The following is a 111,458-nucleotide window of genomic DNA, read 5'->3' on the forward strand; positions in this document are numbered from 1 at the left end:
CATTCCCTTTGGTTGAATATGTAGTTTGTTTCCAGTTACTTACTATCATAAATAATGCTTGAAAAAGAGCTCCATGCACATTCAGGATTTTGTGTCACACACCCAGAAGTGGGACAATAGGTTCTTATGTCCTGGTTAAAGGGCATCCACTTTGAAAATGAGTCCCAGCAGCTTCTAATCAACATTTCTTAAAAAGCACCTGTGACAAAAGTACAGAATTTACTAAACACAGGGCCTGTTTTTACTGCTCATATATCTTTAGTACCCATTTTGGGAGCTACTGTCTGAAGCTGCCAGATATGAGGAAACAGTGCCCTTGCTTGGTCCTCACACCTCTGAGTCACTCACACTGTGGTACATCAAATCCCTAAGAGCTGCCTGGGATGCTGTGTCCTGAGCCTTGGGACCAGGGAGAGGGCAGAGAGCAGAGGCAGCATCATAGAATTTCCTCCATTCTTTCATATGTCACGGCCCAGCTGGCCTTGCCTAGATAAGGCAGGGAGGCCCTGGTGCCAAAGTTGTTCAACTCCAGTCTTCTTAAGTCTTGGAACACACACATTTAGGTGGCAGACATTCCATAAACACACAGGCCCTTACTCTATTTTTTCTTCACTTCTCCCCCTTCTCCCAGATGGACCAAGATGTTATTAAGTTAAAATACATCAGCCTGGATTACAACTTATTGAAGAAGCCAATTTAGGGTGACAGAATATTAAAAGGCGGAAGCAAGGCTGTAAGATTTTACTCTCAGCCACATTGCCCTCTTAGTGAGAGACTAGGTCTCTAAACCTTCTTTCTGGGCACAGCAAACCCAAAGAAACTGCAGGAAGTGCCTATTTAGAAGGGTTCCATCCTGGTTATCACTCGCAGTCTTCCTCAACCTTGGGCAGAATGGATTTGGTCTCTTTGTGAGAATGAGAGGAGGAATGAATTTAGCAATGTATTAGGAGTTTTCAGTAAGAGAATAAATTTTGAACAAAGTAGTGTAGATCAGGACCTTGAGTTTTAACTTCAGGCCTTAGGAATGCCAAAGCTTGCTGAGCAATACCGTTTGTAAAGCCACCGGCCCTGGGGGCGGATTGTTCCCAAGCTTCGGTTTACAGATCTCCAGCTCTGGGCAATCCCTGGCGCCCCGGCCAGTCCTCGCTGGTGACCTCCCCTGTCTGCCCCATGCGGACCTGCACCATCCTCAAGGTAGCACAACCTCCCGGGACACCCCAACGCCTCCCCTCGCCCCCGTCCGGTTGCTGGGAAATGTGCACTGGACGGTGATGTCACACAGGAAGGCGGGCCCTTGAGTACTGCACACCAATGGCGCGGCCGCGGCCGGCCGCTTCTTTTCCAGTGATTGGAGGCGCGGGCCACTCCGCTCCACCCCAGCCCGCCATGGCGTCAGGCGCCGCAGCCCCGGGGAGGAGGTTCCCACTTTAAGAAGTGAAGTTTTTCCTCCCCTCCCCCTCCCTGCCCACCTCCTGTAGCCTCCCGCGCCCCGCAGAGCCGGCGGATGGAGCTCCGCAGCGGCGGCCTGGGGAACCAGGGGCGGAGGATGGATGGGGACAGCCGAGATGGCGGCGGCGGCGGCAAGGACGCCGCCGGGCCAGAGGACTATGAGAACCTGCCGACCAGCGCCTCCGTATCCACCCACATGACAGCCGGAGCGATGGCAGGGATCTTGGAGCACTCGATCATGTACCCCATAGACTCAGTGAAGGTGAGGCGCGGGGAGACTGCGGACACCCAGCGAGCCGAGCAGAGGCGCGCGCGTTTGCATCCCGCGCTCGGTAGCGCCCTGAAACCACGCTGTCTCCCGGGCTGCGGTTGGCCGAGGTCTCCCCGGGAGCAGGCGCGCGCAGCCCGGGTTTCGGGGAGCGCGCCGCGCCGCTCCTTCCGCTGACCCTGCGAGGGTGCCTGGCCCCGCTGCGGGCGGCGCTGCGGTTCGGGGAGGCTCAGGGGCCAGCCCTGGTGGCCTTGGTGGCGGCGGCAGAGCTCTCTGCAGCATTGCACAGTCTCTCTGCGCCCACAGTGCAGTCTGGCCAGGTCTACCCGCACGTGCGCGGTTTCCAAGGGTGCTCCTCGCCGGGAAGCGCTCACCACGCTCGTGGCTGAGAAACGTGGCCCCGGCCCGGCCGCGCGCCCTCCGGCGCTGTCTTGTGGCTGCTGCTCTCCAGGTCCGGGGGGAGGGAGGCGTGAGAGCGGCAGGGGTTCTTTCAGCTCTTGGCAGCTCTCGGCAGCTCTCGTGAGGGTCCTGCTTCGGAGACGTCCTGTGTGATCCCCTTTTCTCAGGCTTCCTGCACCTCTTCCCCAGAGTTCAGGCACCGGAGGTGCTGGGAGACGGTGAGACCCACAGTGACGTTTGTCTTTTCCTTCTGCTGGCGGAGAGGCAGGCAGATGGACAGGCAGGGAAAGCTGGTCCTATAGAGCTCTTATTGTGGGTTGTGTGATGGTCCGGTCCCTTGCCCAGTAGTTTTCAATGCATTTCTGTAAGGAGACAGCTTTAGCTGTTAAAGAGCTGCCCTCTATCAGCCTGTCCCGAAGGATAGAGTCGTATGGGTAGTGACACTGGCGTTGACTGTTACACTCTGCACTTTTATAGACATACCTCATCTAATTCATATAGCAACTCGACGGGGGGGTTAACAGGTGAAGAAACTGAGGCACAGAAGGATCAATTGATTAACTTGAGCGGCTCCCAGCCACTGGAATCCTCTGGCTGCAGCTCCAGTGTGCTTTGGGGACGCCTGAGGCCTCCCTAGGTGGCAGTTACCTCCCAAGGCTGGGCCTGCAGAGCCACCCACCAGCAGCTTTTTCTTGTTGCTGTTGCTGGCCCCCACGTGAGCAGGTGTGCAGGCCAGCATGTATAACTCAGAGGGTTTTCCCCTCTATGGGCAGCTCTCTCGGAGCTGGCAGGCAGTGGCTAGTCAGGCACAAGTCCAGTGAGAAAAGGCACCGGCTTCCAGTGTGCCTCTAGGACTGAGTCCCAGTGGGGAATTAGCGGAATGGTCCTCACCTGCCACTGTTCCTGATGGTCTGGGGAGATTTTGTCTCTTAGGTTTTCAAAGCTCCCTCCAGTAAAGACCCTGGACAGAGACCAGGTGGTGCATGCATAGGAAAGAAACCCTCCAGTGCAATAGAATTCCTCATATTTGCAGCTGTCATTTCAAGTGCCCTGGGCCAAGTCTGGGGAAAGTTAGGCGCAGGGAGATGTTCTGTGAGCCGGCTCCAAACCTACTGGTGTCTCAAGATCAAGGTTCCATCAGTGAACCTTGCAACCTCTGAGGCTCTGCAAGTTCCCTTGGAGCTTCACTTTAGCTTGTTTTCAGGATCAGAACTAATTAGTCATGTCTTTGGAGCTCCCATTAACATTCAAGACCCATTTTCTCATGTTTAAATAGTGTGATCTGTGTTTAGTTCCCTTGTTCCTCTTGACGTTGGTATGTTTTGATTCAGATGTCACCTGTGTACTTCGTATTACTTTTTGTAGCAGTTTTCACCTGTGGACAGATTAACGTAGTGTGTATTGCCTGGCTTTCCTGGACAAGTCACTCACCTCATGGGGCTTGGCTATACAATGAGGAGGTTTGGGCTGGCTAATAAATAAAGTCTTCTAGGTTCTGAGATTCTAACTCTGATGCCAAATAATGACCCTTTCGTTCGTAAGTGTACAGAATTAGTTTTAAAGCATTTGTCATTTTTCCTACAATTGGATGGGGTAGCAAGGATTATTCTTTTCAAATTTTAGCTGAGACAGAAGGCACAGAGAGAGTTGAGTGGCTCCAGCCGGGGTTGCATGACCCAGGGAGACCACCTCGGAGGAAAGTTGTCAGCACAGTAGTTTGTGCTTAGCAGAGGGTCAGGGGTGCATCTGTGCCTCAGTCATGGAAATGCTTCACTTGGGGTAGAGATCACAACTGTTCTTCTTAAATATTTTGGGTGGTGGAGGAGCCCGTGAATAATTGAGTCAGATCTGGGGTGGAGTTCAAGCCCTGCCCTTAACTTGCTTCATGCCTTGGGCACTGTTCTATGTCTTAACTTTTGTCACTCATAACATGTGGGCTGTAAAATGGATGCTGAGGACCTGGTGGGTGTTTCTCCACATTTCATATCCCTTTTCTCCAAACACAGAATACCCATTGCCCTTTCTGTGCTTCTGGAAATTTCAAAATAATTATTAACAACTGAAACCAAATAAACCAAATCATAACTTTCTTTTTTTTTTTTTTTGCAGTTTTTGGCCGGGGCTGGGCTTGAACCCACCACCTCCGGGATATGGAGCCGGCACCCTACACCTTTCAGCCACAGGCACTGCCCTCTTTTTTTCTTTTAATATTAGGCCTACACGAGGTTTGAACTGGTCTGTAGGGCCAGCGCTCTAACCATGGAGCTATGGCACCCCTGGTCTGTAGGGCCAGCGCTCTAACCATGGAGCTATGGCACCCAGCTCGCAAATCTTGAAAGAAAAAAGGTTTTCTTTGCTTTTGAAAGGCAGGCATTTTTAACTTTCTTGAAATGTTAGATGGAGTGTTGGGTTGGCTAGCTTTTTCCCAGTTTTTCTGTCAGTGCCGGTCACATTCCTCCCTAAGCCTGGTTGCTGCTTGTTGTGTGGTACTGAGTGCAGAAAGCCAGCCTTGCTAATGCTCACAATTATAACATTACATTGGCTTGTTCATGAACTGCCACCCTTTCCCCCCAGTGTCACTTTAATGACTGGTGTTCTTTCTTTCTTTCTTTTATTTTATTTTATTATTTTTTTTTGAGACAGAGTCTCACTATGTTGCCCTTGGTAGAGTGCTGTGGCGTCACAGCTCACAGCAACCTCAAACTCTTGGGCTTAAGTGATTCTCTTGCCTCGCCTCTCAAGTAGCTGGGACTATAGGCGCCAACCACAACGCTTGGCTATTTTTTTGTTGCAGTTGTCATTGTTGTTTAGCTAGCCCAGGCTAGCTTCGAACCTGCCAGCCTTGGTGTATGCGGCTGGCGCTGTAACCACTGTGCTACGGGCGCTGAGCCAATTTTTTTTTTAAACTGTGGCTCATGACATATTAGTGGACTCCACATTTTAAAAAGTATTGGTGAGAGTGCAAAATATGAGTGTGCAGGGCCTGCAGCAGGAGAAATGTTGCTTGTTGAAAGTCTGAGTCATGGGCGGCGCCTGTGGCTCAAGGAGTAGGGCGCAGGTCCCATATGCCAGAGGTGGCGGGTTCAAACCTAACCCCGGCCAAAAACCAAAAAAAAAAAAAGAAAGTCTGAGTCATGTGCGTGTGCCCCAGGTGGCCACGTAAAGTGCACTCTGGCTGGAAGTTGTGGTCAAAAATGTATGAAAACCACCGAATCTGCGGCCCTCCAATGTCTTTGGAATTCTAGCAGGCAATGGCCCGAGATTATTAAATGGCTATTTGCAAGTCTTTTGGCAATTTTCCTGCTTCTTACTGCATCTTCCTCTTTCACTTAGTCCCACTGTGGGGTGGGTGCTCCTTCATCCATAAAGGGCCAGGCCCCTGGAACCTCTGGCTGCCCCCGGGATTAGAGAGAGCAGCAAAGGTCTGCAGAGAGAGGGAGCATAGGTCTCTGCAGGGCTCTCGCCAAACAGTAATGGGGACTTTTTCCCAACTCGGGGTTGGTGGCAGGTTTTCCACAACCTCTCCCTGGTGTCCCAAAGTGACAAGTGGCCCATGGGGTGGATGTGAGAACCCCTGGTCTGGTCAGGAGTGCTGAAGACTGTGGGGAGCATGCCAGGTGGGTGGAGGAGGAAATTCCAAGGAGATTAGGCACACCACTTGTAGACCATGCCGAGTCCTGCCGTGGTGAGAGCAGGGGCAAAAGGAAACAGGAAAGATTCGGAGCCGGGGGACTTCCGCTGACCCCTTCATGGCCCTTCTTTTGCTTTGCTTGTCGTGGAAACCCTGCCTCTGACTCTACTGGGATGAACCATCCTTCCCACTGAGGATGGTGAGTGTGTGAGTGTCCTACTTGGGCTGACCTCAGGGACATCTTTGGCTGACCCTGCCCAGCACCACACAGGACAGAGTAGCCAGGTCCCTGGCCAGGGGGACCTGGTGTTCTTCAACTTCCAGCTTTTCTCTGGTGGCCTCCTCCACGTAGGCTGGCTTGGTTGGTAGGAAGGGTGCTGGGGGGTGGGGATGGGGTGCAGGCAGCTGCCAGAGTCTCCTCTTACTCACCTCAGTTTTGAAACAAAGGGCAGGGCCCTAGATGCCATTCAACTTCAAGAGGGCGTGAAATCCCAAATTGCTGTAGTTCCTGGAGGAAAATCATGGTTTTCTCTCCCTTCTCATCTTCTCTCCTTCGCATCTGCCCTTCCTGCTTGCTTTCTGTCCTTCTTCAATAAGAGGTGCTTTTGTAAAGGGTGAATTTGTAGGGGACAGTCAGAAAAGGGCGGCTCCTGAGCTGAGGGCCTGTTCCTTGTTTCCAGAACTCCCAGGCTGCATGCCCACAACCAAGATCTGCATCCCCCAGGCCTGAGTGACCATAGGGCTCTCACAGGGCCACTTAACTCTGCCTTGAGGTGGGGGAGGGGCAGGCTGGGGCGTGGGGTACACGGGGTACCTGGGAGTGTGGTGGGCAGCAAAGGGGGGCCTTGGCAGTTTAGTGGGGGCAGGCATTGGGGGTTGAATGGGAGGATTTAGTCTCTGCTTAAATCACACAGGGCAGTGTATATGTGAGTTAGGGACAGGTGTGCCCTTGGAAGGGAGGGATGCTTCCAGGCCTTTTCCTGGCTTCCACTGGGACATGTTTCAGCTCTCTGTGGCCATGTCATCGAAGAGGGCTTTTGTCCCTTCTGCTCTTTGGGGCGACAACCTGGGTTGTGGCATTGGTTAGATCAACCCAGAAGGCACACTTTGCCCAGAGCCTGCTCTCCTGCCAACCACTAATACTTTTCTTTCTTTCTTTTTTTTTTTTTGAGACAGAGTCTCACTTTGTTGCCCTCAGTAGAGTGCTGTGGTGTCACAGCTCACAGCAACCTCTAACTCCTGGGCTTAGGCGATTCTCTTGCTTCAGCCTCCCAAGTAGTTGGGACTACAAGCACCCGCCACAACGCCCGGCTATTTTTTTGTCACAGTTTGGCCGGGGTCAGGTTCGGACCCGCCACCCTCGGTATATGGGGCCAGCGCCCTACTGACTGAGCCACAGGCGCCACCCTTTTTCTTTCTTTTTGCTTTTTGGAGACAGTCTCACTCTGTCACCCTGGGTGGAGTGCTGTAGAATCATAGCTCACAGCAACCTCCAACTCCTGGGCTCAAGTGATCCTCTTGCCTCAGTTTCCTGAGTAGCCAGGACTACAGACGCCTGTCACAACATCTGGATAATTTTTTTATTTTTAGAAGAGAAGGGGTTTCACTCTTGCTCAGGCTGGTCTTGAATTCCTTAGCTCAAGCTATCATCCCGCCTCAGCCCCACAGAGTGCTGGGATCAAAGGTGTGAGCCACCACCTGGCCTGGCCTGACATTTTTCATGGGAGGAAGGTATCTATCTATTCACTTTCTCTTTGTTGAGCTGTAAAGCTTCCCTCGGCCTCCTACTGGGCTGGATTTCTCGCCCTCAGGGAATTGTCTGGGGCAGTCCCCATTCCAGGGTTAGACACTTGGCATCTCTGAGTTGTTTCCTGGCCTATAAAATGAGGATGCTAATTTTCTTCTTGTGTTCTCTTTCCTGGCTCAACTTCCCGTTAGTTCTTTCCTTCTCCCCTTCTTTTTCCACTGAGCCCTGGGGCAGTTCCTTATTAACAACATCCTTACACTTTCCCCTCTTCTTCAAACGTTCTTTCCACCTCCCTATCCTGATCAAAATCCAGCTCCTCTTCTTAACTGCTAGGAGTGTGCAGCCTAGAGCCCAATGGCCTAGGACTGGGTTCCATTTCCCACTTTGGTGTGACCTTGGGCAAGTTTCTTAACCTCTCTGTTTCCCATCTATAAAAAGGCGGGGGATGGCTCCCACCTCCCAGGGGTGGGGATGTGTGCAGGGTAAGCCCTAACTCACTTTCCGCAGTGCCTGATGCAGACAGCATGGCAAATGGTCTCTCAGTGTCAGCACTTATCTTTATTGTCATCATGAGCAACATGACTGTAGTCATGTTCTCCGAGGACTGTGGCCTGTGACATACAGCCTCAGGGCTCCTCACCCTGAGGACGGCCCCTCAGTCACCTCCCAACTCACCTCCAAGTCTTGGCATTCTTTGTGCTTGTTAGGTCAATGGCCTTTGCCTCCTTTGTCCTTGACCTAACTCAGAACTTCCTGCCTCTGAAATCTTAAATGTAGACATCTTATAGCTTGGTCCGTGGGGTCCCTCAGGGGCCATCAATTTCTCTGCCTTTGGTGTTTCTAACCCTGGCTTTCCCCACCCTCACCCTACATAGCCTGTCTGTCTCTTGGGCAGCCGAGCGCTTCAGCCTCCATTGGTGTCCTGTGTGTGTTCCCCTCGGCGCTGCATCTGGCCTTCCACGTGTTCTGGGCAACTGGCTGTGACTTCTTGTTCCTCAGCCCTCCCGTGCCAGTGTTCTCAGGCTCAGCATTGCATCTGACTAGTTCATAGGGAAACCAGGGCCCCAATCAGACCTGTCTTTCTGTCACTGTCCTTCCAAACACTCTTGCCTTCTGCCCCCACTGTGAGGTAACAGGTGTCTTTGGTTCCCATGTGTTGAATCCACAGCAGCAGGGAAGGGTGGTGTGTACAGACCACACAGACACACCTGGATTTGAATCCTGGCTCTACACTTGATCTCTGTCAACTTGGTGGTTCGTTCTCTGCAAAATGGGGCTATTATATCGAGACCTATTGTATAGGGTTGTGGAAGGCATGAAATGAGGCAGTGTTTGTGAGGCTCTCACAGCAATTAATGGTGATGGTGGTAGTTATTTTTGTCACCTTGCTCGTGAGTGATGCAATTCCAGGACCTTCAGCCTGCCCTCTCTTTTGGGTCTTTCCCAGAAGTATTTCTGTGGGTGTAAGCCTGTCCCATGTGAAACAAATGAACCCCTTGGCACTTTGTGCGGAGTACCACCCCAATACTTGTCTCCTGTAAATAGGCTCTGCACCCTGTTTTTCTTCTTAAAATAACAAATGTTAGGAAAGGACTGTTGACACTTGGTGTCTGCATACTCACCTTTCACCCTGTCCCCTAGCTTTTGTGTCTCACCTCAGCCAAGGCCTTCTGAAGACTGCTGGCCTGTCACTGTCTCTGGCTTGCCTGCTGCCCCTGACCTCCTGAGGACACCCCCAAGAGGGGCTTGGTCATGACCTCAGCACCTCGCAGCCCTCATTACCCTCCTTGGGTCTGGCTCCTCCCCTCCACCCTCATCTCTCCCCAGCATGCAGGGCTCAGTTTCCACCTGGGGCCTGATAGCTCCCAGATTACTATCTCGGGCTGAGACTCGAGGGAGCTGAATCTCCAGTTGCCTTGCGGCCTCTTCAGACTTGACATGTCCAAACTGGACAACCTGGCTGTCTCTGGGTCCCTCCCTTGGTCTGATCTCTGGGATTCATCTTGGAGACTATCTCCAGCCTCTCCCCAGCTGCTGCCCCATGTGTGTGGAAGACATGTCCACATGCGTCCGTGATACCTCTTGAATTTGTTTTCTTCTCTTTATTCTCTCTCCTTCTTCTTCTTCTTCTTTTTTTTGCAGTTTTTAGTTGGGTTTTGGGTTTGAACCCCCCTACTCCTTTGAGCCACAGGCTCCACCCTCTTCTCTCTGCTTCTTATTGCCTTGGTTTGGGGAAGTCCGTGGTCTCCCCTGCTTGAGGTCCCTGATCGCCTGAGTGGAGAGTAAGGATCCCCACATTTCCTGACTGTCCATCCTTGCTTTGTTTTTCTTCACAGCATTTGCCACCTCCTAACATTCCCTGTTGTTTACTTATTTATATTGTCTGCATATTTGTAGTAATATTTATAATGTTTATGATCTCTCTTCCCTCATTAGAATGTATGCTCTAGGTGGGCAGGGGGTTTTGCTCTTTTGGTCTCCAGTATATTTCATTGACAGACAGTGCCGTGGCACATAGTAGGTGCACACTAAGTATCTGGCGGGTGATCTACTGCAGTTCTTTTTGCAAAGCATCAAAGCTGGTCCTGCTCACCCTTGCCTCTGAGCCCTCCAGCTTCCTGGTGGGCTGCCGCTTTCTCATCTGATTTAGGGAAGAGTGACAGGTCGTGCTTCCCTTGCAGGTCCACTTAATACATTCAGTTAGAAAACGCAGCTGAGTTTGCAGGGAATGCAGGTTGAAAAGTATGGAGCTCTCTGCAGGTGCTGGGCATGGTATTTCTTCTCAGCCTGGGATTCTGTTGGAGAGGTAAGGTTAGCCAATGGGAATGGACTGTCCAGCCTGTTCTCCACAGCATAGCAGAGCCTGCCAAGAGGTTAGGGAGTAGCCACATCTTTGGGAGGTTCGCACCTGGTGTGTCTCCCCACCTTTGTAATCCTTCAGCTGTTCTGGTTGTTGCCTTCTGAAGAAAGTGGGAATAAAGTGTATAGAGACTGATAGACTTTCCCCTCCTGTCTTCCTCTGGCTCAATTTGCCCACCAGAGTGTAAACAGAGGTACCCTGTGACTATCGCTTGAATGAGGGAAGACATGGCTGTTCTAAAGAGAGGAAATAAAAAAAGCTTTGAAACCTGCTATTAAATAAATGCTAGTTTTTGTTTTCTTTTGTCCCCCCCCTTTTTTTCTCAGTAGAACTGAGTAAGCAGCAGCTCCCGCCCCAAGGAGCTGTCCCTTCATCCAGCCCCTCATTTAATTCTGATTTCCTGAGCACCCTCTTTGCCAGGCACTATTTACACACTGGGCTACAAAAATAAGAATGCCTGGCTCCCACAACGAGCATACTCTCTGTAATTAGACCCCGAACTTAGGTGCCTGATTGACACCCTTTGCAGAGAAGAATCACCTATCTTGACATGTACTTTCAAATGGGCTGAAAGAACAAGGTCTGGGTCATCCGGACTCTGGGCTGCTCAGGCTGCTGCCACCTTGAAGGGGGCGTCCTGGTTTCTTCGGCAGGCACTCTTGAATCGGTTCCTTCTGCTGTAGGAAGCAGTGGTCTTCAGCTGTACGGCTTCCCATCCCCCCTAGTCCCCAGTCCTCTTCCTCACGCCTGTTAATCATTTTGGAAGCTCAGTTGGCTTCTAGAAGGTACCTTAGGAAACATCCCCCACCCAATTTGTAATCCCAGACGGGTCGGAAGGGCCATTGTCTGGTCACTAAGAGGTGTTGGGGTTTCACATTCATGCTTTTTCTCTGAAGAGAAAACAAAAGATGTTGAAATAGGGAGAAATCCCAGCAGCAGCTTGGTTGAAGCGAGAGTTGCATAACAGGTTTAGAAAACATCTGGCCAGTTGAGGTACTGCAGCTGTGTGTCACCAAGAGGTTGGTCTACTGAGCCTCTGGAGCCATCACATACATCCAGTGAATAGACTCAGAAGACTCTGGGACCCTGAGATCTGGGTGATGCCTAAAGCTGGTGAAAGCCTTGTGCTGACAGCTGTTGTCCTTTGGCATGACCAGAAAGATACATTTGAGATGCTGCTGTGAGTGAGGTCTCGGGAAGGGTGTGTGCGTAGCAGAATTATGCTGGTGTTGAGGCCTCTGGAAAGGCCGCCAAAGTAGGGGGCAGGCCCCATGAATTTAAGTCCTGTCCCCTGCCAGTAACCAGGTTGGAAACCTTGGGCAAATTGTATCTCTGAGCTGGCTTTCTTCTCATGAAACTAGACTTATGTCTACTTTACCTTTTCTACTGGGCTGTTGGGAAGCTTAGGTGAGATCACATTTGCAAATGTAAGCTTAGCATGTAAATTTTCACATGCTAAGCTGATGACAGGCAATATGCTTAATGATTAGAGCTGTTCAGATTAACAGCATAGGCTCTAGGGCCAGACTGCCTGGAGTGACACATGGTCAAATTATTGGACTCTCTCTGTGCTTTATTTTTCTTACTGTAAAACAGGAATAATAACAGTACCCACCTCAAAGGGTTACCCTGGGAATTAATTGAGTTGCTATACTTAGAGTGTTAAGAAGAGTTCAAGGCACATGATAAACACTCAGTTAATATCAGCCCCTATTATTCTTTCTTTTTTTTTTGAGACAGAGTCTCACTATGTTGCCCTTGGTAGAGTGCCATGGTGTCACAGCTCACGGCAAGCTCCAACTCTTGGGCTTAAGTGATTCTCTTGCCTGAGCCTCCCAAAATAGCTGGGACTACAGGCACCCCCCGACAATGCCCGACAATTTTTTTTGTTGCAGTTGTCATTGTTGTTTAGCTGGCCTGGGCTGGGTTTGAACCCACCAGCCTTGTCGTATGTGGCTGGCACCATAACCACTGTGCTACCAGTGCTGAGCCCCTTATTATTATTTCTAAAAGGGTTGTTACTTGAATGCCTGGATGTGTTAGTATAATGCTGTTGTATATTGCCGTGTTTTTGTATTGTTTTAACTTCTATTTGGTCATTTGATCCTCTTAGCTCTCCATTGAAGGCTAGAAAAAAGCATGTGTTGCTTCTCATTTCATATTTGAGAACACCGAGCTTCAGAAAAATATCATGTCCTGGATCTCACGCCTTTTTCTGCTATAGAGCTGGAGTGGAGAAGTGAGGAAGGGACTTAGGCAGGAGCAAGCAAGTGGTGGTTAATGGCTTAATGGCAGCTGAGTCCTTGAGCTGGGCTCTGGGAGATGGAAGAGAAAGAGCTGAGGTTGATGCTGGGGCCCAGCTGCATTCTTGGGAGGGTGAAGCTGGCATCCAGGGAGCGCCAACAGGAAATCATAACACCCTGAAAATGCGGCACGGAATGCAGGGTTCTAGAGTATAGTTAAGAGTTATTTTTCGGGCAAATACTTCAGTAAGAAGGAGATGATGACAAATGGTTACTGCCACAGGATATTTTTGGCTCTGTCTGGCTTCACTCTCTGGAACAAATTGCAGTTGCCGTGGCACCTTCTCGTTTCAGCAGGCAGTTGGAGGTGTACTCGGTATAGTGATTTGAATTCAGATGCGTCTCACAATTCCTTTCCAGATCACAGTATAAAAGTGACCTAGTGGGGCAGTGCCTGTGGCTCAAAGGAGTAGGGCGCCGGCCCCATATGCCGGAGGTGGGGGGTTCAAACCCAGCCCTGGCCAAAAACTGAAAAAAAAAAAAAAAAAAGTGACCTAGTGGGAAGAGTGCTATGTCATAGGTCCCCTAGGGCCATAGTTTTCTCCTCTGAAGAAGAGAAGAGCAACAGTGACTTTCCTGACAGGTCCACTTACAGCATCTAGTAAGAACACACAGCCAGGTTTGCGGAGAACACAGTTCGAAAAGTACAGCGCTCTCTTCAGGGGCTGGGGCATGGTATTATCAGACTGGGATCCTGGTAGAGGGGTAGAGTTAGCTCATCGGAATGGAAAATCCAGGCTCTCATTCCAGCACGACATGCGATTGATCGCAGCTGCGTGGCCTTGGGCACTTAACCTCTCTCCTTACACGGTGTCTCCCATCTGTTGAGCTAAGATGGGTTGGCTGCCTGCTGCTGCCTCTTTGGCTGGCTTAATGAAGAAGAGCCCAGTTCTACTCAGAGTGTGCTCAGACGTGCATTTGAGATTGGTAATGCAGGATGGACCGTGATAGTAGCTGTGTGCAGCAGGCCAGGGAAGAATGAGACCATCTCCAGGGAGGGCATCGGAGAGCCTGAGGCTGTTGGGGGGAATTCTCATTTCATATGCTCACTCTGGGTCTGTCCCTTTGAACAACAGGCAGATGAGTTTGAGGACATTGGGGGAGGGGTCCCCCAGAAGCAGGAAGGTGACTAATCACCCCGAAGCATGGCTCTGTGTGTGTTTGCTGACGCCCTGGCTCTTTCCCACCTTGGTCTTTCCCGTCTCTGTTTTCCTGCTTGCTAAAGAGGAGAAGGAGGGAGCACACAGGTGCCTTTGTCTCAGGGTCCCCACAGCGCCCACGTTGAGGGTTTTTTGGGCATCTTGCCTTGCCTTGTCCAAGGCTTGGCTTTGGAAACGGAACGTGGAGGGTTGCAGCCTGCAGGAAGCTGGCCAGCCAGGCTTGCCGGGCAGCGGGACCTGCGGGCGCTGCCTCTGACTCTCGGTGGGTCCTCCCCTCCCCTGCCTTCTCTGCCCTGATGTGGATCACGATGTCCCAGGGCTGTCGGGAACCTGGATTAAAGTTGCTGGCTGCTGCTTAGATCCAAGGAGTCAGACCAGAGAGGCGGGGAAACCTTTTCAAAGGAAAAAAGATGTGGCCAGGGCAGATATATGAGAATGGAGAGGGGCGAGCCCATGGTGTGTCCTGAACTGAGGAATCAAGTCAGTTCTTTTCCTTGGTCCCTGACTCTGTGGTTCCTTTGCTAAATACTGGCTTGTGTTGGCCTGATTCATAGTCACGTTGCTACCTAGAAAGATTCCAAGGGCATTTGTGAAAGTGTAACTTTATGCCCTGGGGCCTGGGCCTTTCCTGGAGTGACCACATTACAGTAAGACCTACATAATGACCCCATGAGAGAGCAGTCCTATAATATTATAATGGAGCTGAAAAATTCCTAGTACCTCCTGGTGTCCTAGCAGTCTGTAATGTCACCGGGCAGATATTACTCTCGTGATTGGTAAGCGTGTAGCACATACAACTTTGCACAGCACATAATGCCTGAAAGTGATAATAAATGACCTTGATTTATTATTATAATGATTTATTTATGATTATAATGATTTATTATTCATTACTATACTTTCTATCATTATTTTTAGAGTATACTCCTTCTACTTATTAAAAAACAGTTTAACTGTAAAACAGCCTTAGGCAGTTCCTTCAGGAGGCATTCCAGAAGAAGGGGTTGTTATCACAGGAGGTGACAGCCCCATGGCTGATACTGCCCCTGAAGATCTTCCAGTGGGACAAAAACATGCCGTCCAGTTGTGGGGCCTAGGGTGTGTTCATCAGTGATACTGATGAACTTGACCCTGTGTAGACTCAGGTTAATGTGTGTGTTTATGTCTTTGTTTTTAACAAAAAGTTTATTATTATTAGTTTATTTTTGAGACAGGCTCTCACCCTGTCCTGCTGGGTAGAGTGCCAGGGCATCACAGCTCATGGCAACCTCAAACTCTTGGGCTTGAGCAATCCTCTTGCCTCAAGCCTACTCTTTATTCTTTCTTAGTAGGTAGAACTACAGGAGCCCGCCCTAATCCCCAGCTCTAGTTTTTCTATTTTTAGTAGAGACAGAGTCTCACTCTTGCTTGACTGGTCTTAGACTCCTGAGTTCAAGCAATCTACCCGCCTTGGCCTCTCAGAGTGCTAGGGTTATAGGCGTGAACCACCCTGCCTGGCCAACAAAAACATTTAAAAGTAAAAGCAATAAAAAAAAAAAAAAAAAAAAAAAAAAGAAAGAATGCTTACAGAATAAGGCTGTAAAGAAAGAAAATATTTCTGTGTAGCCATACAATGTGTTTGTGTTTTAAGTTCTGTGTTATTACCAATGAGTCAAAAAGTTGAAAAAAATCAAAAGCTTATAAAGTAAAAATGTTGTAGTAAGCTAAGGTTAATTTGTTATCTAAGAAAAAAAAATTTTTTTTTTTTTTTTTTGTTTTTTTTTGGCCGGGGCTGGGTTTGAACCCACCACCTCTGGTATATGGGGCTGGTGCTCTGTTCCTTTGAGCCACAGGTGCCACCCATCTAAGAAAAATTTTTAAAAAATAAATTTAGCGTACCCTAAGTTTTTATAAACCAATGCTTATAAAATTCACAGCAGTACACTTCAGGACGTGTAAGCAACTACCTACCAAAGACTTCCTATGCCAAGGAATGCACGGGCACAGGAACAGGGACGTCAGAGGCCTTCACCTTCACCCACCACCCACTCACTGACTCACCCAGGGAAACTCGTAGTCCAGCAGACCTCATTCATGGTAATGCCCTGTACAGGTGTGCTATTTACAAATTGTGTCTTGTGCAGAGTCTTTTCCCTGTGCTTTTTCTATATTTAGATTCATTTAGATACACAAATACCATTGTGTTGTAATCGCCTGCAGTGTTCAGTACAGTAACATGCTGTCCAGGTGTGGGGGCCCAGGGTGATGTGCTCTCTGGTGAGTTGTAAGCTGTACTGTCTAGGTTTGTGTAAGGATGCTCCGTGATGTGCATACATTGATCACAGCGTCACCTAATGACGCGTTTCTCAGAATAGTTCCCTGTTGTTAAGCAGTGGATGGTTGCAATTTAGAGTGCCCATGGGGTAAAACTGCATGTGGGCAGGAGGCTCAACACAGCCCAGGTCTTTTCCCACCTGAGTCCCCATCTGGCAGGGAGAACAGATATTCCTTATTCCTCTAAGGGGTGGCAAAGCAGCCACCAGAATCCTGAACCTCAGGGGAAGGAATGAAGAAAGACCCCTTGAATAAGTTAATACCTCAAGGCTGGCCGTGGTGGTTCACGCCTGTAACCCTAGCACTCTGGGAGGCCAAGGTAGGTCGATTGCCTGAGCTTACAAGTTCAAGACTAGCCTGAGCAAGGCAAGACCCCATCTCTAAAAATAGCCAGGTGTTGTGGCGGGCGCCTGTAGTCCCAGCTAGTTGGGAGGCTGAGACAAAAGAATCACTTGAGCCCAAGATTTTTTTTGTTTTTTTGAGACAGTGTTGCTTTTGTCGCCCTTGGTGGAGTGCCGTGGCGTCACAGCTCACAGCAACCTCAAACTCTTGGGCTTAAGCGATTCTCTTGCATCAGCCTCCCAAGTAGCTGGGGCTACAGGCGCCCACCACAACGCCTGGCTATTTTTTTTTGTTGTTGTTGTTGTCGTTGTTTGGCAGGCCTGGGCCGGGTTTGAACCCACCAACCCTGGTGTATGTGGCTGGCACCCTCGCCATTGCACTGCAGGTGCAGACCAGGGCCCAAGAGTTTGAGGTTGCTGTGAGCTATGATGCCACAGCACTCTACTGAGGGCAACAAAAGCAAGACTGTCTCAAAAAAAAGAATATCTCAGTATCAACATCTAGACCTGGTGGAGACCTGGAGATGTTACAACAAAGCTGCACTATTCTCTCTGTCCCCTAGAACATCATAGCCTGCTCTCAAGCTGCCCAGCCATCCCCAGAATGCCTGTACCCTGCTAACACTCTGATTTGGGCCTTGCAACCACAGAGTAAGCTGAGAAGGTGTCTGAGGTTTAGGGTCACCAGGTCAGGGGCCTCCAGGCTGGACCAGCCTTGGCATCTGCTCTTTCTCTCCCTGTTCTGAAATTTTGGTTCCCTGAAGGGCAGCCCAGCCTTCTCTCCAGGGTGGGAACTTTCATCGTGGAACGAAAGACCAGAGAAGGGTGGAAACAAAAGGAGGAAGGGAGGTTAAGTGGCCATATGAAAGGCGTTCCTGCTCAAAATTGGTTCGTAATTAATGGGTGGCAGTGGTGGCCGGTAGAGCAGCAGCCAGGTAAGTGGCTAAAAATTAAATATAGTCATGTGATATGTGGGGCTTTAGGGTTTGCCTGGGTGAGCTTTCCTGGCCAGGTCACAACTTGTAGGGTGAAGAAAGACTTGTTGGTGTAGGTGACAACTGTGTGTTCCCAAGGTCAAAGATTGATCTGGAGCCTTGTAGTGCTTGGGTCTACTTTAGAGACAGATTTATGTATTATTCCTTGTTACCTTTTGAAGGTAATTGGAGGCTGAGCGTGGTGGTTCATGCCTGTAGTCTCTCCCAGCTATTTGGGGGATTGAGATAGGAAGATCATTTGAGCCCAGGAGTTTGAGACCAGCCTGGGCAACACAGTAAGATCCCATCTCTACAAAAAAATAAAAAAATTAGGTGTGCATGTTGGCACACACCTGTAGTCCCAGCTACTCAGGAGGCTGAGGAAAGAGGATCCCTTGAGCCCAGGAGTTGGAGGTTGCAGTGAGCTATGATGATGCTACTGCACTCTACCTGGGTGACAGAGTGAGATCCTATCTCTGAAATAAATGAATGAGTGAATAAATATTATAGATAGATAAATAAATAAATGAGTGTATGTATATAAGTGGATAGCCAGACATTTTTTTCCTGTTCTGTCTTTCCTTTTAGCCATCTTCCCTTAGAGGTAAATCCTCCTGTAAAATCCCGAGGGCTCAGTTAGCTGGGCTGGATAAAGGGCCTGAGACAGAACCTGGAGACTTTCCTCGTGGTGTTTGTAATAGTCCAGGGTGTAGACAGAAGCTCCTGGATCTCACAGCTTCTGGAAACTGAGTCCTGTTTCTCTAAGAGGCCAGTGGAGTGACACAGGCAGGAACCTGCTAACCCGATGTCACCTCTCTTTCTGTGTCTGTGGATTCTTGGGAATAGGAAGTCTTTGTTGCTAGATCGCTTTCCTGGGTGTTTGGAAGGAGGATGTGTGCGGTCCTTTTTCAGTGTCCTTAGATGATGCAGAGCTGTCACCTAGAAGAAAGGATCACAAAGATTTGATCTGATTGATGTGGAAAAAATGCCCTGTGGGGGTGAAAGGTTGTCTGCAAAGGGTTAAAAATCGAACCTGTATGAGACTGGAGGTCTCTCTGTTAATGCCCCCCCCCCCCAATCTGGCTTCTCAGACAATAACTGAATCTTAATGCGTATCTATTTATGTAGGCCAGACAGGGCGTAGTGTTAACTTACTTAGAAAATTACTGAAGATTTATATTTAGCCCTCCGAGCTTCAAGAATATCAGGTCAGAAACTTTTAATTGCAAAAACAGCATAATAACAATAAAGAACATATTTACAAGTTGGAATACATTCTATCGGAACTTACTCTCTTCCCTCCAAAATCACATTTCAGAAGGAGACAGAGCAGTTGAAACAGCAATCTGCTATTATGGGGTGCGTGTTAGTACAACCGTAGGTGGTGACAGGCTCACTTTTTCTTGGAAGTAGTGCTGTTCCCTCCACAGGCTTCTGAGAGTGGGCTGGCTGGTGACGCTCTGCCTGACCTTGGGTAAGATTTCTTGTTTTCGGCTTCCCTTGGGTAGGGTCATTTTCTGGTAGTCCCAGGGTCATTTTCTGGTAGTCCATACTAAGAAAGTTGCTGAAATTTTCTTTCAGACCCTAAAAACCAAGAGTTACTACAAAACGATGTTTCTACTAGAAGCTGCTTTAAATTGAAAACAGATTTCTGATCTCTTCTGAGAAGCCAGGGTTTCAGGGGCACTGGGGGGCAGAAGTGTTGGCCGTTTGTGGTGTTGCTCAGCTGTCGGGCATGGAACTGGGATGGGAGGAAGGCAAGGACAAGATCTTCCTGTACAGACACATGTATAACGTTTCTATTTGCATTTGAGAGTGAATTGTCATTAGCTTGAAAAGACCAGGCTCCTACCAACCCAGCAACCCTTGGAAAGTGTTTAACTCGTCCGAGCCTCAGTTTCTTTGTCTGTGAAATGGGAGGATTTAACTAAAACTAAATGGTCTCTTGGGAAGTTTCCAGTTCTGCAGTTTCCCCTCCTTATTTACAGGGGCAGTATAACTTTTGGCTCCCCATTTCAACTTTGCTTTTTAAAATGTAGACTCACAAGCTCTTTTACTTTGAAGAGGAATCCAAGAAGACCCTGCACTGGAATTGGGTCAGAGGACTGAGGGACAGGGAGGGGGGCGGGGCAGCTGCCCTTCTACCATTCCAGAGCCCCGCTTGTGTCTACATTCCAGTGTGCCTGCCTCAAAATGATAGTTTATTTAATCTACTTGAATCCTCCAATGACAACACTTTTAAGACTGCGAACTGTTCATCTAGGCAATTCCAGAAATGCTGAACGGCCACAGCCCCACCCTGGATTCAAGGGAGAAGTGTGGCAGATGCTTCTGGACGGCCCTGTTTATAGCTCTCTGACTCCTTCCTGCCGGGACCTTTCACAAGTCCACTACCAGGAAGCTGAGTCATCCAGGGGTCAGCTGGCGTGGCCAAGGTCACCCGGCGCTGCCAGCAGCATAGATGGGGTGAGCCCAGACTGGCTTGCTCTTTGTGGGGAGCGTCTGTGGGAATGGCAGGGTTGGGGAGCTGGGGAGGCATTTCATCTCCATGGCGTCCTCCCTCCCCCCACGCTGGTTCAGGTTCCCTGTAGATGTCACCGTGAAAACCTGCTCATTTCACTTCATTGCGTCCCTCCCTTTCTTCTCCTTGACTCCTGAATCCCAGGCAGGAGATCAGGAACACACCGATGCAAATGTGGCATGAAGAATAAAACGACCCTCTTTACAACTGGTGTTCAGGGCTCAGCACGAGGCTCTCTGTCCAGGTGACACTGACCTGCGGCCACCTGTGCCCCAAGTCCCTCTTGCCTAAGCTTCACTACCTGACTCCCCTCAGCCTTTAGTCGTCACTCCCAGGACCCCTCTCCAATTGGAAATCAGCTCCCCTGCATTTGTCCTCATCTAATTTGCCTTCTTGACATTCAGCGTTTAGGGTTTTTTTATTTGTAGGATTTTAGTTTAGTTTTTTTTTTTTTTTCCCTCTCTCCAACTAGACTGTAACTCCTGGAAGGCCAGTTCGGTGCCTGCTCCCTCACGTCCAACCGTCCCCGGTGGCCCAGTGCCTTTAAGGTGATGGGTAGAACTTTCTCGTAGAGTGAGCCTGGGGTTTTACGAGCTGAGACTTCTGCAGTCTGGGGTCTCAGTCTCATCCCTGGTTGAGTTTCCTCATCTTACTTCTGGAATCCCCACTCATCCGTCAGCTCTGGTTTGAATTATACACCTGAGTTCTTTGTTTCCAGGGAGAGGGTTTCAGCTGGCATAAATCACATCCATGACTGAAGGTTTCTGCCCTTCCTTATCCAATAAAACTTAAAAATGCCTCTTCTAAAAGCTTAGGAAATAACTTGTGCATGTTGTCTAGCTTAAATTTAGCAAGTGGGTTCCGGAGGTTGCAAATTGAACCTGCCAGTTATTTTCTCTGGGGTTCTTTCCTGAGACCCCGAGAGCTGCAAGCCTGGTGTTTCTGATGTCCTGTCATTTTTCCTTGTATGAAAGGTGAAAGGCACGTGAAGACTGAAGGACAGTCATTCCCTCGGGCTGTGACTTGGCACCTACCTGGAGCCAACTACATGTAAATCATCCTGTGTCATGGAGATAATGTAATAGTGTTTGTGCAACATCTGGGGAATTTGCCCTGGGCCCCTAGTTTGGTCCTTAGCATCTCTGAGATGCTGCAGTTGGGCTTGGTGGGACTGAAACCCTCAGTTGACCTGTGGGAGGCTGCAGACCATGCATTGTGCTGGGGACTCAGGTCCACAGCAAACAGAAGAATTTAGGGCTTAGGAAACCTGCTTTGTAGCTGGCTGTGGGTGAAACAGTTCATCTCTGAAGCCGTGGAAGTCATTTATTGAGCATGTGTTTGGGTGAGGGGCAGCGCTGGGTGCCGAGATGGAAGGCCATTTGGAAGGCCAAAGAAGGCAATGCACTTTCTTTGTGCTTCTCTCCGGCTTTCCTGGGAGTCTGACACACAGACACACCGCCCGATGTGATTATAAGCAGAAGAGTGAGTAAGAGAAGGCTGGCGGCGACAGGGCTGCTCTAAAAATCCTTTTTTCTGTGGATAATAGAGTATTAGTGGGGCGTGCTTCGCAAGGTGCGGCTCCGTCAAGGGCGTGGAAACTGGCCTTGTAGAAGCTGGCAGGACCACACCCAGTTTGGGAGATGAACTTGGTGCTCTGAGTGCCCGGCTCCCTGGCCTGTCCGGCATGGACGGTTGATGTCCACATAGGTGAAATGACGGTGCAGAGTTCTAACTTTTCAAACAGGGCTCTCTCTCTGTTTATCATGCTCATACTTACGGTTTGGGGGATCAGTAAAGTGAGACACACTCCATGTAAACATCTGTGCCCAGAATCCGAGGGACCAGAGAGCCTGCCACACCCATGGGCTGGGGAGACCTGAATCCTCCAGGGCTACCATGTGGCATAGAAGAGGGAGCAGCACACACCAAGGGCTTCCCTGTGCCCAGTCCAGTAGCTGAACTTGGCCTGCTTTGCAGTTGTCCTTCGGGGCTGGCCTCCCACAGTTCAGAGGGTAGTGTGAGCCTTGAGCAGTGGGGAGGGCCTTTTCCATTGTGGTGCACTTGGCCTCACCAGAATAATTGGCAGCGGTCCCCGGCCAGTCGCAACTCCGGACTTTAACACTGGTCAAAGGTCCCCAGATCTGGTCTTGGCCCTCAGAAGCCAGGCCCAGTTAATGCACACTTTTTTGGGGGGACTCTCTTGACCTGTGTAAACTGATAACTAGTGATTCTCCCTGCCCTCCTCCCCAGCTAGCTTTCCAAGTCTCCTTTGTTACATAATCAGGATTAATTTAAGCAGGCTGGTCCGTCCATTTTTAAATGGTTAGCGAAGAAAGGTGAATGATTGGGGATCAGAGCTCCTTATGGGGTTTACCACGGGTGAATCTCCTTGCTCTGCTGGGCCTTGCTTTTTCTTCTTTTAAGAGGGGTGTCAGGAGGAAAAGGCTCTTTGTGCGACACTCCGGTGTCTGTGCGTGTAGTGATTACAGGTGAGTCTGCTCCCAGCAAGGGCAGATTCTGGAGGGCTCGCTCTTATGCCGGGAGAATCTTCCCACAGAATTAGCAAAAATGACATCCTTCTAGGAATCTATCCAAGACAGAAATAAAAGCAAAGAGGCAGATATACACCAGACCCCATGCCAAGGGCTTTTCATTGTTTTGGGGAGGTTGGTGCCACTTGAGCCCCACTGGCAGATAAACAATCAGAGAAATGAAGTAACTTGCTCACGTCATTGAGGAGGAAGCTGCAGGCTGAGATTAGATGCAGGTGGGTCTCCAGAGCCTGTTCTGCCGGCCTCGGGCCTTCCTGGGGCTGTATATTCATTCCAGAGGCCACCTCACCTTTGTCAGTCAAGCTGTGCTGATCAGAAGAGATCACTGCTGTCCCTTCCCTGTGAAGGTGCAGGAACTGTGGCCTGGGGTTCCCGACACCAATACTTTGTGGCTCCCAGCTTCCCGGGGGCCCCTGGGGTCCATTGTGTGGTTTATGATCATTTTATTCTGTAGTCTAATGAGATTCCATTCAAATCTGCAATAAAGTCCTCTGTGCCAAACAAGCATTTATCAGCAAGCAGGAAAAAAACACCCATGCCTTCCAGCAAGATTAAGCTAGTCTTGGCTGCAGTAGCTCTTAGTGGGAATGCAAGCCGTTTGTATTAACCTCCGCGGTGGTTTTCTCCCTACCAGGTAGGAGAACATACTGCAGCCTTTGTAAAAATAATTACAGTGAAGATAAACATCTCTCCAGCACCTGCTCACTGTGCTGTGCAAAGTGATTGAGGCATGTAAGTTTCCCCCTTCATTCATCTCAGGAAGCATGTGAACAGGAGGATTTTACTGATGAGGGGACTGAAGTTGAGAGGAGTTAAGTGACTCAGCCAAGTTCATGCAGCTGAAAGATACAATAGGATTTGGAGGGGGAAGTGGTTCAGGACAGGGCCATCTTTGTGTTCTCTGGTGTGTCAGTGAGTGGATAAACTTCAAAGGGATCCTTCTGGGCTTTTTCTGCTGCCCCAGGGCACTTGTGCCCAAAAGGGTGGCTGCCCTTCCTTTCTGGGACCTGTCTCCTGTCTGTCTGGGGCTCCCCCAGCCCAACCCAACTCCTTCCCTGTGGCTCTTGGCCCTCTGAGAATAGTTTTCTCAGCCAGAATGTAAGTGAGCATTGGGTGGGTATTGAACTAGGTTTCCTTGGGATTCTGTGATTGGGCTTTTCAGCAAAATACAGTAGAAGGTTGATCTGAGGGCAGGGTCTGAAAGCTGGAGACTGGAGCCTGGGCCAATCACTGTTTTCTCATTAGCAAAACAAAGTAGGGGGTGGCTGGAGGGGTGGCAGAGCTCTGAGATGAAAGGAAAGCTGCTGGGGGTCCCTAGGATGCCCTTCTGGCTGCAGTGGAGAGTTCAGTGGAGGGTCCATGAGTACCAGGTAGGTACCTGGATCCCGCCTCTCCCCTCACTCCCTGGAGGGTGTGCCCTGGTCTGGGGCAGGTTGATTGATGTTCAACTGCAGCACCTCAGCCTGGACTCGGGTGTTAAATTTGTTCTCTTACATGGCATTTTGATGCTTCAGTGGCTTTACCTACATGCCAGAAAAAGAAACCCTTTTGCCGATGAGGCGTCTCTGTCGTCTGCCTCTGATGTCCTGTCCTTACTTGGTGGAAGTGGGTTGTTTCTAAGCCACCTGATGTTGATGAGACTGGCCATATCCATGGGAGGCCCTGAGTAGCCCAGCTCACTAGCCATGGTGAAAGCCTCTCTTGAAAGCAGCTTGACCACTGGAATATTTCAGTCTTACTTAGCCTTTAAATATGGAGCCTCCAGGCTTTTGTTTTGTCAGGTTGCCTCCCTGCCCATGACCTTGGCTGGTGAGCAGTTTAAGCTCTTTTCCAGGAGAGAGAATGGGTTCATATTGAACCAGACAATATTGCCCAGTCCTGATGGGACCAGAGGCCAAGCCGATAGCCAGGGTTGTGGCACAGCGTGAGTTGTGCGCCCTCCACAGGGCTGGGCTGCGGACTTTGTAAGTGAGTAGACTGCTTGCAGGCTGGTCAGAAAGACTCCTGGGGGCTGTGTGGACCTTAAGGATTTAGGTGGCTTTGACATAGTCACTGCTGCTGCTTCTTCCCCAAGCATGGGCACATAGGAGGTGGCATACATATGACCTGGTGTGATTGTGCAAGCAGAGACAGAAGGGGAGTTGCTCACCTGTAAGCCTTTTGCATATTTACACTATGCAAGAGGTTGTGGAGCCCAACTACCTGGCTTCCCATCCTGCTTTTGGACTTTTTGACCTTGAGGAAAGTTGCTTGGCCCCTCTGTGCCTCAGTTTCCCCACTTGTATAATGAAGATTGGTAGCTGCAACTATTACCGTTTTTATTATTATAATTATTTCATAAGCAGAGACATTGGGGGCTCAGAGAAGTTGATTTATACCCAAGAGCCAGATGGGAGACCAGAAAAAACTGTGACACAGCCCTCTGACCCTCCAGCCCTTTCTCTCTCTCAGTGAGGTCACCCAGGGCACCCATGAAATCCCAGCCCACTTTGGGGGAAATCATTTTTTTTTCTTGCTATAAGTTTCTAAACTTTGAAGACCCTTTTTTTCTTTTGATTAAAATATACGTATGTGTATATGAGTGTATATGTGTGTATATTCTCTGTATATATATTTCGCCAATTGAGAGATATTAATAAAGAGAGATCATTTGGAATTTTGAGCTTGTGAGTAAACTCCCTTGTGCTTTCTCGCGCTGCAGATGTGACAGTTCCCCTTACAGGATTTCTTTTTTCTTTTTCTTTTCTTTTTATTATTTTTTATTAAATCATAACTTTGTACAGTGATCCTTTTATGGGGTTCAGGGTACTGCTCGTACAGGATTTCTTGCCCTGCTCCACTCTTGGTTCAGGGGTGGGTGGGAATGATGGTGTACGAAGCCCTCATGCTTTATGTGGGATGATTTTTGCAGTTTCCAAAGGGCCAGGGTGTGATCATCAAAAGCTTGTCAAATGGAGGGACCTGCCCAAATCGGATGTCCTACCTAACCCATTTCCCCGAAAATAAGACATCCTCCGAAAATAAGACCTACTCACAGGAAAGATAAGATGTCCCCTGAAAATAAGACCTAGCGCATCTTTGGGAGCACACCTTAAAATAAGACACTGTCTTATTTTTGGGGAAATAGGGTAGGAAAGGTGAAGGGGCCAACCCTTCCGACAGATATCCCACCCAGGAGAGGGACCATGCCAACCGCCATCACCCTAACCCACATGCTGACTTCCTTCTTGAGCTCTGCTCACCCGCACCCGGGTGGAAATAAAGGCCAATGTTGCCCACACAGAACCTGGACTCCGTTTACTTTCATTCATGTTTCGGAATAATCTTTTATTTTCGGTCTTTGACCTCTCAGCCTGGTCGTGTGTCCATCTTTTATAAAGGAGCATGGTGAGAGAGCAGGCTCAGAGTTGGGGACGCTGGGAGTTTGGAACTGGGAGTGGTGAGAGTTTTACTGTGCGTGGTGCTCCTTGATGTGGTTTGGGCTTCTGCATTTATAGCCTGTGCCTCCCAAGGGTTCTGGAAGGCGAGATAGGCCTTTTCAAGGCCTACACGAGGTTTGTGGCTTTACTCTGGAGGACAATCCTTTCCATAAAGCACTGTGCCCAAAAAGTCCTCCTCCTCCTGGCTTCCTGCTGTGGGGTTTCCCTGAGGGGAGGGCCCTGTAGGAATGAGTTCTTGGTAGGGATCCTTCTGTCCACGGCAGCTGTGGGTGGGAGTTGGCCTTGTGTTTGGAGAGGGTCACCAGCATTGTGCTGCCAGCAGGGTGACAGGAGAGCTTTGGGCCAGAGAGAGGACTATGGTTGAGACTTGGAAAATGAGGGGTTTGGAGGCCAGGGCCTGGCCCTGCGGTCTGGCCAAGACATTCTACTATGGTTTGATTTAGGTTGGGAACAGCTGGCAGACAGGATAAAAAACTTACCAATCTGGTTCTTAATGGTAAGGCAGACACTGGGCGTTAGAGGCTAATATCCTTTGGCATTTTTCTAGCACTTTCTAGGTGACTGAATCTTATTCCTTTCTCTGGGAGAAAGTCTGGAACAGAGATTACTGGGCAGCGTTGTGGGGCTCAGCCTCGGTCCCCTGAGTTCATTTGTCCGCTGCCCTGGGTCCCCCGTTGTACCCAGCTGAGAGGAGGCACGCAGCAAAGACTTTGGAATGGATGAAGGAGTAGATTGTGCCTGATCTTCTGATTGCTAAAAGTGCTACTTTTGCATGTGAAAGGTTTCTTCAGTTTGAGAAATTGAGAAAAAAGGAGTGTTTGGAAATCACCAGCAGCCCCCAGGTCAGGCAGGGAGGGAGTTGGTGGCTGAGTGACAGGTGCTGCAGGGGCAGGGCTGGCTGGCATGTCCTTTGCAGGCTCCCACCGGGCCCAGCCTACCCTCTTCCCTCTGCTTTTCTGGTCTTGGGCCTGGATTCCAGGCTCCTTCTAGGCCTCAGTTTCCCATCTGAAAGACAGGTGGGGTAGGGCTGGGCTGGGCTGGGTACTCTCTCTCCAGGGCCTTGTAGCTCCTGTTACATGATCCTGCACTAGCTCACCTGGGATGGAACACACATTTTCCACTCTCCCTCCTCCCCTCCGTGTGACAAGGCCAACACAGCAGACCTCTCCTGTTTTGTCATCTTGGTGGAGAGTTTGTGACAGGGGCTGACCCTTCGATCCATCTGGCCTTGCTGGGAGTTTATGGAGCATCCTCCCCAGGGGTCGCTCTGGAGGGGCACAGCACGTAGCGCATGGCACGGCCAGGGCCTTATTTCTGGGCCAGTGTGCCCCACCCCGCCTTGCAGACCTGCAGGGAGGAGGAGCAGTGTCTTCACAAAAGCAGAGGAGGGCCGGCCTGCTCTGCAGCCACGGCCTGTCTCCTCCTGGTCACCTCCAGGCTGCTTCCTGCTGACTGTTCTCTGGTGGGGCTAGAGGGTCTCTGACACCTGGATGGTCACTGTGCTTCCTGCTTCAAGGGCTCAGTTTCCCATCGGCTGTAGCTGTGTTTCCACAAGTGTGTTCTGCAAGGTATAACTGAGTATTAAATGAAAAAAGGCTTGCCTTGCCAATGACAAGTGCTTAAGAAGTGCCTTGTAAAACCGAGTTAAAGGGAGCCCTTAATATGCTAATGTGTTAGACATTTCCAGGTAAAATGCAAACGTGGAAACTGACAGTAGGGAAAGGGGCAGAGGGGTGCAGCTAAGACTTGGGCAGGAACTGAAACCCAGACAGGAAAGTGATTTGTGAAATTCTGTCTCTAGGCTTTTCCACGCACGCATCCACGTGGGTGGTGTATGTGTGTGTGTTTATTTTTAATCTTCTCTCCCTCTCTGTGTACTCCGATTCATTCATTTCCTTTTTTCTCCTTTCCACCCTTGCTTCCTTTTTTTTTAAGTGTATTTAAAAAATTGTAGTAAAGTATATGCAACAGAATTTGCCGTTTTAAACATTTTTAAGTGTACAGTTCCATGGAATTAAGTACATTCTTTTTTTTTTTTTTGTAGAGACAGAGTCTCACTGTACCGCCCTCGGTAGAGTGCCGTGGCGTCACACGGCTCACAGCAACCTCTAACTCTTGGGCTTACGCGATTCTCTTGCCTCAGCCTCCCGAGCAGCTGGGACCACAGGCGCCTGCCACAACACCCGGCTATTTTTTTGTTGTTGTTGCAGTTTGGCCAGAGCTGGGTTTGAACCCGCCACCCTCGGCATATGGGGCTGGCGCCCTACTCGCTGAGCCACAGGCGCTGCCCAAGTACATTCTTATTGTTACGCAGCCATCACCACCATCCTTCCACAGAACGCTTTTCATCTTGCAAAACCCAAATTCCCATGTCCATTAAACAATAACTCTGTCCTGATTCCTTGTCACCCCTGGCAACCATCATCCCACACTGCATCTGTAATTCCGACGCCCCCAGGTGCTTTTTCTTAGTGGGATCCTACGGCATTGGTATTTCTGGCTGGCTCATGTCACATGGCACAGTGTCCTCAAGGTTCATCCACATTTGTATACATAGATTGTGCCAGCATTTTCCCTCCTTTTTTTGAGGCTGAGTAATAGTCCACCACGTGGATAGGCCACGTTGTGATCAGCCTTTCCTTTTGCTTCCATTCACCCCCTGACGTTTTCTCCCTCTTGTGGTTCCCAAAGTAGATAGAAAACGCCCAGCCCTCATTTTCACATCTTACAGGCAGAGTCATTGAAAATTATAAAAGAAAAACAGACTAACTGATTCTTGATGCTCCAGCTTTGCCCACCATAGCTCATTTCTTCCGCCCTCTCAGCTCTCCTCTGAGGCTGCTGCAGGCTGACCCCCTTTCCTCTCTTCTCGGCACTCCATGTTGGCACCCCCGGGTGGTCTCTGCCACCCTCCTCTTACCACATAATGTCCTATTTACCCCATTGTCTTTTCCCCTCTGTGTCCTGGTGTCCTCTCCAAGTGGGTTCTCCACGCAGGCAGGTGGAGGACATGAAGGTGCTGCAGGACAAAAGAGGGCCTGGCCCAAAATTTGGCTTCTGTGGCTGTGGTGGGCCCAGTGGGCCACTTGCCACCATCCCAGGTACACATCACGTGGCCTGGAGGACCGAGGAGTCCACTCAGGGTGTGAAGGTACCCAGTTGTCCAGGTCTTTTCCATAGAGGGAGGTGCAATTTAGTTCGATAATTCTTTTTTTTTCAATTAAATCATAGCTGTGTACATTAATGTGATCATGGGGCACCATACACTGGTTTTATAGACCGTTTGACACATTTTCATCACACTGGTTAACACAGCCTTCCTGGCATTTTCTTAGTTATTGTGTTAAGACATACATTCTACATTTACTAAGTTTCACATATACCCTTATAAGATGCACCGCAGGTGTAATCCCACCAATCGCCCTCCCTCTGCCCACCTCCCCCCTCCCTCCCCTCCCTCTCCCCCTTCTTCTTTTTCTTGGGTTATAACTGGGCCACAAGCAGAGTAGAGGAGGTCCTAGGTGTGAACTCCTTCACCTTGGGGTGTGGCCATCCTTGGGCTCTAAGAAGCCCCCAGGGAGCTTTGGAAAACACCTGGAAGGGCTGGCGTGTGACACCATTTGGTGGGTCTCTCCTTTACAAACCTGCTCTAGTTAGCCACCTAGAGACCGGCATTACACCAGGACGGAAAGAGAAATTTAGATGGGGCAGGGGGAGTAAAAATTCTCGAACTATTTTCTTGAGGGGAGACCCACCAGATGATGTCACATGCCAGCCCTTCAGGTGTTTCCCAAAGCTCCCTGGGGGCTTCTTAGAGCCCAAGAATGGCCACACCCCAAGGTGAAGGAGTTGACACCTAGGACCTGCTCTGCTCTGCTTGTGGCCTAGCAGATCACACCCAGGCCTGAGAAGCACGGACTTCATATTGATAGGGAAGATCTGCCTGGGGGTGATGGCAAGGACAGCTGAGCTCAAGAAAGCAGGGCTTGTATTCAGGGGAGCTGGGCTGACAGGAACAGTACCCCTTCATCCTGTTGGTAACCTTAGTTGTGCTTGTTGTTCCTTCATTCAGCAGTTACGTCCTGGGCCCCGGGCTGAGTCCATCTTCCTAGGCACTGGAGATCTGCTGTGAGCAAGTCAGACATAAGCCCACCTCTGTGGGACTTAGATCTGGGACAGTCAGAGGCTAGAGCCCTAGTCCTTGACCTTTTGCTGAATGACCTTCATGTAGTTCCTTGATGAATCCTTTATTGAATGATGGTTTGGGACACACACTATCTGATTTAATGTTCTCAACCACCTCCGAAATGAGGAAACTCAAGCATCGATGAATAACTCACTTGCTTAGGGTGACCCTGTGAGGGATGGAGTCCGAATTCAGTCCTGGTTCTCTCTGAGGCCTGGACATTTTTTTTTTTTTTTTTGAGACAGAGTCTTTTTCTGTTGCTCTGGGAAGAGTGCCATGGCGTCATAGCTCACAGCAACCTCAAACTCTTGGGCTCAAGTGATCCTCTTGCTTCAGCCTCCCAAGTAGCTGGGACTACAGGTGCCCGCCACAACACCGGCTAGTTTTTGTATTTTTCATAGAGACGGAGTATTGATCCTGCTCAGGTTGGTCTCGAACTCCTGAACTCCAGCAGTTCACTGGCCATAGGCATGAGCCACTACTCCCCGCTCCAGGCTAGGTTTTGGACCACCACATTGTACCACCCAGCACATTCTGTCCTTGATTTAATATGGGGGCAATTGTCAGAACAAACCAGGTGAAATACGAACCTTTATTGGCTGTAAAACTTGAGTGATTTTGAATATCCTGAGGGAGCAGTTTCACCTCCTCCTAGTGTGAGTGTTTGTGTTATGTGCCCGTCTACATTTGGTCTGGCTAGTAGGCCCCTCAGGAGGTGGCTGTGTCGTGACCACAATTCAGACACCCTCTGGATTCAGGTGGCTGGATGGGCCTGTTCACTTCTCTCTCCCTGGGTCTTATTTGCTTAAAATGTATCTTCTTTTTAAGTTGTATCATATCCTTTTGGAAAAGTGTTAGAAATCAATTAAAAAACAAAAAGGTGCGTGGAAACTGACCCTACCCATTCTCAGTGGTCACCCCCTCCCAAGACGCCTGGGGCCTGGGTATTAGGTGGCTGCCTCAGACTGGGCCAGAGGACATTTTCACCAGTCTCGGTAGGAAAAAAACGAGAAAAGTAGTGAGTTCTTAAAGAAGCTAACTCTAACAGTTTCACAACCAGAGGTAAAATGCCCTTTCCGTTAGGCAGTGATGGTTAGAGAGAAGGCAGTGGTGATTGTTGCTTATGCTGTTATTGTTTTATGCCCTTTCTCAACAAAATAAAAAGTTGGCTACATTATACCTATTTTCTGTGTGGTTTTAATAGCTGGTGAAACCTGAAATCTGAAAATAATCATTAATTCAGGTTGTTGGTTTCATACTGTTCCTTCAAGCCCTGGGGCGCCTGGGGGTCTCTGCCCTGGGAGTGAGAGGGAGCCCCATGGATGGGGGGAGGGCCTTGGCCCATTTTCCACCAGAGAAGTCCTTTCTCCTTTTTAGTATTAGGTTGTGGTATGATTTTGTTTGGAGATAGAAGGATTTCCTCTCCAAAAGTTGGAGAGAGCCTCCTCTCTAGACTGTGTGTGGGGGAACAGGAGAGTAGAAGAAGGGAGGGAGGGAAGAACAGAAGGAGGGTGGGAGGGAGTGGGGAGGGACAAGGAAGGAAGGAAGGAAGAGAGGGAAGGAGGAAGGGAGGGAGAGAGGGAGGAAGGAAGGAAGGAAGGAAGGGAGGGAAGGAGGAAAGGAGGAAGGAAGGGAGAGAGGGAAGGAGGAAGGGAGGGAGAGAGGGAGGAAGGAAGGAAGGAAGGAAGGGAGGGAAGGAGGAAAGGAGGAAGGAAGGGAGAGAGGGAAGGAGGAAGGGAGGGAGAGAGGGAGGAAGGAAGGAAGAGAGGGAAGGAGGAAGGAAGGAAGGGAGGGAAGGAGGAAGGAAGGAAGGGAGGGAAGGAGGAAGGAAGGAAGGGAGGGAAGGAGGAAGGGAGGGAGAGAGGGAGGAAGGAAGGAAGAGAGGGAAGGAGGAAGGAAGGAAGGGAGGGAAGGAGGAAGGGAGGGAAGGAGGAAAGGAGGAAGGAAGGAAGAGAGGGAAGGAGGAAGGGAGGGAGAGAGGGAGGAAGGAAGGAAGAGAGGGAAGGAGGAAGGAAGGAAGGGAGGGAGGGAGGAAGGAAGGAAGAGAGGGAAGGAGGAAGGAAGGAAGGGAGGGAGGGAGAGAGGGAAGGAGGAAGGGAGGGAGAGAGGGAGGAAGGAAGGAAGGAAGGGAGGGAAGGAGGAAGGAAGGAAGGGAGGGAAGGAGGAAGGGAGGGAAGGAGGAAAGGAGGAAGGAAGGAAGAGAGGGAAGGAGGAAGGGAGGGAGAGAGGGAGGAAGGAAGGAAGAGAGGGAAGGAGGAAGGAAGGAAGGGAGGGAGGGAGGAAGGAAGGAAGAGAGGGAAGGAGGAAGGAAGGAAGGGAGGGAGGGAGAGAGGGAAGGAGGAAGGGAGGGAGAGAGGGAGGAAGGAAGGAAGGAAGGGAGGGAAGGAGGAAGGGAGGGAGAGAGGGAGGAAGGAAGGAAGGGAGGGAAGGAGGAAGGAAGGAAGGGAGGGAAGGAGGAAGGAAGGGAGGGAGGGAGAGAGGGAAGGAAGGGAGGGAAGGATGGAGGGTGGAAGGAAGGAAGAGAGGGAGAGAGGGAAGGCAGGACGGAGGAAGGGAGACAGGGAGGAAGGAAGGAAGAGAGGGAAGGAGGAAAGAAGGAAGGGAGGGAGGGAGGAAGACAATGAAGGAGGGAGGGGGAGGAAGGGAGAGAGGGAGGAAGGAAGGAAGAGAGGGAAGGAGGAAGGAAGGAAGGGAGGGAGGGAGGAAGACAGTGAAGGAGGGAGGGAGGAAGACAGTGAAGGAGGGAGGGGGGAGGGAGGAAGACAGTGAAGGAGGGAGGGGGGAGGGAGGGAGGAAGGGAGAGAAGGAGGAAGAAACTAAGGGAGGGAGAAGAGAGGGAAGGAGGGAGGGAGTGAGAGAGGGAGGAAGGAAGGAAGAGAGGGAAGGAGGAAGGGAGGGAGAGAGGGAGGAAGGAAGGAAGAGAGGGAAGGAGGAAGGGAGGGAGAGAGGGAGGAAGAAAGGAAGAGAGGGAAGGAGGAAGGGAGGGAGAGAGGGAGGAAGGGAGGGAGGGAGGGAAGGAGGAAGGGAGGGAGGGAGGGAGGGAGAGAGGGAGGAAGGGAGGGAGGGAGGGAAGGAGGAAGGGAGGGAGGGAGGGAGGAAGGAAGGAAGAGAGGGAAGGAGGAAGGGAGGGAGAGAGGGAGGAAGGAAGGAAGAGAGGGAAGGAGGAAGGGAGGGAGAGAGGGAGGAAGGGAGGGAGGGAGGGAAGGAGGAAGGGAGGGAGGGAGGGAGGGAGAGAGGGAGGAAGGAAGGAAGGGAGGGAAGGAGGAAGGAAGGAAGGGAGGGAGGGAGGAAGGCAGGTTGCTGCTTTAGTAGGACTGAGCCATTGTGGGTATTCTACTCGGCAAGTATTTCTTATGTGCTATGGTGGTCAAAGTTTTGATACAGATTGTGTTGTGGTCCATCATTCCACTAAGAAACACAGTGAAAAGCGTCCTTTCTGATTCACCCGGATAAGTTTCAGTTTGGTTGGCTTATCGGTGTTGCTGGAAGGGCTTCATTTGTTTCTGTCTGCATGGATTTTATGTTTCTTGATATTTGTATATCTCAAAACATTCATAATGACCCATGTATACTGGTCAGGATTCTCCAGAGTTTTAGAGCCAGTAGGGTGTGTGTGTGTGTGTGTGTAGAGAGAGAGAGATCTAGTTGTATGTAAATAGATCTCTATACAGAGAGATATCTATCTAAATTTGTCTTTCAAGGGATGCAAAGATTTTAAGGCATTGGCTCACATGATTGTGGGGACTAAGTCCAGAACCTGGAGGGCTGGCTGGGAGGTGCTGATGCTGCAATTCAAGGCTAAAGACACTCTGAAACACAATTTCTTCTTCCTTGGGGAAACTTCAGGGTTTTATTTCCCTCCTTGGTGGTCTTCAACTGATTAGATGAGGCCCAGTCACTGTCTTTATTGAAACATTGTGGAGGATGATATGCTTTATGCAAGGTCTACTGATTGAAATGTTCATCTCATCTGAAAAAATACCTTCCCAGAAAAATCCAGACTGATTTTTGATCAAATGTCAGTAGTAAGATTGACCCATAAGATTGACCATAAAGTTAATCATCACACTCACTCACGTGCCTTTTGCACCTGAGTGGTGCCCTCGGGCCCCCAGAGAAGGGGAAGGCTGGGTCTCTGGTTCAAGGAGATAGCTAAGCATAGGAAGAAATTGAGAACAAGACCAGTTAGATTTAACCTCTAAAAATAAAACATGAAATGTATGTAGAGGTAATAAGGTGGGTGAGGGCTGGAGGATTCAGGGAGATTTCATGGTAAGGACTGAATGGGTCCTTTTAGAACAGAGATTCTCAACCTGTGGGTCGTGACCCCTTTGGGGGTAGAAAGACCCTTCCACAGGGGTCGCCTAAATATATCCTGCATATTGGATATTTACATTACGATTCATAACAGTAGCAAAATTACAGTTATGAAGTAGCAACAAAAATAATTTTATGGTTGGGGGTCACCACAACATGAGGAACTGTATTAAAGGGTCGCAGCATTAGGAAGGTTGAGAACCACTGTTTTAGAACTTGGCAGTTTCAGGTAAATGAGGACTCAGAAGCCTTCAGAACCGGAGTGGGAACTGTGGGGCTAACTCTGTGTTTGTCTAGAACTCCCAGTTTCTGAAGCATTTTCGCATGCAGACTTTGGTTTGCTATTTGCAACAGCCTTGTTTTTTTTTTTTTTTGAATCGAAGATCCCTAGGTCTATCCAGGTGAAGGGATTTGTCAGAGGCCATGAAATAGTGAACTAATGGACCATAACACATCTGTCTCAAAATTTTTGTAGTGACCACCATAGTACATAAGCCTGTGGCTCAGTGAGTAGGGCGCCGGCCCCATATACTGAGGGTGGCGGGTTCAAACCCAGCCCCGGCTGAACTGCAACCAAAAAATAGCCAGGGGTTGTGGCGGGCGCCTGTAATCCCAGCTGCTCGGGAGGCTGAGGCAGGAGAATCGCGGAAGCCCAAGAGCTGGAGGTCGCTGTGAGTCCTGTGACATGGCACTCTACTGAAGGCGGTAAAGTGAGACTCTGTCTCTACAAAAAAAAAAAAAAAATTAAAATTAAAAAAGAAATATGTAGAAACCCACATTGGCTTGCCTTTCCTTTTCTTGGCCGTGATGAAATTTATATGACTCTGTATGTTTGGATGGGAGAGGGGTAGGGAGGGCTGGGGTGCCCTCCAGGAGGCAGATAATGAAGTCATTTACCATGCCATCCTGTGAAATTGTGAAAATGGACTGTTTTCTTTCATGCTCTTTCTTTCTGGGTGTTCTTTCCCTGTTTACAACCCTCCTTAACTTCCACGTTTTGTTTTCTCTTCTCACCCACCCCCAGACACGAATGCAGAGTTTGAATCCCGATCCCAAAGCCCAGTACACAAGTATCTACGGAGCCCTCAAGAAAATCATGCGGACTGAAGGCTTCTGGAGGCCTTTGCGTGGCCTCAATGTGATGATAATGGGTGCGGGGCCGGCCCATGCAATGTATTTTGCCTGCTATGAAAACATGAAAAGGACTTTAAATGACGTTTTCAACCACCAAGGAAACAGCCACCTAGCCAACGGTATTTTGAAAGCGTTTGTCTGGAGTTAGAAAGTTCTCTTCTTCAGCACATCATTCCCCGGGGTGTTCCTCCCTGTGACCCGGCGGCCTTACGCCTCATCTTCGACACGCTTGCTCCCGAATAAAGAACTCTGTCGAGTCGTGTGTGCACACACACCCAGACACATGCACACACGCGCACACACACGCTTTTATTTTTCTTTTTCCGTTTGTTCCCCCTCCTTCGCTTTCTGAAGCCTGGGGACAGTCGGTGACAGAGGTGTTTCGGTTTTCATTGTTGTGTGGGTCTTCTTTTGGCTTTTTTTTTTTTTTGCTTTTAAACATTCAAAAGCGATTAATGATCAGACATAGGAAAAAGCTTGACTAGCAACAAAACTTTTGAATGCTGGATTCCAAAAAACAAAACAAAAGTTATCTGGACAGCTTCTCTGAGACTATTTAAAAACTGGTACAACAGGTCTCTACATCGCCAAGATCTAACTAAGCTTTAAAAGGTCAAGAAGTTTTATGGCTGACAAAGGACTCGCACCAGCGCAGAAGGCCTTTCCCACCTTAAGCTTCTGGGGATTTGGGAATTTTACCCCTGTTCTCTTGCGTTTGAGTTGCATCTCTGCAAGCAAGGGCCGAAATCGTTTTTTGTTTGGTTGTCCTGAGGGAGAGAGGCGGGTGGGGGTGTAAGTTGGGCAGCAGCTCTTACGTAAGGCATGTTTTACTGGGCCGGGGCTGAGCAGGAGACTTCTTCTATGGGTGGGGCTGACTTTTATTTCTTTCTGTTTGGGAATGCAACAGGATATGGATAGCGATGTACAAAGTGTGCTTACTTTGACAAAATTCATTTTTTAAATGTTGGAGCAGTAGAGACGATCAGCAGCAAATTTTTCCCTTCTCTTTTTGTTCTACTCAAAAAGCATCCCTCCCATCAGCAAACCTTGGTAACAAGTGCAACCGGCTGGTTTGTAGACATTTGCTTTTGCTTTTCAAAAATTGTTCATTTAGTGGGGTTTGTGGAGACGGGAAGAGCTATGCTCCGATGCTACCTCTGAGTTCATGATGCTGGGGCCCTCCTTTTGCTGAAACTGCCTTATGTAAGGGCTTAGCTCCTTGGAAGGGGTTTGGTGGAACCCATTGTATGCTAAGTTCTGCCCAGTGCTGTTTCTTCAGCGATATATGCTGTGGTTGCATTTTGATCTTTCTGGGAATAATTACAAGTGTGTGTGCAGGGGCCGGGAGGGGGATATCATATGCCTTTCTGAAGAGTGATCCTGGTGTTCCCACCCCCTCAGTGGTAATTTTAATTACTGGGTAGTGTCACCGCAGAGGGAGGAAACCCAAAGCCAAAAGCAAAATTCCAGGCCTGGTTTTGGCTTTTGAAGTTCCTGGTCCTGGAAGGCAAGCCTGACTAGACCCCCAGATGGGGTCCGTCATCCCCCAAACGATTCATAGCTTTCAAACTGGAAAGCTACCAGTTTCAGGTCTTCCTGACTTGCCCTTCTTCTGCCCATTTTCTTAAAAATGCCTGGATTTTAACCAAGGAATTTTCTTTTTTTTGCAGTTTTTGGCCAGGGCTGGGTTTGAACCCACCACCTCCGGCATAGGGGGCCGGCGCCCTACCCCTTTGAGCCACAAGATTTCTTTTCTTTCCTCCACCTCAGTCAAGTGTATGGTATTATCTCCTTCCATCGCCTCAGCTTAAGGTCAGAATGAATTAACGTGTAGACAAAGCCAAGGGACAAGAGAGAGTAAAAATTAGACAATGGAAAAAGCACAAAAGTGGTTTCTGGGAACCACTCAATGTTCACAAGTCTAGCTTTCCCAGGGTTGACTACAAGAAAGAAAAGGAGGTTTCTTCAAGATTTAGATGCGGACGACTTTGCTTGTGTTGGCCTTCCCCATTTTTATCCAGTATTCCCCTGGGTTTTAGGAGGCCTTCTTTACCTGGGCGGAACTCGTAGAATATTGTGCTTCTTAGCTAAGTCCTGGGTTCCATCTGACTTTAGGTTCCAGGAACTTCCTGAGAACGCCTGGTTCCAGAGGGTAATTTTCTGGAGTTTGTTTTGCAGGGATAGCTGGGAGTATGGCCACCCTGCTCCACGATGCGGTAATGAACCCAGCAGAAGGTAAAGTTTCATGGTCCCAGGGAGGGGCAGTAAGGATGGGCAGAGAAACAGTAGGGGCGGGGGACAAGGTGACTGCTGGCCCCCAGTCAGAGCAAGCAGGAGAAGTGAATTCTTTTTATTATTATTATTTTTTAATATTTATTTTTTTATTAAGTCAAATAGAGAATTGAATTCTTTACTGTATTATTTAAGGTCTCAAGAAGGACATGAACATTTGACGTTTATGGTAGTTCTGTTCTCAAAAACAGAGCTGCTCAAGGGATGGTCCACAGACCAGCAGAATTAGCATCTCCTAGGAAGTGTTAGAAATGCTACTTCTCAGGCCCATGTCAGGCTTCCTGGATCAGAATTCCTTAGGGAGGGACCAGGATTCTATTTTAACAAGTTTTCCTGGTGATTCTTTTGCATGCTTCTTTTTTTTTTTTTGCAGTTTTTTTGGCCAGGGCTGGGTTTGACCCCACCACCTCCAGTATATGGGACCGGCACCTACTCCGTTGAGCCACAGGTGGTACAACTATAAATCCTGTGTGCGCATATATGCATGTACACGCACACACCCCCCCACACGCACACACCCCCCCCACATGCACACACACACCCCCACACACTTCTGGCCCTTGTTAACCTTTGTCAACCCTAGACAAATTTTGGGGGAACCCACTGGAGGCCATTTATTTGGGCTTGTTCGATTTGCTTTTCTATAAAAGTATTTGAACGCTTATGAAAACATTCAAATATTTGTGAAGACAGAATAGTATTATGAGCCCTTTTGTATCTATCACCCTTACTCAGATAATAACATTGGGCCATTTTCTTTTAGCTATCTCTCCCCACATTACCTTTTTTTTTTTTTTCCTTTTTAATTTTGAGAGTATTCTAAAGCAAACCTCGGCTGTATGGATGAGTTCTGTTAGCTTTTTTTTTTTTTTTTTTTTTTTTGCAGTTTTTGGCCGGGGCTGTGTTTGAATCCACCACCTCCGGCATATGGGGCCGGTGCCCTACCACTTTGAGCCACAGGCGCCGCCCAGCTGTATGGATGAGTTCTGTTAGCTTTTTAGCATCCTTAGCCAACTTGGGTTGCATGTTGAGGACCTGTTGGCCCTGGTTCTGGGATGCCTTGCGCTGTGTTGTTTGTTCTCTGCCTGGCAGTGGCTTTAGTTGAAACGTAGATCTCTCTCTGCCTTTCCCCCTTGTCATAAAATGGTCCCTTGGAGAGATAAGTTTCAGCATTTTAGGTCTTGTGCTGTAAGTTTGTCTATTTTTTTTTTTTTTTGCCTTTGAAGGCTAGACGTTCTTATTTGTTCTCAGCTGTCTCCCATATCCTAGCAGACAGGAGACTTGTTCTGGCCTTCAGGGCTGTGATGAGTCAGACTGGGGCAGGGGTCTCTTTCTCTTGGGCGCTGAGGTTTACCAGATGGACAGGTGGAGCCAGGCACTCTGTCCCACCCATTTGGGTGTCCCCACTGCGACAGACAGCTTGAGGCACACGGGTGATCTATACCCTTTTCACTGTTTATTTATAAAGTAGAGAGCTCAGAAAGACAGCCTGCTGTGTTTTATCTCACGCATGTTATCTTTCTCAAGAAATGGATGTCCGTAAGTAAACTTACCTGCCTTCACATATTGTCCTATAATGAACAAGGACAATACCTATGTTCTGGACAGAGTGCTTTGGGGCAGGTAAGAGGAGTTCTTAGGTAGGCAGGAGGAGGGGAGGGAAGCTCATCGAGGAAGTACTTCAGTGAAAAACCTGAAATCCCCGAATAAATCTTCTCTTACATAATTATTATATATCTTGGGCCTCTCGTGTTTTTTTTTTCTTAAATTTTGTTTTGGCAATTCATACAGGGACCTGGTCAGTGACTAGTTAGCCTGTGTTCACGAAGCACAGGTTTTGTTTGTATTTTCTAAAGAGAGAAACAAGAGGCTTAACTCCTCTCTCTCTCTCTCTCTTTTTTTTTTATTACTATTGATTTAAGGGCCTTGTTTTTCTAAAAGTAAAATCCATTGTGTGTATTCATTTGGCAAAACGTGGGGAGCATTAGAGCTCTAAGGGAGGTTGTTGTTGAACTTGGGCAGACATAATCCTAGTGTCTGTTCCAGGTGCACAGTGACACAGAAGGTAAAATCACTGTTAGAGGCGCAGAACAGAATAGCAAGGGGACTTGACTTGTAGGAGGTGAGCTGGGGATACAAGCAGGGGGCAGCCAGAAGCCTGGAGATGAGATTAGCTCATCTAGCCCAAAATGGCTGCCTGGGTTGGGGACCCTTCAGGAAGATTCAGACAAGAGAAACGTAAGGAAATAGACACTTTCCTGGCCCTGGGTCTTAGAGATAAAAATGGAATTTTAGCATCGGACTGGCCAGAGTTGGCTGGCCCTCGTGGATTCTCGGGGGGAGGGAGGGTGCTGGGGCTGTATGTGCTGGTTCCTTGTGGCCTGTGACCAGCGTGTCTAACTTGATTGTTTTCCTTTATGGCTTGGCTTCGCATCTCACTCCGACCTGGGGTGGGGCCAAAATGAACCCGCTGCCCTCTGCCTGCCCATCTGGCCTGCCCTGCCACCCTGACGGACAGTCGTGAAGCAGCGTCTGCAAATGTACAACTCACAGCACCGGTCAGCCCTCAGCTGCATCCGGACAGTGTGGAGGACCGAGGGGTTAGGGGCCTTCTACCGGAGTTACACCACGCAGCTGACCATGAACATTCCTTTCCAGTCCATCCACTTCATCACCTATGAGTTCCTGCAGGAGCACGTCAACCCCCACCGGGGATACAACCCGCAGTCCCATATCATCTCAGGCGGGCTGGCCGGGGCCCTTGCTGCAGCTGCCACCACCCCGCTGGACGTCTGTAAGACCCTGCTCAACACTCAGGAGAACAAGGCGCTCTCCCTGGCTAACGTCAGCGGCCGGCTGTCGGGCATGGCCAATGCCTTCCGGACGGTGTACCAGCTCAATGGCCTGGCTGGCTACTTCAAAGGCATACAGGCACGTGTTATCTACCAGATGCCCTCCACCGCCATATCCTGGTCTGTCTATGAGTTCTTCAAGTACTTCCTCACCAAGCACCAGCTGGAGAATCGAGCTCCATACTAAAGGAACAGACTGTGGGAAGTGATTCCAGAATCTTTTATTCTTAAGAGGCTTTCTGTGCCTCTTCCACGTCCTTGCTGTCATACCTAGATCATTTTTTTGCAGGGTGCTACCTATGGTCCTTTTTCTCCCCTGCTGCCTTAGGGACAGGAGAAGGCAGGATGGCCGATCGCCAGGAGGCCGTCCCCAGGGACATCTGAGGTGGTGGTAGATGGGAAGGACTTGGGAAGGAGAGTGAGAAATTGCTTTTTCTCGTCCTCTCCAAGTAGGAATGTAGCTTCTCTTCTTCACTATGGCAATCTTTTTCCCTAGATCCTTAGATCACACAGGAGGGAAGAAAATAATGCAGTGAGTGGAAACCGTGAAGGAAGAAAAATTTTTTATGTATATAAAAGTTCCATTATGCAATATATAATAGATGGATAATGTTTATCCTTTATTTTTCTACGTAGAAGTTTTTGAATGTGTGTGTGTGTGCTTGTGCGTGTCTACACATAGTATTACAGCTGGGACTCTCAAGCTGTTCTTAACAAAATGAGAGGGGTTGAATTTTTCCATCAGGTTAACTAAAAAGGCACCAAAGTACTAGATCACTGAATGTGACCTAATAACTGTGTTCAGCAGCCCTGCCATCGCCCCCATGGAAGTTTCACTTGAATGTAAAATAATAAATATGAACTTTGTATTTTGAATTTCTCTTTTTATAGGGGAAAAAGGTACGTTGGAAAAAAATCAGAATAATGATATATTACTTGCAGCTACTTTTTATTTTAAATTCAATCACCTTCCTGTGCCTTTTTTCCCTTAGTCTTTCCTAGAAATTCCAGAACCGAAATCTAGCCCTGGCACGTTTTCTCCTGCCGTGTACACACACGCACACATTGGGTGGCAGGAGCCCTCCTACCAGTAGAATTAGGATGACTTGTCTTAGCCTACTGAGACCGTTTCCTCCCCTTGTGGTGAGTGACATGAATGTATGCTTCCCTGGGCCAGCACTTGGAAGCCCTTGATAGGCCAACATCTGGCTACTTGCGGGGCAGGTCATTGGGATAAATCCTAGGTCTTACGCCTTTCTTTCTACACGAACCTTTTAACTCAGGCAGTTCAGATACCTTGGTCTATGTATATCTTGACTAAATCTCCTAATCTCCTGTGTTTCCCAGTGCAGTGTGGGGGTTCTTAAAAAAATATATAGCAAGCATACCTCCAGCATTTGTCCCCTTGCCCTGTCCCAACCATTAATCTCCCTCCCTTGCTGCATAGTGACAGAAGCCAGGTCCTCCCTCCAGCCAGGGCCCTGCTGCTGAGGCCTGACCTGGTCCCTCATGCCCAGAGTCAGGAGATCCTTCCCGGAGCTGTTCTGCAGCCTCGTCACCGAGAACACGGCGCCCCACAGCCTTGTCGTCTGAAATGGCGTGGACTGAGATTGTTGCGGAGAGAAAAGACAAGCCTGCGTCCTCTAGCTACGCCATCTGATGTGCTGCCAGACCTCTGTCCAGGGAAGAATGACGAATCACAGTTTCCTTTTCTGAGCCCTCACCAGAGCCTGTCTTTACAGATGTGCAGGAAGCACGTGGGTGTTTACGTTTTGGTACACCCGGTCCTGACCTGTTAACTACCAACACAGCGGTCACCGAGGCACATCTGCCCTAGGAGGCTCAGGCCTGGGCACCTTTGGATGGTGTTACTTAGCCTAGGAAAGACTCGAGCCGCACATGGACTATTTTCATCTTGGGACGTTGCACACAGTGCTGCCAAGAGTAGTTTCTGTCCTCCCTGCAATGAGAAGTTTTATGATAAACAGTGAAATAGACTTCCTTTTTCAGATGAGGGGCAAGAGAGAGCCATGTTGGGTGCCTCCCACCGGGGCACCTTGAGAAACTCTTTGCTGCCAGGCTGGCCCACCTCGGGGAGGGGAGGGGATCTCTCCCTTCCTTGCCCATGAAACCAGCTTCTGTCCCACATGGAGATGCAGAAAGCCCCCGGAGATGGTGCTGCTCCTGAGAATGTTTACGTCTGCTCTCTAAACCTGCCTTGGGTTAGTGTTCAATAGTGTTACATTCTGCAAATGGAGGAGAAAAATGTCAAATTCTGAAGAAGAATGTAAATCAAATTCTAAAAAGAATTAAAACCCCACTGCTCTTTTTTTTTTTGTCAGCTTTATTATGCCACAGAGCTGCGAGATGTTTTTTATTTCTCTTAGGATTTTGCTTTTGGTTGTCTTTAGAAAAGAAACTGGTGACTTCTCTGGAAATGCTCTCTTGGGTCACTTCCCAAGAAGGAGAGGTGGGGACTGGGTCTCAGAGGCCCGTGGGCAGGAGCACAGGCCCCTCCTTATGAGATGAGGGATGGGTTGGCTGGGGTAACTACCCGCCCTGCCTGCCAGATCTGGTCTTTAAGAGGTTGAGTAATGCTTTGAGAGTTGTGGAGCACTAGAAAAAGTGTTCATTAATTTTGTAGGAATCAATTTTCTCCTCTGTGGGCCTCTATTTCCAAGGTCTATGTTGTTACCCTCTGTAGACTGCAGTCTGATTTTCAGTTGGGACTTTGACAATGCAAAGTGCTGAGTGGGGAAATTTCTCCCTGCCCCACACCCCTGCCTAGTGACCCACACAATAAAATCCTGGCACATACTCAGTCATTTTGAATGCAACACTCATACTTCCATATGGGATATGTGTGTTCGCTCTTCTGCTCAAACCATGATTGATCAGTTTCACCTTTATTTTAGAATAAACAATTGATTTTTTTTCCAAATGGGTGACATCATCAATCCATGACTCTTTTTTTACTTTTATTTTCTTATTTATTTACTTGTTTTAAAGAGGTGGGGTCTCACTATGTTGGCCAGGCTGGTCTCCAACTTTTGGCCTCAAGGGCTCCTTGCCTCAGTCTTCTGCCTCCAGAGTCGCTGGGATTACAGGCGAGCCTCCACTATGCCCTAGGACTATTTTTTCTTAACGTTCAATTGAATCTAGCTATTTACCTACCGATATTCTGTGTGTGTGTTTTTTTTTTTTTAAATGCTGATGTCTTATTTCAAATAACACCCTCCAAAGTGCCCATGAGGCTATATGTCCAACTCATTGTTATGCCAATAAGGTTTTATTTAATTTTATTTAAGGGTGATTGTGTCTGTGAACTATGAATGTACCGCTGCTTCCTACCTGTGAGACGCACAGTGTATGTTCTATGGGTGAGCAAGCATTATTTCCTAAATTTCTCATATGCCTGTAGTAAATATTGTTCCTGCCTCTCCATCATTTGCCAGCTCTTTGAAGACAGGAGAAATGTGTGTCTGTGTGTGGGGATTTTCTGACATGCTGCTACAGTTGTCACACTGGAGCGAGAAAAAAATAAACCATTGATCTTTGAAGTGGCGTGGGCTCTGTGATGGGAACACTGAGACGGGAGGAACGCAGGTGACCAGAAGAAGCTCCTTTGTGGGGTTGTGTCCCTCTCCATCTCAGGTGTTAAGGACGAGAGTCTACAGCTGTGATAGAAACTGTCCCTCTTCCCCAGATGGAAGCAGATCTTGGGGTTTGCTCGAGTTGTCGGGCTAGGACAGGAGCTGCCAGTGCGGCTTACCATGGTGGCAGCTTGTCGGTGCTGGAGTGTGAGTGTGGCAGGCTGCAGGCAGTGCCTTGGGACGTGCCTCTTTTCTCTGTCACACATGTCCCTTTTCACAGGGTCAGCCCCGAGGGTGACCAGAGTCCACATTCCCTAAAGGCCACGAACTTAAGTGGAGAACGTAACTTTCTGGAGGGTGTGGAGTAGGGTGGAGGGGAGTTCTTGGACCTCTTTGAGAAGCCAGGGACAACTCTTTTTTTTTTTTTTTTTTTGTAAGAGACAGAGTTTCACTTTGTCATCCTTGATAGAGTGCCGTGGGGTTACAGTTCACAACAACCTCCAGCTCTTGGGCTTGAGTGATTCTCTTGCCTCAGCCTCCTGAGTAGCTGAGACTGCGGGTGCCCACCACAACGCCCGGCTATTTTTTTGTTGCAGTTTGGCCGAGGCCGGGTTCGAACCTGCAACCCTCTGTATGTGGGGCTGGGGCCCTACCCACTGAGCCACAGGTGCCACCCAGGGACAACTCTTGACTCTTCCCACAATTTTGAAGGTCAGAGCGCCTCCTTCCGGCATGACCACCAAAGCCCCTAGCAAAGGTGCAGAGTTAGAATTGAGATCAGGCCAGTAGTGAGGGTGCCAGGAGGTGGGAGGGGGATGGAGAGGATTGGGGTAAACTTCCTGCTTTGTAATCCACCCAATGGCCAACCCTGCATCATTCACAATTCCCTTGTGGCTTACAGCTGCTTCCACGCCTCAGTCACGTGTGGCATGTTTTTCCTCCTCTCCCTGCTCCATGAAATCAGCGAACACATTTGCAGTGCTTCCTGCGGTCAGAGCCTCATGTGGGTGCTTGGGGTTGGGGCAGAGTAAAGGGTAAGGTGTGATCCCCACCCTTGCAGACCTTGCCACCAACTAGAACGCAGGGGGAGACATAGACTCCTTAAGATGATTAAAGCCTGACCCTCAGGGATGGTTGTGTAGGCAGCCATGGAAGCAAAACAGTAGCTTCATGCCTGTTAGACTGAGCTCCTTGGGATTGTGGCCTTGCCCGGCTTTTTCACTGCTCTGTCCCCAGCTAGTGGCGTGTGGGGCCAGCCCTGTCCCAGCTCTCTAGGGCACATGGTGTGCATTCCTTCCCAGCTTCGTGTTACTGAGACTTGTTGGCAGTGTGAAATCCGCTTCAGTGGGAATGTTTACACCCCGGGAATAAGCAAAAGCCCTGATTTGTAGCGCTTTTGCTTTTACAAGAGCCGGTTGACCAGCACACCACCACTGCTGGCACACGACACCGTGCTGGCTCATGCTCAGTGTCAGTAGAGGTGACACGGAGAGGAAGAGATGGAAGAAAGCTCATCTTCAGTTTGTGGGTAGGGAGGTAGATTCATGCTGCCTCCTTGTGGCAGAAGCCACTTTCATCACTCAGGAACCCTCTCCTGTGCATCTGTGTTGGAATCCCAGCCCTAGAAAGGCTGTGAGAGGCAGGTGTCCCTGTCCTGGGCAGAGGTCTCCTGCTGTCTGAGTTCCCATGCCTTCTAGTCAATCTACCACCTTCCCTACAAGTGACCCCTGCTCCTACCCACAGGAGTGGACTCGATGTGACATCTCAGAGAAGACGGAATAAGCCCAATTTTGTATAAGGGAGAATAACAACTGCTGGGAGGAAATGGGGGTGGGTTATTACTGCTTACAGGGGAATAGAGCCCAAGAATAAAGGGTGCAATTTGGGAAAACAGAGCTTGGTTTGCTGCCACAGAGTTTTGTAGAGATACCCTCGGGGTAAGCTGCACGTAAGAAATTTGATCTTAAGTATTGGGTAATGGGGACTCATCAAGAATCTTTGGGCGGGGAACAGCATGATTAGACCCTGGCTCTGGGAAAAGTCATCTGGCATAAATGGGGACTCATCAAGAATCTTTGGGTGGGGAACAGCATGATTGGAGCTTGGCTCTGGGAAAAGTCATCTGGCTTAAGCGTCTGAGACCAAGTCGGGAAGGAAGACAGAAGAGGCAAAAAGAGGTCACAGTCTGGTGTCACAGTGAAACTGTCCATCAGGGGGGTGACGAAAGGCGAGGGAGACTGGAACAGAGTGGGTGAGCCCAGGCTGCTGAGAGTACAGAAGTGGAAGCAATGGAGGCCTGGGGGTGCAGGGCTTTTGGTCATGCTGAGAATGAGCTGTCTGAGAACGGGGGAGACCTGGCTGAGAGGTCACGCTCAGGTGGCAGCAGAGAAGACCCTCATCTCTGAGTACATGAGTCTCTCTCTAATTGCCCTCCTCCCGGGGCATGCACAACCCTTGCGGGGTCCCTCCTCTGCCTCCCCTAGGCCTCCCCCCCATTATGGCTACCAAATTTTAATGTAAATAGTTACGGATCACCTGCCTAGCTCTGGGCTTTGCAGGGTTCTGGCAGGTACTTCTTCTATAAGCACTTTTAGCGCTCAAGAGTTTTTGACAACAAATACCTGAGTGCTCAAGGCCAATGCCCAAGCTTCACCAGCCTTGATCCAAGACTAAAAGAACATTAGAGAATCCACAGAGAACTCAAACTAATAAGAAAAGAACAAATAACCCCATTTCTACGTGGGCAAGAGGTTTGAACAGAGCCTTTCCTGAAGAAGACAGGTGCATGGCCTATGAACACATAAAAAATGCTCATCATCTTTAATCATCAGAGAAATGCAACTCAAAACCGCTTTGAGATATCATCGAACTCCAGTAGGAGTAGGCCACATCACAAAATCCCAAAGCTACAGATGTTGGATGTGAGGAGAAGGGAACACTTCTACACTGCTGGTGGGAATGCAAGCTAATACAACCTTTTTGGAAAGAAGTTGAGAATACTCAAGGAACTAAAAGTGGACCTATTGTTTGATCCTGCAATTCCTCTATTAGGTATATACCCAGATGATCAAAAATCATTTTGCAAAAAAGACATTTGTACCAGAATGTTTACTGTAGCCCAATTCATAATTGCCAAGTCATGGAAGCAGCCCAAATGCCCATTGACCCATAAATGGATTAACAAATTGTGGTATATGTACACCATGGAATACTATGCAGCCATAAAAAGATGCATAAACTGCATAAACATCTTTTATGTTTACCTGGATGGAGCTGGAACATATTCTTCTTGGTAAAATATCTCAAGAATGGAAAAGAAGTATCCAATGTACTCAATACTACTATGAAATCAGTATATAATCACCTACATATTCATATGAATGGTAAAACAGAACTATAGTCCAGAAGGTAGAAGGGAAGAGGAGGGAGAGGGGAGGGAAGAAGGGAGACTGGGAGGAGGGAGGGTATTTGGGGGGACCTCACCTGATATGCATAATGCAATGGTTCATTTCAAAACTATTAAAAATAGAGTATAAATGTCTTACCACAACAAATAAGTAAGCGAGGAGATGGTTATGTTAATCAGTTATATGTAAGCATTCCACATTGTATATCAAATCAGCACATTGTATCTTATAAATGCACACAGTTATGATTTAATAAAGGAGAAAAAAAGTAGAAAAACATTAGCAACCTGGCAACTGGTGATACCCAAGTGCTGGGAACTTTCATTGGTTCTTGGTTATTCTCCAGCATTTCCAGTGATCTACCCAGGGTTCCGTGTATGTCTGTCACACAGAAACCCCAGGGTAATTTCAGGGTGTGGGGCCATAGGGAAAATTGTCATGACCCCTCTCACATTCCTCCTCAAGCTCATGATATGAGTGGAATCTGGATAAATTACACATTAAGGAGTCATAATTAATGGGACTGAGAGACAATTACACTCGAAACGGCAGCTAGAAAAGAATGTTCTAAGTGGAAATAGCCTACTCTTTATCACAGTAGTAAAACTTCCTTCACAGGCACTGGAACATGAGTTTCTAAGCCTTCTGGTGTTCCAAAGAGCACGGGTTGCCAAGAGCACTGATTCAGCAAATGCTCTTAGATTCTTACTACCATGCTTCACCTGATCCAGCTTCCTAATTGAAAGAGATCATCTTGCCTAATTTTGACTTAGACCAAAATCATTGTTTATTGATGCTATCTTGAATTTGTACCTTGGCCACTGTAACTCTTTTGTTTCTAAGATCAACGAGTTTCTAAACGCCAACTTTGAAAAGCATACAATTACCTTAGAGGGAATTCTAATGCAAGGATAATTTTTTTGTTGATATAATGAAGTAATTTAATTGTTCTGGTCCTTTTAAACCATTAAGCGTATCTCAGAGAGCCAGTGTGTCCAAAGGCCTAGATTCCAGTCTGGGAGGTCACTCAACTGGTTGGGCAATCTTGGGTGATTTGGGGATTATCACTTAATCTCTCTGGTCCACAGTTTCCTTAGCTGCAAAATGAAAGGGTCAGGACAGATGACGTGTAATAGCTTCAGCAGTTCTAGCCTATAATAATGTCATAAAAACAGGCTCTGTCCAGTCTCTTAAGTCTGTAATTGAAATGTGATTACACACTTTCCATATGAAATTAGAAGGAAATCTCACATGCCTTTTAGCCTACCTACCATAAAGAATCATTCATTACCATTTTGCTTATTTCTTTCTTCCCACTTCCTAAATAACTACTTGACAAATAACATGAAAATCTAGGAATTTGGCATAGGAGAAGGATGGATGTATTTCACATCCTTTTCTTGAATATGTTTGTAATGACTACATTCTTGTGCAGTTGTGATTAAATAATTTATTTGTCTATATGTCTCTCTAAACTCTGGGTGAGGACTGCTGGTCTCTTGGTGAACCCCAAGCCCTTTAGCACAATGGCTGAAAACAAAACAGGTCATGTTGAGCACCTGCCGTGTGGGGAATGTGACACCCTTATTTTCATATAGCCCATTACTATAGGAAGACACAATTTGGTTTTCCCATGTCAGTTTTTTTTTTTTTGTGTGGTTTTTTGGCCGGGGCTGGGTTTGAACCTGCCACCTCTGGCATATGGGATTGGCACCCTACTCCCTGAGCCACAGGCGCCGCCCCCCATGTCAGTTTTTATTGCAGAGTCTCTACATCTAAACTTAAGAAAAAGAAAAAGACTTTATTTTTTAGAGCAGTTTTAGGTTCACAGCAAGATTGAGGAGAAAGTACAGAGATTATTTTCCCATTCACCCCTTGGCCCTGCATACCCATGCACACAGCCTACCCACTGTCAACATCCCCACCAGAGTGGTGCATTTGTTACCATAGATGAACCTCTGCTGATACATCATTATTGCTCAAAGTCATGATTTCCAGCAAGGTGCAATCTTGGTTTTGCACATTTTATGGGTTTGGACAAAAGCACGGTGACATGTAGCCCTAACATATCATACGGGTAAACAGTATCATACAGTTTATACTGTGCTAAAACTCCATGCTCTGAGCCTTTTCATTCCTCCCTCTCTCCTAAGGCCTGTCAACCACTGATCGTTTTCCTTACTCTGTAATTTTGCCTTTCCCATAGTCATATAGTTTGGAATAAGACAGTAGGTCACTTAGAAATATGCATTTACGTTTCCTTTATGTGTTTTCATGGCTTGATAGGTCATTTCTTTTTAGTGCTGACTAATATTCCATGGGCTGGCTATACCACTGTTTAGTTATCCATTCATCCACCGAAGAACATCTTGGTTGCTTCCAGTGTTTGACAATTATGAATAAAACTGCTATAAACATCTGTATTCAGGTCCTTACGTGGACGTACGTTTTCAGCTTCTTTGGGAAATACCAAGAAGGGCAACTGTTGAATCCTATGGTAAAAGTGTTGTTAGTTTTGTAAGAAACTGTTGGACTGTTTTCTAAAGTGGTTGTACCATTTTGTATTTCCAGCAACACGAAGTGAGAGCTCTTCTTACTTCATTTCCTCCCCAGCATTTGATGTCACCAGTGTTCTGGATTATGGCTATTCTTTTTTTTTTTGGTTCTTGGCCAGGGCTAGGTTTGAATCTGCCACCTCCGGCATATGGGACTGGCGCCCTACCCCTTGAGCCATCAGCTGCCCCGATTATGGCTATTCTAATAGGTATGTGGTGCTATCTCGTTATTTTATCTGCATTTCCCTGATGACATACGATGTAATCTTTTCATATGTTTACTTGCCATCTGTATACCTTCTTGGCAAGGTGTCTGTTAAGATCTTTGGCTAGCTTTCTAATTGGATTGTTTTCTTAGTGCTGAATTTCATTTCATTTTATTTTTTTTGAGACAGTCTCACTTTGTTGCCCTCAATAGAATGCTGTGGCTTCATAGCTCACAGCAACCTCAAACTCTTGGGCTTAAGTGCTTCTCTTGCCTCAGCCTCCCAAGTAGCTGGGACTATAGGCGCCTGCCACAATGCCTGGCTATTTTTAGAGATAGGGTCTCCCACTTGCTCAGGCTGGTCTTGAACTTGTGAGCTCAGGCAATTCACCCACCTCAGCCGCCCAAATATTGCTCAGTTTAAAATTTTTTTGGAACACTTTAAATAATAGCCTTTTCTCCCATATGTTTCTGCAAAAATTTTCCCCAGTTTGTGGCTTTTCTTTTCATTCTCTTCACTGTGTCTTTTGCAGAATAAAACATTTTAATTTTTTTTTTGAGACAGAGCCTCAAGCTAACACCCTGGGTTGAGTGCCATGGCATCACAGATCATAGAAACCTTCAACTCTTGGGCTTAAGCAATTCTCTTGCCTCAGTCTTCCAAGTAGGTGGGAGTACAAGTGCCTGCCACAATGCCCGGGTATTTTTTGGTTGTAGTTGTCATTGTTTGGCAGGCCCTGGCTGGATTCGAACCTGCCAGCTCTGGTGTATGTGGCTGGTCCCTTAGCCGCTTGAGCTACAGGTGCCACCAGAACATTTTAATTTTAAGAAAGTCTAGCTTATAATTTCTTTCTTTCTTGAATCATGGCTTTGGTTTGTATCTAAAAAGTCATTGCCAAACCCAATGTCATCTAGATTTTCTTGTATGTGCATCTTATCTTATAGGCATTTTTATAGTTTTTCATCTTACATTTAAGGCCATAATCCATTTTGAGTTAATTTCTGTGAAGAATGTAAGATGTGTCCAGATTTAGTTTTTTGATGTATATATCTAGTTGTTCCAGTACCATTTATTGAGAAGATTATCTTTTGCTGTTGTATTGCTTTTGTCCTTTTGTCCACAATTAGTTGACTAGAGAGAAATACATCAAAAATATTACAGGTTTGATTCCAGGCCACTGCAATAAAGTGAGTCACCTAACCTTTTTCGTTTCCCAGTGGACATAAATGTTATATCTACATCAAAATATAGTCTAGTAAGTGTGCTATTTTTTACAATAGCATTATATCAAAAATATCATCTCAGCCTTTAAGGAGTCCTAATTTTTTTGCTGGTGGAGAGTCTTTCCTGGATATTAATGGCCACTGACTGATCAGGGCGGTGGTTGCTGAAGGCTGGGGTGGCTGCGGGGATTTTAAAAAATAAGACAAGGATGAAGTTTGTTGCATAGATTGACTCTTCCTTCCATGAAAGATTTCTCTGCAGCATGGGATGCTATTTGATAGCATTTTACCCACAGCAGAACTTCTTTCAAAATTGGAGCCGATCCTCTCAAACCCCGCCTCTCTATTTTCTCAACGACGTTTATGTAATATTCTTAATCTTTTGTTGTCATTTCAACAACGTTCACAGCATCTTCACTAGGAGTAGCCTGCATCTTGAGAGACTATAAATCTTTCTTTGCTCATCCATAAGAAGCAACTCCTTATCTGTTCAGTATTTATTTATTATCATTATATTACTTAATCTCTCTAAGGAGATTAAGCAACTCCTTATCTGTTCAATATTTATCATGAAATCACATCTTCAGGCTCTACTTCTCATTCTAGTTCTCTTAGTCTTTCCCCCTACTTCCTCTACTGAAGCCTTGAACTCCTCAAAGTCACCCATGATGGTTAGAATCGACTTCTTCCAAACTCCTGTTAACACTGATATATTGAATTCTTTCCATTAATCATGTATGTTCCTAATGGCATCTAGAATGGTGAATCCTTTCATTGTTTTTAATTTGCTTTACCCAGACCCAACAACAGAGGAATCACTATTTCTGGCTACTATAGCCTTATGAATGTATTTCTTAGTGAGACTTAAAAATTGAAATTACCCCTTGATCCATGGGTTGCAGAATAACTATTACACTTTCAAGCACGAAAACAACATTAGTTTCCTTGGACATCTCCATCAGAGCTTTTGAAAGGTGACTTAGATGCATTGTTAATGAACAGTAAAATTTTGAAAGAAATCCTTTTTCCCTCTTGAGTAATAGTTCTTAACAGTTGGCCCAAAATATTCAGTAAACCATGCGGTGAATAGATATGCTGTCATTCAGGTTTTGTTGTTCCATTTATGGAGCACAGACAGAGTCCATTTGGCATAATTCATAAAGATCCTAGGATTTTAAGAATGTTCAGGGAGCATTGGCTTCAACTTAAAGTCATAGTTATATTAGCTCCGAAAAAGAGAGTCAGACTGTTCTTTGAAGCTTTGAAGCCAGGCATTGACCTCTCTGTAGCTATGAAAGTCGTAGGTGGCTGCTTCTTCCAATAGAAGGTTGTTCCATTTACATGGAAAATCTATGGTTTAGTGTAGCCACCTTCAGCAATGATCTTAGCTAGCTGGATCTTCTGGATAATTTGCTTCTACATCAACACCTGTTTCATCTTACACTGTATGTTATGTTTTATATTCTATCTTATGCTATAGAGACAGTTTCTTTCCTTAACCTCATGAACTAACCTCTGCTAGCTTCAAACTTTTCTTCTGCAACTTCATGTCTCTCAGACTCCAAAGAATAATGGAGAGTTAGGGCCTTTCTCTGGATTAGACTTGGGCTTAAGGGAATGTTGTGGCTGGTTTGCTCTATCCAGACCACTAAGACTTTGTACATTATCAGCAAAAAAGCTGTTTTGCTTTCTTATCATACATGTGTTCACTGGAATAGCACTTTTAATTTCCTTGAAGAACTTTTCCTTTATGTTTAAAACTTGGTTAATTGGTGCAAGAAGCCTAGATTTCTGCCTGTCTTCATTTTTGACACGTCTTCCTCACTAAACTTAATCATTCCTAGCTTTTAATTTAAAGTTTGAGACACTCAACTCTTCCTTTCACACAAACACTTAGAGGCCATTTTAGGATTATTATCAGCCTAATTTCAATATTATTGTGTCTCAGGGAACAGGGAGGCCCGAGGGTGGGGGGGAGTAGCTAGTTGGTGGAACAGTCAGAACATACGTAACATTTATCGATTAAGTTTGTCTCTTAAATAGGTGCAGTTCAATAATTACAATAATAATAATAAAGATCACTGAACATAGTTCATCATAACAAATATTGAAAAAGTCTGAAATATTGCAAGAATTACCAAAATGTGATACAGTGACATGCAAGGAACATATGTGTTAGAAAAATGGCACCAATATATTTGCTTGATGCAGGGTTGCTATAAATCTTAAATTTGTAAAAGAAAAAAAAATCAAATCTATGAGGTACAATAAAGTGAAATGCAACAAAATGAAGTATGCCTATATTTATGTGGCTCCACTTCTGGGCTCTCTATTCTATTTCATTGATTTATTTGTTTATTCTTTCACCAATATCACAATTTATAGTAAGCCTCGAATTCAGGTATTATCAGTCCTCTGACTTTGTTTTTTTTTTTTTTTTTGCAGTTTGGCCAGGGCTGGGTTTGAACTTGCCACCCTCTCTATATGGGGCCGGCGCCCTACTCACTGAGCCACAGGCACCACCCAAACTTTGGTGTTTTGTTTAGTGTTGAGTTGGCTATCTGGATCTTTGCCTCTCCATATATGCTTTAGAATCAGTTTGCTGATACCTACAAAATAACTTTCTGAGATTTCATTTGGAATTGCATTAAAGTTATAGATTGGTCTGTGAAAAATTGACATCATGACAATATTAAATCTTCCTATCCATGAATACGGACTATCTCTCTTGAACTATTTAGTTCTTTTCTGCTATCTTTCACAGAAATTGTAGTTCTCATACAGACCTCGTGTGTATTTTGTTAGATTTATGCCAACGTGGTTTCATTGCGGGTGGGGTGTGTATTAATGTAGTGGTGAATGGTATTGTGTTTTTAGTTTCAAATTCCACTTGTTTATAGCTGGAATAGAGGGATATGATATAGTTTTGCATATTAGCCTTATACGTATATCTTGCAACCTTGCTATAATCGCTTAATTGTTCCAGGAATGTTTTTTCAATTCTTCTGGATTTTTTGCATAAACAATTATATAGCCAGTTTGATGTCTTCCTTCTTAATCAGTATAGATTTTGTTTCCTTTTATTGTCTTACTGCATTTGATAGGATTCCAAGTATAATGGTGAAAAGGAGTGGTGACCGCGCATTCTTGCGTTGTTCTGTTCTTACTAGGAAAGCTTCTAGTTTCTTACCATTGAACATATGATGTTAGGCCCGAGCCCGGAGAGTGCCCTGCAACCATCTCCTCTCGCTGAGCCCAGCTAAGTCACGTTTGAGGCGCTTGGGGCGCAGGAGGGGGCGCCCTGCACGTGCGCCCTGCTTCTTCCAGCCCGGACGCGGCTGCACGCGGACCCGCCCAGCATAGTTCCTGCACCAGAGGACCGGGAGGGCGAGGGCGGCTGCCGCGCGCGGAGGGCGAACAGGTGGGCCTCGTGCCGCAGCACAGCGGCTCCAGGCACCTGTGTGAGCTCCGCTGCTTCCTCGACGACGACCAGCAGAAGGGACGCAGGCTGGCACGTGAGTGGGCGCGCCGTGTGGCACGAGGTGGCCCGGTGGCAGCAGTAGCTGTGCCCTGGGGAGGCGCGCAGGGAGGCCCAGCTGCGCGAGAACCTGGAGCTGCCGCGGGACGAGAAGCGCGCGGCTCCCTGGACAGCCGGGCCAGCCCGAGCTGGGGGGCGCGGTGGGGGCGGAGGCCCGCGACACGGGTGACCGCAGCGACAGCCGGGACCTCTGCCGCCACGGCCTCTGCCCGCTGCTGCCCGCTGGGCTGCACGAGGCCTTCACCGCGCGCTGCGGCAGCCCCAGCGGCCTGCACGGCCCTGGCGGGTCCCATCTGGGAGCGGCCAAGGAGGGAGTTGGCCCAGAAGTGGGTGAGTGACCGTCTGACTTTGGGGAGCCGGGAGGGCTGGCTGGTAGCTTTTCTTTCTTACCTGCGAAGCACACCCTCGGCTTAGAGATCTCTAAGGGCCCTGCCACAGGGGCGTGGGATATATCCCAGGACCCTGGAAAAAAACATGATGTCAGCTGTGGGGGTTTTGTTGGTGTCCTTCATCAGGTTAAGAAATTTTTCCTTTCTTTCTAGTTTACTGCGAATTTTTTTTTATTACAAATGATTGTAATTTTATTGAATACCGTGTCTCTACGTATTGATATGATCATGTGATTTTTCTTGTTTAGATTTCGATGTGACGGATTACATTAACTGATTATCCACCTGGTCAGAACCTTTCTTGGTGAGTATTTCTTTCTTTCTTTATTTTTTTTTTTTTGTAGAGTTTCACTTTACTGCCCTCGGTAGAGTGCTGTGGCGTCACAGCTCACAGCAACCTCCAGCTCTTGGGCTTAGGTGATTCTCTTGCCTCAGCCTCCCGAGCAGCTGGGACTACAGGCGCCCGCCACAATGCCTGACTATTTTGTTGTTGTTGTTGTTGTTGCAGTTTGGCCTAGGCTGGGTTTGAACCTGCCCCCCTCGGTATATGGGGACGGCGCCCCACTCACTGAGCCACAGATGCCGCCCTTGGTGAATATTTTTTGCCGGCCTGACATGAATGTGTATTCTGCCATCACTGAATGAAGTAGGTTATAGGGGTCCAATATATCTTGTTGAAGGATAGCAGTGTTGAGTTCCCTTATGAATTTTCTACCTGCCTGATCTGTCCCTTTGTGATAGTTATACAGTTTCCAGCTATAATAGTGGAGTCATCTATTTCTTCTTGGAGTTCTGTTATTTTTTATTATTTATTTATTTTTTAGAGACAGAGTCTCACGTTGTCACCCTGGGTAGAGTGCCCGGGTGTCACAGCTCACAGCAACCTCCAGCTCCTGGGCTTAGGCGATTCTCTTGCCTCAGCCTCCTGAGTAGCTGGGACTACAGCACCGGCCACAATGCCCAGCTATTTTTTTGTTGCAGTTTGGCTGGGGCCGGGTTTGAACCCACCACCCTTGGTATATGTTGCCGGGGCCTTACCGACTGAGCTACAGGCGCCGCCCAAGTTATTTTTGCCTTACGTACTTTGATGCTCTGTTGTTCAGTGTGTACATGTTAAGGACTGTTTTCTTGGTGAGTTGGCCCCCTTTATCATTTTAAGGCCTGTGGTTATCCACCCACTTTACTTTAAACCTATATGTGTGTATATACAGGGTGGACATAAAGTTCATGTGCAATTTCAAGTAGTTTAACTTAGTAAAATTGCACATGAACTTTATGGACACCCTGTATTTAAAGCAGGTTTCTTGTAGAAAACATAGCTGGGTCCTATTTTTTGTTCTATTGTGACAATCTTTAGATTGGTGCATTCTACACTTTTATAAAAGCATTCATTTGAGTAACATCTGCAATCAGACATAATGATGTTGATACTGGCTTTTTCTATTGAATAACTCTTAGTTTGAGAGAAATCCTAAATGTTTCAGTACAGGCGGTTCCAGAGTTACAAACATCGGCCTTGTGTACAACTTGTGCTTACAAACAGAGGCTATTACAGTAAGTTCCCAAGTTACAAATATCTGACTGACATACAATTGTACTTAAGAGTGGAGGCTATTCTAGGTAATAGGCAAATGTACCTGTTCCAAATGACATATAAATTCAATTTAAGAACAAACTTAATAGAGCCTATCTCATTCGTAACCTGGGGACTGCCTGTACTGTCAAAATGGGTCACTTACATGTGTCTATAAAATATTAGTGGCCAGGCATAGCGGCTTATCCCTGTAATCGCACCACTTTGGAAGGTCAAAGCAGGAGGATGGCTTAAACCTAGGAGTTTGAGACTAGCCTGGGCAATGTAGCAAGACCCTGTCTCTATAAAAACATAATTAAAACATTAGTCAGTTATGGTGGGGTATGCCTGTAGCCTGAGGCAGGAAGATTGCTTGAGTTCAGGAGGTTGATGTTGTAGTAAGCTGTGTTAGTATCTCTGCATTCTAGCCTGGGCTACAGAGCAAGACTCTGTCTCAAAAATCAATAGGCAAATAAATAAATAATAGTAAAATAAAATAAGATATTGGTTAAAAATTACTTCACATAGTCAACTTTTAGGAACATATTAATTCCCTTGCTACTGGGATTTTATTTGCTCATGAAATGAAATTGTGTTTCATCTGATTTTCTTGAAAATATCTATAATGTCATCTGTGCTCTTCAGAGATCAAAATTTCCCTGAGAGTTTGTTAGGGGTAAATAAACATTGGATTTCAATTTAGGTGACAGTCCTCAGATTAGAGTAGAGCTTTAGGAGGCATGCAAATGTCACATGTGTGCAAGTTAAGGATTATGGTTGTATGGAGGTCATGAATTAGAGCAAAGAAGTGCTTTTTTCTTTACTAAGTATGCTTTTATTCAATATTTTAAAAATACAGACTTTGTGGTGACTTATAAATTTCTACTGTATCAACACATTGATACTTTGAATCAAGAAAATGATATAACCAAAAATTCATTTCCAAAAATAAGCAGTACCTTTTATTAGGGGTGGTTTATATTTATGCATAATTTTGCTTTTAAAAGAGATTGTTACAGTCAGGTATGTAACCATTTAGATGTCTAAGTTCTGTCTGTTAAAAATACATTCTTTTTTTTTTTTTTTTGTAGAGACAGAGTCTCACATACCACCCTCAGGTAGAGTGCCGTGGCGTCACACAGCTCACAGCAACCTCTAACTCTTGGGCTTATGCGATTTTCTTGCCTCAGCCTCCCGAGCAGCTGGGACTACAGGCGCCTGCCACAACGCCCGGCTATTTTTTTGTTGCAATTTGGCCGGGGCTGGGTTTGAACCCGCCACCCTCGGCATATGGGGCCGGCGCCCTACTCACTGAGCCACAGGTTTAGGGCGGCACCTGGGGCTCAAAGGAGTGGGGCGCTGGCCCCATATGCTGGAGGTGGCGGGTTCAAACCCAGCCCTGGCCAAAAACTGCAAAAAAACAAACAAACAAACAAAAAAAAGTTCTTTTAGAAAATCCAATTTAATTATCTCATTCTTTTTTTCAGTAATTTTCTCTAGTGATAGAAGTACTCTTTGATGGAGAGATTGCAGAAAACTGTTTTTAACTTCCCCTAGATTATATTAAATTTATCCACAATAAATTTTTGGCTCCAAGGATCCTAGCTCTAATTAGGGAAGTAGGCCCTGTTTATTTATTTATTTATTTTTTTGAAACGGTCTCACTATGTCACCCTTGGTAGAGTGCCATGGCATTACAGCTCACAGCAACCTCCAACTCTTGGGTTTAAGCGATTCTCTTGCCTCAGCCTCCCAAGTAGCTGGGACTACAGTCATCTGCCCAGTGCCTGGCTATTTTTTTGTTGTAGTTGTCATTGTTTAGAGGCCTGAGCTGGGTTTGAACTGACCAGCCTTGGTGTATGTGGTTGGCACCATAACCACTGCGCTATGGGTGCTGAGCCTAGGCCCAATTTAGAAAGTAAGAATGAGGTGGAACGAATAATAGTACTAATTATTATCAACAATTAATGATTTTAGGTATGTTTGTTTTGGGTTTCTGTGTTTTAGGGGCATCCAAAATTTCTTCATAGGCCAGGTGTGGTGGCTCACACCTATAATCCTAGCACTCTGGGAGGACAAGATGGGTGGATTGTCTGAACTCACAAGTTCAAGATCAGCCAGAGCCAGAGCGAGACCTCGTCTCTAAAAATAGCTGGGCATTGTGGCAAGCACCTGTAGTCCCAGGTACTTGGGAGGTGGAGGCAAGAGAATTGCTTAAGCCCAAGAGTTTGAGGTTGCTGTGAGCTGTGACACCACAGTGCTCTACCAAGGGTGACAAAGTAAGACCCTGTCATGAAACAAAACAAAACACAAAATACATTTTCTTCATAGTCTGCACTCATTCCCTTTGCCCAGCGACCAACTGTGACCATTCTATTTGAATTCTGACTTTCAGGGTAATCTTTCTTTAAATGTTTCACAGAGCCACAAAGTTTGCAACCACCACCATTAGCATAGAGCCCTTTGGGATTATCAGGACAAGGTCTAGACAGGTGTCCCATTTCCCCACGAACAAGACATTTTGCAAAAGGAAATTCACCAACAGCTGGGTCTACTTTAGCCTTCCATTTGGTTATTTCATGCTTTGTGAACCCACACGGGTAACATATTCCATCACCTATATCTTAATTTTCAAGGGCAGGTGGGTAATCTGTAATTCCATGACTAGGTTTTCCACAATGGAAACACCATTACATTTTTCATTGCTGCTTGTCTTTTTTTTTTTTTTTTTGATGGGGTGGGGTTTGAACCCGCCACTTCCGGTATATGGGGCGGGTGCCCTACTCCTTTGAGCCACAGGCACTGCCCTGCTGCTTGTCTTTTTAATTGTCTTCCTTCCCATTGACTGTCTTTCTTTAAAGCAATTGCAATTTCTTCCCTTACTTCCTGAATGTCTGTTGCTATCACCTCCCCATTGTGAACCATCTGTGAATTCCTGTTGCTTTCATCTCTCCATTGTGAACCATCTATGAATTCCGTCTTAGGTATTCCATGAATCCATTCACATCTTCATTGAAGTGCTTTTTTTTCTTTTTGTTCTTTTTATGTTTTGCTTGAGGTGCATTATTTTTAAGGGATAGCCTGTTGGTTTCAACTTGTTTATGCTTTGGTAGGTTTTGGCTTGTTCCCTCAAAGGATGGCTTCTTCATGTCTTCCCATGATGTTGCAGACAAGGGGCTCTTATTACATCTGGTAATAATGTGTGCCCACCCGGTAATAATTTCATCAAAGGTACCTTAGCAAAGGCTCATGAATCCTCCAGAGCAGCTCCAAAGAATTTTTTGAAGGTTAGCGTGGGAATATGCTGTCCTCACTGGGCTGGTATGTGTTACTTGTGTAATGTGATGTTATGTTTGATTCTTATAGCAATCAATTATTTCCCCCAGCTACACCCTGGAATTTCTACTTCTGGCCACAAGATGGCATCTGGTTTTCATTTAATACAGAAGTCACACAAGTCTCTTTAAACTGGAAACCCACCTTGGTCTTAGTCTCTGAACACATATACTGTGTTTTGCCCCCCACATCACAGCATTGTAAAGGAAATCGCATTAACTTAGATTTGTGTAGAAGCCTTGACCTAAACTTGCTTTTATTTAAGTTGTATTTGTGCCTAGACACGCTCATACATTTTTAATGTTTTTGATTGATTGTTGTGTTGAATACCCATCACAGTCAACCCCGGCCATGTATTTCTTTGCCATGCAGCCAAGAGTGGAGGCATGCACTATTTTTACAGATGCCTATCATAGGCTACGCGTTGTTTTCTCATGAGTGGGAGGGTACAAAAGAGCCTTACTCAAAGATCTAGCTTTCAAGCTGGGAATACATAAGGTACATGCATAAAATAGCCGTAAAGGAAAAATACACAAGGCATATTGTCTAAGTCCCAGACCACTATTATGAGTAAGGACTCAGGACCTGTGAGAGCAGGGATTAAGAGTGATGGGCTCACCTGTGCCCACCTTGCATAGTGTGTATTCCGGGGTCCTGGGCTGGGTGGAGCAGGCTTTGTGCAGGAGAGACTTGCGCAGTGGTCAAGTGCAGACACACTGGCTTTGAATGGGCAGTGCCCAGGGAGGCCATTCTAGGACAGGTGGACTGTTATGAGCAAAAGCCAGGGGCCAGGAGGGGGGGCATGGGTGTTGGAAAAGAGCTGAGAGAATGAAGAGCCTGCTGGCCAGAGTGGGTGCTGTCCTACAGGGAGAGAGTAGGGTTTAGATTTGAAGACATAGGCTGGCTTTGGTGGGATTGGGTCTTGAGAGCCCAGTTATATCTCTCTTTGCTTGGGGTTCTCTTACAGGCAGGGACTTGGTTTCTGTTCTGAGCTATGCTGTGGGAGGAATCCCTTTTCCTTAGTAGACATCTTCCCAGGGAAGTGTTAAGCCCACGTTTCTCATGGAAGCAGCCATGTTTCCCTCCTGCCCGTCACCCTGAGCTTGGAGCCTCCTTTCCTCTCCCTGTCTCCCCAGCCTCAGCTTCCTCCAGAAGTTTTCATGGTGCTTTAGCTCAACCTACCCTGATGATTTCTTCACCTTGACAATTTAGGGTTTGAGAAGAAGGTTTGGCAAAGTGCCTTCTTTGTGTACAGGTATCTACATTTACACCTTTTTTTTTTTTTTTTTTTTTTTGTAGAGACAGAGTCTCACTTTATGGCTCTCGGTAGAGGAAGGCTGTGGCATCACACAGCTCACAGCAACCTCCAACTCCTGGGCTCAAGCATTTCTCCTGCCTCAGCCTCCCGAGTAGCTGGGACTACAGGCGCCCGCCACAGTGCCCAGCTATTTTTTTTTTTTTGTTGTTGTTGCATTTTGGCCAGGGCCAGGTTCGAACCTGCTACCCTTGGTATATGGGGCCGGCGCCCTACCGACTGAGCTACAGGCGCTGCCCTACACCTGGTTTGTTAAGTACGTGCTGAGGGTGGGGTGCATGTTTGAGTGTTGGTGATAGCTCTTGGCACATCCCAGTTGTTCAGTGATCAGATGGTACCAGTTTCTGCCCCATTTCCCAAGGGGGACAGGAGATCTGCCAGTGCACAAGAGTGCCATTGCCTGACAATTTTTCTTGCTCTCTGAGGACCTTGACCCTGAAACAGCTGTCATAAAACCTGACCCATTTGTTCATGTACCTGCTGTGACATTGGGAAGCCCAGTACAGCAGTGGGCCCTCTGATAGTACATGAACTTTCTCCCTTTGGCACCAGACCCAGAAACCTACTACTCCTGCTGATGTTTCTGAGCAATACTTTTGGCTGATAACCCTGTATGTTTGCATAGCATGTTCTAGTTTGCAAAGCATTTTCATAGACATTGACTTGCTTGCTCCTGTCTATAAGATAACTATTTCCATTTTACAAATAAAGATACATTAGATGACTTGCCCAGGATCATATAATTGGTTAATAGCAGAGGGGGAGTTGGAAGCTAGGACTCATTTACTGTTAGACTCCACTGCTGAGGGAGATAGAAGCATAAGACTCAGTCTTTGCCGAGAGGATCCCAGAATATATGAGATCCCAATATGAAAGCGTCCAGGTAAGTAGGAATAAAAAGGTGACATTTGGTTCCAAGTGCCAAATGACTTCAATAGGCAGTGTACGATCTAGGCATACAGAGGAGAAATGGCCCTTGCTGAGAGGGGACCCAGAAAGTGACTGGAACCTAGCCCTTTAACACACAAAGCAAATCAAACAACATTTATGTTGGGAGTACATTTTACAGCTTGAACAAAGCTTTTTTGGACAAAAATATTCAGACCAAAAAACAAAACAAAACAAACAAACAAACAAACAAAAAACAAGAATAAAAAGAATGAATAGCTTCTAAACTATGTAAACAGATCTATAAATGATAGATAGAGCATTAAGTAGTCATTGGAATTGGTCAATATTTATCTAAGTTTAAATGTCAGGAAAGACAGTCATGACTTTCTGCTATACCTATAGGAGTCATGACTCAGTTGAAGACTGTGGATTTGGGAGCTATCAGAAGTGGGTTCAGAAGTCCACTTTTAGAGATGGGACACTGGGCAAGTCACTGAGAACTTCATTGCTTTATTTTTCCTCTCTGTAACATATGGATAATGTTTTCAAACTCTACACATTGTAAAGGTTGAATAATATAAGCAATAATATAATATGATTTCTCAGTAATTCTGAGAAACATAAGCTTGAACTTAACTGCTACATATCAAAACCACTTGGGGAGCCCCAAGCTATTTTGGACAAAATAGGAGGGGTTTGACTAGGAAGGTTAGAACTCTGAATTCCTTCTCATTCAGACATTTTGAGCCATGGTTGGCAAAATATCTTGAGCTGGATGTCCCGTAGATTTGTCGCAGAAGTACCATTTTTTTTTTTGTAGAGACAGAGTCTCACTGTACCGCCCTCAGGTAGAATGCCATGACGTCACATGGCTCACAGCAACCTCTAACTCTTAACTCTTGGGCTTAGGCAATTCTCTTGCCTCAGCCTCTCAAGCAGCTGGTACTATAGGCACCTGCCACAACGTCCGGCTATTTTTTTTTGTTGCAGTTTGGCGGGGGCTGGGTTTGAACCCGCCACCCTCAGCATATGGGGCCGGCGCCCTACTCACTGAGCCACAGGCACCACAGAAGTACCATTCTTGTGTTCCTCTGTGCAAGATTGTTGTGTCCATTGAGAACTAGAGATAGAGGGCCTGAGGTGTACAGCTCTGCAGGGGACGGTGGGAATGTTTGAAAACCTAAAGTAAATGTTTTGCTTTCAAAATAAGAAAAGAACCCCCCCCGAAATCAAAATTAATAAACATATAATTAAACATCTATAAAACATTATGTAGTTCACTGCTTCTAAATCTTATGTTGCCAGCCATGTAGATTATGTTTGATGTGGAATATGGGTAAATTTTGAAGTTTTGATTTGATGTGGGATGAAGACTCCAAAAGTAGCATAAACTAAAAATAAAATTCTAAGCCCCCAACCACCCTGCTGACTGAACAGACTCCTTCTTGGCTGAAGGGATCTCAGAAAACCTTTAAAGCTGAGTTTCTGGCTATGGAGAGAAGGGAAGGCAGACACACTTCATTATACCCCTCCTTTTTGGAGTTTAGCTATGACATTGACCAGCATTAATGTTAAAACAGAGATCATAAGGCTGACAAACAGATTCTTTGTGATAATATTAAATTATTGACAAGACCTAGGGTCATGCAAGGGGAAGGTTAAATCACACCTGCAGGGCATTGGTTTGCTTAACACATCACTTCCATCAGTATATTGTGGCTTGCCTCTGATTAACAGACTTCCTTAACTTAAAACATTCCAAGCCTTGAAATAAAGCTTTATCTCTTTAACCAATTATTACACAAATCAAGGAATCTATAACCTGCAAACTCCTGCCCTCCACTTTGAGATGTCCTACCTTTTCAGGCCAAATCAAGGTGTATCTTCCATATATTGATTTATGATTTTATCTGCAATTCCTGTCTCCCTAAAATGTATATACCAAACTGTCATCTAACCACCTTGGGACCCCTTACTCAAGGATGGATGCCTGGACCACAGTCATACATGTTCAGTTCAGAATAAACCTCTTTAAATTGTTTTATAGAGTTTGAGTTTTTCCTGTTAAGAGTAGGAGAGCCTCAGACCTACAAATTTCCTAAAGTAGCTTTGCTCCAATAGCTAGTGTGGTCATGGAATCCTTAAGGTATGATTCCTGGCTTGGCATACCAGGAGGCAGAGTCAGAGGGTGCTAATTGGTTCTCCTAACCTTTGACAAGCAGAAAATTAGGTAGCATAGGGCAGGTGTCTTAGTCCATTCAGGCTGCTGTAACAAAATACCATGAACTGGGTGACTTTAAACAAAATAAATTTATTTTGCACAGTTGTGGAGGCTGGGAAGTCTAGGATTGAGGTGCTTCCTGATCCAGTGTCTGGTGAAGGCCTCCTTTCTGGTGCACGAACTATGCCTTCTCAAAATGTTCTCACGTGGAGGAAGAGGCAGCGGACCTTTCTTGGGCTTCTTTTATAAGGGGACTAATCCTATTCACAAGAGCTCCATCTTCATGTCCTAATCACTTCCGAAAGACCTCACCTCCCATCATCACCATAGAAGTTAGGATTTGAACATAGGAATTTTGAACGGACACAAATTTTTAGACCATAGAAGAAATCCTGAGAGATGGATTGGACCAGCGACGCTCCTTGGCTTCTGAATAGTGAGGCAATTAACGATTTCAGTTTGATGCGTGCTTGACTTTATTTTTAAAATTTACCAGAATTCACTGGTCTTTTACAGTTGCAGCGAGAGCGCTAGAAAAATAAAATGAACCCTGGTGGTAGTCGGGAAATAGGAGAGGACATTCATATTACAATTTAACAATCTTATTTCAGTATATGATCCTCTCGTGGTGAGTTACGGCATCCTGTCTTTGGGGAGTGCTGGGCTGTAAAGAACCACAGCAACGCCTGGGATGGAAGGAAGAGCAGGTGCTTCTGTCAGAAGCTTGGGGCTCCCAGAAGTGGTTTTGATATGCAGCAGTTAAGCTCAAGCTTATGTTTCTCAGAATTACGGAATTCAAGCATAGGTAATTGTAAGGGACCCAGGAGAGTGACTACCGCAGTGCCTACCAGACAAAAAAACTGCTATGTGCCAATGTGGGTTTAGTTGTTAGAGAAACAGGCAAGTGTGAGTGTGTGTGCATGTGTGTGTGACTCAGGAGAGAGGTGGGATTCCCTCCTTAACAAAAAGAGGCTTCCGTTTGTAGAAGGAGCCACACTGGTCTTGCTGTATAAGGAACTTCCTTAGGTGTTTATTACGCTCCATGATCGATAAGAATAAGATTAGCATCCAATGTTTTTTCAGGAAGTTACTGAGCAAAGAGAGGAACCCTTTCCTAGGAGGGGCAATGGCAAAACTGTCTCTGATATTTTTGAAAGACCACTGAACCTGAAACTCAGCTTGGGAGAGCGAGGCCTGAGGAAATGTGACCAGGATGTGCAAACTAGCCGAAGGGAGCACCTGAGCTAACTGTGAGGCTAGAAAAAAGCCAAGAACAAGGAGCGTGAAGTTTACCTGGCTTATTGAACAGGTGTCATCTCTGACATACATCACTAAGCGCGAAGCTGAGACAAAGGCGACTTCCTCCTTCTCATGGTGTTGCTGTTTGCACTTGACATCAGGGAGATCTGTGGCCAGCGGGGTGAGAGAGGGATGTGGCTGGGATCCGGCTCGCTGGTACTCACTTCAGCTGTGAGCACAGTCTGAAAAAGGGTGAGTCACAGCACACCTGGGTTTCTAAGCCTCATCTCCCATGTCCTTTCCCCTAAGTCAAAATCTTCCTTTGGATTTCTTCAGTGACTTGTCCTGCTATGCTCAACAGCTTTTCCTTCCAATTATGGCATCTCACTTCAAAGAAATGATGAAATCCCAAACTCCAGTTAGCACAGATGATAGCAAGTATCAGTTGCACTAGCCAAATGTACTTTGCAAAAGAGTTCGTATGAAGATTCTTTTAAAAATCAAACTCTCTTGGTGAGTTTTCTAATATTTAAATTCATAAGAGTTCAATTTACCTTTTTTTTTTTTTCCAGTTTTTGGCCGGGGCCGGGTTTGAACCTGCCACCTCCTGTATATGGGGCCGGTGACCTACTCCTTTGAGCATTCCACTTTGAGGGTAGTGTATATATATTGACTTAAAGGAGGAACACACAGAGTTGAAAATGTAACAGACTGCTAAATTTTTAAGAACTTAGAAACTTACGCAAGGAATAATTCACTTTCTGGGGGGTGTTCAGTTCTGAGGGTTGCGAAATGCATAGAGTTGTGTGATCACCATAATTTTCAAGATACATAAAAGTTCTATCACCCCTCCAAATTTCCTTGTGCTGTCCTTCTGTAATTTCGTTCATAATCTTTGACACATTGCTCTCCCTCGCTACCTTTTTGCCTTTTCCAGGATGTCTTGTAAGTTGTAGATTATTTGCTCTTGTATGGATATGCTACAGTTGTTTATCTAATTCAGCAACCAAAGGACATTTGGATTGTGTCTAGGTTTGGGTGATTATAACTAAAGCTGCTGTAATCAACGGCTTACACATGTTTGTGTAAACATAAATTTTCATTTCTCTAAGTACATTTTTAGGAGTGGGACTGCTGCATTAAAAATAGTATATGTTGAATTTTATGAGAAATTGCCAACCAGCTTTCTAGAATGGCTGTACTGTTGATACTCCTACCAACAATGCATGAGGATTTCAGTTGCTCTGCACATACATTGAAAACTCCATAGGACGATGTAAAATGATCCTTGCCTTCAGTGATTACACATATTCGAAAGGATTTAAGGCAAGAAAAATAGTCTATTTTTATGAGTTTTAAAAATTATTTCTGTTGCTTTTTAGTTTTCTCTCTCTCTTTTTTTTTTTGTAGAGACAGAGTCTCACTTCATGGCCCTCGGTAGAGTGCCGTGGCGTCACACGGCTCACAGCAACCTCCAACTCCTGACGTGCGAGGTTTCCTTTTGTATCACTTTCCTTGAGCCTGAAGGACTTCCTTTAGCATTTCTTTTTGAGAAGATTATCTGGTGACAAAAACTTAGTTTTCCTTCATCTGAAACTGTCTTTATTTTGCAGAACAGTGAGTCCACGCATAGACCCAAGTATGAGTATAGATTTAATATACTATAGTAAAGGCAGAGTGAACACCAGGAGAGAAGGAAAGAATTACTTAATGAAAGATACTAGGATAATTGCACATTTTTATTAAAAAATTGTTTAAATTAAATTATATCCCTGCCTCATCCCTCACCCCATGTACCCAAATCAATTCAGATGAATTAAAATATGACTAAAGGTAAAAGATAAAACCAAAAGTAATAACTGAACAAAAATAATGATTTTTTTCCTGCAAAAGTAGAAATTACAAAAATGTGTATAGCATTGACTAGATAAAAATTTTTAATGTCTGTATATAAAAACCACACACACTATCACAATGGGCATATGGGAACTCTGTATTATGTTTGCGACTTTCCTGTAAATCTAAAATTATTGCCAAAGACAGTCACATACACACACAAAGCCCTACAAAAGTTACAACGTTGGGCGGCGCCTGTGGCTCAAAGGAGTAGGGCACCGGCCCCATATGCCGGAGGTGAACGTCTTTCCTCCCCACTTCTGGGAGTTTATCTTCCAGATACCCTTGGACGTTTGCACCATGAACATGTGGTAGGTTCTCCAGCCTCCAGCCCTGCCAGGTTATTTGTAACAGCAAAAACTGCGTGCAATCTCAGTGACAGTGATAAAGGACTGATTTTTAAAATTTGAATATATAAGCCGTATACAATCTAAATGGCAATTATAAAGGACCGATTTTTAAACTTATGAATATATAATGGAAAACTTATATATCCAGCTTGCTTAAGTAATAGAAAAACTTCTTTTTTTTTTTTTTTTTTTTTTTTTTTTTTTTAAATTTCTCATTTTTTTTTTTTATTGTTGGGGATTCATTGAGGGTACAATAAGCCAGGTTACACTGATTGCAATTGTTAGGTAAAGTCCCTCTTGCAATCATGTTTTGCCCCCATAAAGTGTGACACACACCAAGGCCCCACCCACCTCCCTCCTTCCCTCTTTCTGTTTCCCCCCCCATAACCATACTTGTCATTAATTGTCCTCATATCAAAATTGAGTACATAGGATTCATGCTTCTCCATTCTTGTGATGCTTTACTAAGAATAATGTCTTCCACGTCCATCCAGGTTAATACGAAGGATGTAAAGTCTCCATTTTTTTTAATGGCTGAATAGTATTCCATGGTATACATATACCACAGCTTGTTAATCCATTCCTGGGTTGGTGGGCATTTAGGCTGTTTCCACATTTTGGCGACTGTAAATTGAGCTGCAATAAACAGTCTAGTACAAGTGTCCTTATGATAAAAGGATTTTTTTCCTTCTGGGTAGATGCCCAGTAATGGGATTGCAGGATCGAATGGGAGGTCTAGGTTGAGTGCTTTGAGGATTCTCCATACTTCCTTCCAGAAAGGTTGTACTAGTTTGCAGTCCCACCAGCAGTGTAAAAGTGTTCCCTTCTCTCCACATCCACGCCAGCATCTGCAGTTTTGAGATTTTGTGATGTGGGCCATTCTCACTGGGGTTAGATGATATCTCAGGGTTGTTTTGATTTGCATTTCTCTAATATATAGAGATGATGAACATTTTTTCATGTGTTTGTTAGCCATTCGTCTGTCGTCTTTAGAGAAAGTTCTATTCATGTCTCTTGCCCACTGATATAAGGGATTGTTGGCTTTTTTCATGTGGATTACTTTGAGTTCTCTATAGATCCTAGTTATCAAGCTTTTGTCTGATTGAAAATATGCAAATATCCTTTCCCATTGTGTAGGTTGTCTCTTTGCTTTGGTTATTGTCTCCTTAGCAGTACAGAAGCTTTTCAGTTTAATGAAGTCCCATTTGTTTATTTTTGTTGTTGTTGCAATTGCCATGGCAGTCTTCTTCATGAAGTCTTTCCCCAGGCCAATATCTTCCAGTGTTTTTCCTATGCTTTCTTGGAGGGTTTTTATTGTTTCATGCCTTAAGTTTAAGTCCTTTATCCATCTAGAATCAATTTTTGTGAGTGGGGAAAGGTGTGGGTCCAGTTTCAGTCTTTTACATGTAGACATCCAGTTCTCCCAACACCATTTATTGAATAGGGAGTCTTTCCCCCAAGGTATGTTCTTGTTTGGTTTATCAAAGATTAGGTGGTTGTAAGATGTTAGTTTCATTTCTTGGTTTTCCATTCGATTCCAAGTGTCTATGTCTCTGTTTTTGTGCCAGTACCATGCTGTCTTGAGCACTATGGCTTTGTAGTACAGACTAAAATCTGGTATGCTGATGCCCCCAGCTTTATTTTTATTACAGAGAACTGCCTTAGCTATACGGGATTTTTTCCAGTTCCATACAAAACGCAGAATCATTTTTTCCAAATCTTGAAAGTATGATGTTGGTATTTTGATAGGAATGGCATTGAATAGGTAGATTGCTTTGGGAAGTATGGACATTTTAACAATGTTGATTCTTCCCATCCATGAGCATGGTAAGTTCTTCCATTTGTTAATATCCTCTGCTATTTCCTTTCTGAGGATTTCATAGTTTTCTTTATACAGGTCCTTCACCTCCTTCGTTAGGTATATTCCTAGGTATTTGATTTTCTTTGAAACTATGGTGAAGGGAGTTGTGTCCTTAATTAGCTTCTCATCTTGACTGTTATTGGTGTACACAAAGGCTACTGACTTGTGGACATTGATTTTATATCCTGAAACATTACTGTATTTTTTGATGACTTCTAGGAGTCTTGTGGTTGAGTCTTTGGGGTTCTCTAAGTATAAGATCATGTCGTCAGCAAAGAGGGAGAGTTTGACCTCCTCTGCTCCCATTTGGATTCCCTTGATTTCCTTGTCTTGCCTAATTGTATTGGCTAGAACTTCCAGCACTATGTTGAATAGTAAAGGTGACAGAGGACAACCTTGTCTGGTTCCAGTTCTAAGAGGAAAAGCTTTCAGTTTTACTCCATTCAGTAAAATATTGGCTGTGGGTTTGTCATAGATAGCTTCAATCAGTTTTAGAAATGTGCCACCTATGCCTATACTCTTCAGTGTTCTAATTAGAAAAGGATGCTGGATTTTATCAAATGCTTTTTCTGCATCTATTGAGAGGATCATGTGATCTTTATTTTTGGCTCTGTTAATATGGTGGATAACGTTTATAGACTTGCGTATGTTAAACCAGCCTTGCATCCCTGGGATGAAGCCTACTTGATCATGATGGATGACTTTTTTGATGATAAGCTGTAATCTATTGGCTAGGATTTTGTTGAGAATTTTTGCGTCTATGTTCATGAGTGAGATTGGTCTGAAATTCTCCTTTTTGTTTGGGTCTTTTCCTGGTTTTGGTATCAGGGTGATGTTTGCTTCATAGAATGTGTTGGGGAAGATTCCTTCTTCCTCAATTTTTTGGAATAATTTCTGCAGTACAGGAATAAGCTCTTCCTTGAAGGTTTGATAGAATTCTGGAGTGAAGCCATCTGGACCAGGGCATTTTTTGGTTGGAAGCTTTTTTATTGTTTCTTTGATCTCAGTGCTTGAAATTGGTCTGTTCAGGAGCTCTATTTCTTCCTGGCTGAGTCTAGGGAGAGGGTGTGATTCCAAATATTGATCCATTTCTTTCACATTGTCAAATTTCTGGGCATAGAGTTTCTGGTAGTATTTAGAGATGATCTCTTGTATCTCTGTGGGATCAGTTGTTATTTCCCCTTTATCATTTCTGATTGAGGTTACTAGAGATTTTACTTTTCTATTCCTCGTTAGTCTGGCCAATGGTTTATCTATTTTATTTATTTTTTCAAAAAACCAACTCCTTGTTTCATTAATTTTCTGAATGATTCTTTTGTTTTCAATTTCATTGATCTCTGATTTGATTTTGGATATTTCTTTTCTTCTACTGAGTTTAGGCTTAGATTGTTCTTCTTTTTCCAATTCCATAAGATCTCTTGTGAGATTGTTGATGTGGTCTCTTTCTGTTTTTCGAATGTAGGCATCTAAAGCGATGAATTTTCCTCTCAAAACTGCTTTTGCAGTATCCCACAGGTTTTGGTAGCTTGTGTCTTCATTGTTGTTATGCTCAAGGAAGTTAATGATTTCCTGTTTTATTTCTTCCTTCACCCATCTGTTATTCAACAGAAGATTGTTTAATTTCCATGCCTTTGGGTGGGGTCGAGCATTTTTGTTAGAGTTGAGTTCCACCTTTAGTGCCTTATGGTCTGAGAAGATACAAGGTAAAATTTCAATTCTTTTGATTCTGTTGATATTTGTTTTGTGTCCCAGGATATGATCAATTTTGGAGAATGTTCCATGGGGTGATGAGAAGAATGTATATTCTTTATCTTTGGGGTGGAGTGTTCTATATGCGTCTATCAAGCACAGTTGTTCTAGAGTCTCATTTAAGTCTCTTATATCCTTGTTTAATTTCTGTTTAGAGGATCTGTCCAGCTCTGTAAGAGGAGTGTTAAAGTCCCCTGTTATGATGGTATTATCAGATATCATATTGCTCAGACTGAGTAAGGTCTGCTTCAAGAATCTGGGAGCATTTAAATTGGGTGCATAAATATTTAGAATTGAAATGTCTTCTTGTTGTATTTTTCCCTTGACCAATATAAAGTGACCATCTTTGTCTTTTTTGACTTTAGTTGCTTTAAATCCACATGTGTCTGAAAATAAGATTGCAACTCCTCTTTTCTTCTGAATTCCATTTGCCTGAAAAATTGTCTTCCAACCCTTGACTCGGAGCTTTAATTTGTCTTTTGAAGCCAGGTGTGTTTCTTGCAGACAGCAAATGGATGGCTTGTGTTTTTTAATCCAGTCAACCAATCTATGTCTCTTCAGTGGGGAATTCAAGCCATTAACATTTATTGAGATAATTGACAAGTGTGGTAGTATTCTATTCGTCTTATTTTGTGAGAGTCCATTGCTTAGTTTTATCTTTTGCATCAGTGTGGAGGTTAGGTTCTGTCCTTTAATTTCTGAGTTCTTACTTTGCTGCTGATCCATTGTGGTGGTCCGTGTGCAGAACAGGTTGAAGTATTTCCTGTAGAGCTGGTCTTGTTGTGGCGAATTTCCTCAATGTTTGTATATCCGTAAATGATTTGATTTCTCCGTCAATTTTGAAGCTTAGCTTAGCAGGGTACAGAATTCTGGGCTGAAAATTGTTCTGTTTAAGTAGATTAAAGGTAGATGACCATTGTCTTCTTGCTTGGAAAGTTTCATTAGAGAAGTCTGAGGTCAATCTGATGGATTTGCCCCTGTAGGTCAACTGGCGCTTACTCCTGGCAGCTTGCAGAATCTTTTCTTTGGTCTTGACTTTGGAGAAGTTCATCACAATGTGTCTTGGAGAAGCTCGGTTAGAGTTGAGGCGACCTGGGGTCCGATATCCCTCTGAAAGCAGTGTGTCAGAATCTTTGGTGATATTTGGGAAATTTTCTTTTATAATATTCTCTAGTATGGCTTCCATTCCTCTGGGGCATTCTTCTTCCCCTTCTGGAATTCCTATAACTCGTATGTTGGAACGCTTCATAAAGTCCCATAATTCTGACAGTGAACGTTCTGCTTTCTCTCTCTTCTTTTCTGCCTCTTTTACTATCTGAGTTATCTCAAAAACTTTGTCTTCTACCTCTGAAATTCTTTCTTCTGCATGGTCTAACCTGTTGCTGATACTTTCCATTGCATCTTTAAGTTCCCTGATTGACTGTTTCATTTCCTTCAGCTCTGCTATATCCTTTTTATATTCTTCATATCGTTCATCTCTTATTTGATTCTGTTTTTGAATTTCCTTTTGGTTATTTTCCACTTTATTAACAGTTTCCTTCATTGTTTCCATCATTTCCTTCATTGTTTTCAACATGTGTATTCTAAATTCCCTTTCTGTCATTCCTAACATTTCTGTATAGGTGGAATCCTCTGCAGTAGCTACCTCATGGTCCCTTGGCGGGGTAGTTCTGGACTGGTTCTTCATGTTGCCTGGAGTTTTCTGCTGATTCTTCCTCATGGGTGATTTCTTTTATCTGTTTACTTGCCCTAATTTTCCTTTCAATTCCTCTTGCTCTTTAAGTTCTTGTGCCTGTGGACTAAGGGTTACAGGACCAGAAGGGTGAGAAGGTTTAAGAGCAAAAAAGCGATGAAAGAGATGAGGACCGAGTGATAAGAAAAAAAAAAAAAAATGAAAAAAAGAAAAATAGAGAAAGGAGAGTGGTTGGGTGAAAGGAATATTGACAAAAAGAAGAGAGGCACAGAAAGAGGGAGACAGAGCAATATAGGTGTACAGTAGGGTACTTTGATACAACCTTAAAAAAAAAAAAAACACCTTCTGGGGGTGCCAAGTGGGGTGGTTCACTTGAGGTCAGCAGCTCTTTGCTAACCTGATCAGACACAGTACCCCACCTCCACCAAGTAGAGAGGAAAGACAAAAATGCTATAAATCAAACCAAAACAAGCAAACAGAAAGCTTTACGGGATAAAATTGGCTGGAAAAACCAAATAATAGTGGTAGAAACACTAACAAAAATGAAGTTCTGATTATTGAAATAGGCAGCAATGGGAAATTATAATTAAACTAGAAAAATTGAGAAAGAAAAAGGATCTGTATGGAAAAGGTTGAACTTAAAAAACAAAACAACAATCTAGAACGTCAAAATAAACAAAAAAAAAACCAAACCAGAAAAAAAACCAAACAAACAAACAAAAAAAAAACACACACGCAACCAAAAACAAAGCAGTATGTATATGGAATTGAATATTGTCTGGGCAACACGTGGTCTTCTGGGGTATGAGATGTTAATCACAGTTCTGATACGACTGGAGGCTGCTAGTTTCTCGAACCCCAGCAGGTAGACGCCCTAAATCTCTCTTCAGCCCACTTAAAAGGCACTTTGAACTTGTTCACTTACTGAGCAGAAGCTTTCTCAGGGAAGTGCTTGTTGCTGGAATCACTGCTGAAGTGGCTATCCACTTACCCTGTGTGTCAAAACTGGTCTCCCTCTGCCCCCGAGGGTTAGGGCTGCAAGGCGGCTCAGACCCCGCCCTTAGGCTACTTGGTCGCTGGGTTACCAGCTCCCACCCAATTCCAGCTCTGCGACCCTGAGGGCGGAGCTTGCCAGGGCAGATCGCTCACAATGTCTGCCTGTGACCCAGAGCCAAACTCTATTAGCTCCGTCTGGCTCAGCGGCTCAGACTGGGGCCCTAGACAAAGGCCAGAGTTCTCCGCACTCCCGCTCAGGCTCTCCCCAAGGCAGTTCAGCTGAGTGCCAAGTCCAAAGACACCAAAACAGTTCACAGGTAAGGCCTTTCTGGTTTGCAGTCTCGCTGCTACTGAACTTACAGTTGCGGGCGGGTTTAGGCGGATTGAACACACGCGACCACTTGCCGGTTTTCCACTGTTTTAGTCCTCCTCTTGGGGTCCAGAAGTCTCTCGCTGACTCCCTGTATCCTCTCAGGGGTGATGATAGGCAGATCCCACCAGCCAGAGATGCCTGGAGTCCTATATCCCCAGACTCACGGTGCCCAGATGCAAGGAAGCTGTTACTCGGCTGCCATCTTGCTCCGAGAAATCAGAAAAACTTCTGATAGGGAAGAACGCGAAGGCACCTTTTTTTTTTTTTAAATAAAAAGAAAAAGAATTTAATCTTAACCCACACAAAAATAAAACAAACAAATAAAATGAAGTGTGGTAATATGTTACCTTTGGGTAAAAAAGGATGAGAATATATATAGTAGAACCCCTGTAAGTTGACTATCTCAGGTCCTGTAGCGAACTGGTCAACATCTGGAAGTGGTTAACATAAGGAACTAGGCCTTCTTTTTTTTTTTTTTTGCAGTTTTTGGCCGGGGCTGGGTTTGAACCCACTACCTCCGGCATATGAGGCCTGTGCCCTACTCCTTTGAGCCACAGGCGCTGTCCGGGAACTAGGCCTTCTTTACTGATACATACATGTGGTGCATGTCCGGCCTGTGAAAATTAGCTCAACTTAAGAAGGTGGTCAATGCAGGGAGGTGGTCAACTATGGAGGTCCTCCCGTGTTTATATTACTTGTCTGTCCCCAAAGAAACTCTAGAACAGTGATTTTCAACTGGTGTGCCACGAGAGGATCTTAGATGGGCTGCAAAAAAGATCATGAATTATTTTCAAAAGAAGTTCAAAGCCCTGTGAGTATGTTTTTCTTCCTATTCTTTTTTGTTTGTTTGTTTTGATCAACATAATTTAACTATGCTGTGGAAGTTTAACTATAGGTTCAGGTGTGCGCTGAGATAAAAAAACAGTTGAAAAATATTGCTCTAAAGCTACTTGGGAGGCGGAGGCAAGAGAATTGCTTAAGGCCAAGAGTTTGAGGTTTCTGTGAGCTGGAGGGTGACCAAGTGAGACTCTGTGTCAAAAAGAAAAAAAAAAAGAAGAAAAAGAAAAAGTACTGCTCTAAAACGATACACAGAGCCTGTACAAGGGTAACTCTTAAGAACACAGGCAGCAAGTAGATGGTGAAGGAGGTTAGGCCTGGGAGGGGACTCAACTATGGAATTAGGTCTGTGACTTTTGAACCATGTGAATACAGTATCTGTTTTAATCATGAAGTTGAAAATTAAAGTCGAGTATCTCTAGAAACAACTTTCCTGCCCGGCTTGGTGGCTTACGCCTGTAAACCTAGCACTCTGGGAGGCCGAGACAGGTCGATTGCGTGAGCTCATGAGTTTAAGACCAGCCTGAGCAAGAGCGAGACCCTGTCTCTAAAAAAATAGCAGGGCATTGTAGTGGGTGGCTGTAGTCCCAGCTATTTGGGAGGCTGAGGCAAGAGGATAGCTGGATCCCAAAAGTTTGAGGTTGCTGTGAGCTATGATGCCATGGGGGGGAAGAAAGTGAGACTCTGTCTCAAAAAACAAAAACAAAACAAAAAATAATTCTACACCCAGCAAAATACTTCAAAATGCCCCAAACAGTATTAAAGGCCTGCAGAGCGGGCCCACATGGCTGGGTTTTAGGCATTTGTCAGGAGCATGCACGGGAGACAGTTTTTTAAGTCCTGAGACTTAAACTCAGCCCACAGAGTCTCTGCTCCCATCAGCGCCCATTCACTCAACCTTCCTGAGGGCTCTGTTTTTCACTTCTGGATCAGGGTGATTACTCCAGATTCCGTCAAGACTGGAAACCCCAGGATGGGAAAAATCAGTGAAATTCCTCTCCAAGTGTTGCTGCCAGGATGAGCCAATCTGCTGCTTCTCTCTCCACTGAGCATCCTCAATAGAAGTAGTCAGGAGTGGGATTTCCAGCTGTCCAGATGTGGCTGTGTCCTCTTGCTGAACTCAGTACATCCAGTCATTCACACACACGTCCTTATTTCCCAAGAATAACCATCTGGTGTTGGGATGGACAGTCAAGTCATAGTAATTCTAACAAAACAGCATTTCTTTTGACTAATCTTTTCCTCGAAACATTGGGTACTCCAACCCCTCATTGTTTTCTCTGGTCCTTCAGATGCTCCTGTGTCTCCTATGGGCTCAAGAGTGGCTGTTAGGATTTGCCCATCTTATACTGCTTCTCTGTGGTCCTGACCTCAGCCAGCAGCTCTCCTGGTCTCTGCAGTAATCCCCTCCCCAGAGAGCCTTGCAAGGAAATTGGTTCCCCAGTCGGGAGGAGTGGCCAATGGTCTCTGTGCTCTGCTGCCCTTATTACACGGCCATTCTGTGCCATACCAGGTGAATGGAAAAGTGTGGAAACTGTATTCTACCTTTGCAAACTTCAGTTGTGAGGGGGCTGCAAAGCTTTGCAGGCCATGTGAGTGCCAAGGCTCGCAGCGACCCCAGGCCTCCAGCAGCAATCACTGGCACTTGGGGGAGACAAATGCACACTTTGTTGTATTTGAAATGATCTCAGCCCCTGAGCCAGGAATGTCCCCCATTGTGCTGTGACCCTCAGTCTCACCACGCGCCTGCTTCTGATAGGTTCATTTTTCTCCATTTGCCTTTCAGGTGAGTAAAGGGGAGGTTCTTGCTATGGAAGGGTTAAGAGGCTTGACCTGGGTCTTGTATCATTGGCTAGCCAGGTTCCCAGTCCTTTGACCTTGGATTGAAACTCTACCAGCTGCTTTCCTGGGGCCTCCAGCTTGCAGATGAAAGATCATGGGACCCCCCAGTCTCTGTAAGTATGCGAGCCAATTCCTCATAATATCTCCTATCCGTTCTGTTTCTCTGCAGAACGCTTACTAATACAGAGATCTTTAGTCTTAGCTCAGTCTGCTGTAACAAAATAAATACCATAGACGGGGTGGCTTAAACCACAGACATTTAATTCTTACAGTTCTTGAGGTTGGGAAGTCCATGACTGAGGTGCTGGCAGGTTTGGTTCCGGGTACGGGTTCTCTTCTTTTGGCCTGTAGAGAGAGAGAAAGAGTGAGTGCAACCTTGAACATGGGCTCTAGCTGCTCTTCCTCTTCTTCTAAGGACACTAATCACTAATCTTTTCATGGGCTTGCTGTGGTTCGAATGTATTCCCTCCAAAATTTGGGTGTTGCCAACATGATAGTATTAAGAGGTGGGGTCTTTAAGAGATAATTAGACCTCGAGGGCTTGTTCCTTGTGAATGGGAACCTTTATAAGAGGGCTTGACAGAGGGAGTTCTCCCCTTCTGCCCTTCCACCTCCTATCACGTGAGGATACAGTCTTCCTCCTCTTTGGAGGGCAGAGCATTTAAGATGCCATCTTAGAAGCAGAGACTAGGCCCTCACCAGAGAACAAACCCACTGACACCTTAACCTTGGGGACTTCCCAGTCTCCAGAACTATGAACAATGAATTTCTGTTCTTTATAAATTACCCAGTCTCGGAGCATTTTGTCAGGGATTGACACATGGAGGGGGCCCCACCCTCATAACCTCATCTAAACCCAAGCACCTCCCCAAAGCCCCACCTCCTAAGACCATCGCACTAGTGCGTAAGGCTGTGATATATGAATTTAAAGGGGGACACGAAGCTTCAGTCCATATCACCTTGGAGCCCCTTTCAGCTTTATATCATCACTTGCTGGGAGGAGCCAGGCAGCAGAGGTGATGGCTCTGGGAGTGTTATGGCTTCCTGTGTGTACTCACTCCTCTTTTCAAAAGAACCCTAAACAGAATAATTAGAATTAATCCCCATCTTACTCGTCCCTCTTAATTGTACCAGAACACACTTTAAAATGGGCAAGTCTTATCCCTGGAATGTACGTTTGGGATTAGGATCCATTTGAGACATGTCATTTCTCCAGCTAAAGTGAAGAGAAAACAAATTGTATTTGATCTTCATAAGATCTTTCCTCAGTGCCTCACTTCTTGCCTGCCATCAAATTCTTACCTTAACTGAAAAGCCACGTTAAGTGCAAGGCAAATTCTTCACCTCTTTGCACAGAGATTAACAATCTCTGGTTGCTGAGTGTGCGAAGTGGCCGAGCCCTGCCACTGCCTGCAAGATCTGTGACTTTAGAAAAGCTGCCCTCCCTTCTAGGCCTCTAGTCCAGTACCTTTGAGTCACATCTGGTCTTCAGATAGATAAAAATGTTGTATTAAAAAAAAAAAAAAGACAGGTGGTCTTCATTGTTGGGTACAAAAGTCTGCTTGAAATTGGGGGCATTTGTCAAATTTAGAAGCAATGGAGACGTATCTTGAACAATCTTTTTTTTTTTTTTTTTGAGACAGAGTCTCACTGTATTGCCCTCGGTAGAGTGCCATGGTGTCACAGCTCACAGCAACCTCAAAATCCTGGGCCCAAGCCATTCTCTTGCCTCAGCCTCCCGAGTAGCTGGGACTACAGGCTACTGCCACAATGCCAGGCTATCTTTTGGATGCAGTTGTCATTGTTGTGTAGCTGGCCCAGGCTGGGCCCAAATTTGCTAGCCTTGGTATACGTGGCTGGTGCCCTACCCCCTGAGCTACCAGCGCCGAGCCTGTATCTTGAACAATCTTAGATTTTTTTTATTTTGAATATAAAATATATGTATATTTAAATTAAAACTGTAGTTTATTCTTAGAATCAACCAAGAATGAATTGAATGTCTAATTGAATGTCAACAATTCAATGAATCAACAATTCATTCTTTGGGGGTGTGTGTGTGATTTTTCTGGCAAAAATATATGCTGGCATTATACAATGGCTTCTACTTCTTGTTTGAGATTCCTACTACAAAGATAATTATTTTGGGAAAAATATTCAAGAACTTCATAAGTTTTCTCAAAATCCTCTTTTAATTTAAGGGTATCAGATCATTCTTTTTGGGAGAAACTTAGGCCACTATTCTTGCAACTTCCTCTCTTCCATTGACTTTTATTTCTAACAGCTCTTTATTTCTGCACAGCATTGCATGTGATTGAAAAGTGCTTCAACACCAATGGGATTGACTTTATGGATTCCTGTAGTTAGACTTATTTGGAAATAAGTTGGCTTTATATTGGTGTATGTAATAATCAGGGAAGGACTGACCAATCATGACATTGACCCAGACCCGAGTGAACTGAGATGTTTGAGAGGACACTAATTTTAAAATTTATTTAGCGAACACTTCCTTACAAAAAACATGTTGGCTTCTTTACATAGCCTCACAGCTTGGATGCCTGGATAACGAGGGTCTTTTTTAGTAGGGGACTAAATAAAACCTACAGCCCTTTCCAGGTCTTTCATGCTAGGTCTTAGGATTTGATGCACACTAGGGCCATATTCCTTAAATTGAGATGGTTAAGACAAACTAGGGGTTGCATGGATAGCAGATCTTGTTGTTGTTTTTCTTTTAAATGAAAAATGTATTGAATGTTAAATATTTAATATTTTTCTAAGATCTAACTCTTAGCAATCTGTACCTAATTGAATGTAAGCTCCTTGAGAGGTTTTCCATCTTGGTAAGTCCAGAGGCAACAACACGGACGTTTGTATATGGGCAGCACACTCAATGAATGTTAGTTGAATGCTCTTGAAGGTGGAAGCATGTCGTAAGGATATTTCACTAATTATGTTGTCTTGATGATCTCTTAATCTCTCTGAATATCAACTGTAAAATGAAGAAATGGGACTGAATAATCTCTAAGACTCATGGACAGCTCTGATATTCTATAACTCTATTCTATCTTGTGTATTTAGACAAGACCACTTTTTAGTGAATTCTTGAGCTTTCCAGGATAAGTCATACTTGTGATTTAGAAAGAATCTTAGATTTTTTATCTAATAGGCAGTGAATTAGCAACATTGGAGTGGACATTTATTAACTGGTTTATTCATTTTTAACTTAATTTTGAATGATTAAAATCGTATTTAAATTGCATAGAATTTGTTTTTCTCCAAACTGGAAGTGATAGGTGTATATAGAAAGATCTTGACCGTGACAAATGTCTGTTCCTGGAACAAAAAGCATCCCCCACATCATTCCACAAAAAGAGAGTGCTGTGTAGCATCCAGGTGGCAACAGTTTTCATTCACTGTGGAGATTTGTTCTGTACAAATAAAATGCACATATTAAGAATTTCCCAGCATAAAATATGCGTGACTGCTTGCTTTTCTCAGCCCGTCGTTTGTTCTGGGAGAATGATGAGGACTTGACTGGTTGGAGTATTTTAGTATTGTCCAAGTGTTCAGACCCAAAGTCGAGTTTGTTTTGGCTGTGACTTTGCAGCAGTGTGAGGCCGTATCTAAGCAGGGGTGTAATAGGAATAAAGCTTCACAAAATCTCCCATAACGCAATTTGTTTGAAGGTTAAGTTGCATCACAGTCTATAGGCTAAGAATCCTTGTCTCCCACCTGGTTGGTGAGTGTGACTGATACCTGGAACTTTTCTTCAATGCTTGCCACGCAACCAGCGGGTCACTGGAATAGAGAGGTTTTGTTTTTTTTGGTCATTTTCTCATATTTTGGGTTTAGTTTCTTGAGACGGTTTTGGAGGCAAACATTCTATAGGCTCTATTTTCTTTGTAAAGATTCTGCTTAGCATTTGGTTACACATGGTCTCACTTTGTTTCCTAATGACTTCGAGTTTGTGGCCCTTGACTACTCCCCCCAGGATTTAAAAATCCTTCAGGAGGCAGACTGCGGGGTCTACCTGGCACGGTATCCAGTTAGCACTTCCAATGTCTTTATAAATGGTCTTGTCAGGGTGATGGAAATATGGGTGATTTTTTCTTATTTATTTTCCAAGATTAAAAATGTATTGTTTTATTATATTTATGCTAAGACAGACTAAGTATATGCAAGGCTTTCGTTGTGCTGTTGAATTCGGTTACTTTGGTACCCCCAGCTCGTGTGATGGTGGTCCCATGTTAGTTACACAAACGAAGATGTTGTGTAAGAGGTACACAACAGGGAAACAGGCTCTTGTGGCCTTTTCCACAAATTTATGGAAGAGTTAATCACAAATTAATACTCTTTTTCCACTTTAAAATGTTTTGTTGTCGGAAAGCATCCAGTGACAACATTCTCTTTGGAAGTGTTTAAAACCTTGAATCCCTAATTCATATTTCTTAAGATATTTTTAGGCACCTAATTGCCTATAGGAAATTAAAAAAAAAATTACAAAGACACGTTCTACCAAGACACTAAAAATATGTAATTTAAGACAACCATGTAGATGTGAACATAGAAGGAGAAAAAAAGAAACTAAAATGTAAACGTTAAATCCAATTTGTAAGCTATTCATGTCAAATATGAGTCAATTCAGAGAAATTTCGAGAGAGAGGAATCAGAGCATTTTGAGAAAAGCATAGGGACGAAGGCTGTGGGAGTTTGTACTCTGCCTTTTGTGGGATTGAAGAGAAAACATCAGACCTTTTCAGGGCAATCAAGAAAGTTCTTGGGTATTTGTGGGATTTCAGAGATTATTTCGTTTATGTAGAAAGAAAGATAAGTAAGTTGTTTGGAGACAAAGGGCAGCATCCAAGACTACAAAGCAGCTTTGAAGAAGACCCAGGGCTCTTGACCTAAGTAATAATTCAGATACTTTGTGGGTTTTTTTTTTTTTTTTTTTTTGAGATAGAGTCTCCCTCTGTTGCCCAGGCTAAAATGTCATGGCATCAGCCTAGCTCACGGCAACCTCTAACTCCTGGGTTCAAGTGATCCTCCTGCCTCAGCCTCCTGAGTAGCTGGGACTACAGGCGCCCACTACTCTGCCCAGCTAATTTTGCTATTTTTAGTAGAAACAGGGTCTCACTCTTGCTCAGGCTGGTCTTAAACTCCAAGAGCTCAAGCAATCCACCACCTCGGCCTCCCAGAATGCTAGGATTATAGGCGTGAGCCACCCCACCTAATCATAATTCACGTACTTGAACTGCAGAATACACTGAGATCATTCATTTGACTGACATTAGCTGAACACCAACTGTGTGCCAGGTACATTAATTAAGCACCATCTGTGTGCCCTAGGCACTTTGTTTCTTTACGTAAACTCTGCTCATAGGTCATGTGTCTCAGTCCCATGATACAAATGAAGATGGTCATATTGGGAGTTACAGCGAAGTACATGACTTGGCTTTCCTCTTGCGGAGCTTCTATATAGTTGAGAACATAATATTTATACATATGAAACAGCTGCTAAATAAAATATACTGTAGTAAATGTCAGCTTTCCAGAACTATCAAAGGTTGAGTCATTCTGTAGAGTTGAGTTTTCTGGACATCTGAGAAGTCATCCCTTTAAATGTAAGATGGTAGCATTAATGAAAATTAGAAATTGCACTTAGCTCCAACACAGTAGTTCCCTGAGGACTGGTTGAAGTGTGTGTTTTGGACAGTTTACTTTCTGAACTAGAATTATTTGTATTTTATTGTGCCTGTGTTTTATGAGTTTTCTGTCTCCATCCTTGTAATTAGTTTATCAATGTACCTTTTACTTTGTTGATGATTATCTATCATGGGCTTGAGAGCAAACTAATTAATCTTATTAGATTTGGATGTCAAATACCTAGTATTAACCCTTAGTAAGCCCAAGTATCCCCCTTTTATGAAATGCTCAAAGTGGTAAATAGACAGCTCATCATCCTTACTTTCTTCTTGTTTTAAAGCTTATTTCCTGATCCTTGATTGTATTCTAGAGAATTAAGAAATTAAGAGAACTGAATGCTAGATGGATGCATGTAATTAAGCCCTAAAATATTACAGATGCAATTTCTGAGGTTATGGATGGAAAGCAGATGTGGTTTTATGTAACAATCTGAGAAAAGAGTAGTCGTATAGGAGTTGTGGTTCTAAATTTTGAAACAAAGAAGAAGGTATATCGATGAGCTTGATGTTGATCTTAGGAAGGTTCTTGAATAAATTATTAAAGAAATTATTTCTGGGAACCTAGAACAAAAGTTATTAATACTAGACATCAGCTTGGGTTCCAAAGAAACAAGTCATATCAGGCTGAACCCATGAGCAATGTCTAGCACATGACAGAAACTCAGAAGATACTGGTTCAATGAGTGATAAATGACTAGCTAAATGAATGAACACATTTCTTTTGATGGACTACAAAATTTATAGTTCAGGAAAGCACCGCAGAGACCGCAGCTGGACAAAGTCCGCACCACGCAGTCCAACCACTTACTGAGTGCCCGCTGTGGACCAGTCTTTCTGCCAGGTTTTGGAGATGCAAACAGGATGAATACCTGGTCCCTACAATTTAGCTTTAGATCTAGAAAGAAGTAATATCAATAAGACATGTCTGCATGGGGAACTCAGACAGACACCTGACTCAGAGGCACCTGACTCAGCTTAGGCAGGTTAATAGGAAAGCTTTCCAGAGGAGGTGACCCCTAAATTGAATAATCTTGAATGGTGATAAGATTGCCTATAGCATTGATTCTGCTATTTACTCCCTCCAGTGTGGGTTTCAGTTTTGGTGCTTTGCATTTTAAGTCCTTTATCCTCTTGGGTAGGTTTTTGCTTCACATCAGTTTCACCTGCCTTATCTAGTGAAGATTCCTCTAGATTTTGGTGTTCGCGTGCCAATCAGCATTAGTTTTCTTTTCTGTATTTTTCAGAATCTCCTTGGATATTTTAATGGGAAATTGAGGCAGCCAGAATTAGAGACTGTATCTGAGTGCTAAGTGACTATTATTATTATATTAGAATTCCAGTGCTTTACAGAACTGGATATTCCTTTATGGTTTTGGAAACTGTGTCAACACAGTGTAAACAAGAAAATCTGGGGAAGAAAAAGAAAGCAAACCAGCGATTTCCAACATTTTCACCGCCCATGAAGCCTTTTATGTTTTTCCCCTTTGCACAAGTCAGGCTTTAAGATATATGTTATAAATAAGTTATATTTAATAACTAATGAAAATTAATTTGAGACACATGCTATTGCCAAGCAGAGTTTCTGATTAGCTTAAAATATCTAGTTGGAATTTATATAATTTAGCTGAAAGCAAAAGGTTGAGTGAAGCACTTATTTAAAACTTACTGTCTACCAGCCACTGCCCTGCGCCTTCCCTGCATCTAATCAGGTAAGCTCACAACCATTACTGTTATCAGCCCTCTTTAACTGATGAGGAAACTAAGGTTCAGAGAGGTTGAGTAAACTGGACAAGGTTTTCCAACTGGTGAGCTGTGACGCCGCTGAAAGTTCAGACAGCCTAGCTCCGAGCTCTAAACACTTAACTTTTGTAGTGCATAATTGACATTTGAATTAGACCCTAAGTACAAATGAGTTATTTCTATTAGACTTTCTGAAACAATGAAAATAGCACACAGACATTATTACTACCTTTGGGGCCACCTACGTAGAAGCCACTGCTCTGAAGTTAGGATACTGATGAGTATCCTGAGCCTTGCATTGAACAAATGTTACACACTCCATGTTTTCATTAGAGAGCCCCCTGAATGCTAATGCTTTGTCGGATACAACCGTGACAGGTTGTATCTATTAGGTTAATTGGGAAAACAGCAATGTGGGCAGAGCCATTTTAGGGGCTTGCAGCCTAACTAGAGTTTCATGTTTAAAAGCTAGGGCCTATTTAAAAGAGAAACACCTCACCCAATTGCCTATTATCCTGCAAATATGTATTTAGGGACATTTGAAATAGTTCTGTTTACCTAATCATCACTAATGGCTACTTTGGATCTATGACAGCTGTACGTGTAAATATGGCTCTTAGATCTTTCTTAAAGTAGGATACTGGTCCAATAGACCATAACAGCTTCTTCAGAGAACAGGATTTCCTTGAAGCTCAATCTGTGGAGTATCAAACAGGGCTCCCAGTGCTTCAGGAATTGCCTATGAGATCCTTTCAACCTACTGTCCTCAAAACTCCAAGTCAGAAATTACTAGGACATTTGGGAATCACTAAGATCTGAATGCCTATAAAGTTGAAAGTCAAACAATCTTGTTTTAAAAACGAGAACAGGGTCAGCATGATACTTCATGGGCCATAAACAGATAATAGGCGAGGAGAAGTAATTTAAAAAGAGTTCGTGCAGCCAAACCAAATATCCTGAGCAGCTCAGCTATGATACTATTGGTGACTATACAGTAAAGTCGAAATTGCTGATCTTATCCTGAGGGAACACAGATACTAGTCCAATGTATTCCGGCATGTTGAGAAATGATTAACTTGACTGGTGAAGCTTACCTCTCATTGGGATGGGGCATCACCTGGAGAATCGCCTCTCCCTTCCTGTGCCTGTGGGATATTCCCCCAGCGCGGCTTATTAGGTGTCTTCAACTCCTGTCTTAGGCTTCTGGGGCTGCAGTTACTACGTATCACAAACCAGGTGGCTTCAAATTACAGAAATTTATTGTCTCACAGTTCTGGGGGTCAGGAGTCTGGAATCAAGGTGTCAGCAGAACCATCCATGCTCCCTCAGAAGCCCCTAGTGGGAAGGAAGATTCCTTCCTTGCCCGTCTGGCTTCTGGGGGTTTGCTGCCAATATTTGGCTTTGCTCAGTTTCCAGCCATAGCCTGGGGAGCTCTGGCTCCACTGTCACACGGCGTTCTCTGTGTGCAAATCTTCACGTGGCCTTCTCTCCCCTCTCCCCTACACCAGCCCTGTTGGACTAATCTAGTATGGCCTCATCGTAACTTATCATATCTGCAAGGACCCCATTTCCAACTAAGTTCACATTCTGTGGTACTGGGGCTTAGGTCTCTAACATAACTTTTTGAGAGAGACAATCCAGCCTATGACAGCTCCCATCTTTTCAGAACAGCCTTTCCAGAGCACTCTTTCGTCTACCTTTGTATGGTTTATAGGTCTCTAGCCACTCATCTGTGCCTGTACCACTCAGGTGGCCCTTACTATAGGCATCTCATATTATCATCTGTTATTGTACACTTTTGTCAGACCTCCCTAATTTTAGGTTTCTTTTTATTTTTGAGACAGTCTTACTCTGTCAGCCTGGGTGGAGTACCATGGCATTGTAGCTCACAGCAACCTTAAACTCTTGAGTTCAAGTGATCCTCTTGCCTCAGCCTCCTGAGTAGCTGGGGCTATAGGTGCCTGCCACCACACCTAGCTAGTTTTTCTATTTTTAGTTGAGGCAGGGTCTCACTCTTGCTCAGGCTGGTCTCCAACTCCTGAGCTCAGGCCATCTACCCATCTCAGCCTCCCAGAGTATTAAGATTATGGGCATGAACCACTGTGCTTGGCCGCATACCTCCCTAATTTTATTATAAGCTCTTTGGTAAAGAATTCTTATTCAAACTTGTTTCTCATGATGGTGATTTGATATCAATAGCAACTTCTATACTCAGGGCAACTTTATACTTTTAAAAATTCTTTCACATCCTGAGAAGACACTCCCTACACCACGTTAAGGGCACCTCTGTGAGGACCTGTGTGCTCAGCAGAGCGTCCAGCAACCGAGGGACAGGTAGCCAGCCCCTCCTCACAGAAACACGCAGTCCTGCAGCTAGGCCGAGGCAATCTTTGGCCCAAATTCTGGCCTCTCTTTGAAGTTTCTTATTGAAACCAGGTTATTTAGCTCTTCTTGGTTTCAATTATGAGCAAACAAAAAAGTCCCACTCAAATTCTTATAATCCTGTTTACAAATGTGTCTAGTCATGTCCCCTGATTTCTGTCTGATTTTATGTTTCTTGAGGTATTTCTAGCATGATATTCCATCTTCGGTTGTCATCGAATGTATCTGTTATTAATTAAAAATTATTTGATTGTGGGCGGTGCCTGTGGCTCAACGGAGTAGGGCGCCAGCCCCACATACTGGAGGTGGCAGGTTCAAACCCAGCCCTGGCCACAAAAAAAAAAAAAAAAAAAAAAAAAAAAAAATTATTTGACTGCTCCTCCCTCATCTCCAAAAATTAAATTTCACTTTTCTGCACCAAAAAAAAAAAAAAAAATTCTTTCACATAGATTACCTGACATGCTTCAGTCTACCTGAGTGGTAGATTACATTGCTGGCATTATCCTAATTTTATGTCAAAGGGAATTAAGATTCAGAGGGGTGAAGTGGCTTGCTGAAATCCTGAGACAGGTGGCTTGGCTGGTCTCAGTACCTTTGATGGAAAAATTTCTCCTTCCTCTCCTCATTCCCTATAACTTGATTATAAACGAGCCAAAAGTTGTTCGGGGAAAACAACACAAAAAAACCTTCCTTGCTCTCAAGGCAGAGTCCATGAGAGGAGAGAGACACCCAGATATATGAATCCAAAGTCTGCCTTTCCTACGTGTATTACAACAAGCAGCTGGAAGAGTGTCACAAAACCACCCAGGCCTCTCTTTCCCTTCGTCACTTCTTGCTTTTTTTCTCCAGTATGACAGTGAAAAACCTTGACTTTTCTTAAGCTTCCAGCCCCGTAGCCCGCTCCCTTAGTTAAAAAGATAGCTGCTCCTTCTTTGTTCTTTTGTTTTCATGAAAAGTATCTGGTAGAAACTCTCTCCACATCCTTCCACCTATCTGGCGGAAGGCAGGGAGGGGAGGAGAAAAAGATGAATGTGAGCAGGGACAGAAGTCAGCAGCCTCCTGCCCAGGGGTCAGCTGGCCAGCGGTGCATCAGCTGGAGAGATTGTGCAGCCTCCATGTGCACAAGCCCTGGGAGGGGGCCGAGGCAGCCTGCTTTGAGCAGACAGGTGCCTGGAGAAGGAGCCTCTATTTAAGAAGATGGTCTCACACCGCCCGAGTGTGCTTTACCTACTTCTTTCCACTATTGTTTCTTTCTTTCCTGAGACTCACAAAGGAGAGCTTGGAAATCATAATAAGTTTGGAGAAGAGAAAAGATGGTCCTCCCTGGAGGGAGAGAGGGGGGAGAAAAGGAGAGAGAGAGAATGAGACGGGCGGGCCGTGGGGGAGGGGACAGGACGAAAAGGAGGCAGATGATACCAAGGAAGAAAATTGGCAGTTTTCGTCCGAGAAGTGACAAACTGGTGGTGACCGTGGAGGTGACCCTTGCTACTTCAGGTGGAGTTTTGTGACCAGGCTTTCTGACTCTGAATTCTCTCCTTGATCCTTTTGTCTCTTGGGTTTCTCTCGATTCCTACAGGCTGAGCATGACCTAGCAGTGACTCCCAAGGTGATTTAATGATTTAATTTGAGAGAGAGGGAGAAGCAAAGAGACAGTATCAACGTTATCAAACAACTTAACTTGAAAAGAACTCCAAGTTTAGAAGTACAATCTGTTCACATAAATGAGGAGCACAAAGAAAATTGGGGGGCAGATTCTTTGGGACTGCGGGACAAAGTAAGCTGATGGGCTTACTCTGGCTCTTAGAAGGGTATTAAACCTCAGGGAAAAGATAGAAGAGGGCTGGGATTTGCATGTGGCCTTACAGAACCACCCTCTCCTCACACACCCCCTCTCCAGTCTCCTCTGACCCTCCTAAACCTGCAGTTTAGTCAGAACCTAAGGACTGGAGCTTGGAGCAGGCTCAGAGCAGGAGCAGCTCCACTGCTCTGGTTCAGATAGAATCCAAGTGCCCCCATTCAGAAGGCAACTTGGGTCTTGAAACAATAGGTCACACACCTTGAGGATTCCAGGAGACTTGGGACTCTAAAAGCAATACGAGATTCAGGCTGTGTATCCTTGTGCTTCCATGATAATATAGATTAGAAGTAATAAAATGTTATTAGTCTAGAAAAGGCAGAAAAAGGGCTGGAACTCAAGATGCCTACGTGTACCCCCCAACTCTTCTCTAAGCAAAGTACTTTCGTGTGTATCAGTTTCTCTTTCTGCAAAGTGCAAAATATTCTCCTGTGCGTTAGGCCAGTGCTTTTCACACTGTAATGGGCATACAAGTCACCTGGGATATTTTAATGGGGGAGACTCTGACTCAGTGATCCCAGGGAAGGTCTTGAGAATCTGCATTTGTAATAAGATCCTAGGCTGCCAGTAGCCTGCATAGCACCTTTGCCTGAATTAGAAAAAGGTTCTCCTCCACCAATGCAGCCCTACAGGAACCTTTCTAAAAGAAATCCTTTGCCCACACGGTTTGGCTAGTGATGTGCAGGATGAATGTTGGCCCCGGTACACCCTTAGAGAGTGCTTTTGCACAGTGTGCAAGCTGCCCAACTGTGCAAGACAGTCTCGACCATGTAGGCAGCTGTCTCCTGGGCTGCTGCTAAGACAGCCTTGCTTCTGCTCCATCAGGGATGTTCTGCTAATTCTCCTTCCTTCAAACGTCAACCGAGCCCATTAAGGCATTCTTTCTTACTCTCATTCTGTCATAGGCACACCTGGGTTTACATTTTCCATTTTATTTCTTTGTTTATTTTTCTGAGACTGCTGGAATAACATGTAGGAACTAACTCATTCCCTCTCTGCTCAAAGAAGAGAGTTTGGCCCCTGGTTCCTCACTGTCTGGGGTATCCCTACTCAGCCGAGAGCTCCATGAAGGGGCTACAGGGTTTCTCCCCTCCTTGCCTTTGGAGTTTGATACCACATCATTTATTTATCTGGCGTCTAAACAATTAAGCTCCTGTATCAACTGTCAGTATGTGATTAGTATGTGGTTTTCTCAAATCTTTTGTTTCTCATCAAATATTTCTCCTCCTGCACAGGGGATCAGACAGAAAGGCAAGCAGCCAAGGGCCTAAAATTTCCCTAAGCTGTGTGTTTACCTTGGATGGCGTTTCTTCAGCGCAGTGTTCAACGCTGAAAGGTTTCTTAGCCACACCCCTTCCCAGGGCTGCCTTGTCCTGTCCTGTCTATCACTGGGGAGAAATCCAAAATATTTGTTTGTCCACCCAGTGTTGCCGAATTCTTTCCTTTATAGGAGCTTAAGGTCAAGGTTTGGAGAACAATAGACCCAGTTAGGAGAAGCACACACAGCAAAACTTTGAGGTCAGCTGTCCTGGGCTTTCTTCGAAGGGTTTGGTGCTGGCTGTGTTCACATTATCTCCTGAAAAGAAACTTTCGGCCAAGGACAGAAAATTCTGGTTTCTTTAAGTAGCAGATTAAAAGGAGCAATAAAGTATCCTAGGGTCTATTAACTAAGCCTACCTGCCTTGATTCTCTCAGTTCTATTTATACAATGAAACAATAGAATTAAATAATTTGGAAAATTCCTCCCAGCTTTAAAATTGTAGGATTCTATGAAATTTGGTGGCTTTCATGATGTATTTTCTTTTCTGTTAAACTAAGTTGTTAGAGTTAAAAAAAAAAAAAAAAACTTCATGTTAAAACAATGGACTTTGTAATCTAATTTATTTAATGCAGAGTATCTTTGTAAAAGTTAACTATACTGTATTTTAGTTCAGAAACAATGGGTTTGGGGCTTTAATAAGTCTTAATTTTTTTTGCCATTTAGTCCCCAAATTTAGGTGTTGGATTCCCATCAATAAAAAGACCAATGAGGCGATAAAAATAGGATGAAAGCACACTGATCACAGAAATAAAAATACAAATGATTCTTGAACACAAGACAAGACGTATGATTTCACTCGTAATAAAGCAAATGCAAAATCACCATTTATCGTTTATAAGGTTAGCAAGGATCAGAAAGTTTGATAGCACAACCTACATTATCCATCAATGAGGAACTGTTTAAATAAATTATGGCACCTTAACAAAGTGAAATCATATACAGATGTAAACAGAAAACAATAAGGAACCAAAAAAACACCACCAAATATGAATGGTGTTTCTATGTACTAAGCTGAAAAAATTTTCAGAACTACAGTAAAATAGAGTGTAAAAAAAACCAGAACAGTGTGCACAGCAACCATCAGTGTGGTTTCTATAAATACTTGGCCTGGGTTTTTTTCCCTTCAGTTACATACATGTGTCTTCTGTCTGGGCTTCTTGCTGAGAGTGGCGCATGTCACCTGCCAGTATTTTTGTCATGGTGCAGGGGTGAGGCAGGCAAAATTTCGGAAGGCTGCTCCTGGGTATGTTGGCCATTTGTACATTTCCATCTTTGAGTGCCTTCTTGAAACTCTCCTTCCCTTCTTTCTTTTTTCCCCTGTGTCTGCTGGTCTGCTGTACCTGTGGTATAGATTAGAGGCCCCCAGAACGCTATCCTCTCCTTTCTTAGCCTCTCCCTTCACTACCTGCAGAACACAGTTACATCCTAGGCACAGGGGATGCCCAGAAGGATGGATGTGGGGCTGGCAGGAGGGAATAGCTTAACTGGCACAGTGCTTCCAGAAAGAACTTAAGAGCTAGATTTGCCATTCAAAGGAGAGCAGAGATTTAGCAAGAAAAATACATATCATTCCCAGAAGACCAAAAATCACATCATAACAAAGATATTTGCACCAGAATGTTTATTGCAGCCCAATTCATAATTGCTAAGTCATGGAAAAAGCTCAAGGGCCCATCGATCCACGAATGGATTAATAAATTGTGGTATATGTACACCATGGAATATTATGCAGCCTTCAAGAAAGATAGAGACTTTACCTCTTTCATGTTTACATGGATGGAGCTGGAACATATTCTTCTTAGTAAAGTATCTCAAGAATGGAAGAAAAAGTATCCAATGTACTCAGCCCTACTATGAAACTAATTTATGGCTTTCATGAAAGCTATAACCCAGTTATAACCTAAGGATAAGGAGAAGGGGGAAAAGGGAGGGAAGGATGGGGGGAGGGGGGCAGAGGGAGGGGATTGGTAGGATTACACCTGCAGTGCATCTTACAAGGATATATGTGAAACTTAGTAAATGTAGAATGTAAATGTCTTAACAGAATAACTAAGAAAATGCCAGGAAGGCTATGTTACCCAGTGTGATGAAAATGTATCAAACGGTCTATAAAACCAGTGTATGGTGCCCCATGATCGCATTAATGTATACAGCCATGATTAAAAAAAAAAAGTTCAAAAAAAAAAAGAAAAATACATATCATTGATGAAAATATGGGGAAATACATTACAAGGAGCCTATGAACTTTCCAGGTCAATTGAAATGAAAGAAATTGGTTAATTCTCTTTCTTTTTTTGGTTAGTTCTCTTTCATCATGTACCCTTGTAATTGCCCCAGTGGCTTCCTGTGTCTCTTCCTGTTGGCCCCAAGCTTGGAGCATCTCTGATACCCTCTGGGAAAGGATCACGCTTGTTTCTGGTGTTTTGTTCTGTCACTTTCCTGCTCTGCCTTCTCTGACCACGCAATCTCATTTAAAAATTGTTCTAGTGCTGTCATTGTGTTGGTCGTTTTTTTTTTTCTTTTTTAACGTTGGGCACGTTAATATTTCTTTAATCTATCAATTGCCTCATGCATAAAATAGGTATGATAACAGTATCTACCTCACAAAGTCGCTATGAGAATGAAAGGCATTTGGGGGTGTGAAGTATTTAGAACCAGGATTCAGAGGCTTGGAAGAGGTGTGGTAGGCTAGCCAGAGTAAGGCTAGAGAGAGGAACTGATGTGTATAAACCACGAAGGCAAGCCCCTACTATACTAACATTCAAGCAGTGTTTGCAATTTTTATTCTAACTATATACAAATAAAATTAATGGTTTAATGCTGAAATTTCTGTTATTTCCAACATTTCACAAAACGTGTTTTGTTGACATTCTACAAATGATACTTTCCAATAATGTTCCAATATATTCTTCTTGTGATGAAAGTTTATATATCTTTTTAACTTCTGTAATATTTGTTATTTCAGGAAGATCTCTCAGAGAAATCTGATGACCTTCTACTTGAGATATTAGGTAGTCTTGATTTATTTGTTTTTCTCCCTCTTCAGTGTAAACAATTAGAATTGAGGTATTATTGGCTGGGATACCAAATTTTTTCAAAGCCTCTGAAATATTGGGGAAAGGTTGAAAATAATTTCAGTAGATAGAGTTCTTGTCTTCATTTTTCCCAGTTTGTAGAGGTGAACTGCTTTGTTTGCTGCCACAAGTGTCTGAAATGGATTGACAATCACTGTTGGATTTATCAATGCACCATCAAAGGTGCCTTCCGTGGTCTTTTTCCTCAAATCTCCTGCAGTTTTCACATCTTTAAATAGTAAAAGTGTCACCCTGCATTCAGGAAACATGTCCAACTGATGTGTTAACTGCATTTCATGGATAAGCAGGATTCTATATTCCTGGGGAAAACCCAGCGGAGCTATTGGTCCCCTGTTTGCTCATATGGGGCAGGCGCAGGTGCATGGTGGAGGGGCTGCTTCCTCTCCGTCCCCCGGTCCAGGGTACCTGTGTTGGTCTTTCAAAAACATATTTTCTGACTTTTCAATGGGGACTTGGGGAGGGAGGAGGACTCTAAATCCAAGAACTCTTTCTGGCAGAATTGTGAATCTTAAGGGTTGGATGTGCAGAGGGTCAGAGGAACACAGGACTGGGAATTACTTCTCTTGGCCCCCTCTGCCAGGTCGCCATGAATTGGCTACAGCCTTCTCCAAAAGGATTGCCCCTTTAGCAAGTGGTGAGGATGGCCCTGGATGCTGCCCCTCTCTGAAAGTTCCCACTGCATCTTCTTCTGCTTTTCCTAGACCCCTAAACCCTGCCCACAGTTTCGTACCTAGTTCCTTTACTAACTCAGATTGCCCATTTTGAGAGTGCCACAGGCTTCTTGCAGGGCCTCTAACTGATAGAGTTTCCATTTATAAGACAGTCATTGCATGTAAGATTTTGTAAGACACATGTATGTAATCTTTCAAGTCAAAGCTTGTAAGATTTTAGGTGCATGTTATGTTCCTCAAACGAAGCCTATATACAGCATTACCCAGACTATATAGAGTTTGGAGAAAAAATATATATATGATACAGATATATAATATTTAAAAAGTACACATATTTTAAGAGATCTTGCTAGAAGTAAAATTGATCATTCCTCCCCAAAGTGTACAAATTACAGGTAAAATGGATGGGTATAGCATGCCCAGGAGGTACACTCGATGAGTAACAGTATCTTCGATTCAACTTTGAAAAGTAATACATAGATAAAATCTCTTCAATTGTGTATACATTTTGGGGGCACCCTCTGTATTTTTGGCTACTGTGAGCTAGAATTCAGGCAGTCAGGGTTCTCCAGAGAAGCAGGACCAATAGGATACACACAGATATACAGGAAGAGATTTATTATCAGTGGTAACAGAGGCCGAGAAGTCCCATGACATGCCATCCAGACGTGCAGTGCAGGCCCAGGGCAGCCAGTGGGATAGTCCAATCCAAGCCCAAAGGCCTGAGAACCCCGGAGGAGCCAAAGGTGTATGTCCCGGCCTAGTCTGAAGGCTCAAGTACCAGGAGTGCCAGTGTCCCAATGTCAGGAGAGGACGGATGTCCTAATGTCCCAAAAAGAAAGAGCGGATCCCCCCTTCTTCTACCTTTTTGTTATATTCTTCTTGTGCAGCTCTTAAGGGATTAGATGGTGCCCACTCTCTTGGTGAGGATAATCTTCTTAATTCAGCCCATTGATAACACATGCTAATCTTGTCCAGAAACACTCTTAGGGACACACCAGAAATAATGTTTTGTCAGCTATCTGGATGTTCCCTGGCCCAGTCAAGTTGGCATATAAAATTCACTGTCCCTGGGAGGTTCAGAGCCATCTGTTTACACATTTGTTCTGCAAAGCCCTTACCTGGCCCCTGTCACGTGGTAAGCTCTGATTAGACTACAGGGAGTATATAAAAGAAGTAGCATGCAGGATCTCTGCCTACGATGGAACCAAGACCCTCACAAAAGAAAGACAAGATATCATAGGAAATGTGATCACAAAAGTGGCTTATGTAGAAATTCTGGTACGTAAAAGCTGGAAGTGTCATCCAGTGTGGCTTTCAAATTTATTGATGAAGTTCTAGAGGTTCAGTGACTAGGGTTGGAATCAGAGCTGACACCTGAGCTCAGGTCTTCCAGGTTGCTGCTCCCTCCCCACTTTAACAAATTTCCCATTTACATCTGTGGTGTCATGTCCACGAGGTTTATCTAAGGCAGGATTATGGCTGATTGAAATTTTAATAAATATACAAGAACTCATAGCAAGTGGATGACAGTAGCTTCGTATGATATTTAAAAGAAATAGCCAGAGCTATTTTATAATCACACGTGTGGCATATAATCAGAATGGATCAAGGACCAGAGACAGGGGGTACTGACCTTCTGCCTCCCAAAGGAATCCCTCCACTGAAACTCCTTGCATGGGGCAGTCTTTTTTCTGGTGCCAAAAGGTCCGTGCTCAGGGATTACTGGTGGTTGTGTATCTTGGCATGGCCTCTCCGATATGTGACCACCTGTGTGTGGATGCAGAAGACCTGATCCCCCCCGGGGGGAGGGTTGTTCAGAAAGAAACATATCACAGGGCCAGCTGAGAGAGCAAGAGAGAAGGGGCAAGTCCCACACTCCCTTGACGAGGATTTTCTGATTAAAACGAAGCCCATTTATTTTCTTTTTCTAACACAGCCCTTCTCAGATCTTCAGAGAGCTCCTGTCTTTTCTTGGTAGAATTTCTTTTGGCGGGAGGGGGCAGGTCAGGGACTGTCTTCTCATGTCCCTGACCCACCCGTCTTGGTAGAATTTCTAAAGACTCTCGGCCTTTCATTCATCGACAGCCTCAAACAGACATCCAGAAAGAACGTGGCATTCAGAGGCCCAAAGGGCTCTGGCTGGGACCAGTCCTGTTTGCGGTGATGATGCTTAGAGAGCGTTTCCTGTGCCCGTGGGCTTCACTCAGGCGATCTGAGAGCAGATATTTATGTAGGTTAACATTTCTTTTTATTTTTTTTTATTAATTTTAAATCATAGCTGTGTACATTAATGCGATCATGGGGCACCATACATTGGTTTTATAAACAGTTTGACACATTTTCATCACGCTGGTTAATATGGCCTCCCTGGCAGTAGGTTAACATTTCTTAAATAAATAACAAGATGCAAGTATAATGACAAAATTAATAAATTAGGGCATTTAAAATTTAAATTGTCTGTTCAACAAAACAACAGCATACATTAAGTACAAGGAAAATCCACAGGTCAGGAGAAAAGTCTACTTCATTACTCAGGTGAAAAACTGCAGATTTATCCCTGACTTCTTTCTCGCATATGCCACATCCTGCCAATAATAAGATAACGTTGGCACCATGGTAGAAATCTTTGCAGTGTCTTACGTGCTTCTTACCACTGCTCCGGGCCTGGTGTGAGCCACCATCAACTCAACTGGATGGTTGGAATAACTCCCAACTGCTTTCCTTCTACTCCTGCAAAAACCTCTTATAGCAAATATTTACTTATATCACTTGCGGTTGGCTGAATAACACCCTCTCCCCACCACCAAAAGATGTCTACGTCTTAATCCCCAGAACCTGTGAATATGTCCCTTATAGGGTAAAAGCAACTTTGCAGATGTGATCTCAAGTGGGGGACTGTGTCTTGGTGGGCCTGCGGTAATCACAAGCATCCTTTCAAGAGGGAGGTAGTGGAGAAATGCAGAGAAAGAAAATAATTTGATGATGAAAGCAGAGAGAGGTCTGACGATACTACATCATTGGCTTTAAAGAAGGAGGAACGGTGGGCGGCGCCTGTGGCTCAAAGGGGTAGGGCGCCAGCCCCATATGCCAGAGGTGGTGGGTTCAAACCCAGCCCCGGCCAAAAAGGAGGAATGGGCCATGAACCAAAGACCGAGGACTGGCCCTGGAGATAGGAAAGACAGGGAAATAGATCCTCCTGTCCAGCCTCCAGGGGCTCCCACCTCTGACAGCTTACCTGGAGGGACTGATTTTGTACATCTGATCTCTAGAACTGCAGAATAATAAATCTGAATATTTTTAAAAGCCGCTAAGTTACAGCAGCTAATGTATCATTCTTTTGCTCAGATCTGTCACATAATCGGAACCCTCTGGTCCCCCGATCACGTGTTCTTCTCATTCCCCTCTTGGCTCCTTGGCTCCATCCACATGAGCCTCTTAGCTGTTGTTCAAACTGCCAGGCATTTTCCTGCCTTAGAAACTTCGCTGGGCTATTCTTTTTATCCCATCACTCTTCTCCCAGACACTCCCTTGGCTAAACTGCCCAACCCACTCTACCCTTCCCATTTCCCTCGCTCAACATTTTCTTTTTTAAAAACATAGCTAGATAGCTTGTCTTTGAGTTTCCAGACGGAAATGGGACTCTTCTGCAGAGTCTGCTTGGGTCATCTTCCAAAGACCCGACATTGGCACCATTTTCATTCTCTCGTATGGAAAACGAAGTGTTCAGAGGAAGGTGTGTCCCTTAAGAAATAATGAGAGCATTTTTTACTGCAGTTTATGGTTCAAAGTCACCGTTCTACCAATAACATGCTATTCAGTCAAATCAGCTTGGGCTTATGTTCAGTCTACTTAAAGTCCTTCTCTCCTGTGTTTCTTCGAGGAGGGATTTATATGTACAGTGGCTGTGCTTCTAATGCCTGAGGACTGCCGCGCAAATAAGACGTTCAGTGTGTTCACCTGGAGAAAAATTTTATTAGGTAAATAAAACAATAAGTAACCTTTTCATCAGAATAAATACAAAAACCTTCAGCCTTTTGTATGTCTCCTTTGCCAAAGGAAATGACCCACTCACCTTATTGAATAATGTTCCTCCTGTGGGTTTCTGGGAGGCAAAGTGTCTTTAGCGGGAGGAGATGTGGCATTTGCTTAACGGGAACATTTCTGGGCTGAGGCTTCTGGCTTTAACTTTGTCAACCAGGCAGGCAGTATTTCTCTGACTATAAAACTAGGTAAACTTACAGACATGCTACCAAGGAATGAAACGCCTTTGACCCTGACACAGAGGAGTAAAAATAGAAATCAGGCTCCACTGTGGATAATGAACTTATAACCACCCAAGCCTACCAATGAGGTGAAGTGAATGGTCTGTCCTTTCTCATTTCCATAGACTCTGCTCAAGCTGTGTGTTTTGATTACTTTTCTCCTTTACTTTTTATTTTATTTTAGATAAAGTCTCCCTTTGTTGTGGCCCTTAGTAGAGGGCTGTGGCATCATAGCTCACAGCAACCTCAAAATCTTGGGCTCAAGTGGTCCTCTTGCCTCAGTTTTTCATTTTTAGTAGAGACGGGGGTCTCACTCTTGCTCAAGTTGGCATCGAACTCCTGAGCTCAAGCGATCCACCTACCTTAGCCTCCCAGAGTGCTAGGATTACAGGTATGAGCCATTGCGCCCTGGCCTACTTTTCCCCTTTCAACTTCTCTGGGAGCTCAAGGAACATGGTTTCCCTTAGATAAAATTATTAGGGAGTTGAAGAATCAGATACTAGGACATGATTTACTTTTGACCCTTGGAGCCTCTCGGGACAGGGTTGGTCCCTGAGAACATGTGGTACAAGCTGGGATGGGGAGAAAGGGGAAGAAGGCTATTATCTGCTCTGGCTCGCTGCCCCTGGGGTTATCAGAGCCAAGGGGGAAACATGGAGTCTCTCCTGAAGGCTGTGTGGTGGCTGGTTGTTTCTGAAGTGAGTGTCTGAGTCACAAGAACAGGGGTCTAAAAGGGAAGTGCCAAGTGTGGTGGCTGGTACCTGTAATCCCAGTTACTTGGGAGGCTGAGGTAGGAGGATCACTTGAGCCCTGGAGTTTGAAACCAGCCTGACCAACAAAGTTAGACTGTGTCTCTACAAAACATAAAAAATATTTAGCTGGGTGGGATGGCACATGCCAGAGAAGGCTGATAAACAACAGCCTGGCCCTCATAGAGAGTGGCTTTGAAGCCCAGCTTGGTGGCTAGTTACGTTAGAGATTATTCATCTTAGTACTGACCTTCCCAAGAAGCTGATAAAGAGCGGAGGTGGAACCCTCTCCTCCAAGAGGCTGAGGCTTTGGAATTCTCTTGTTCTTCTAGAACTGAGGGCTTTCACGTGTGGGCAGCTGCTCTGCAGGAAAAGTGAGAGTTATTGCAACACTTGCCTTTAGCAAATAGACCTTCCAAGATGTTTGTCGCCCCAGTTCCTCTTTGCCCCTATTTGAAAGATTCCCAAATCTGACTACCTAAGAGCTCTAAAAAAGAAAAACTCTATATTCTACACTTATGCGGAGCACTTCTGACACCAAATGTGTGGGTTTTCCCACGCCAAGCCATTCTCTGATTCTCTGTGGACACAAACTGGGTGTCCGATCATTCAGTCCGATTCTGACATCATCTGTATGGAGTTTGTGCAGACCCCACAGATCAAAGGCGTGTTCCCACACGACTTCCTCCACGCCACGTGCCAATTACAAGTCCCAGCTAATGCCGGTACTTCTGTCTGTGTTAGTATGAATTGAGCCTTCCCCGACCCCTCCTCAATCATTTGCTGGTAATGACTCAGAGAACTCAGGGAAACATTTTGCTTATGGACAACAATCACCACTTTCCTGCAGAGAAGCTGCTTATATGTGAAAGCCCGCAGTTGTAGGAACAGCCTATTGGGAGGGAGGCTGTGGGCGAGGTATGGGGAAGGGGCACGGGGCTTCCGTGTCCACTCTGGGCACGACCCTTCCCAGCACTTCATGTGCTCCCCAACTTGGAAATACCCCAATCCCATAGTTCAGAGTTTTTATGGAGGCTACATTATGTAAGCATTATTGATTAAATCATTGCCCACTGGTGATTGAACTTGATCCCCTACCCTTCTCCCCTCTTCAGAGGTCCAGGGTGGGGGTGACAGTTCTGACCCTCTTTTTGTGTGATCGGCTCTTTCGGAACCCAGCCCCATCCTCTTGAAATCACCTCTTTAGTGTGAACTCAGGTATGGTTGAAAGGGGCTATGGATAGCAAAAGGTATTCCTCTCTCCCCACCCACCTCTTGGAAACTGCAAAGGTTTTTAAGAGCTCTGTTAGGAATAGGGGCCAGAGACCAAATACAGGCATTACAGAGGGTGCCAAAAAATGTATACATATTTTAAGAAAGGGAAAAAACAGTATTCAAATTGTGCTACTCAAAATAGACCAATACCATTTGTTAACCTGCATATTGTATTTTGTATGTCTTGTCATTGCAGAAGCCAAATGTGACTTGGTATATAATTTTAATCCAGTTTTTTTTTTCCTTTCTTAAAATGTGTGTACATTTTTTTTTGCAGCTTCTGTATTTCTTATGATGTCTCAATGTCACAAGCTCCCATCCCCTGTAGACCTCAGGCATCTCTCTGGGGAGTCATGGGAATACTTGAACTAAATCTCCGAGGCAGGATTGAACCTCACTGGTAGCATTCCCTTGGTTTCCCCCTTTCAGCTACTGCGGTTCGACTTGAATAGTATCTGAAATTAGATTGGGAGTTCTTCTTGAGAACTCTTCTTCTCTTCCAGGGCAGAAGGAAGTTTTACGGGAACATTTTCCTGCCCTGGAAATTGACTTCTTTGGGAAGGTGAGGACAGCAGAGTGTCCATCTCCTTGACCCCGGGCAGAAGGCCCTGGTTTGGAAAAGAGAAAGACAGTAACAGTTGCTGGATTTGTTAGGGCAGCTGGGGCCCTCCATGGCTCCTGGGAGGAGCTGAGTTTGGCCGTTGTGTTTGTTACTCTGTTGCTGCCCTGGGTGGCTGGAGAACAAACAGTTCAGCATTATAAGGACCTGGGTGTGTGGGAGCTGAGTGCTCTTGACAGACACTGTAATTAAAAGGGACACATCACATTCCTGCACAACCATGGGTCCTTTGCCAGGGGTGACAAATTGTGTCATCTGCACTTTGCTGCTTAATTTTCATGGTGGTTTGTCAGTATCCCAGAGGCTGAGGGAAGAACAGAGACTCATAAATGTAATGCTTGCTTGGGAGTTCAAGGTTCCTAGGTTCTATTTCTGTTTCAAGGTTCCTAGGTTCTATGTCTGCTTCAGCTTGGTTTAGGGACCAGTCTGGAGATGGTGATTTGATTTTCTTTCTCCAACACTTGGGGTCTGGGGAGGACTCTTCAAATAGTGTATGTGTCCAAAATGTCTCTGGAAGCTTCTTACTCTGGTTAGCTCAGTTGGATGGAAGTGTATATTAACAAAGGTAGAAGTGTGGGTCTTGTGTGTGCCGTTAGCTTTGTTCAGTTTCATGGTAATGGTCTGAATCCCTAGCTCCAATCTGGTAAAATGTCATGAATAAATTAATGTCTCACACACGATACAACCTGTAGTAGGTAAACTGTGTCTGCTCAATGAATGAGTTAATGCAAATCATTTAGAGAATCACAGAATAGGAGCAATAAAAATGAGTTTAAAGACTGTCCATTGCATCCCTTTATAGTATTATTTGTCAGAGAAAAACAGAATTCAGCATCTCACTTGCCTATTTACGGTTAACTTTTCTCAGTTGAAGGATGAGGATGACATTTTATCTTTTTGTCCTTCCCAGCACCTAGGTAGTCAACTGGAACTCAAGTTGCAATACTTAGCACCCTGAAAGACCCTAACAGTGGTCTTTCCCAAATGGTCTCTCTGCACAAACATCATACCAGGTCAGGATTACAGGGCATTGAATAGAGAAGCCTATAATTTAGGGAAGAATTCATCCAGAGCAGTCCATTGTCCCCTCAGGAATAAAGCTAGCAGCAAGGAAAATTGATACCTTGGTGCTTTGAGAAGGCCCATCCTCTGGGGCTGCTGCTGAAGGTTCTTATGGGCTGTGGAGCAGGCTTGGGGGCTACATGAGCTCCAGGACCGCCTCACATGGTAAAAGAGAGGCACACAAAAGTAAAGACAAACTCTTCTGCATTTGCTTGGGCCCAGGGCTAAGGAAGAGCAATGGATGTGTGGTCGAATGATGTTTCAGATGAGTTGTGGAAAAGGCTATCTGACTTCATAGATGACTCAACTTTATAGAGCAACTCAAACTAAGTGAAGACTTCTTCCAGGGAAAGATCCTTTGGATGGCTCCAATGACAGTAAGAACACTAGATTCTAAATTGCAGAGGAGTGGTCTTTGGGACATGTATAGGAAACTGTTTAGTTTGTCAAGAGACAATGCAAGGTTAGTATCTCAAAGACTGGGCAAGTGTCAGAGGGTCCTTGTCACTCTAATCCAGAAGAGAAGGAGGCAAGTTCTTATAGGACCGAGGATGGAGGATGCCGTCCAACCGAAGGGCAATGCACACTCTAGTCAGCCCGGGCTGCAAGTGCCATTCTCTTTACTACGCAGGTGCACCCCTCAGAAAGCCCCCGCCAAGACAAGGTGACCTTATGGCACCACCGTCTAAGATGCAACCCTTTCAGAAATTCTTGTGGCTGTGTCTTGTTTACCTTGGTTTCTTAGAAGTATTCGTGGGCTTTTGGTGGGATGCCTGTCCTTCCATGCTGGTGCGACAGGAAGGTGTAAGCTAGACGGAGCAAGATCAGCCAGTCCTGCAATATTGCCGAATGCCCACTACTGAGACTTGTCTGATGTTTTTCTCGTGATTAGAGTGGAATCCTGGGTTTGGAGGAGGAAGATTGGAAATCTAAAGTGCCATATTCACCATGCCGTCTCCAGGGTACTATCAGTGTGGGTTAGGACTGTCGATACTGACCTTCATCATGTGGATGATGGAATGTTTGTCACAGTTCTCTACCATAAAGTTTCTCCCTTTCCCCCCTTTTCCAAATGTCACTTTTTTTTAATTTTTAATTTTTTAAATATATTTTTTTAATTTTCGTAATTGTAGCTACTGTAAGTGGAATTATACAGTGTTTGTCTTCTTGTGTGTCTGGTGTATTTCATTTAGCATAATGTACCTGAGGTTCATCTCCTCCTTTTTGAAGAGTGAATTATATTCTGCTGTATATATACACCACATTCTGCTTATCCATTCTTCTGTCTGTCAACACTTGGGCTGCTCCCACATTTTAGCTATTGTGAATAATGTGTCTGTACACATGGGCGTATAAATATCTCTTTAAGACCCAACTTTCAATCCTTTGGGGTATAAACCCAGAAGTGGAATGGCCGGATCTTATGCTAATTCTATTTTTCATTTTTAGGGACTGTCTTACCATTTTCCACAGCAGATGCAGCATTTTACATTCCCACCAACCATGCACAAGGGTTCCAGTTTTGCACTTCCTTGCCAACACTTTATTGGCAATACTTCATTTTCTGTTTTCTTTTTTTTTTTTTCTCATAGTAGTCATCCTCCTGGGAGTGGGGTGGTATCTTACTGTAGTTTTGATTTGCATTTCCCTAATGATTAGTGACATTGAACATTTCTCATGTGCTGCTTGAATGTTTGTATATCCACTTTAAAGAAATGTTATTCAAGTTATTTACCTATTTTTAAATCAAGTTGTCTGTTTTCGTGTTGTTGAGGGATCTTGCAGTCGAGATCCCTTGAAGAATGATCAGTTTTTTGGATTTCAGCAATTCTAATAGGTATGTAGTAGCAGCTCACCGTTGTGTTACTTGCAATTTCCTAAATTACAAGTGATGTTTAGCATCTTTTTATTTGTATAAAAATACAAATCTGTATATCTTTGGTGAGGTGCCCATTCAAATGTCTTGTACATTTTTATTTATTTATTTATTTATTTATTTTTTTAGAGACAGAGTCTCACTTTATGGCCCTCGGTAGAGTGCCGTGGCCTCACACAGCTCCCAGCAACCTCCAACTCCTGGGCTGAAGTGATTCTCTTGCCTCAGCCTCCCGAGTAGCTGGGACTACAGGCGCCCACCACAGTGCCCGGCTATTTTTTGGTTGCAGTTCAGCCGGGGCGGGTTTGAACCTGCCACCCCCGGTATATGGGGCCGGCGCTTTACCGACTGAGCCACAGGCGCCGCCCTTGTACATCTTTAAATAGGGTTTGTTTGTTTTCTTATTATTAAGTTTTAAGGATCCTCTGTATATTTTGGATACAAGTTCTCTATCTGATATGTGATTGTAAATATTTTCTCCCAGTCTGTGGTTTGTCTTTTTATTTCCTTAAATGTATCGTTCGCAAGCTTTTAACTTTGATAAAATATAACGTCAATTTTTTCTTTCACTGCCCATTCTTTTGGTGTTGTGTTTAAAAACTCATCATAAAACCAAGGCCATGTACATTTTCTTTTATGTTTTCTTGCAGATCTTTTACAGTATTGCATTTTATCTTTACGTCTGTGATCCGTTTTGAGTTTCTTTTTTGTGAAAAGTGTATGATCTATGCCAGTGGTTCTCAACCTTCCGAATGCCTCCTAATGCTGCGAACCTTTAATATGGTTGCTCATGTTGTGGTGATCCCCAACCATAAAATTATTTTCGTTGCTACTTCATAACCGTAATTTTGCTACTATTATGAACCGTAATATAAATATCTGATATGCAGGATGTATTTTCATTGTTACAAAGGGGTCGCGTGACCCACAGGTTGAGAACCGCTGGTCTATGCTTAGATTATTACTATTATTTGCATATGAATATCTTAATTGGCCTAGTATTATTTGTCAAAAAAAACTATCTTTTCTTCATTAAAGTGGCTTTGCTACTCCTTTGTCAAAGATCAGTTGACTCTATGTATTTACATTGGCCTATTTCTTTCTTTTCTTTTTTTTTTTTTTGCAGTTTTTGGCTGGGGCTGGGTTTGAACCCACCACCTCCGGTGTATGGAGCCAGCGCCCTACTCCTTTGAGAGTACAGGCGCCGCCCACATTGGTCTATTTCTGTGTGCTTTGTTCTATTCTATTGATCTGTCTCTATTCTTTCGCCAATAACCATACCGTCTTGTATTGTACATTAGAGTAAGTCTTGAGATTAGGTAGTGTCAGGCCTTCAACCTTGTTCTTTTTTTCCATATTGTCTTGGCCTCTCAGGGGTCTTTTGCCTTCTTATTGTATTTTAAACTTCACTGACTCATAGAGGTCTAGCACAGAGCCTTGTGTAGTTACAAGCTCTAAATTAATTATGTACTGTTTGTCAACCTCTGGGTATGACTCAAGTCATTTTAAGACTGCTAGAAAAGATTTTATTTTACTTTAACCTTTCCATTCACAGAGTTTTTTTTGAGATGGAACCTCAAGCTGTCACCCTGGGTAGAGTTCTGTGGCACCACAGCTCACAGCAACCTCAAACTCCTGCGTTTAAGTGATTCTCTTGCCTCAGCCTCCCAAGTGGCTGGGACTACAGGTGCCCACCACAATGCCTGGCTGTTTTTTGGATGTAGTTGTCATTGTTGTTTGGCAGGCATGGGTTGGATTGGAACCCGCCAGCTCTGGTGTATGTGGCTGGCATCTTAGACGCTTGAGCTATTAGGTGCCAAGCCTGCAAAGTTTTCTATATTATGAATTTTACATATCATGCCCTTATTATTAGGCAATAGAATTTTTGTTAGGGAAAAATGCCATTGTTTAGAAAAATAGTCTGATAAACTGCTTAGGAGAGAAGGTAAAAATACATGAAGGCAGGGGCTGAGGTAACAAAACAAATGGAAACAATATACCCTGCCTGAGCCAAGGAGAGTCCTCACTGTGCTCCCAACAGGGAGGATACAGAACAGGGGAAAGAGAAGAGAAATAAAGGCGGTTGGAGGAATTAGCAGATAAAATAAAGCTGAGAGCCACATGCAATGAAGAAACCAGTAGAAATTCCACAAATTGAGATTAAGGATATTTGATGTTGGAATGTCAAAATCTTGCTGTGATACGACACTCACTTTTGTCTCTTACCACCCCAACCCATTTTTAGTAAAGTCGACCACACGTCTGATTGAAAGCTGTGTGTGTACATTTTAGTTCCTTTTAAGAATTCAAGAAAGAACTTGAACTTCACTTCTGCTGTATAGACAGAAGCACACCAGTAGAAGCTGAGTCCTCTAGGAATCCACAACCAGCTTGCTGAGGGTTTGGATTTTGACAGGGCATGAATGGTGGTTTTGGATAAGCTTATCTGACTTTCCAAGAGACCTCAGCTAGGCTAGCACCTGCATAGCACATATCACAGTAAGGATGCCTTCTCCTTACCAAATCACTGTAATTATTTCCTTTGATTCTACTTAACAGTCATGTGAAGCAAACCCTTTCTGTAGCTTGTGCAAATTTAACCCAACCTACACTGGTCTGGACATTGTGACCATTGTGATAAATTACTGGGGATCTATTCGAGCGATGTCAAATATGCAAACTTTACTTTTACTTTTTCACCCATTCAAAATTATATACATATGGGAAGGGTCTGACTACTTGAAAAATAAAAGAGAAATCATTAAATGTAGAATAACAGAGCTGGAAGAAACCTCAGAAGCAACTTTACAGCTGAGCAAGTTAAGGATAGAAAAGTGAATAACTTCCCAACATTTGCAACCTTTGGGCAGTGAAGTCATTGAATGAATTAGAAGTGGAAGTCCTCTTTTCCTTGGTAGGGGCATTTCTGCCATGGGCCACCCTTCTAACAATATGCAAAGATCTGACTTTGCTACAGCAAGATCTCTAACTCAAGCATATTTATATCTTTGGATCCCTTCCTCTCTTTTACAAAAGAATGCTGGAGAAAAAAAAAATTAAAAGGTCCACACAGTCATAAAACACTGAACTTCAGCTTTTTCTGAAGTCCTCTTTCTATTCCAAATTTTGGGAGACATTAGGTGGATGAGACACTGGCAAAGAGCAAGCAGGTTACTTAGTTTTTTTTCCTGCTTCATGCCTCTCCCAGGACTGGAATAGTCAACTGAAAACCAATCAATATATGTTTCATTTTTGGTTTCTGTATAAATAGTTGTCTTATCTGAGGCGACCTTTTTCCAAGAGCTAATAGCTATAAATTTTTGCAGCTGGACACGTTTAGAACTGCCTCATAGCTATTTTTGTTGATTTATTTTCTTTGCATTTGTGCAGTGTGGCTTTGGGCATGGAAGCAAGCAGCCCTGGTCCCTGGTCTTCCACCTCTGATGATTTAAACTCAGGGGACACAGTCCTTCTTCTATTGGAAGGGCCTCTTATGGAATCCCATAGAGTAATGGCTCAGCCCAGGAGAAATTAACTATGTCTTGGAGACTCATCGTCAGTTCGTTTTGTGGCAATGTTTTCTGCATTTTGTGCATGTCCCCTGAATCTGTCTTGAAATATATTTATACAGAAACCTACCTACCTAATCTATCACTTCCATGTTCCATAATATGGTGGTTACATATTATGGAATACTAACACCCTGGTATGTTAGGTGGCCACAAAAAATTCAAATGCAATTACCATTTGCTGTGTAGCTTCATGGAAAAATGTATATAAAATATGTTAAGTGACCATTCCATATATTTAATTATTGTATGCAAAATTTATGTCTACATTTGGGTAAAGTTTATCCATTTTCTCTGCCATTATCTTTTTTTCTGCCAAAAAAGAGGCAGTGAGCTGGAAATTCTTGAGGACCTAAGAATTGCTGGATTTGTCTCATTTAATCCTTAGAACAACCCTGTAAAATAAAGCCTTGTTACCTCCATTTGAAGATGAAAAATCTCTGAGTCTCAACTTTTCTAAGGTCGCACAGTTAACATAAAGGTGCAACCAGAGTTCCAGGTGGTCCTGAAGCTAGAATCTATTCTCTACGACACCGTGCTACCTTTAGAGAAACCTAAGCAATTATTGACTTAGGTAAACATCTTAGAGTGATGGTGTTTTAGGTTATAAATAAAATAAATATAAAGGTATGTTTGTTCTCCTCCATATTCCCTGAATTACTAATTTCTTTGGAGTAAAGGAAACATAAATGGTGCAATAAAGAAAAATCATTATCCCTTCTTGTTCTTTTGCTTCTAGAACAATGTTATGACTTCCCTCTGGATATTCATTTTCCAGGCAATAATATATATGTTCTAAGGTCTAAAGTCAAAAGGATTCCAAGAAAGGAAGGCAATAGTTTGAGCCCAGAATGTAAGACTAAGTAATAAAACAATCAAAATTATCTGACTTATAGGCAGGCTAAACTTAGATGAAATTTCAAAATATAAATATAAGGTTTTTTTTTTCCTTAAGCCTCCAGCACACGTTCCCCTCTCTTTTTATGCTGATATATTTTCTGTATCACATGTTGCCTCTGTTGAAATTAATAAATGTATTCACACTAGGGATAAATAATTCATTATGTTTAATTCATTCTTTTTTCCCAGGATATTCATCTCTTAACAGGAGATAAATTCTCAAGAATGAATCTGTAAGGGTGGACTCTCAGGTATCAATTTGTAGATGACAGTCAGTCAGTAGATCCCCTGAAATCACATAGCTGTTTGCCTTATGAATCAAACATGGGACCTGTAGAGCTGCTTTCATCATTAACCAGCAGAGTAGTCATTTTCTTCATTTAACAGAGGAGAAGCTAAAACTCAGAAGGAGTTGTGCAGATTTGTCTTCATCTCGTGGTGAGTAGCAGGTGGTAGATGGGTTGGAACCTGACACTTTTCTCTGGAACTGCGGAGTTAGATGTTCTGCAGCTGCCAGGGATCATGGGGTTGCCTCATGCTTACCCATCCTTCTTATGACTTCACAACATAGTTGTCAGTCTCAAGGCATCTCCCCAGGGACAGAGAACCATCATTGACCCAGTGATTTTTTCAGATACTGCTGGTCTCAGCTCTGCGTCCTCGTGAGGATCCCACTTAGGATGACATAGAAAAGTTGTATAAGTCTAATTCTTCCTTTCTTCCCTGGCCAGATCCCTCCCCTTGCTGTGAGTTGCTATAGTTTTCCTCAACGTATGATGCTTAGAGCTCAAGCTAGTATTCCAGGCGAGGTCTGGACTCATGTGTTCATTCACTCAGCTGACATACATTCAATTGGTATTGAATTCTATCTGATCAGTGCCCAGAAGGGAGGGGACACTTAGCTCCATTGCTCCAGATACCTTATGCTTTTGGTTGGTGCCCAAGATCACACGGGTTCTGGTTTCTAGGGGGTCATGGTCTGCTAGTTCTCTGGAGCCTTTTCCCATGGCCTCATTCTCCACCAAGTTGCTTCTCTGTGTGTGAACTTGGCCCTATCTATGTGCAAACCCACCCCCTGCTACTCTGGGGTGTGTGCCTGCATAGGATTTTATAAAACCTATTTGGACCATAACAAGAGTACCTCTCCTCAGATCCTGGTTGAGCTTTTGTTCCTTCTAGATGCCAAAGTTGACAAGCCTCTGGTCTATCTCTATAATAAAACCTAAGCTCCAGGATGTGGAGCCATTGCTGTGCTTAGGGGTCAGTAAGGCACCAACAAGAGGGGTCATGAGCTCCCACATGTACAAAGATGCTTCTATAGCCCGTGGAAAACTACCCGTCCAGTCCTTCCCACTCACTTTGGACTCTCAGTCCTTCCTCCGCCCCCGCTTTTGTTCTTCCCATGCAGCTGGACTGGCTCAGAGGAAAGAAAACAGCAACCCCATGCCCAGGTACACCTCTGATTTCAGGGCCTAAGAGCTATTTCTAGAGCCAGGATTCTGGAGACGGGAGGCTGCAGAACTCTTCAGTGTACACTGCTGACCTCTTTATCATGTTCTCTCATGCCACCACCCCGACCCTGTTCCCTTTCTTTTCTAAAAAATTGCTTCCACCAAGATTTCGTGACACAATTTTTATATTTAGAGAAGGTCTTGTCTACCGATTTTAGAGATAAGAAATCATGTGTTGGAGTCCCACTGAGGACCCTGAGTCCTTTGTCCTAAGTGTCCATCATCAATGCCTCCTGCCACTTTATGCATTTCACTAAGGGAGAAATTAAAGGAAAGTCTGCAGTTTCTGGAAGTGTCTCTAATTTAATTCAAAACTCCTATGCCGCTATCTCCATTATGTTGCCTTTCTTCGTGGAAGGAGATTTGGAGCTCTGCCATTCTGTTAGTGCAGAATAAGGACCTTCTCATGGTTTTCTGCAATCCTCCTTGCCCGGTCCACACATGCGCTCCATGTCCCAGCCTTAGCGAGGCACAAGAACCTTTGAGTATTAGCTTTTGATGAGTTGCATCTTCCTTGAGGAGACAAAAAAATTGAGACTCTTAAGTATAAACTAGTTCCCAGCATGGAGCGAGGGAGAGATTCCAAACTTTTCCATGAGACAAGGCCATCTCCTCTCTGCCCTCAAGTTCATGTCGTGAATATTCCTCGAATTCTTCTTAATAAAAGACTTCAGCAGAGCTAACTCAGTTCCATCAGTCCCATTTTCATATGTTGTTTGCGTCAAGTTTAAGCTTTTTTGGCTTTGGGCTGGAGTTCCCATGCCAACTCTGCACTTACCACGTGCAAATTTTAGTCATAAACTGTTGCCACAGGCATATCGCTCACCCCTCCCACCTTGAGCCACCCTCCACCCTCATCAGTCTCTGCACACAGTCTCTTTTTTAAAAAGTTTAATATTACTAGTTTGGCAGAGGCAGTGTAAATGTTGTGTCAGCCTTAAGAAACGATTTAATCCTGATAGATGAGTTGTCAGGGCAGTGTGACACTAAGTGACAGATGTTAAATGGCACCACTGTGCACAGACAAGACTGTGTGGTTCCAGATAG

The 111,458-nt window shown here is 44.9% G+C and overlaps 1 protein-coding gene and 2 pseudogenes across 4 annotated transcripts; 1 reads left to right on the plus strand and 2 right to left on the minus strand.

The window, feature by feature from the left end:
* The first annotated feature begins 1,303 nt into the window (after positions 1 to 1,303).
* Positions 1,304 to 44,295, plus strand: SLC25A37 (solute carrier family 25 member 37). Of its 2 annotated transcripts, none has more exons than XM_053578472.1 (4): positions 1,304 to 1,711; positions 35,486 to 35,714; positions 37,774 to 37,830; positions 40,406 to 44,295. In XM_053578472.1, exons 1-4 carry the CDS (start codon positions 1,505 to 1,507, stop codon positions 40,924 to 40,926), a joined length of 1,014 nt encoding a protein of 337 aa, XP_053434447.1. In that variant the 5' UTR covers positions 1,304 to 1,504; the 3' UTR covers positions 40,927 to 44,295. The 2 variants fall into 2 exon arrangements, with proteins under 2 accessions (XP_053434447.1, XP_053434448.1); XM_053578473.1 differs by lacking the exon at positions 1,304 to 1,711 and adding an exon at positions 5,735 to 5,946.
* Positions 44,296 to 59,180: 14,885 nt separating this feature from the next.
* LOC128576306 (zinc finger CCHC domain-containing protein 9-like) lies at positions 59,181 to 61,309 on the minus strand (annotated as a pseudogene). Its single transcript, XR_008377342.1, has 5 exons — positions 61,189 to 61,309; positions 60,187 to 60,458; positions 60,035 to 60,148; positions 59,535 to 59,931; positions 59,181 to 59,245 (listed from the first exon to the last, which is right to left on the minus strand). The product of XR_008377342.1 is annotated as a zinc finger CCHC domain-containing protein 9-like (transcript).
* A 32,312-nt stretch (positions 61,310 to 93,621) lies between these two features.
* On the minus strand, positions 93,622 to 94,207 carry LOC128576447 (EKC/KEOPS complex subunit TPRKB-like; annotated as a pseudogene). Its single transcript, XR_008377371.1, has one exon. The product of XR_008377371.1 is annotated as an EKC/KEOPS complex subunit TPRKB-like (transcript).
* Between the last annotated feature and the right edge of the window lie 17,251 nt (positions 94,208 to 111,458).

The sequence above is a fragment of the Nycticebus coucang genome, chromosome 24 (assembly GCF_027406575.1).
Source record: "Nycticebus coucang isolate mNycCou1 chromosome 24, mNycCou1.pri, whole genome shotgun sequence".
In the NCBI taxonomy this organism is placed as follows: domain Eukaryota; kingdom Metazoa; phylum Chordata; class Mammalia; order Primates; family Lorisidae; genus Nycticebus; species Nycticebus coucang.

Coding starts and splice junctions, on each gene's coding strand:
- SLC25A37 (XM_053578472.1), top strand. CDS start 1,505: ATGGAGCTCCGCAGCGGCGGCCTGGGGAACCAGGGGCGGAGGATGGAT. Junction 1,712..35,485: donor ACCCCATAGACTCAGTGAAG/GTGAGGCGCGGG, acceptor ACCCACCCCCAG/ACACGAATGCAGAGTTTGAA. Junction 35,715..37,773: donor AAACAGCCACCTAGCCAACG/GTATTTTGAAAG, acceptor TTTGTTTTGCAG/GGATAGCTGGGAGTATGGCC.